We start from the raw sequence: 141,240 nt of genomic DNA on the forward strand, positions 1-141,240 counted from the left end.
CACTGAGCCACTGGCTCGCTGGGCCCCAGGTCTTTTCTATTCCCAACAAATGCTTGCATGCCCAATAACATCAGGAGGGGTGCTCATCTCATTGGAACGCTCTTGTTTGTAAGCGCCGGAGTGGGGGGGGGGGGGGGAGGGCTGGAAGTACCAGACAAGCTAAACGCCTGCAAAGCCACTCAGTTGACAAAGAGGACTTTGAACCTTTCATTAATTTGGCTCGACTCCCTTTTAAACTCTTGATTCCCCTTTTGGCTGCTTGGCAGGGGTCCGTGAGACACGCCCTGGGTAACTCTTGGTTCAGGACTGGGTTTCCCCAACCACCCAAGGCAGGTCTTTCCCTCCCCTCCCGCGGCAGAGCTGATCCCAGCTGGGACCCTAAACACACACTGAAGGCTCAGGAAGGTAGGACGCTGAAAGGGGTGGCCGTTTGGGAAGAATGTTTCCCACATAACGCATCTGAGTAGTCTTCGGGAAAAGCCAGACTTCATTGGTTTCGTGTAGTTGGTACATCCAGGTGGAGTGGGGCGTGGGGAAGGTACACGATCCCCCAGCATTTAGGGCGGGCCCTGAGCAGTGATGGGGGGTGGGGGGGGAGATGGGCGTGGAAGGGGGTTCCCCCGAAGGGGTGTCCCGCAGCCTCGGGAAACTTTCCGGGGCTCAGCCGCCACCCTGCAGTTCCCGCGTGTGGCTAAAAACAAAACTAAACCAGCCTCCCGAAGGGTGCCGCGGCCGCCGCGGGGAGAACCGGGGCAGGTGCGCGCGGCGGGCGGGGCCCAAGTGGCAGCGTAGCCTCCCGCGCTCGTGCCCCCGGTTGGGTCTCCCCCGCCCTCCCTGGTCCGCGGCCTCCTCCCACCCCTTCCCGGCCCGACCGCAACCCCCTCCACCTCCCCCCTTTTCTTCTTTCCGCCTCGCTGCTACTTTCGTCTCCGGGGGCTCCCGCCTCCTCGCCCTCCCCCGCGCCGGGCCGAACGGCGGGGACGCGCCGAGAGCGGCGGGCGCGGGCGGGTTTCCAGCGGCCGCGGCCAATCCCCGCGCAGCCCGGGGCGGCGTCGCGCCCGAGCAGGGACCGGGGCGGCTCCTCCCGCCCCCGCCCCCCGCGCGCCTGCTGGAGCCGCGCAGAGCGGAGCAGAGCCCCGCGGAGCCGGGGGTGCAGAGCGCGGGAGGCGGCGGCAGCGGTGGCGGCGCGGAGCCCAGGTGAGCTGGCGGGAGCCGGGTAGCGAGCGGGGGACGCAGCCACTGCAACCCCGGCCCCCTCGGCGCCCTCGGCCTCGGGGCGGGGCGACCACTGCCGGGATTGCAGACAAAGCCCGGAGGTCGGCCCCAGGTCCCCTCCACTAAGGGGACCCCACGTGCGCTGTCCCACGCCCCGCCACGTGGGGGCGAGGTCCCGGGCGCCCCTTCCTCCGCATCCTCTGAGCGCCGGGGCCTCGAGGTGGCTTCTCGGCGGCGGGACAGCGCCCTGCCCGGGGTAGCAGGGGCGGTCCCGGAGTTTGGAACCGAGGTCACCGGGGGCCGAGGCAGCCTAGGCCCACCGCCTCGCGCTTGACAGGTGGGGGTGGCTGGAGCGCGCAGGGAAGGAGAGGGCCCATGGAAATGGAGCACCCCACCCCCGCACCCCGCTGGTCCTGGAGGCGAACGCCGGCCCTGGGAGGTTGGACACCTGGCGGCACGACCCCAGGCTTGCAGTTGTGGGGCCGGGACCGTTGCCTCTCCTCTGTGGGCCCTCGGTCCCCGCCCGCTCCCCAAGTCTCTAGGCTGGAACCTCACAGCCTTGGTCCTTTTGACCTAAATTCACCCCGGGCCGCAGACGCTAGCTGTGCGTGCAGCGAGGTGCCTTTGCCGGCATCCTCTGCCTGACTGAGGACGCGGGGATGCCCGGGCGCAGCCCCGCTCAACACTGGGTCTGGATGCCTGGGTTGCCTCCCGCTCCAGCCTTGACCTTTCCCTGGCTCCCCAGCTTCTGCACTGCCTAGTTTGGGAAGTAGGGCGTTTTCTCATCTTTGCCAGCCATCCTGGCTGCTCTCAGTTGGTGCTGAAGAGGATGCACCTCAGCCCCTCCTATGTCCCCCATAAGGTTGGGGGGGGGGGGTGGTGGGTGGAGTTCGGGTGGGTGGAAACTCAGTGTGTCAGCAAGAGAGGGGCATGCTGGCCTCAGGGTGGGACATGCAGTGTGGAAGGGGGTTCCTCCTTAGAGGCAACTTTTGCCTTCCTCAGCCTGGTAGTCCCCACAGTCCTAGGGGTAGAAACTTCTTGTGCCCCAGAGCTGTGCCGTCAGTTCCTACTCCCCTCTCCTGGCTATGCTTGCCCTCCAGTGAAGAAGAGGACAGCTCTGTGTCCCCACAGACATCCTTGTTCCCAGGGGAAGGCAGGGCCGTAGGAAGGGGAGGGCTTTGGGAGAGTTAGACCCCTTCTCCAAGCCACCCCACAAAACATGCAATTTAAGAATAAACAGTGTATATGCTATGCAAATGCAGCCTCTTGCTGAGCCCGAACCCTCCATTTAGATTGCTCTCATAAACCCTTTCTATACAGAAAGCAGCCATTTGCAGAGAGCACACGACACATTTTTAAATAAAAAACAGCCACCATTTGATGGGCTCCTAAGTCCGGTGCTGTGTGTTATTTGCATGATCTCATTTAATGTCTAAAAATATCCTATGAGGTTTGAGATTTTTATCCCCATTGTAGAGATGAGAAGATTGAGGCTTGAAATCATCCTGCAGTGTTGCCAGGAGTTAGCCCCATTTACGGAGGGGCTCAGAGAGGTTAAGTGACTTGCCCAGGGTCACACGGTGAACCCAAATATGTCAGGTCTTCGAGCCTTTGTACTTGATCACCTGTTGTAGAGCAGGGACTCTTGCCAGGCCACCCTCAGCTTCTTGAGGAGCCTAGATTTGTTTACCGAACCAGCCCGTGAGGACTCAGGTCCAAGCAGGCCTGGTGGTCATGCTGATCAGCTTAGGCTTGTCTTCTTGCCAGGTTGTTAACGGTCTGGCAGCCAAATATATTTACTAATAACTGCAGGTCTTAGCAGGGTGGTCCCAACTTCCCGGCCAGTGTTTGGGAAAGTGTGGGGCGACTTTTGGTTTCAAAATGATGCTGAGCACGCCTGGTTTGGGGGAGCAGGAGCCAGGGATGCCAAAAGTCCTCCAGGCAGGCCAGATCTTTGGCAGACATGAAGAATTGCCCCGTCTTAAACGCCAGGAGTACCCCTGTTGAGGAATTCCTGGAGGGATAAGTGTTGTGGGAATGAGGGGAGCAGAGGGCAGTGGGGGGTTCTGGAGAAATCCCTTCTGCCTGGTGTCAGTCCAGGAGACTCCCTGAAGGAGGTGTCATTTGTGCAGAGTCTTGAAGAATGGGCTAAAGAGTGGCGTTTGGATGGGAGGAGGAGGGGAGGGGGATAGGACAGCATGACCTGGCCCCCAGGAAAACTTTCTGCAGCCTCCTCCGTGGGCTGGCGGGTGGGGAGGCACCTCCCTCAGGAGGGAGGGATGGATGGGCCAGGTGGCGTGGGCCAAGCCTATTTTCTTGGCATTTGAACTTAAATGTTAACATGGACCACAGAGTTTCCTGTATTCCCCCACGAACCCATTTCATGGAGGGATTCAGTGAAGTTCAGTAATTTGTTTGGGGTCACTGGTGACCGTCTCCCTGGCATGCCTTCCTCTTGTGGCCATGGGTAGCATATGGTTCCCATTTCCTTTCCCGATCCTGGAGATTTGGGGCAAACGCTATTTCAGATGTTCCTTTGGGTCAGAGGGCCTTGTATTGCTATTTCTTTGCAGATGTCTTGCTTTCCCAATAGCTCCTCTCTTTGGACCGGGTTAGAGAGGCCTGACTCCGCAGGCTGCAGGAGTCTTTGCCTGCGTTTCTGTGCCTTCATTCCTGGAAGTTGGGAAAATTTCCTTATGGAATGGGCTTTCCTTCTTTTGGGCTGTGCTAGTTACCCCACTGACCTGATAATAATATGGGGCCTTTTGTGTCTGGCTTCTTTCATGGAATATTTTCAAGGTTCCTACAAGCCGTAGAATATATCAGTGCTTTCTGTTTATGGCTGAGTAATACTCCTGTGGGTGGATGGACCACATTTTGTTTCTCCATCGTTTTTTTTCTACCATGAGGGCTTTTTAAGGCCACTTTATTCCTCTGCCTCTGCAGCCCCCAATTAATAAACTCTGGGCATACGACATTATTTTGTCATTCCATTTGCAGGGAGAGGGTGATAGAAGAAAGATTCTCTGAAATCAATTGGGGATCAGCTTCCTGGAACCAGGTTTTTGGGACTACCTTAATTTCATCCCCACCTACTCTTCCTCAGGAATCCTAGCTCCCTTCTAAGCCCATCACCCCCCTGGGGGCAGTGCACAAGTATTACATAAGTATGATTTTTAGGGAGTCCTTCTTAAAAAAATTTCTTTTTATTGATTTCGGAGAGTTAAGGAGAGGAGGTGAGAAATACAAACATCAAAGATGAGAGAGAATCATTGATCAGCTGCCTCCTGCACGCCCCTTACTGGGGATGGAGCCCACAACCCAGGCATGTACCCTGACCGGGAATTGAACCTCCACCTCCTGGTTCATAAGTCAATGCTCAACCACTGAGCCATGTCAGCTGAGCTTCAGGGAGTCTCAATGTCATTTAGGTCCATTCTTTTCAGTCACCATGATATGTCTAGTATGGGCCCCCAAGTAATTTCAGTGGTGTATATTCTGGGACACTTTTTCCAGGTAAGTAAATATACAGAGTAAAGAAAGATCTGGGGCAGACGCTATTTCAGATTTTCCTTTGGTAGACCGTGCCCTAACTCAGTGGTCGGGTGGAGCCACATCAGTCTCCCTTGATGCCCATTCAAGCAGCTGAGCACCCTGAAAACTGAACTGGAGAAGCCCAGAAAAGACCAGCCCCCCCACCCCTCCCACTTTTGGGGGCCTTAACTATGAGCCAAGCTGTATGCTGGGCACTTTCATATAGAACAGGGGTGGGGAACCTTTTTTCTGTCAGGGACCATTTGGATATTTATAACGTCATTTGCAGGTCATACAAAATTATCAACTTAAAACTTAGTCTGTTATATTTGGTCAAACATTTATTTATTTATTTTTCATGTTCCATATTGTTTTTATTTATTTTTATTTTTATTTTTTTTTTAAATTGTTTTATTGCTTAAAGTCTTACAAAGGGTATTACATATGTCTCCTTTTTCCCCCCGCCCTTGACAATCCCCTGGTTGGTCAAACATTTAATTAACTCACCCCTCATGCCTTGGCAGGGCCAGACCAAATGATTTGCCGGTCCGGACGTTCCCCACGCCTGATATAGAAGATCGACTGGACAGCTACCCTCAAGGTAGGCCACATTAGCTCCATTTTACAGATGAGAAAATCAAGACTCAGGTCCCTGGAGATCTGTTTGGTTTCCTGACAGGCTCTCTTGACCTCGTCGTGCTGGCAAAGGTTGCCCATTTTCTCATGGAGTGGACGTCGCCTCCTCCAGGAGGTTATGCATAGAAATAATTTCCGAACGGTTTTGCTCTCTGAAAAAATAAGAGTTTGAACGAGTAGTTTTTTCCTTCGTCCCTGATTGGATCCCTTCCTCAACAAAATGAAAGAAACATAAAAAGGCATATTTAAAAGGAGGTGAGTGGGTGAGTCTTCGAAGGGAAGACGCACCCCCTGCTCTGGCATTCCCTGCTGGGTGATGTTAATGACCAAAATGAGGAAGGAATGATTTTCGCCACTGACGTTTTCCGTTTCAACGCGTTTGTGTTTGTAGTGTTGCCGATGAGTTTTTTTTTTTATTCAATTATGAAACATTTTAAGCACAGAGAAAAGCCAAAGTTTTGTGTTGTTGACTGGCTTGTGTTTTTGGAAGGCTGGAAGGAGGCCCAGTAGTTGATGGAAAGAGGGCAGAACGGGGTCCTGGCGCTGAAGCTCTGGTGAGCTTCCACTGAGCCAACCAGCACTTCTGGGGGCTGGTGACAAGCTCTGCCCTGGGGACTGAGGAAGGTGGGGGCTTGGTCTCTGTCCCCCAGGAGCTCCCAGGTGAGTGGTCTGAACTCCTGGGGAGTGCTTTGGAAGAGATAAAGGAGTCTAGCATTTTCCATTTTGAAAAGGAAAGAAAATCCCAAGAGTCTGTGGTGCCCCCACCCCCACCCCACCCCATCCTGAAAGCTGTCGGGAAACTATTTTTATGTTGTCTGTTTTTATCCTGTTGGCTTCTGTAAATAGTGGCGAGATGGCAGTGGGAGAGAGAAACATGCTAATTGCAAATTTAAGGGGAGAGAAGGACTGTCCCTTAAGGAAATGAGAAATGGGGGCGCTGGGATGCCAAAGTCTTTGTGGCTGGGACACAGGTAGGAAGCAAGCGGGCAGGAAGGGGCATTGTGGGTGGTGCCTGAGATAAGCCTCTGCTGCCGGAGTTTAAATGGGGAACCGGTGGTTTGAGTGGGGGGCAGGGTGTTGGGGGAAGGACGCCTCCCTTATGCTTTCTTAAAGGTACTTGGGGGTTTTACCTTCAGTACCTCTGGTGGAAAGTTTCACTTAGATTCATCCCAGACAGCTCTCCCACCCTTTAGGTCCAGGTGTGGAGGACAGGGTTAGGACTCCAGAGCCGCTCCCAGCCCGCCTTTGCCCCTGGCTGGGGTTGCTTTGTGCTGGAGGCTGGGGAAAGAGAGAGGATCAGGGGTGGGCAAACTTTTTGACTCGAGGGCCACAATGGGTTCTTAAACTGGACCGGAGGGCCGGAACAAAAGCATGGATGGAGTGTTTGTGTGAACTAATATAAATTCCAAGTAAACATCGTTACATAAAAGGGTACGGTCTTTTTTTTTTTTTTAGTTTTATTCATTTCAAACGGGCCGGATTCGCCCGCTGGCCGTAGTTTGCCCGTAGTTTGCCCACGGCTGAGCTAGATTGAACATCGCCCCCAAAAGCAGGGAAGAGGGAGGGAGGAGGGCCATGGGTGGGCAGGGTGCCGATGCCTGTGGATTTCTGTGGCTTCTGAGTTGGCCCCCTCTGTCTCTGATTTGCTAAGCTGCAGCATGTTAGAGTCGAAGTCTTTTTCTTCTCATTAAAAATTGCAATTCCAGTTTCGCTGCCTCTTGTTTTGGGCCAGTGAAAGATTGGGAGGGATTCAATGAGAGGAGAGGAAGGAAGGAAGGGAGGGAGGGAGGGAGGGAGGGAGGGAGGGAGGGAGATGGTTCCTACCTCCCTTTTCCAAATACCCCCACCCCACATTCATACTTCCTCACTCTTCAAGGCCACCAGTACACACCTGTCTTTAGATACCTGGCTGCTTGATTGGGGTCCCTCTCCGTGGTGCTTTATCATTGACTGAACAGTAGCTGCCTAGCAACTCTTAAGACAGCTGACCTTCTTGCTCCGTAAGCATCCAGGGCTGCAGGGAACTAGGGCTTCAGGGGTCAGGACACCTGGTTCTTGTTCTGGCCCAGCCCGGAACATTTCACCTTCCTGGGTCGCAGCAACCCCATCTGCAGCCCTGGCGTGCCGATCCTGAAAGCTGAGAGAGCGTGCAGATTGTTATGACACAAACGAGCAAGGATGCGAAATGATACTGTAATTACATTAATTTTGTGAGAAAGTGATGCCTGTGGACAACAGAGGGGAAGATGAAGAGTTAAGTTAGTATGGTGGGATTAGAGATAAAACATTTTTTTTAAAAAATATATTTTATTGATTTTTTACAGAGAGGAAGGGAGAGAGATAGAGAGTTAGAAACATCGATGAGAGAGAAACATCGATCAGCTGCCTCCTGCACACCTCCTACTGGGGATGTGCCCGCAACCCAGGTACATGCCCTTGACCGGAACCGAACCCGGGACCCTTCAGTCCGCAGGCCGACGCTCTATCCACTGAGCCAAACCGGTTTCGGCGAGATAAAACACTTTTGTTGTAATATAAATTAAAACCAATTCAGGGGCTTGAACTTGATGGCCACCGAAGTGCTTTCTTGGCAGCAGCTTCCATTTGGGGAGCGTATACTGTGTGCAGGGGCCTGTGTCCCGAGTGAGGTGGGTATTGTCCCCAAGGTCACATGACTAAGAAGAGGGGTTCTGCTGAGCCTGGTCACAAAGTTCTACCTCTTCTAGGAGCCTTTGATTTCGCCCAAAGCACTGTGTGATTGTGGGCCAGTCACTCAGACTCTCTGTGCCATCACCCGTGAAATAGGCATGGTACAGTACCTAGCTCGTACAGTTGTTGTGATGATTAAATGAGATGAGACATGCAGAGTGCTTAGAATAGCACCTGGCACTCGGCAAGCACTCAGGAAGGCTAGCCGTGACTCTCATTGCATCCACCACTATCGTAGCAGCTGCTACAGTGGGGCAGCTCTTCTGTTGGAAAGTGCTGGTTAGTTTTTTCTCTTCACTCTGTCCTGTTCATCCGTCCTTCCCCATCCTTGATTTTAATTTTTTTTAAGATTAAAGAGAGAGATGGAGGAAGAGAGAGAGAGAGAGACTTTGGAACTACTGGTTGAGGTGAAGGCTATCTTGTAGCTGCCTGGCAATTTGGCCTGGTTGGGAGCCTTAAGGTGTAGAGAACTGATTGATCATCTGGCAGGGAGCTTAGTAAAGAAGTTTTGTTTAAAAGAAAGAGAGAGGGAAGGGAAGGGGAGGGGAGGGGAGGGGAGGGAAAGGAAGGGAAGGGAAAGGAAGGTGTTTTAATCCTCATCCAAGGATATGTTTTCTTATTGATTTTAGAGTGAGAGGAAGGGAGAGAGGGAGAGAAACATGTATGTGAGAGAGAAACATCGATTGGTTGCCTCCCCTACGTGGGATTGAACCTGCAACCGTTTGGTATATGGGATAATGCAGCAGCCAACTGAGCCACCAGGCCAGGGTGTGAAGAAGCTTTTCTGTCAATCCTTCCTGTGTCATCTGTCAGTCAGGATACTTGGTTGTGAGTGACAGAAAACGGATCCCAAACTAACCTACGCAAAAATGGGAGTTTATTGAGTCATGTAGTTACAAACTCCTGTGGTATATGGGCTTCAGGCATGGCTGGATCCAGGTACCCAAACAATTACCTCCTATCTCAGTTCTCCTCTATCTGTTGCCTCTCTTCCCGCTCAGTCAACTTCATTCTAAGGCCAGGTTCTCCTCAACCCCTGACACTCTAGAAGTATATCCTCATTGCGCTAAGTTCCACAGAAAGAGACATTCTTTTTTTTTTATTATTATTAATATTTCTACAAAAACCTTAAAATTAGACTTGGTAGACTGACTTGGATCACACACCTACTCTTGAATCAGTCACTTGACCAGAGCAGTTGATGCCCAGTTGACCAGGCTTGAGTCATACGGGAGCTACTGAAGCTGGTGGTGCAGACAGCTCCAGGGAGTGGCCTTTCACACGGAAGGATGGGTTTCCAGACAGAAACCAGGCCACTGTTATCAGACTAAAGGCGCACAGGCCAGCTAAAGAAAGCTTCTGGCTTTCTGAGTGGCCTTGGGATGCATGAAACAAACAATGACCTCTAGCTAATATTTATTGAGTGCCAATGATAATCTAGGAAGTTTTAGAACATGGAGTTCATCAATAAACAAGAGAGGCAAAGCCACAGACCTAAGTGACGTCAGATCAGTGTCGCCATGCCCAGACCCTGTGCATTGCTTTCCGAGCACCGTGAGACGCGGTGCCGTGGCCCTCTCTCCTCACACAGGCCGTGGTCTCAGGAAGGCGGAAGACTGGGCTCCCCGCGATGAGAGATTTGGGCCCAGCCTGGCCACAGTATGTGGACATTGCAAGACTGCACCAGTAATTTTCAGTCCCTTCCTGGAGAACTCAGATCAGTTTTAGCTCTGCCTAGTACCTCTGTGTGACTTTGGGCAAGTCATTATACTTTATGGGCCTTCATTTTCTCTTGGGTGAGATGAAATGGTTGGAGCAGGTGACCACCGATCCCTGGTCTGGGAGGCAACTAATCAATATCTCTTTCACATAGATGTTTCTCTCTCTCTGTTCCTCTCCCTCACCCTCTCCCTCTCCTTTCCTCTCTCTCTAAAATCAATTTTTTAAACAATATATTTTATTGATTTTTCACAGAGAGGATGGGAGAGGGATAGAGAGTTAGAGACATCAATGAGAGAGAAACATCCATCAGCTGCCTCCTGCACACCCCCTACTGGGGATGTGCCTGCAACCAAGGTACATGCCCTTAGCCGGAATCGAACCCAGGACCCTTCAGTCCACAGGCTGACGCTCTATCCACTGAGCCAAACCGGTCAGGGCTAAAATCAATTAAAAAAAAAATAAAGTATGTCTGTTTTGTTTGTCCAACACATAGTGGGTTCTCAATAATCACTTGATGAAAGAACCTATAGGTGAGTGACTTTTCTTTAGGGCCTCCCTGGGCCTCAGTTTCCCCACATGGGAGAGGATATGGCTAACCATGCCTGCTATCCCAGGAAGGGTGTCATCCCTGGCTTTGGGGACCCTGCACTGTGTGTGTGTATGTGTGTGTGTGTGTGTGTGTGTGTGTGTGTCTCCCGGCAAGACCTTGGCACCCTCACTGGCTGCCTGCTGCGTTGTGGCTCCCGTGGAGGCCTCTGCATTCGGTGAACAGGTGCAGGTTGGAAACGGCCTCCAGGAAATGGGACAGTGCTTCCTGGCAGAGGAAGGAGCGCTTCCCTCCATCCTGGCCCTGAGCCTGGGTTCATCTGCTCCAGGGAGAGTCCGGTTGCTCAATTGTGCTGCCCTGTGAGAGGACAGGGGAGCTCGGGCTGGCAGCCAAGGGCGGTGGGGAAGGCCTTCGGGGCTGGGGGAGGGACCCGGGTTGGGGCAGGAGGCTCAGGGGAGAGGCCTCTTGGCATTTTGTCCAACCTTAGCATCTATGCAGAGAGGCCCTCTTACAATGGGGCCCTGAAATCAAATGCTCAGCAGTCCCTCCCTCTCCCCCACAGGGGCCCCGGGAGGATTACATGACCCTGGCAGAGCCATTAGCCTAGTGTGGTGCATGATAAGTGCTCATCTGGGTGTTAGCTGTTGCTGCTGTTATGCTAACCATTGTCTTTGTGTACTTTTTCCTCTTTGGGCGTGTGTTGACAGGTTCTATCAAATCCTCACAGGGCCTGTGACCTTATAGGGTTTGTGACCTCCACTCTTGCAGGGGTCTGTGGCAGAAGTTCCTATTATTGTCAGGCTGAATGCCCAAGCCCTTGCCTGCCAGGCCTCACTGCGGACCAGTGGCCTCCAGGTGGCCTTGAGATCTGAGACCCAGACACACCTGCCCCTGCAGCACACAGGCGCCCAGCTCAGTCTCGGCCAGTGTATATCTCTTCTCCTCCCTCCTCCAGACCTCAATGGCCAAGGCCAAGGCTAGGCCAGGTGCCAGCTTGTCAGGGAGACTGATTAAAGCAGCTTTTCCGGGGGGTGAGGTGGGGAGGGGGAGGTTTGGTGTCCTTGGCCTGGAGTGGAAATCAATAAGCAATTGTTTCTCTCTTGGCAAGAAAAGCAAATCTCCATTAACGTTCTCAGGTGCTGCCAGGCTCGCTTTCTTTTCAGGAACTCTGCCGCCCTGGCAGAGGTGGCTCTGGGTGGGAGGACGGGCCACACGGCCAGGGCTCCGGGAGCCACACAAGAGCAGGCTGGCCCTAGCTGGTTTGGCTCAGTGGATAGAGCATCGGTCTGCAGACTGAAGGGTCCCGGGTTCAATTCCAGCCAAGGGCACATGCCCAAGTTGTGCACTGGATCCCCAGTGGGGGGCACGCAGGAGGCAGCTGATCAATCATTCTCTCATCATTGATGTTTCTCTTTCTCTCTCCCTCTCCCTTCTTCTCTGAAATAAATCAATAAAAATATATTAAAAAAAAAAAAGAACGGATTGGTGTCTTGGACATCAGTACCTCCTAGGAACATTCTGGAACACAGCCTGGCAGTAGTAAGCATTGAATAGGCATTTGTGGAAATAATAGCTTTTTGACCACTTGACCATGTACCAGGCAGGATATTGAGTGAGGGTCCATTTAATAGTCCTCATGACTATTGGGTGAGTGCCCATTTTATAGATAAGAACCTGAGGCCGAGAGCGGCTAAGTCACTTGTCCAAGCCAGCTCAAGCAGTTGAACTTCAGGGGCCCTGCTTTTCCCCTCCTGGGAGACAAGAACCATAAAAGGGATATGTAATGTAATAGCAGCGGGTTCACAGAAAACATTGAACTTAGGTTTTATTCTTTTTTTTTTTAAAATATATTTTATTGATTTTTTACAGAGAGGAAGGGAGAGAGATAGAGAGTTAGAAACATCAATGAGAGAGAAACATCGATCAGCTGCCTCCTGCACATCTCCCACTGGGGATGGGCCCGCAACCCAGGTACATGCCCTTGACCGGAATCGAACCTGGGACCTTTTCAGTCCACAGGCTGACGCTCCACCCACTGAGCCAAACCGGCTTCGGCAGGTTTTATTCTTTTTAAAAAAATATATTTTATTGATTTTTTACAGAGAGGAAGGGAGAGGGATAGAGAGTTAGAAACATCGATGAGAGAGAAACATCCATCAGCTGCCTCCTGCACACCCCCTACTGGGGATGTGCCCGCAACCAAGGTACATGCCCTTGACCGGAATCGAACCTGGGACTCTTCAGTCCGCCCGCGGACGCTCTAGCCACTGAGCCAAACTGGTCAGGGCGGGTTTTATTCTTTAACTGATAGGGAAGCCAAGACAGGACCACAGTTGAGACTCCTTTCTCAGATATTCTGATGCACGCTCCCCCTCTCTCACCCCACAGATAGCCTTATCATCCTAAGTCCTATCATGGCTACAGTTATCTTCTTTCCAATTTTTACTTTTAAACTAAAGGTACATACAGTGAAAAGTCAGCCCCTCCCACCTAGTTTCCCCACTTGTGCAAACCAAGGGAGGCCACTGTTAACCATTGTCTCATGTCCCTTTCCAGAAAAGTGCTCTGCACGTGCAATCATGAACGCGTGTGTGGCCTTTCCCCCTGCGCCGGCAGCAGCATACTAATGCGTTCGTTTCCCCCCTGTAATAAATGGTGTGTCTTGGAGCTCATTCACATTAGGGTGTGTAGAGTCACCTCTTTTAAAAGAAAAGCATGGTTTTCTCCTGGGGTACGTGCACCTCATTTTCATTTTATTTCCTCAGTCCCCTGTGGATGGCCCTTTCAAACCACATTACCAAAACCGTCTCATTTTTTTTGTGTGTGTATGAGATTGCCTGTAGATAAATACTCGGGTGCGGAATTGCTAAGTCAAAGGTCTGCATTTGGGATTTTGCTAAATATTGGCGAATTTCTCTTTGTGAGGATGGTGCCAATTCATACTCCCTGTGGCCTCACCAAAATAGTGTTGTTGTTATTATATTTTTTGGCCTTGTCTATCCCATAGTTGGAAAAAGTGGTTTTCATTGCAGTTTTACGATGATTTCCTTTTTTAATTTTCACCGAGGATATTTTTTTCCATTGGTTTTTAGACAGTAGAAGGTAGTGGGAGGGACAGAGAGAGAGAAACATAGATTTGAGAGAGAGACATGGATTGGTTGCCTCCCGACCGGGGCCGGGGATCAAGCCTACAACCGAGGTTCATGCCCTTGACTGGAATTGAACCTGTGACCCTTCAGTCTGCGGGCTGACGCTCTAACCACTGAGAAAAACTGGCTAGGGTTTATTTTCTCGATTTCGGTAAAATATACATAACAGGAAATTTACAATTTTAATCATTTTTTATGTGTATCAGTTAGTGGTTTTAGTTCAATTCACAATGTTGTGCAACCATCATCACTACTTCTAGAATTTTTTTTATCACCTCAAACAGAAATTCTGTACCCCATAAGCAATGATTCCCTGTTCCCCGCTCCACCAGCCCCTGCTCACCTCTACTCTACTTTCTGTCTCTATGAATTTGCCTACTCTTGGTATCTCGTATAAGTGAAATCATACGGTGTTTGTCTTTTAATATCTAGCTTGTTTCACTTAGCACATGTCAGAACTTCATTCCTTCTTTATGGCTGAATAATATTGCATTGTATGGTTAGACCACATTCTGTTTATCCATCATCAGTTGATGGACCCTTGGGTTGTTTCCACCTTTTGGCTATTGTGAATTGTGCTGCTGTGAACATGAGTGTCTGTGTATCTGTTTGAATCCCTGCTTTCCATTCTTTTGGGCATATACTTAGTGGAAGACTTGCTGGGGCACGCGGTCATTCTATGTTGAACGTTTTGAGGACCCACCAAACCATTTTATGGGAGTTTGACTTTGTAATTCTCCTAACAGCGGCCACGCGTCGTGTCACGTGATTGGCTTTTTGTTGTTCTTTTACTGTGAACTCTGTATTCATAAATTGTGCCCGTGTCCAGGCTGGGACACACGGTTATTTCCTCATGGCTGTTCCGTTGGTCTTTCCTCGCTGCATGAGAGCAGGGAGCCCATCTGCCTACATCGCTTTCTAAATGGGCTGACATAGAAGCTGTTCCTGAAATACCTCTTTTAGAACGGTCCCAGGAGGGCAAGTGACATTTCTCTGCCCCTCTTCTACTTCCTCCGGGGAGCCCTGGCTTTCTGCTCCCATCTGTACCTTCCTCTTTATCCCCTCACTGCCACCCAGTGTCATCAGGAGATAATTTATTCATAACATCTCTCCACTGAGCACCTTTGTAATGTGGTGATCAGCACGAAGCTGGCACCGTCCACATCTGGGGAGGTACTCCCCGAGTCCCAGCAGCACCTATGACAATTGTCCAGCAGAATTGGTTGAGCACGTGAACCAAAGTTTAATAATCTTCCGTCCCAGAGACGGAAGGAATTGACAGTCTTCAGGGAGTGCATTGGTCTTTTTTTAAAAATTAACCATTTAAAAATATACAAGGCAGTGGCATTTAGTACATTCACAATCTATCCAGTTCCAGAACATTTTCCTCACCCCAAAAGGAAACCCTGTCCCGGTTAGCAGTCACGCCCATTCTGCCCAACACCTCCCCAGTCCTAGGCAGCCACTAATCTCCACTCTGTCTCTGAGGATTTGCCTATTCTAGGCGTTTTGTATAAATAGAACCATACAGATGTGACCTTTGGGTCTGGTTTCCTTCGCGTAGCATGATGATTTTGAAGCGCATCTAGATTGTAGCACATGCCAGGGTTTCGTTTCTTTTTAGGCCCGAATCCTTTGCATTGTGTGGCTGGGTCCTGTTGTGCTTTATCCGTTGTTCTGTGGGTGGACGTGGAGGTTGTATACCTCGGAACAGAGTTGCTCGGTCATGTGGTACTTCTCTGTTTAATTTTTTGAGGAACCACCAAGCTATTTTGATATCCATGTTCTTGACCCCATGTTTGCCTCACATCTGGCAGGCACCAGCTGGGGCCTGAACTAGGAAAACCGCGCCTGGCTCCTTGGGTAACACAGACTGCCCTGGCTCCCACTGTCCGGGCCCCCATCCTTTGTCCGATGTGACCCCTGACCCCCACTTGTTGGTTGAGGATCGTTGGCCAGGAGACCCAACTGCTGTGTACGTGGGCTTTGCATCAGGAGACCTTGGACATAATCCCCTTCCTTCTCTCAGGCCTCAGCTTCTTCGCCTTTTACAGTATGGGGCTATGACAGCCAACCAGCAGCCTCGTGTGCTTGTGAGATTATGCTGATGTGCAGATGTTTTGTAAACTGTGAAGTGCTGTTTGAATCATCCCCGTGGTGAAGTGATGCAGCCTGGAGGTGTTCCATTTGGCCTACCCAGTATTCAAAAAGATTTGAAAGAATTGCTAATTAAAAAAAAAAAAAATTGTGAGATCTCATCTAACGTTCTGGGTTTAGGGCTTTTTTTGAAGAAAAAAAAAGGGGGGGAAACTGGGCAGGACTAGGCCCAGATTCCTGCTTAGCAATAGCTGGCTTGAGCTGGAAATAGCTGCCCCCTCTGTAGGGGACCTGCGTGCTCTATTTTGGGGTTTTCTCATACTTGGTTCCTTCTGAAATTGAGTTTGGAATTCTTTTTCTTTTTTTTAAATTATCGCCTGAGGATATGTTTTTATTGCTTTTTAGAAAGAGAGGAACATTGATCGGTTGTCTCCTGTATATGCCCAGACCGGGGATTGTATCCTCAACCTAGGTCTGTGCCCTGACCAAGAATCAAACTCACAACCTTTTGGTGGATGGGTTGGCACCCAACTAACGGAGCCTCCCGGCCAGGGTGAGTTTGGAATTCTTGCTTTATGTGTGAGGAGGGGCTTTTAAAGCAAGGACATGTGGAGTGTTCATTTCTGTGTAGACTCAGAGATGTCAACCCAGGCCCCAGCCTGGGCCAGCAGCAGGGTGGACGCTGACCCTTCCTCTCTCTGCAGGTGGCACCGCTGCTCATGGGACTGCCCCGGAGTGTCCTTGTCAGATGAGGCCCACGCATGCACCATGTCATCATGTGTCTCTAGTCAGCCCAGCAGTGACAGGGCCGCCCCCCAGGATGAGCTGGGGGGCGGGAGCAGCAGCAGCAGCAGCGAAGGCCAGAAGCCTTGCGAGGCCCTGCGGGGCCTCTCGTCCCTGAGCATCCGACTGGGCATGGAGTCCTTCATCGTGGTCACTGAGTGCGAGCCGGACTGCGCTGTGGACCACTGCCTGGCCCAGGACCCGCTCCTGGAGGCTGATGGCCCAGAAGGCCCCCTCGACGCTGGGTCCCAGGCCCGACCCCACCTCTCCAGTCGCAAGCTGTCCCTGCAGGAGCGGTCCCAGCTGGATGCGAATGGCCGCTGCATCCACCCGGCCCAACCCTCCTCACCCGTGGGCTCCCCGCAGTCCTCACCACGGCTGCCCCGGCGGCCCACCGTGGAGTCCCGCCACGTCTCCATCACTGGTATGCAGGTGCGTGAGTGACAGCTGGGCCCGGGGTCTCCATGTTAGATCTCCAGAACATTCCCAGTGCAACCGGCTGACTGGGGAGGTGACCCCAGAAAACCCAGGTGGGGAGGGAAGCGAGAGGGATGGAAGTCAGCTAAGGATGCAGTTATGGAGCTGGTTGCCAGGGGGGAACATGGGAGGCAGGTAGAACTAAGTCTGAGTTATCCCACCTGCCCTGAGTGTGAGCAGAGCATCTGGGGGCCAGAGAGACCCTCTCGCAAAGAGATGCATGTGCTGGTGGTTGGAAATCGTGTGGGGGGCTCTGAACTGGGGGTGGCAGGTCCCTGAGAGGCCTCATGGCCTTACAGCCTGGCCCCCCTGGCTGGGTGGTTTGCCGGCGCCAGGCACTGCGCTGTGTGTGCATTTCTCATCCGATCCTGCTGTGAACTGCTGGGAGGTAGATCAGGACTCATATCCCCACCAGGTTCACGGGCCCCCCGTGATCTGCCCCGTCTCTTCTCCTGCCCCATCTCCTGCCTTTCTGCTGGCGACTCACAGACCTCCATCCACACTCACTTCCTTATATTCTTCAGGTAGCCAAGCTCCTTCCCTTCCTTAGGCCCATAGCTTTGCCGTCTCCTCTGCTTGGAACTTCTCCCGTCTTTGCAAGGTCACCTCCATCTGACATCCAAGTCTCTACTCAAATGTCACCTCTGAAAGGCCCCAGACTACCCTCTCTAAGCAGCCTGTCCTTTTGCCCTGTTGACTCATCACCGTTATGTCTTGTGTTTGTTTAGTTGCTTATGGCCTGTCTCCCCCCAGCTAGAATGTAAGCTCCGTAGGGACGGTCTTGTTCCCCATTGTGTCCCCAGCGCTCACCTCACACGGTGCCTGGCACATAGTAGGAGCTTGAAAATGTTTGTTGAAGGAAGGAATGAATTTAATTGGGAGAAGCCTGGAAATCGGGAATGGCTTTTATAAAGGGGCTGATATTTAACTACATTTTGAGGGCCAGCACCCCAATCAAGATCACAGGCTTTGCCAGCACACCCAGCAATGCAGCCCTCTCCCCACTTCACTTTCCCACATAACCACTGACCTGGTGTTTTTGTTTATTTTAAAATATATTTTTATTGATTTCAGAGAGGAAGGGAGAGGGAGAGAGAAACATCAATGATGAGAGAGTCATTGATTGGCTGCCTCCTACATGCCCCCTACTGGGGATCGAGCCCGCAACCAGGGCATGTGCCCTTGACCGGAATCGAACCAAGGACCCTTCAGTCCACAGGCCGATGCTCTATCTACTGAGCCAAACTGGCTAGGGCCTACTGACCTGGTTTTTATCATCACAGTTTAATTTGCAAGTTCTAGGATTTTATGCAAGTGGAATTGTTTAAGCACGTAGTCTTTTTTAGCTTAGCTTCTTTCACAGTATAATGATGCTGAGGTTTGTCCACGCTGTTGCAGACACCAGTAGTTCCTTCCTTGTTATTGCTAAACAGAACTCCACTGTTCAGATATGCCCCAGCTTGTTGGACATTTGGGTCGTTTCCAGCTTTCGGCTTTTCCAAATAAAGCTGTCATTAACATTTGTACACAAGTCTTTGCCTGGATATGTGTTATCACTTTTCATGGGTAAAATGCCTAGGAGTAGAATGGCTGGACCATATGGTAAATGTATGTTAAGATATTGCCAAACTGTTTTTTTTTGTTTTTTTTAATATATTTTATTGAGTTTTTACAGAGAGGAAGGAAGAGAGATAGAGAGTCAGAAACATCGATGAGAGAGAAACATCGATCAGCCGCCTCCTGCACATCTCCCACTGGGGACGTGCCCGCAACCCAGGCACATGCCCCCGACCGGAATCGAACCCGGGACCCTTCAGTCCGCAGGCCGACGCTCTATCCACTGAGCCAAACCGGTTTCGGCTGTTTTCTTTTTTTAATATATATTTTATTGATTTCAGAGAGGAAGGGAAAGGTGGGGGGGGGGGGGAGAGGAGAGAGAGAGAGAGAGAAAAACATCAATGATGAGAGATAATCATTGATTGGCTGCCTTCTGCACGCCCCCTACTGGGGATCGAGCCCACAACCTCGGCATGTGCCCTGACTGGGAATTGAACCGGTGACCTCTTGGTTCATAGGTTGTCGCTCAACCACTGAGCAACACCAGCCAGGCCCCCAAAACTGTTTTCTAAAGAGGCTGCACTGCCCTAGCTGGTTTGGCTCAGTGTATAGAGCAGGGGTGGGCAAACGTTTTGACTCGAGGGCCACAATGGGTTCTTAAACTGGACCGGAGGGCCGGAACAAAAGCATGGATGGAGTGTTTGTGTGAACTGATATAAATTCAAAGTAAACATCATTACATAAAAGGGTACGGTCTTTTTTTTTTTTTTAGTTTTATTCATTTCAAACAGGCCGGATCCGGCCCGCGGGCCGTAGTTTGCCCACGGCTGGTATAGAGTGTCAGGCCTCAGACTGAAGGGTCCCAGGTTCGATTCTAGTACCTCAGTTGCAGGCTCAATTCCCGGGGCACATGCAGGAGACAGTCAATTAATGTGTCTCTCTCACATTGATCTCTCTCTCTCTCTCTCTCTCTCCCTTCCACCCCCCCGCCTCCCTTCCACTGTCTCTCAAAATCAATTGAAGAATATGCTTGGTGTGGATTAAAAAAATAAAGAGGCTGCACCATTTTAAATTCCCACCAGCAGTGTATGAAGGTTTTTTGTGCCCTAAATTCTTTGGTCAATCTTCTTGATTTTAACTAATCTATTGGGTGTGGTTTAAATTTCTATTTCTCCATTGATTAATGCTTCTTAGTCATTTGTATCTTTTTGGAGAAATTTTTTCCAAATCTTTTGCCTATTTTTATTTAAAAAAAAATATATCTTATTGATTTCAGAGAGGAAGGGAGAGGGAGAGAGATATAGAAACATCAATGATGAGAGAGAATCACTGGTCGGCTACCTCTTGCACGCCCCATATTGGGGATCGAGCCTGCAACCCAGCATGTGCTCTTGACTGGAATCGAACTCAGGACCATGCTCTATCCATTGAGCCAAACTGGCTAGGGCTCTTTCACCTATTTAAAAAAATATATTGGGTTGTCTTCTTATTAATGAGTTGTAAGAGTTCTTTATATATTCTGGATACCAGTCCGTTGTCTGATATATGCGTTGCAAATAGTTTCTTTTAGTGTGTGTCTTGCTGTTCATTTTCTTTAACAGTATCTCGAAGAGCAAAAGTTTTAATTTTGATGAAGTCCAGTTTATGATTTGTTTCCTTTTATGTTCTGTACTTTATATATATTCTCTAAGAAACCTTGTCCCAAGGGCACGTCTTGTATCATTTTACATTTCTATAGGACAACGTGGTCATGGATTACTTGTTTAATTTAAGCAAGTAATTTAAATTAATTTAAAGTGAACTTTTTATAAGTGGGTACAATCTTTTAAAAATGGCTATTAAGAGAGTCCAAACTGTTTGATTACGTATTTGCAGTGTACAAGAGCTGCTGTTAGAAGTCAGGACACTGGCCACCCCGCAGAGGAGCTGGTGGCTGGGGATGCTTCTGGGGGGCTGGGAATGCCCTCTTTCTTTCTTTTCTTTAAAATTTTAAAAAACATGTTTTTATTGATTTTAGAGAGAGAGAAAGGGAAAGGGAGAGAGAGATAGAAACACCCATGAGAGAGAAACATCAATTGGCTGCCTCCTGCCCTCCTGGGGATGGAGTCCACAACCCGGGCTTATGCCCTGACCTGGAATCGAACCAGCGACCTCCTGGTGCTTGGGTCGATGTTCAGTTCACTGAGCAACATCAGCTGGGCAATGCCCTCTTTCTTGATGTTTGTGACAGGTTTATCTAGTTGCAAACTTACAGTTCATGTTCTGTTTACTTTCCAGGATTGTGTTCAGCTGAACCAGTACACACTGAAGGATGAAATTGGAAAGGTAAGTATCCTAGGAGCCAGGATGTCTCAGATACTGTGTGTGTGTGTGGGGTGGGGGTGGGGGGGGGCAGCCATCAGAGCTGGGAGTGGGAGAGGAGTCCTTGGAGGCAAGGGTGCGGGCCAGGTTTTGGGATCAGGGTCTTATTTGTTTTTATATCATAATACTAATGTGTTTCTGCAGAAGCACAGAAAGTGTCCAGAGAAATCCCCTGTCACTACGGTGATAGTTATAGCATCCCCATGTTAGTGTTGCTTTATTCTCCCCCGAGGTACTCTCACACCTGTTTTTTGCTTTTGTTTCAGCCAATGGGCAGTATCGTTACAGGGGTCAAAAACTCACACGCCACTAGAAGGGGGTCAATGGGGGAAAGCAGGGGACATCTGTAATACTTTCAACAATAAAGATCGATTTTTAAAAAGCTCACATGCCAATAGAAGACGAATATAAATGAGCAGAGCAGCCTGGGTATGGCAGCCGGGAGAGGTGAGGTCTGTGGCAAACTAACATATGGCAGTGATTATTGGCTTCATACGGTCAGATGGTCTGAGGCTGGGAATCTAGATTCTTATACCCAGTCTTTCTGTTTTGGCAGCTAATTCAAACTGTCTAAAAACTATAGATCCAACAAAATGCAATTGCAGGGAAGATTTGGCAGATCATAATTCTTTATTGTGTGTCATGGTCATCTCCCTTTATCCAGGGCTCCTATGGCGTGGTCAAGTTGGCCTACAATGAAAACGACAACACCTACTATGTGAGTACTCACGTCCTTCTCCACCCCCATCCTTGTCCAAAGACAGAGACCTCCTTTTCTTATTTATTTATTCATTTTTTGTTAATCTTCACAAGAGGATATTTTTCCATTGACTTTTTAGAGAGAGGAGAGAGAGAGAGAGACATCAATGTGAGAGAGACACATCGATTGGTTGCCTCCCACCCGCGCCCTGACCAGGGCTGGAGATGGAACCTGCAATGGAGATATATTCCCTTCACCGGAATTGAACCTGGGATCTCTCAGTCTGTGGTCCAACGCTCTATCCACTGAGCCAAACAGGCTAAGACAAGACCTCCTTTTCAGCACTCAGCTTCCTGGAAGGTTTTCTTAGCTGTTGTGTCATTTTATTGTTAGGTCATGTCCATTTTGTGCATTAGGAAGGAAGTGGTATTTCTGTTTTACAAATGGGGACATAGGGAGGTGAAGGGATGGCTTAGGAAGAATGAATGAATGAATGAATGAATGAATGCAGCAGACGTCTCCTATCCTTACTCTGGGCTGCCATTTCTACATCCTCCATAGCCCTAAGAACCAGGAGGTAGTGAGCCAAACAGCCCTTGTAGCTGAGGCTTTGGAGTCAGTCCAGTGTGGGTTCACATCCTGCCTCTCTCGTGTGCCAACTGCGTGACCTTGAGCAAGTGGCATAACTGCTAAACCTCACTTTTCCCACGTGTCAAACAGCCAGTCCTGCCCCATCACCCCAGCTCACTCACGTCTGGTTCAGTGGCGGTGAAGCCCACGGCTTGTGCCCTTTTAGCTGGGGAAGCTGGCCTGGAGCCCTGGAAGCACCCTCAGGGCTGGAGGGACCCTGGGAGGCCACCCTCCACAGAACCTGCTGCTGCTTGACCCCCTCGGGTCACAACATTGTTCCCAAACAGCCAGGGAGCCAAGAGCTTGGGCAAGCCTAGCGAGGAGGGGACTCTCCCCGCCGCTCTCCTCTGCGCTTTCATCAGGTCGCGGGGTCTTTTCTCCCACAGGCGATGAAGGTGCTATCCAAAAAGAAGCTGATCCGACAGGCCGGCTTTCCACGTGAGTTTGGGGGGCCTTTCTCTTAGGTGCAGGGGCTGGGGCAACACAGAGACGGTCCCACTGAATGGTGTGCACTGGGCGGATACCCCAAAGACAGCGCTGGGCCTCCTACTGAGGTTTTGAAATTCATTTTCATTAATAAAAAGTATTTAACGTAATGTAGGTTACAAAGTCAAAAAAATCCATTAGAGGAAAAGTTTGTCATTTCCTCAAAAAGTTAAACATGGAGTTCCCATCTGCGCCGGCAGTTCCACGTCTAGGCGTCCGCCCAAGAGAATGAAAACGCACGTTCCCGCCAAAGCTTGTCCGTGAATGTCCGTAGAAGCACTATTTGTAATAGCCAGAAAGTGGAAACAACCCAAATGTCTGTCAACAGATGGATGGGTAAACGAAAGGTGGTCTAGCCAATGAAATACTACTCAGCCGTCAAAAGAAATAAGCACGATTCATACGGTCACACAGATGACCTTGAAAACATGACGCCGAGTGAAAGAAGCCAGACACAAAAAGGCCACGTGGCGTGTGATTCTACTTCTATGAAATGTCCAGAATAGGCACATCCATAGAGAAAGCAGATTGCTGGTTTCCTGGGGTTGGGTGTAAGGGGATTCAGGGAAGGCTGCTAATAGGTATGGGGTTGCGGGGGTGGAGAAGGGGGTATGAAAATGTTCTGGATTAGATGGTGGTGATGGTTGCACAACCTCACGAATGTACTAAAAACCATTGATTTACAGGTTTTGAAATGTTGAACTAAAAAAATTTAAGTACCATGAAGTATTGGAACTAGATCTACCGGAAAAGTACAGGAGGGCGTATAGTGGAGAACAGCGGTTCTTGCTGTACGCCTCCGCCTCCCTCAGGCAGCCCACTTCTCGCTCTTTGAGGAGCTGGTAATGGCGGCCTGTGGTCAGATGATAGAGCCGCATGTGAGTGTATCAGGCTGCTACCCCCCAGCATTGCTGGGCAGACTGTCAGCGTGGGCCACAAAGAGAACGTAGATAAGAGAAAACACAAACCTCATCCTATCACAGGACCCTGGTTTATCCTGCTCCTCTGAACTCTAAGTCAGATAATATCTTGTGCCATTACTTCTTGATTTATCCTTTTTTGTTGTTGTTAATCCTTACCTGGGGATATAGTTTCTATTTTTTTATTTTTATTTTTTAGAGAGAATAGAAGGGAGGGAGTGGCGGTGGCGGTGGCGGGGGGTGGGGGAGGAGAGGGAAGAGAGAGATTGGTTGGTTGCCTCCCGCGCACACCCTGACTGGCCCAAGGATAGAACCTTCAATCCAGGTACATACCCTTGACTGGGAATTGAACCCAAGACCCTTTGGTGCTCAGGCCAAAGCTCTAACCACTGAACCACCGGCCAGGGCCGATGTATCCATTTTTGCCATCTACCTCTGACTTCCTCTGAAGTCCTTTCCTAACCTCCCTTCCCCAACCAGCCAATGTAATGTTTAGCTCCTCTCTTGTTACCTACATTAGTCACTGCCCTCCTGTTCCAACAGGTGTAGCCAGTGCTTCCTGACTCCTTGCTTTGCAAGGGGAATTTGTTAGTGCCCTCCCTCCCTTTCCCTTCGAACTCCCCTTCACACCCCACTTCTGACACCTGTACCTTGCTTTCACTTTTCCAAACACGGTCACGTCCAGGTCTAGTTCTGTGACTCACGCTTAGATGCTGGCTTACATAGGGTGTGCAACATTATGAGTTTTAACCATGCCTCTTTCCAGCATTGTGGCCTTTTGACTGTCAGTCACCACAGGGCCAAGCACTGAACTATGGCATCATCTTTTTTTATTTTTTTCCCTAAAAAAATATGGAACGCTTCACGAATTTGCATGCCATCCTTGCACAGGGGCCATGCTAATCTTTTCTGTAGATGGTGGTGATGGTTGCACAACCTCACGAATGTACTAAAAACCATTGATTTACAGGTTTTGAAATGTTGAACTAAAAAAATTTAAGTACCATGAAGTATTGGAACTAAATCTACCGGAAAAGTACAGGAGGGCGTATAGTGGAGCACAATTTTAGTATATGTGCTGCCAAGGCGAGCACGTGGCATCATCTTTTTTTTTTTTTTTGTCTCATCGGCTCTTCCATCTTTTCCTATTTCTGACTTCATTTGCTATCTCTGGTGTTTCAAGAGTTAAGGAGATGAGGGGTAATGTGTTTGAGTCCCAGAGAGAGGAGCAGGGATTGACTCACCCTGATACGGTGAGATTGCCAAGCCAGACCCCAGCCTTCTCCTCTCCATCCCTCCGTGGACTCCTGACTCTCTCTGGAGCCTGGGATGGGAAGGAGGGGATTCACAGAAGGCTGAGCAACAGGACCGTGCTCCCAGCCTTGCTGATTTTCAGCAGCAGAAGAAACAGATGAGGAGGAGGCTGTGTGAAGCCCCTGGTGCCATCAGTCACTCCGTCCCGTCCCTAAGATGGTTTGTGTCTTCTCCAGGTCGCCCCCCGCCCCGAGGCACCCGGCCAGCCCCAGGGGGCTGCATCCAGCCCAGGGGCCCCATTGAGCAGGTGTACCAGGAAATTGCCATCCTCAAGAAGCTGGACCACCCCAACGTGGTGAAGCTGGTGGAGGTGAGGTGGGGCGGGGGGAGACAGACACCTAGGAGGTCTGGCTCTGTTATTACCCAAATGCCACACCGGTATTTTCCAGGGAGAGCCACGGACCTCTGACAGCTTATTGCAGGACTGAGTAGTAATTAGAAGAGAGGCATACTTTTACTTAAAAAAAAAAATACCTTTATTGATTTCAGAGAGGAAGGGAGAGGGAAATAGAGAGAGAAACATCAATGATGAGAATCATTGATTGTCTGTCTCCTGTGCACCCCCTACTAGGGATCAAGCCCACAACCCAGGCTTGTGCCCTGACCAGGAATCCAACCGTGATCTCCTGGCTCATAGGTTGACACTCAACCATTGAGCCACATGGGCCGGGCATAGTTTTACATTTTTGAAAATTTTTGTTGTAGTTAATGTCTGGCTTAAGAGAAGATGACTGGATTCTGGTATCTGCTACTTTCAACCTGTTGTGATATCATGTGTCATGCGGTTTCTGAAAAGGTGGAAATAGTGATCAGATGGAAGCAGAGGCCATGAGAGAAGGGGAGAGAGAGAAAGTGCTGTGGCCTGTCCAGGCTGGGAAGCATCATGTCCTGCTGGGGTTGGGGAGAAGGGGGACAGGATTTGAATTTTCACCTTGAGGACCCATTTAGTTGTCTCCCAGGAGACAGGTGGGGGTCTTATTCAACCTGAGACATTTCTCAGGGAGGAATTTTGCCCCCTCCTTTTTGAAACCTTTCTGGGTGTTTTAGACCCTTGAGAGTTTGGACCTTTGTGGTTGTGTTGGATGCTGCTTCCTCCCCATTCATATCTTTCTTCTCTCTTCCTCTCCCTGCTCCTGTCTCCGCCTGTTCCATGTGGCTGTGCCAACAGGTCCTGGATGACCCCAATGAGGACCATCTGTACATGGGTAAGACTTGAAACCCTTGCCTTCTGCCACCCTTGCTCAGGCAGCTGTGACTGCCAAAGCCGTGGCATACTCTTGAGGCAGCCCCTGCCCCTGCCATCTCCCTCCAAGGACAGCTTCTCCTTTCCCATTTCAGCTGGGCCCCACAGCGAGCCCCACAGAAAGCCGCGCCCCTGCTTTGAAGCAAGAGGTGGCAGGGAGTTCTTGCTGGGACTTTCTTTATCTGCATGTCCTATTCGTTCACTTGCAAATGTTTATTGAGCAACTACTATCTGCTGAGTACTATTCTAGGCACTGAGGATGCCGTGATGAGGAGGAAAGATGAGGCCCTACTCTTAGAAAGCTGACATTCTAGTTGGGGATGACAGTCAACACCTAAATAAGCTAGATAATCAACTTCACACAGATGCTCTGAAGAAGGTTAAATAGGGTGATAGAGAGAAAGATGGAGGGCCCACTTCAGATAGGAGCTAACCAGTAAGCACCTGATTGTCAAGGGTACGGCCGTTACATCTGGGGAAGAGCATTCCAGGAAGAGGGAACAGCAGGCACCAAGGCTGGTGGGAGCTTTGTGTGTTTGAACAAAAACGTGGCCGGGGCAGAGTAAACCAGAGAGAATAGGTGGGGGTGAGGGTGAAGGTGTGGGAGACCATGGTGGGGCATTTGGAGCCTTGGGGGGAAGGGCACAGAGGGCCTGGGCCCTGCACGTGGAAATGGAAGGACTTGGACGTGTCTTGAGAAGCCTCATTTTAAAAAAATGGTGAGGACCTTGGGCAGCTCTCAGTGTAAAGGCTGATGAAGGAAACGGGCAGGACTAGTTCAAAACTGAACAGCAGGCTGCTGGGCCCCTGAGTAGGTGATTGACAGGTCACATGTCCAGATAATGTTTGGCTTGGGTAGGCATTCATGAGAATGGTGCCCATAGGGTTTTTCACTTTAAAAATATTTGTTTTATTGATTTCAGAGAGGAAGGTAGAGGGGGAGAGAGAGAGAGAAACATCAATGATGAGAGAGAATCGTTGACCGACTGCCTCCTGCACGCCCCACATTGGGGATCGAGCCTGCAACCTGGCCATCGAGCTCACAGCTGGGCGTGTGCCCCGACCGGGAATGGAACCCTGAGCTCCTTGTTCCTGGGTTGATGCTCAACCATTGAGCCATACCAGCCGGTTGTTTTTCACTTGTTAAGGTGGTGGTGTGACAAGGAGCCAGGCTGACCTTTGGTATTTGATTCCAGTGGTTTTAGAAATCTTTCCAGGATAACCTGTGAGGCCCGTAGGGAGGTATCAACAAGGGTCCCGCGGCTGCAGGCCAGACCCCAAAGGGTGGAAGACATGACTAGCATTTCTAGAGGTTAGAAACGTCCCACCCACCGCTCAGCCGCAAGCGTGGTTCAACTGTGAGCGACTGAAAATAGACCTGTTTCAGCAGGCCAGCTTCCCCCACGCCAGCTGATTTATGGTGCTTGGGTGGGAGGGAGGGAGGCGCAGAAATTCATGAGGCAGTTCTTGAGAGTTGAGACTTACATAACCGAGGCAGGCAAGGCCAGAGCTGGGGGACCCGCGCTCCTGTCTGTGGCTTTATCTTCAGTGCTGCTGCCTAGGCTTTTAGCCACAGTCTGAAGCCAGGGCGGAGCTGCCCTATCTCTGTTTTGCTCGATGCTGGTTGATGAACTTAAAAGATAGGAAGGGGCCCTGGGGGAGGCAAGTTCCTTTTCTGGGTCGAACTTTTAAGCCTTGCTTTTGTCTGAGGCTTTGGCCCTTTATCCTCGGCCACCTCAGCCCTTGGAGAGCTTTGAAAAACTTTTTGGTTTCTTCCATACATTGACTCCGATGTGGGTAGGATGATTCTAGAACAACAGACAATTCCATCCCTACTTGATTTTGAAACTCGCTATGCTGTGTTTTCACTTCCTAAAGTACAGCTTCGTATTCCCAGTTCTGTTTGTCCAAGCAGAACAAAATTAAAATAAGTATACCACGTCACTCAGTAATTCCATTCCAGGGTATATACTCAAAAGAACTGAAAGTAGTTATCCATATAAATACTTGTACACGAATGTTCACAGCAGCATTAGTCACACCAGCCAAAGAGTAGAAGCAGCCCAAATGTCCATCCGTTGATGAATGGATAAACACAATGTCATCTGTCCACACAATGGAATAGTATGCAGCCATGAAAAGTAACTGAGTATTGATAAATGCTACAACATGGATGAAAACATTGTGCTGAGTGACAAAGCCAGATGCAAAAAGTCACTGTTGTAGGACTCCCTATGTTGGAAATGTCCAGAATAGGCAAATCCGTAGAGACAATGCAGATTAGTAGTTGCCAGGGGCAGTTTCCATATACCCTGGGCTGGGAAGAAATTGACACGGTATGAAGCCTGTGCATGCGTGTCCTATGTGAATGTGAGTTCAGAAGGGCTCTGTTAGGTAGCTCTCGAAGTCCTGGTTTGAATTGAGAGTCAGGAAGGGTCCGAGAGCCATCTGCCCAGAGTGTTGAGTTGGAGCAATTTTACCAACTATTCTTGGTCTGTAACCTGACACAGCCCAGCAGCTTGGAGAACTGGGGAGGGGCTGTTGAAACCTGTTCATGCTAGTTTCTTTCTTGAATCAAAACATTCCTAGCGTTTTTAAGACCCCTGGGGCTATTCTTTGGGCTTAAGTAAATCAACATTGGGATTGCGTCCCTTTAGACCAGTGGTTCTCAACCTTCCTAATGCCGCGACCCTTTAATACAGTTCCTCATGTTGTGGTGACCCCCAATTTCATTGTTACAAATTGGATATAATTAAAGCATAGTGATTCGTCACAAAAACAATATGTAATTATATATGTGTTTTCCGATGGTCTTAGGCGACCCCTGTGAAAGGGTCGTTCGACCTCCAAAGGGGTCTCGACCCACAGGTTGAGAACCGCTGCTTTAGACTGACACAGTTTAGCATCAGTCATCTCCCTGGGACCCCGCCTGTCTCCTGTCTCCCTACTTTGTTTTCTCTGGGTATCTGATGGGTAGACCTACAGCCAGGTTGGGATCCTAGGACATCAGAAATCTCTGACCCTTAGCTTCCCGATGGGAACACAGAAAAGGAGGACATAGAGCTGCTTGGTTTAGTGGGCTGTTTCTCGCTCCAATCCCACTGTTAGTTTCCGTGCTTCTTGGTGCTTTTAGGGGCGGTTGGGAGGAGAGGCTGATGGCGAGGAAGATGGATTTCCAGTTTCCAATGTAACCATTTCCCCCTTCTCTTCCCTGCAGTGTTTGAACTGGTCAACCAAGGGTGAGTGTCCCCAGCCCTGGCCGGGCTGCTGCCCAAACTTCTTGGGCTTGTGAAGCGGAGCGAGGTGATGCTGGGCTCTGCAATGAGAGAAAGCAAAGGCTGGTGTCGGTTCTGCTTCTCATGCGTGTGTCGACCTTTCAGGCCTGTGATGGAAGTGCCCACCCTCAAACCGCTCTCTGAAGACCAGGCCCGTTTCTACTTCCAGGATCTGATCAAAGGCATTGAGTACTGTAAGTGGGGCCTGTGAGAGGAGCCTCTCCCAGGGGTTGGGCAGGAAATGGGGAGTTTCTTATTTTCCTCCTAGAGCTCAAGGAGGTGGGCGGGAAACAGAATTGTCTGAGATGCAGAGCCAGGGGAAGCTGCAGAGAACCCGCCTGTGGCCCTGCCGCTGGCAGCAGAAACTCTATTCCTGCCACCCAGGAAAATCAGGAGCAATGGCAAGAGTGTCCTGGCAGGGGCTCTACTTCTATTGTCCCTTATGCTCAACAACCCTGAGAGGGGGATCCAGTTTATCTCCTGGGACCTTTGTTTTCTCATCTGTAAAATGGGAATAAAGTGTCTCTCATCAGGGAAGTAGTTAACACAGGGCTAGGCCCCAGACTCGACATTCAACATAGGAAGCTGCTCCTCCTATCCCCATGTCATCGTCGTCATCGTCGTCGTCATCATCCTCCTCCTCCTCACCCCCACCACAGAAATGCAGTTGGGTCTTCCAGACTATAGGATTGGCCTCCCCTGTGGGCTGACGTCCGGGCAGGAGCAGTTAGCCAAGTCCCCAGTCTTGCTTCATGGTTCACACTTCAAATCGACCTGCTCTCGTCATTGCTGGTTTGGTGAGCAGGTTGAGTGTAGATTTGTGACAGTCGAGTTAATGAAAATATATTCATTCAAAGGAGACATATGTAATACTCTTTGTAATACTTTAACCAATAAAACAAAATTTAAATAAGAAAGAAAAAAAGGAAATATATTCATTCAACTGTCACAAATCTTGATTCTTGAAGCTGGGAGCCAAGCTCCACAAAAACTCTCCATGCTCTGTCACTGGGCGACTTAGTTCCTAATTGCTATTGGCAGTTGGTGCTTCCCTCTTCCTTTTGGAGGACGGGGGAACGTCATTGGAGCCCCTCTTTTCAGTGCTGTGAGAGAGGGAGGGTAGGAGGGGATGGAGCTGTGGGAGAGCAGAGGGTCCAGCCTGTCTCCATCTCTGGGCTGTGTGGGCCACGTGGAACTCCTCATGTGGTTTTCTTGCACCCTCTCTCCCATCTGGTGTCTACCCGCTTTCAGTACACTACCAGAAGATCATCCACCGGGACATCAAACCTTCCAACCTCTTGGTCGGAGAAGATGGGCACATTAAGATTGCGGACTTCGGCGTGAGCAACGAGTTCAAGGGCAGCGATGCGCTCCTCTCTAACACTGTGGGCACACCTGCCTTCATGGCACCCGAGTCCCTCTCCGAGACCCGGAAAATCTTCTCTGGGAAGGTAGGTTTGGACCTGCCGGAGATGCTGAGTTCTGCCTTATTCGGGTCCTCTCAGTTATAAGTGGCAAGAAATCCAACTCATTGTGGCTGAAACAGTGAATCTGTTAAATCACGTAGATGAGCGGGGTGCATTCGGCTTCGGGAGGTGGTTAGATGCAGAGATTCAAATCGGGATCCATCTCTCCATCTTAGGTCTGTTTTCTGGAATTGGTTCCCCCCCCGCCCCCCCCCCCCCCCCCCCCCGTCCCCCTCCAGGTTGGTTGGCCACCAGCAGCTCCAGGCTACTTGCTATCCCTTTACCAACCTCAGTAGAAAGACTGTTGGTCTTCTGAAGAGCTCGAGCAAAAATCCTGGGATTGGCTCTGATTGGCCCAGCATGGGTCATGTGCCCATCCTTGACCCAGTCACTGGCTGAGGGAAGTGGTGCTCTCATTGGTCAGTCCTGGGTCATGTGCCCATCCTTGACCCAGTCACTGGCTGAGGGAAGTGGTGCTCTCATTGGTCAGTCCTGGGTCATGTGCCCATCCTTGACCCAGTCACTGGCTGAGGGAAGTGGTGCTCTCATTGGTCAGTCCTGGGTCATGTGCCCATCCTTGACCCAGTCACTGGCTGAGGGAAGTGGTGCTCTCATTGGTCAGTCCTGGGTCATGTGCCCATCCTTGACCCAGTCACTGGCTGGGGGAAGTGGTGCTCTCATTGGTCAGTCCTGGGTCATGTGCCCATCCTTGACCCAGTCACTGGCTGGGGGAAGTGGTGCTCTCATTGGTCAGTCCTGGGTCATGTGCCCATCCTTGACCCAGTCACTGGCTGGGGGAAGTGGTGCTCTCATTGGTCAGTCCTGGGTCATGTGCCTGCCCAGAGGCTGGGGGCAGGATCGGCCCCACCTCACCTCCAGGGACTGAGTCCAGGAGAGGTGGTTCCCCGAAGGAAAGCTGGAGGAGTTGAGGCTGGACAGGCAGAGTGGTAGGTGCCCTTGACCACCGTGGTCCCCTCACACGAAGCTCCTTTTTTCTTGCAGGCCTTGGATGTGTGGGCCATGGGTGTGACACTCTACTGCTTTGTGTTTGGCCAGGTAACAGGGTGGGGGTGTCCTGCCTCCTGAGTGTGGCTGGTTTTTATTTCCACAGTTAGATCTGAATATGAAAAAGGATGCCTTCCCAAATGTACATGATCTAGTATATGATAGTCATATCTGTGAACACATGAGCTTCTAAAACAGAAGGATTGGCAGAGGCGCTTAGAGGTTGTAAATAATTGATGGATTTAGGGCAAGGACAGCATTGCTGTACTCTCCCCACTGATCAGTGACTGCACTTTTTCTCCCGAGCCCGCTACTGCTTTGATGTTCTCAACAGTGTTCCTAGAAGCTGTTTGTTGTAGGCATAGAATTGGAGTGGAAGTTAAAGTCCATTTGGCATTTTTAATTTAGGGAATACTGTTTTTTCTTTTCTTTCTTTTTTTATTTTGCTCTTTTTTTTTTTATAGTATTGATATTTAGGGGCTTCTATTTTTAAAAAATACGTTTTTATTGATTTTTAGAGAGAAAGGAAAGGAGAGGGGGGAGAGAGAAACATCAATGTGAGAGAGGAACATTGACCAGCTGCCTCCTGACACACCCTGACCAGGGATCAGGCCTGCAACCTAAGCACATGCCTTGACGGAATCAAACTGGCAACCAGACTGGCAACCTTTTGGTGCACAGGACAACGCCCAACCAACTGAGCCACACCAGCCAGGGCTAGGGGCTTCTATTTTTAACTCTGAAGTTCAGATTGATTATGTGAGCCGTAAAAGCATGGATTTTCCCGCTTCGTGAGTTTGTGTTCCTGTTGAGGAAAACTTAAGAAACTGGCCCTGTGAGGACATAAAGGGGTTTGTAATCTCCTTCCCTAACCCCAACATTTGATCAGAAAGTTTCAGTTACATAAAAAAGTTGAAAGAATTGTACAGTAAACACCCATGCAGCCGCCACCTGGATTCTACCATAAAGAATCTTGCTACTGTATCACCTGTCTATCCATCCTCAGCCTGTCTTATTTTTTTACATATTTCAGAGTTAGCAACATCTCTGCACTTGTAAATGTTTCAGGGTGCAATCATTAGGTAGAGCTCACTATTTATTAGTGCTCCTCCCCCCGGACCCCCTCCCCTTTTTTTGTTTGTTTTTTGGTAAAATTGACATACAGTGAGATGTACACATCTTACGTGTACTATTGAATGAGCTTGTCAAATATACACCTGTGTAATCCAAACTGCTCTCTCAGGTTAGTGCTCTTAATGGACACATTTTCCTAGGACAGGAGTGGACCAGGTCACTTCCTGAGACTTTTCCCAGCCTTCTAAGCACTCACATAAAGGTTGCTTTTTCCCGGGCTCCTTCCGGGTCAGGCCCTCCCTCTGCTGGGAGAGAGCGTGGATTTGTCCCCCGGCAGGTGGTGCATGAACAGGCTGCGGGATCAGCCCAGTCAAGGCTCAAATCCCAGCTTTGTCCTTGCCAGGCAGGACATGGCACCTCACTGAGTTTCTATTTTTCTCTCCTGTCAAATGAGAATAATACCTACCATTCCTTATGGCTACTGAGAGGATCGACAGAAATCATTCAAGTATTCATTCAACACGTGTTTATTGAGCCTATTCTGTGCCAGGGGTGTTCCTGGGCAGTGGGGAGACAGCAGTGAGCAAGACAGGCGAACACGCCAGGCCTCCTGGAGCTGATGTTCCAGTGCAGGAGTTCGACAACAAACACACACACACGTAATAAAACGCCGGGGAGAGGCGCGATGATGAGAAGGCCAGGGCTGGGTGTGGCCTGTCTGCTTCAGACAGGAGCTCAGGAAGGCCTCCCTGAGAAGGTGCACTTGGATTCGACACCAGAATGATGGGAGAAAACAAGCCAGGCCAGTGTTGGTGGGGAGAACATTCCAGGCAGAGGGAACAGCCAATGAAACGTTGGTCTTGAGAAACTTCAGTACAAAGCCTGGCCCCGACTAAGCCCTTGCCAATCTCTGCTGTTACTGTGACGACTTCTGAATTGTTCTTGGAATTATTATTGTTCACCTAGTAGGTGGGTGAAGAAGAGTGTGTGGGGAACTGTCCTTTCCTAGATCAGGCCACTGGGCTACTTATTTCTCTGTTGTGACCCATGTGGAGTGGCCAGCACAGGGCGGCCTTTACAAGGACAGGTGTGCCAGCCATTGACGGCCGCTCTGACCTCTCTTCGCAGTGCCCGTTCATGGACGAGCGGATCATGTGTTTACACAGTAAGATCAAGAGTCAAGCCCTGGAATTTCCAGACCAGTGAGTATCGCCCGGCTGTCCTGAGTCACTTCCTGCTCTGAGCCCTGAGTGGTCCTGCGTATCTGACTCTCAAGCTTCTGACGTGTCTCTCGCCCGCAGGCCCGACATAGCTGAGGACTTGAAGGACCTCATCACCCGCATGTTGGATAAGAATCCCGAGTCGAGGATCATGGTGCCAGAGATCAAGGTACCTGGGGGCCACTGCTGCCCTGTGGAGTGCGTGCCAGCGGCTTGGCCTGCGTCGTCCGCTGCTTGGAATTGTTTGGCTCGACCCCGCCTTGGCCAGGCCCCTCGCCCCACATCCACAGCGTCATGCCCTCCTTGGCACCGCTGCCCTCCCATGCGCAGGAGGCGGGGGCAGGAGGAGGATCTGGGGCTTGTGTTGCTGTGATTGTGTAAGTGGAATCTGCTGCCAGCTGAGCAGCTAGCACTCCGATTGGCTTCGGCTGATGGCATCCACCCTCCCTGGACCCGACCGACCGGGGCCTCTTTGTGCTGCACACCCTGGCTGCCAAAGGCCTGGGCCCTTGCCTTGACTTTGCCCATCCTTTTGTGAGAAATTGTAGTGAGAGTGGGAGGAAGTTAGTGAACAGTTTGACCCCACTCTCCACCTTGGCCTGCTGAATTCCACCCTGTTCCAGAAAGCACTGTTAGGAGAGACATCCCCCCTCCCCCCCACCCCCCGCCACACACACACACACTTACACCCAACACCCAGCCAATGCCACACGCACACATCTGGCTCGTTAGGAAATCTACAAATTTGCTTCGGGAACTCCTACCCACCTAGCTAACTAGCATTTGAAGAGGGGGAAGCCCCAAAAGTTACCGATGAGGGCTGAGACCCTAGGGGTGTGTGGTGGGGGGCCAGACCCCTGCCTGGGTCCTCTCCGTATTGTGCCCTTCCAGCTGATCTGTGGTCATTGTGCCTCCGCGAGCCTCTGTTTGCCCTTCTGTAAAATGGGGATGATGCTGCCTGCTCTGAGCTGAGCTTTCCAGGCATCAGGAAGAGATGCTGAGGAGTGATGGGTGCTCCTCAGGCAACGGCAGGTGGCAGATGCCAAATTGTAATCACTTCTGCCAAGACCTGGGGCCAGATGGAGAATCCGGTCCGTGCACATCCCACCTCGTAGCTCCCTCCCATTCTCTGTCCCTCGTCTCTTCCACGTTTCCCACCATCTTGCTCCCTGCAACCCTCTGCTTGGCTTATCCGCTTTCTTGCATGTCTGGCCTCCGGCCACTGCCTCTCCCCTCGTGCATCCCTTCCCTGGCTCCGCTGTCCTGCCTCTGGGAGCCAGCCCTCACCCCTCCTGTCATTCGTTGAAGCTGCACCCCTGGGTCACGAGGCATGGGGCGGAGCCGTTGCCATCGGAGGACGAGAACTGCACGCTGGTCGAGGTGACCGAAGAGGAGGTCGAGAATTCAGTCAAACACATTCCCAGCCTGGCGACCGTGGTAAGGCGGATGAACCATTGACCGAGAGCAGGGACGGAGCCACTGGGGCCGGAGGTGGACCCTGCCAAGACCAGCTGAGACGCAGGCAGGCGTCTGAGGAGCAGACGCTGGGCCTGAAGGTCAGGGGGTGGCTGGCTCTGCCCCAGACCCACTGCCACCAGCCTCGGGCCTTGGGCGCACATCAGGCCAGGTGCCCGTATCTTCTGGCCTCTGTTCTATCTGCAGCCAAGTCCCCATGTACCGTAGAGGGGTAGCCCCTCTCCCAGGATCCCACTGCCCCTCCCGGAATTCCTGCTTTCAGAGCATGGCGGGAACAGAAGGACCAGGCGGGTGCCAGGGATGGAGCTGGAGCCGAGGTCTTGTGAGACGGGATTCTCACCCGGTGCATCTCCAGTCTCCAGAGCGAACGGCTTAGCTCATCTCACGTCTGCCATGTGCACAGCTCCCGGGCTAGCAGAGGGGCTGCCACTTCACACGCCGCAGAAAATCCTTCCCAACTCAGGAGGGTGGGGCTTTGATCCCGAGTCACCAGCCCCTTTTATGGCCTCACACTTGCATCCTAACCCAGGAAGAAGGAGCCAGAATGTGGAGTCCCTCAGGCTTAACCCCGGAGACTCTGGGAGTCACCCACTTGCCAATCCCCTACCCATCAGGGTGCCTGGCTCCAGGTGGGAGACCAGGACCCTCAGGGACCTGGATCCAGGCAGCAGTCCTGTGACAGAGTCCAGCTGGCCACCCGCCATGGCCACCTCCAAAGCCGTGGGCTGCGTTTGTCCAGCACCAGCCCCGGTAGACAGGCAGGGCCCTGGGCTCCGGGAGGGGCCTCGAGTGGCTGCCCCTGTAGGAGCCCAAATGCTGGCTCCTTCTCTCCAGCTTTGCACCTCTCCCCCCTGCCTCCTCACACACTTTCTCTCTGCTTCTTCCAAATCCTGAGCCCCATTCACATCCTCCTCCTCCTCCCCCACCTGGAGCCTCTGCATGGCCTTCACTGTTAAAAACTCACCCACACCCACTCACTCTTTCTCATCCACCCACTGCACCCACGTCCTGTGCCCATAGCGGGGCAGGTGGCTGGCGTCAGATCCCGGCGCCCACCGTGGGTGATTCTGTTCCAGGCTTGGGATGTTCTTGGGAGAAGGTGTCTGCCCCTGAGTCTGAACTAGTCCCTGACTGTTCAGGAAGCACTTGAGTGGTTTCTCAGGCCTGTGCTGGGAGCAGGGGGACCATGATGAATAAAACCGACAGGGCACCTGCCATCCTGTAGGGACACACAGTCAACAAATAGATGTACAGTGTAACTGAGGGGCCTCGAGGTGTGTCCCGAAGGGGGGACATGGGCCAGGTGATGGGTTGAGAAGGCCCCCTGGGAGGATCGGCTGTGCGCTGAGAGGTGTGGGAAGCACCTGCAGGATTTGAATCGGGAGCAGCATGATCAGGGTGGGCCTTGGAAAGATCCCATGCGGAGAATGGACTTTGCGGATCTTTTCTTCGTGCTTAACCCTTGGGCAGGCGTGTCTCTTTGCCTAAAACGCCATCCCCTGAGACAATGGCATCCTTGCATGTTGCTGGTGGGGATATACAATGGCACAGTCACTGTAGAAAACAGTCTGGCAGTTCCTCAAAACATTAAACATAGTTACCATGTGATCCAAGAATTTCATTCCTGGGTATACACCCAAGAGAAATGAAAATATTTTGTGTGGAAAACATGTCCACACAAAAACTTGGACACGTGTTCATAGCAGCATTATTCATAATAGGCCAAAAGGAGAAACAGCCGAAATGTCCACCAATCGATGAATTAATAAAATTTATATCCATGCAAAGGAATGGAATACTGATACAGCATAATATAAACCTCAAAAACATGCCAAGTGAAAGAAACCATACACAAAAGGTCACATGCTGTGTTGTTCCTTTTACATGAAATGTCCAGAAGAGACACGTTCAGAGATAGCAGATTGGTGTGTGCCAGGGCCCGGGAGGCCGGGGGTGTGGGGAGTGACTGCTAATGGGGACAGGGTTTCTTTGTGGGGTGATGGACATGTTCTGAAATTACAGAGTGCCGATACGAATCTACTAAAAACCATGGAATTGTACCCTATAAAATGGCGAGTCTGATGCTGTGGGAATTATATTTTAATTTTTAAAAAGTACAGCCTCCTTTTACCTAGAGAGCAATAGTTGGGGTTTTGTGGGTGTGGTCATAGGTGGCTTTCACCGAATGTAGAGGCCTGGCCTTTCAGACGAGGCAGGTCGATGAGCCAGGAGGGCACACCCGCGATGGCTCAGGTGAGACACAGGACCAGGTTCAGGCCAGCTCCCCTGGAGCACAGGGTCCCGGGGGGTGGGCAGGCCAAGACTCGATTGTGATCTGACTTGAACATCAGACCAAGGAGTTGGGACCTTATCTTGTTGGCAGCCAGGGAGCCACGGGAGGTGTTGGGAGTGGACCAATCAGAATTGGTGATGGCTTTGGCTGCGATATCCCAGATGCTGCCCAGTGTCTCCCACAGGCCACAAGCCTCAGGAGCTGGGGGAGGAAGGATGAGGGAGTCGGCATGAGGGAGGATGTTACCTGGACTCCCACCTCCCGGTGGCTGAGCCTCCTCTTCTCCCCTTCAGATCCTGGTGAAGACCATGATTCGAAAGCGCTCCTTCGGGAACCCGTTTGACTGCAGCCGGCGGGAGGAACGCTCGCTGTCGGCGCCCGGAAACCTGCTCAGGTGAGTGTCCACCTGCCTTCCTGGGGTGGGTAGCTGGGGCCAAATGCAGCGTAGCCCTGTGCAGCCCACTCTGCCCGGGCCCATCCCGAGAGCGGTTCCAGCTGGAAAGACTCAGACCCGGGCACAGTGGGGAGGCCAGAGCAGCCTGGCTGTGGTCTCGCCCACCCTGGCTCAGCCGGCCTCCTTGTGCTCATAGCGTACCCACCCAGGAGTTTTACCTTTCTCAGGGGAGTTTCACTTAAACTGGGGAGCCCTTGACAGTCACAAAGCACTTTTGTGGCCCAGAAGCAGGCGTGCTTGGTGGGGCATTCAGCCCTGTGCCGGGTGAGCAAGCCAGTGTCCCCCATGAGGGGCCCTACGTGTCTCGGCGGAGCAGTGTCCTCATAATCGCCCTGGCAACAGCTCTGCCAAGCAGGATTTGGGGTCTGAGTGTCCCAGGGGTGGGGGACGGGCATCCCATGGATCCCAACTGTCCCTTCTCACTTCCCTTTTCCCTCCCCTCTGGCGATTCCAGCAAAAAACCAACCAGGGAATGGGAGCCCCTGTCTGAGTCCAAGGTAAAGCCTGCCTGCCTGCACAGTAGCCTCTGCCGGGGCCTGGGGGCGGGGGCAGCTGCAGAGCACGGGCACCCCCACCCTGGTGGGCGGCGGACGGGCCTTCCTGCTGCGCCCAGGCTTACCTTGGGCCTCTGGACTGAAAAGCAGGGCACCAGGGGCTTGGACCCGACGGCAGGCGTGCATGTGAGCTGGGGCTGCAGGTGCATGGCGCTCCACCCGGAATGCCCATGAGTTCACTCAGGTCCTACAACCCAGCTGGGCACCCACCTATGCTCAGGACCTGTCAGTGGCACCGTGGCTGCCCCTGCTCTGCGTCGCCCAGGCATGCTGTATCTGTGGCTCTGCCTGCTGCCTCTCCAGCATCCCCCCTTTCTCTGATGATTAAGACCTAGAAAGTAAGTCCCCTTTCCCGCCTGCTGCCAAGTTGTGTAAGATCCTCTGCCCCCGGGGAGGGTATGGCCATCCCTCTTCCAAACGTAAACCCGGGTCAGTGTTAGTACCTACTAGGACAGGTGAGGATGTTGGTCCCTGTAAGACTGAGATGACAAACTGCACCTTTTCTGCCACTCAACCCCCAGTGCCTGGCAGGGTAGCATTTCTTCCCACCGAGCCTGACCCACCAACTCAGCCTCAGCTGGGAGCTCTAGGCAGCCATTTCTGCGATTTATTTTTTATTTATTTATTTTTTATTAATTAAATCTTTATTGTTCAAATTATTACATTTGTTCCTCTTTCCCCCCCCATAACTCCCCTCCCCCCAGTTCCCACCCCACCCCCCTCCCTCACTCCCCACCCACTGTCCTCATCCATAGGTGCACGATTTTTGTCCAGTCTCTTCCCGCATCCCCCTCACCCCTTTCCCCCCCAAGAATAGTCAGTCCACTCCCTTTCTATGCCCCTGATTCTATTATAATCACCAGTTCATTCTGTTCATCAGATTATTCACTTGATTTTCAGATTCACTTGTTGATAGATGTGTATTTGTTGTTCATAATTTGTATCTTTACCTTTTTCTTCTTCCTCTTCTTAAAGAATACCTTTCAGCATTTCATATAATACTGGTTTGGTGGTGATAAACTCCTTTAGCTTTTTCTTATCTGTGAAGCTCTTTATCTGACCTTCAATTCTGAATGATAGCTTTGCTGGGTAAAGTAATCTTGGTTGTAGGTTCTTGGTATTCATCACTTTGAATATTTCTTGCCACTCCCTTCTGGCCTGCAAAGTTTCTGTTGAGAAATCAGCTGACAGTCGTATGGGTATTCCCTTGTAGGTAACTAACTTTCTTTCTCTTGCTGCTTTTAAGATTCTCTCTTTGTCTTTTGCTCTTGGCATTTTAATGATGATGTGTCTTGGTGTGGTCCTCTTTGGATTCCCTTTGTTTGGGGTTCTCTGCGCTTCCTGGACTTGTAAGCCTATTTCTTTCACCAGGTAGGGGAAGTTTTCTGTCATTATTTATTCAAATAGGTTTTCAGTATCTTGCTTTTTCTCTTCTTCTGGCACCCCTATAATTCGGATGTTGGTACGCTTGCAGCTGTCCCAGAGGCTCCTTACACTATCTTCGTATTTTTGGATTCTTTTTTCATTTTGCTTTTCCGGTTGGATGTTTTTTGCTTCTTCTTATTTCAAATCATTGACTTGATTCTTGCGATCCTCTAGTCTGCTGTTGGGAGTCTGTATAATATTCTTTATTTCAGTCAGTGTATGCTTAATTTCTAGTTGGTCCTTTATCACAACCTCGAGGGTCTCATTAGATTTCTTGTAGGTCTCATTAAGTTTATCGGCAGTTTCTAGAAAATTCTTGAAAAACCTTAAAAGTGTGGTTTTGAACTCTATATCCAGTAGTTTGCTTTCCTCCATTTCTGTCATTTGTGTCCTTTTTCTTTGTCTCCGCATTTTTTATGCTACCCTGTGTTGATAAAGTGGTTTTCTGTGCTAAGTGTCCACTAGGGCCCAGTGGTTCAGCCTCCCCAATTACCTGAGGAGGACACTCTTGGTGCACGCCCTTGTGGGCTTTGTGCACAGTCTTGTTGTAGTTAAGCCTTGATTGTTGTAGGTATCACTGGGAGGAATTGACCTCCAGGCCAATTGGCTGTGAGAATCAGCTGTGTCTGCAGTGGGAGAACTTCTGTGCTGGAGACACCCCTCCGGGGCAAGACTTGCTTCAATGGGGCTTTGGTGCTCACTGAGTCTGCCCCCTGAGTGTGTCCTTTATGGTTCCACGGAGCTGCAAACTGGATGGTCCCACTCTGCCAGACAGTCCCACTTCTCCCGTATGAGTCTGGGTCCCCAGAGACTCTCCCGGAACTGGAGCTCAGAGCCTGAGACTTCCTCCCGATTGAAAACGACAACCATGCCCTCAGCCGCCAGCCCGCTCCGCGTGCGCCTCTGTACCTCAGTATTTTACTTCCTCACTGCGCCTCCTCTAAGTCTCGGTATGCTTTTCTCTTTCCTTCTAGTTGTAGAATTTCCACTCGGCCAGCCTTTCTGTGGTTCTGGATGATGTCCTTTCTGTCTTTTAGTTGTATTTTTGAAGAGGTTGTTCGAGGCAGCAAACTCCGGTGTTTACCTATGCTGCCATCTTGGTTTCCTCCTCCATTTCTGTGATTTAAATTCAACTTTATTGACATATAATTCACATACCATGCAATTCACCCATTTAGAGTGTATATTATATTTCAATGGTTTTTAATTTTTACTGTTTAATTTAAAAAATATATATGTACATATGTGTATGTATGTGCATATATATATATATATATATATATATATATATATATACTTTTATTGATTTCAGACAGGAAGGGAGAAGGAGAGAGAGATAGAAACATCAGTGATGAGAGGGAATCATTGATTGGCTACCTCATGCTGGCTGGTCTATTTTTAAATTTTTTTAACTTATGGTTTGAGAGAGAGAGAGAGAGAGAGAGAGAGAGAGAGAGAGAGAGAGAGAGACCGATGTATTGTTCCTCTTATTTACACATTCATTGTTTATCCTTGTATGTGCCCTGACCAGGGAATGAACCCACAACCTTGGCATATCGGGACGGTGCTCCAACCAACTGAGCTACCCAGCCAGGGCCCAGTGGTTTTTAGCGTGTCACAGAGTTGTGTAGCCGCCCAACTCCTCCATTCCCCAGCAACCACTAATCTACTTTTAGCTTCTGTGGATTTGCCTATTCTGGATGTTTATGTAAATGGAATCACACAGTATGTAGCCTTTTGTGTCTGACTTCAGCACTCAGCATCATGTTTTCACGGCTCATCTGTGGTGTAGTAGGTGTCAGTGCTTCGTTCCTTTATACAGCTGAGAGAGATTCCATTGTATGGAGAGACCACATTATATTTATCTATTCATCTGGGGATGAGCACTGTTTGGCTATCACAAATGAGTAACGCTGCGATGAACTTGCACAAGTGTCAGCTTTCTCTTGTTAGGAACTGGCTTAGATGAAATTTATTGGCCACCCATACATAGAAGTCGGGGCTTATATGGTAATGTAGGAGGAATGCTTGTTTGGGGATTTTTAAAAAATATATATTTTATTGATTTTTCACAGAGAGGAAGGGAGTGGGATAGAGAGTTAGAAACATCAATGAGAGAGAAAGATCCATCAGCTGCCTCCTGCACACGCCCTACTGGGGATGTGCCTGCAACCAAGATACATGCCCTTGACCCAAATCGAACCTGGGATCCTTCAGTCTGCAGGCCGACGCTCTATCCACTGAGCCAAACCAGTTAGGGTTTGGAGGGGATTATTTATGCTTCTCTGGGGCAGGGAAAGCAGCCGTTAGCAATCAGAGCCATGTGTCACCAGCCTGCGAGGCTGCCTCAGTTCCCGCCGGATGTTCCCATATGTCCCTCCTACAGAAGCATAATGGGCTGGCCTTTCTCTTCTCAACCTCAGTTTTAGGGTTTGCCTGCCTGTCTGTGTGCAAGACTGTCGTTTTTAGTCTTTTATTCTCAATGAGCTCAACGTTGCAAGACATCAACAGACTGAAATTGGCCCAAAGTGCTTTACTGCCCCTTTATTCTCTCATCTGCAATCCCAGCAACACCTGGGGGTTACCTGCCCTTGCCCTCAGCCCACAGGTGGGATGCTTTGGTTGTCCAAAAGGTCCAGCACTCTGGACCTATAAGGCTTAGTCAGTCATTGGAGGCTTGGTCCCAAGTCCCATCTGCAGCAAGACCGGCCAGTAGGGCAGAAACCGAGGGCCTGCTTGGCCATCGAGGGACCGATCCCTGGGAGGCTTGACCCCTCTGGTTTGGCAGAAACATAAAGCCAATGAGTGATTTTTAATCCAAGAGGGTTTCTTCCTAGGAATGTTCAGGCATCACCTTTTCCCTTCCCATGTGTGGGGGCCATCCCCCTTCTGGCCAGCGGCACATAACGGGCACGAGTCCTGTGTGAGAAGCGCAGCGGCTTCCCTTAGAAGGGGCAGCTGCGCCTGATGGTGTCAGAGGGTGTGGGCCTCTGTGAGGGCTTTCCCCTCACATCTCCATCACCCCACCCTTGTCCGTCACCCCAGGCAGCTCTGGCTGCTGAGCTTCAGGATCTGGCTCTCTGGGACACAAAGACACCTTTCCTCCCGCCAGCGTGGTCTGCTCTGGTTCCTCACATCGCCAAGAGGGGGCCCTTCTCTCTGCCAGGGGTGTCCCTTAGGCCTGTTTGCTGGGGCAGTGCTGTTTTCTTTTGACAGCTGGTTCCCGAAGGCTGGCTGTATGCCAGGCCCAGCCCAGGCAGTTCGAATTGTCCCCAAGAAGTTCACCTGGTGACAGGAGACAAGGGTCATGGCTCTCACCCTGCAAGAGACTATAGCTGAAGGGGAGGGATGTCCAGATAGCAAACACCCTCAGTGAACAGGCTGCGGAGTGGGGCCCAGGCAGTACTTGTCTGTGCCGGGATTTTGGGTGTCACGCGCACAGGTTTGCATGCGTGCTTATGGTTCCTTGCTATTGTTGGCACAGGACGCTGGTTTTCCGTTTACAGAGGGGATACAAAGTCTCCTTTGAAAATTGTCTCTGCGGCCCTTCGGGACTGGGCTAGGCTGTTGGAGACTAGATTCGGCTCTTTGGGCCCAACTCTTCTGATCTAGGGTTAGCCCTTCCGGGACTAGCTTCGGCCCGGCGAGCGCAGAGGGCTCTTTGGGAGTAGGCTTGGCTCTTTGGGGCTTGTCTGGGCTCCTCGGGGCTAGGCGCCGAAATGGCTCTGCCCTTTGGGACTAGGTTAAAAAAAAAAGAAAAGAAAAAAAAAATCGTGTCTAAGCGAGAGAAAAGGGGGAGAGAATCTAGAAGAAGAGGTTGTGTAAATAGCTTTGGACCTGGAGGTGCCGGTTCCGGGCTGTGCCCACTCTTAACCTTGGTTTTCTGTTTGGTGAGCAGGAAGCAGGGCAGCGAAGACAGCCTCCAGGGGCCCGACCCGCCCCTCGCGGGGGAGGAGGAAGTGCTCTTGTGAAAGGCGGTCGGTGTGTGGAGAGTTGGGGGGCCTTGGGCCCTGGCCACCGAACGCGAACGCGCATGCATCCTCTGCGGCCAGACGACGCCATGGAGTAGCTGCTGGACGCCCGTGACCTCGCATGCTGGGTGTCTCACCTCCAGGGCTGCGCACCCCGCGTTTCCATAGCAGCATGATCTACGGAAACTGAGCACGTGTGTAGAGCCTTGCCCGTCATCTCTGGTTGTTTGTTTTTTTGTTTTGTTTTCCTTTGTTGTTTTAAAGGGGACAAAAAAAAATACACACCAACCCACAAAACACTCCATGACCTTGACCTTGGCCGCTGGCTGGCTGAACAGGCAGGTGTGAGGAGTTGCAGACGCAGAGCCACATGCATTTTGGGACAGTTTGCTTTTTAAAACGTTTTTATGCCAAAAAATCCTTCGTTGTGAACCAGGAACCACGTCAGATACACCGAGAGAATGTGTGTGGGGTTTGAAAATCATGAAAAACTGGCTGAAAACTCAGAAGGCATGGCCTGAGACCACAGAGTGAGTGAGTTGCTGTATTTGAAAGGGAGAAGAGTGGGCGTGACTTCTCATGCAAACCCCGAACCTAAAAGCACACCACCTTCCAGAACTGTGGACTCGAGGCAGCGAGGCAGGGCTAGCCCTCAGTAGCTGCGGGGAGCTTGGATGCAACCTATTTGTAAGAAGGACTTGAACATTTTTTAATTTTACTTTATTTTGTTGTGACTGGAATTGTCAGAAAAACAGAAAGGGCTTGATGGTGAACTGTTTCACAGAGGGGACTGTCAACCCTAAAGGGCATTAGTGGTGGTGGTGGGAGAAGTTTTGCTTAAAGGACTTGAATGCATACAGGGAGGCGGCTGACCTCTCTTAGCAAATCTCTCGTTCAATTACAAAAACATCAGGGTGAAATCCTCTACTTCCATGGATATTACATGGCTTGAGAGTGAACAAACAAGCAAAAATGGCCCCTTCTCCAACTAGACTGAACTCCAGAGTAAGTCAGAAACCATCTATTCTAGAGCTTCCAGGATCTAGTTCCCAGCTTCGGGCGTGTGATCGGAGTTGGAACCCATGAAACCCGCGCTTGCCCATTAGCAGCTTAGCTTGTTTATAGCCTATGTAATTCTAGACACTGAACGTTTTGTTCTCTTCTTAAATACTAGCTGAGTGTTGTCATTAGTCAAACAGTTTATCCAGTTCCCGGAGGTCCGGCTAGGAAACACTTTCATTCAACCGAGACACAAATGATCATCCGTAGCAGCAAAGCTCTGTTAGGAGACCCCCAGGGCACCCTCTGAGAGAAGGCTGTAGAAACCCAGAACACTCCTCAGGGTCCAAGGAACAAGGGCTTGGCACAGGACCTTCCCTTTCGCAGTCAGAAGTCCAGAAAGAAATGGTTTATTTTTTTGACCTTCATCTGATATTGAGAAGTATGGTTGCAGTACAAGTGGGACTTCTTCCAGAGCCGCAGGTGGGCGAGTGTGAAGGTCAAGGGTTAAGAAAACTGGGAGGACTTTGTCCTGGGAGATTGCCGGTGCTTTGTGGAACCTGGGGAAACACTGCATGCTTTCCGTTGTTTCTGTGTGGACAGCCTTGGTATGAGGACATTTTGCAGAGAGAGAAGCAAGGAATCTCGGAGCCCAGGCATTCTTGGCATCCGTAGATCTTGAATGTAAGCTCTTGACTGTCAGTTAGCCAGCCTTTTCTCGTGATCCTATAACAATCGTACAGAATGAGGAAGTGCTGGTGTCCCACCGAGCAAAGGATACCTATCTGATGGAGGGTCCTCTCGCCTGCTTGCTTGCTTGCTTGCTTTTTGTAACCTGGTACTTCCTCCTGCCCTCCCTCCTATGCTGTTTCAATGTGTGGGCCCCACCCCTCCCTGGAGCAGCTGGGGCCTGGTTAGGCTGCGGTAAGCACCTTGCAGTGGTTGAAGTCAGCCGGTCCTGGGTGTTTGTCCCAGCTTGTTTGTGTGGACTCCGACCTGGCGGGTGGCTGGTCCCGGGGAGGGCGGGCAGCGTGCAGAGCTTCTGCAGAACTCCTGTGTTTACACAGCCGCGTCGGGCAATGCCATCGCCCCCACGACACTCTTGGGGCGGGTTTCACATGTGCAATGCCCGCCATCAGGCAGCACCCAACTATTTCGGTGGTGGGTTGGGGGAGGCCCAAGTTCATAACTTTATTATTATTATTATTATTTTATTTTATTTTTTTTACAAAGAAACACCAAAGAAAGCTGTGGAAGGGAACTGGCTGCCACCCCCAAAAGGCCTAAGCAGAGAGGCCTGTACCATAAGGTGTTAATTACCACACTCCCTTGGAGCACAAACATTGGTTTTTCAAAAGCCAGCTACCAGGAGAGGGGGAGCTATTAGGAGCAGCGTTGCAGGTGAGCCAAAAGGCTGCCCGTCCGTTTCTCCCGTTGCTGGCTCATCTGTGGGACCACTTTGGTGTGTAAGCAACCTGTGGCCTGCATCTGGGCCTTGAAGGAAGCACAACTTTGCCATCTTTTCCTCTGCCCTGTTATACACTCCCCGCTCCCCCTCTATTCCGCTGGCTTACCAGTGGCTCCCATAAAGCCTTATCTAGCCCCTTGTCGGCACTGGGGGCCCGAGAGGCTGTCTCCCCACTAGTCTGGCCTTTCCTGGAGTTAGGGCTCCTGTCCTCAAAGCCTTTCTGGACCAAGGAGGCGAATACCTGTGCATTTAGACACATAGGTCCGACTTGTCACTCTCGCCCATCTTCCAAAGGGGAGCTTCACGTTGCCAGGGGGGAAGAACCATGACCTCCACTTATTTCTAAGGTGCTAGGGAAAGGTTCCAAGGTCGTCGGTCCCCATCTTCCCTCCAGCTTTACGGGCCGAGTTTCGTGGGACTGCTGACTTTTCTATCCTGTGATTGATTTACTGCCCGATGCTTCTGTTTCATTCCTGATCCTTTCTACTATGCATTTTCCTTTTATCAGGTGTACAAAGTTAAATACTGTGTATTTATCACTTAAAAAGACATGAACTTGAGAGAAAAATAAGCCTTTGGTGTTTTTCCACAGATGTTTAAGCTTCTCTGTAAACTTGAAATAAACAAGACAGCCAAAATGGTGCAAAGTCGGCCTCCTTGGGATTTTTCTGTTGGTCGTTAAGTCAGCACCCTCTAGGACCTCTGTCCTTACCTCTGTTTTCCTTCCTTAGGTCGACATGAGATCAAATGCCAGGTCAAGGCTAATGTATCCAGCGTTACGTTACTCATCCCTAATTTAAGCATGTCCTGGTGTCTTGCTCAGAGTGTGGTCCCCAGACCAGCAGTATCAGCTGCACTGGGAAGTGGATTAGGAATGCAGACTCCCAGGCCTCACTTACCCAGGATCCCCAGGTGGCTGGTCTGCTGCTGAAGTTTGAGAAACACGGCTCTAGCAGGCAGGCGATTGTTTGATTTTTCTGGTGGAGATCAAACAGGTGAGCAGCTAGTTTTAATGAGACATCAAACGCCCCACTGGGTAAGCCTGCTACATGACATTTCACAAGGTAGGTATTATTAACCCCATTTTATGGGTCATCGCCTTTGCCCGAGCTTGTCGGCAAAGTTGGTGTTTTACAGCATTTCCACCGTTGCCAGTTTTCATGGCGTCTGGAGACTGTTTTGGAACGAATGGTTTCTCTGGACTAGAGGCTGAGGGTGCTTGCTTGGCTTTGCACCTCCGTTTTCTGTTATCAAAGGCAGCAGATGAAGTCTGAAAGCTTCCCTGTTCCATCGCTGCAGAAATCCAACGATACTGGCCGCTAAGAGTCAAAAGCAGGTGTTCCCATTAAAGCCACACTGAGAACCCGGGCACGGCTGGGCCTGGTCAGTTTGAAATAAGCACCTTGGGGTGGTTAAAAGGAATCTGATGAAAGCTGAAAGAATGCACACAGCTGCAGCACTTTGCAAAGTTTTAGGGGTTCCAGAGACTCCCGGAAGCCCATTTCAGATGCACGGGCCCCTACCTAAGAGGCAGTGCCATCAAGTGGGGACATAGCTGAACCAAAAGGTGACTCTGGTAAATGAAATAAGCAATGCCACCCCCAGCCCCCAGCCGTCACCCCAACTGGCCCTAGCATTCTGTCTTAGAGGGAGGCTAAAAGGAGTCTCCTCCACTCCAGTAACCCTCACTCCTTAACCTGCAAGGTTCGAAGCCATTCCTAAAACTTCCAGCTCCCTTTGGGCTGTAGGTTTAAGTGGGCATTTTTCAAAAAAAAAAAAAAAGCATGAACCAGAGTCTTTTCAGAGGGGTTCAGTAAACCTTTTTTAAAAAATGTTCTTATTGGTTTTAGAGAAAAAGGAAGGGAGAGAGAAACATTGATGAGAGAGAAACATCAATGAGTGAGAAACATCAATTGGCTGCCTCCTGCATACCCCTACTGGGGATCGAGCCTGCAACCTAGGCATGTGCGCTGGATGGCATTCAACCAACTGAGCCACCCCAGCCAGGGACAGTAAACCTACCCGCCCCCCAAAGTAGGAAAAGCCCAAGGTGGCCGTTTGCCCACCAGAAGCAGAGCCCTTTAAAAATAAGCTGTTCCTTCAGTGCTCGGAAATGAGTGCATGACGAGGGGGAGGGCAAACTGCTTTCTTTAGGGAGACCTTGAACACCTGGTGCAGAATGAAGTCAGTGTGAAGGCTAAACTAGAAATAGCTTCATTAACATTGCACACTAGTGGCGACGGAGGTGGAGGTGGTGCTGCTTCTGGTTGGAAGCTTCTGGAAAGCAAACGGGGTCAGGGGAAGAGAAGCCGTTGTCATGTTGCCTAAAAACGTGCCCCCTAGGGTGTATATAGAGTGCCATCATATTAGGGAAATTGTAACCACGGGTCAGGCGAGCTGTCCCTGGAGAAAAGAAATCTTGTAAACTGCAAGAACACAGCCTGATGAAGATCAAAATCCTTGGGCCTTTAAGAGAAAGCTGAAGTAGGGAAAAAAAGTACCTAGGCTCCAGCAACAGATGGAGCACAATGGGCTGGGACAACAAACGGATTTACTAGGGGAGGAAAGAAGAACGTTTTCGCTCATGCTAGGAAACCACGCAGATGGAGATTAAGAAAATCATTTGTTTTAATGTTTGGTCCTCAGTCATCTCAACATACCTCTTCTCAAAAGAGAAACACTAACTCCGCCTCATGATTACGCGGACAAAGTCTGGCAGGGGGAAGGGACCCGCAGGTGGGCATGCCACGCGTCCTTGCACCTGCACCGATGGACCTGCCCTGCAGGGGGCGCCCCAGGAGAGCTGAAGAGAGCTGGCCCTAGAGAAGGCCCCAGCCCTGTGGCTTCAGCAGTGTCACTGCCCTGGGGCCACAGCTCACCCAAAGGATCCCAAGTTGAAGGGTCAGCAAAGGTGACCCAGCCAAGAACAGGGTGGTTAACGATGCACATCTTGCAACACAAAACGGGAGCAGCTGGGCAACCCTGAAGGACTTGTGGAGTGGAAACTGACTCAGAATCTCGGACTTTCCCTGGGGTGCCATGGAAGCCTTTTCTCCCTTCTCTTTGATTACTCCTTTGCTTTGATGAGTGCCGTGGGGAGCCCAGATGTAGGGTAGACATTAATGGTCCATCTCATTGTTGATACCCTGCAAAAAATGACATATTTGCCATTAATTGATATGCTTATGGATAAACGTACACTCACCCAGCGCTGCTGCCCGCAGGCAAGCCTGGAGCATTCTGGGTGGCGATGGCCAGGTGCTTTTGCTGAGGACTTGGGACAGCCCTTAATAGCCGCATGCACTCAAGTTGGTCCTAGTGCAGTGGCTGCAGAGCATGGTTCCTAACCCCTTTTGCTATGCAAGGCAATTCTGTTATAATATGTTATCATAACTCACCAGAGATGTCACCGATTAAAAGAAGGCTAAATTTTATTTTTAAAAATGTTTTTAATTTTTTTTTTTATTGATTTCAGAGAGGAAGGGAGAGAGAGAGAAACATCAATGATGAGAGAGAATCATCGATTGGCTGCCTCCCACATGACTGGGAATTGAACCCGCAACCCGGGCATGTGCCCTGACCAGAAATCGATCTGTGACCTCCCAGTTCATAGGTTGATGCTCAACCACTGAGCCACACCGGTCGGGCTAGATTTTAAAGAGTGGGTCCATGTGAAGTAAGGACTAGGGCAGGTGTTCTAGAGCTGGAGCAGGTGACACGGGTGGCGTGGGACTGCCGGGGGTGTCAGGCCCAGCGCTCAGTGTTGTCACCACTGGTGCCGGAGGCAAGTGAGATAAGTTCGGGGGGTGGTCTACCTGCTCGTACTCTTCCACGTATTTGTACTTCTTCTCCCGGTAGTAGTATCTTTTCTTCATGCAGTAGAGGACTATGACGTCACACAGCACTGTTGCCTGAAAGAACGAGCCAGGATGTGTTAGTCCCTGTTTCTCTGCGCCTGGGATCTTCCAAGGAAAAGAAAGTCTCCTCCACCTCAGTGGAGAAGGCCAGGCCCTGAGGGGTGCTGTCCTCCGGAAGGGGAAGTGGGGGTGGGGGTGGGGGCGGGAAAGAAGCCCAGAGGGTGGAAGGGAAGGCCAGGCCTCCGGCTGAGCGGCTTGCCTGCTGTGCGAACTACTGCAGAGGGCCCCAGCCCAGGGGTGAACAGAGCCTAAGTCACTCACCACCCCGAAGAGCGCCAAGCCGGAGCCAATGTTGATCATGGTTGGGATGATGTCAAATTTCCCAGCCTGCAAAGGACAGGGGGGGGGGAAAAAGGGTTGCGATAGGGGTGGACAAAGGGCAGGTAAAGAGTGGGGAGAGGACCCCTCGCCCCTGGCCCACCCAGAAGAGGGACTGGCAGGGTCTGGGTGAGGAGCTGGCAGCCAGGCTACCTTTCCGAACACGATGATGTCGAAGCGGATGCCGTAGGCCTTGATGAGCGTGCGGCGCTCCGTGCCAGTGAGGTCGTTGTAGTACTTGGCAAACCTGGGGAGGGAAACGGGAGGGGAAGGCACGGCAGTGGGAAACCGTGGCCGGATCTGCCCTCTGGGTCCTGGGCCAGGGATGTTACAGCAGAAGCCTCCCCGCCCCCTCCCTGAGGCCTCGCAGCATTGGCACTGGCTCTGCCTGCTGAGCACCTCGGGGCCTCTCCCAGCTCCTGTGTGGGTGGGCCGCACAGCAGGAGGACTGGCTTGGTGACAAAGCTTCCCACTCTCCTAACACGGCGGCCTCCTATGTCTTCAACCGGAACCTCTAGCTCTGAATGTGCTTCCCTCCTGGCAGCAGAGCCACCTGCCTCTCAAGGAGACCCTGGTCACTAAGGGATGTCGCCGGCCATCAGCATCCTCCAAGACTGTGAAGCTGGTATCTCCCAGCATCAGCACTGGACTTTTTTTTTTTTAAAGAACCATTGCTCCATCAACGGATAAATGGATAAATGTGGTATATCCACACAATGGAATGTCATTTGGCTATAAAAAGAGATGAAGGACTAATAAATGCTACAGCATGGATAAATCTCTAAAGAAACATGATGCTGAGTGAAAGAAACCAGACACAGGAGGCCACATGCTGTATGACTCCATTCATATGACAGTCCAGAACAGGCAAATGCAGAAACAGAAAGTAGATGAGAGGTTGCCAGGGGCTGGGGTAAGGGGGACAGAGAGGTGAAAGCTAAAGGGTACGGGTGATGGAAATGTTCTACAACTGACTGTGGTGGTAGGTGCACAACTCGGTGAATGTACTGAAAACAGAATTCTATACTTCAAATGGGTGAACTGTGTGGTATATGCACTGTCTCAAAGCCTTAAAACACACACACACACACACACACACGGAAATGGCTGAGGGAGAACCACTGAGACGTGATACCATTTGCTGCCTGTTTTATACAGGGAATCCTGGAACCTAAACTCTTGGCCCGTGATCTGTCTCCGTGCCATGGCCCAGGCCTGGGACTTGGGCAGGGCCTGATGCTGGCAGGAGTCAGGGGAGGGCTGTCCTGGTGAGGGTCCCATCGGCTTCTATTTTGGGGTTCCAGCCCAGTGGTTTCTACAAGAACTGTGTGAGGGTAGAGACAGAGCAACACAGATCGAACTCCTTGCTTAGGAAAAGATCCAAACATCTGCCTTTCGATCCGTGAGCCAGATGGTTCAAAAGGACTGCAGATCACACGTGCATTTGATTCCCCATGTCACCACTAGAGGGAGACATGCAACACAAAAAGCACCACTGACCTACTCAGGTGGCCCCTCCTGAGACCTTTTTAAAAAAAAAAAAAAAAATTTCAGAGAGGAAGGGAGAGATAGAAACATCAATGATGAGGAGAGAACCAAGATGGCGGCATAGGTTAACGCCGGAGTTTGCTGCCTTGAACAACTACTTCAAAAGTGAAACCAAAAAACGGAACGGACATCACCCAGAACCACAGGAACGCCGGCTGAGTGGAAGTCCTACAACTAGGAGGAAAGAGAAACGCATACGGACACTCAGAGGAGGCACAGTGCTGAAGTCAAATTCTGAGGTGCGGAGTGCGCAGAGCGGGCTGGCTGCGGAGGGCGCGGTTGGCGTTTTCAATCGGGAGGGAGTCGCAGACTCTGAGCTCCAGATCCGGGCGAGTCTTTAGGGACCCAGACTCAAACGGGAGAAGCGGGACTGTCTGGCTTCGGTCAGAGCGAGTGCAGCTTTCTCTCTGAGCTTTGCAGCGGGTGCTGGGACTCAGAGAGGCAGAGCCCCTGGGGACAGGACTGAGAGCCGCCATAACTGCTCTCTCCGGCCCACCCTGTTGATCCTGTGCGACCCGCCCCGCCCAAGCCCTGCACACAGGCATTTGCCGGATAGCCTCAGGCAAAGGCTAGATTAGCACCTCCCTAGAGGACAGAAGTTCTCTCACTGCTGACACAGCTGATTCTCATAGCCACCTGGCCTGGAGGTCAAACCCTCCCTGGAATTAGCTACAACAATCAAGATTTAACTATAAGACTGCGAACAAAGACCACTAGGGGGTGCACCAAGGAAGCATAACAAAATGCGGAGACAAAGAAACAGGACAAAATTGTCAATGGAAGATATAGAGTTCAGAACCACACTTTTAAGGTCTCTCAAGAACTGTTTAGAAGCCGCCGATAAACTTAATGAGATCTACAAGAAAACTAATGAGACCCTCGATCTTATATTGGGGAACCAACTAGAAATTAAGCATACACGGACTGAAATAACGAATATTATACAGACTCCCAACAGCAGACCAGAGGAGCGCAAGAATCAAGTCAATGATTTGAAATGCGAGGAAGCAAAAAACACCCAACCGGAAAAGCAAAATGAAAAAAGAATCCAAAAATGCGAGGATAGTGTAAGGAGCCTCTGGGACAGCTTCAAGCGTACCAACATCAGAATTATAGGGGTGCCAGAAGATGAGAGAGAGCAAGATATTGAAAACCTATTTGAAGAAATAATGACAGAAAACTTCCCCCACCTGGTGAAAGAAATGGACTTACAGGTCCAAGAAGCGCGGAGAACCCCAAACAAAAGGAATCCAAAGAGGACCACACCAAGACACATCATAATTAAAATGCCAAGAGCAAAAGATAAAGAGAGAATCTTAAAAACAGCAAGAGAAAGAAACTCAGTTACCTACATGGGAATACCCATACGACTGTCAGCTGATTTCTCAACAGAAACTTTGCAGGCCAGAAGGGAGTGGCAGGAAATATTCCAAGTGATGAATACCAAGAACCTACAACCAAGATTACTTTATCCAGCAAAGCTATCATTCAGAATTGAAGGTCAGATAAAGAGCTTCACAGATAAGGAAAAGCTAAAGGAGTTCATCACCACCAAACCAGGATTATATGAAATGCTGAAAGGTATCCTTTAAGAAGAGGAAGAGGAAGAAAAAGGTAAAGATACAAATTATGAACAACAAATATGCATCTATCAACAAGTGAATCTAAGAACCAAGTGAATAAATAATCTGATGAACAGAATGAACTGGTGATTATAATAGAATCAGGGACATAGAAAGGGAATGGACTGACTATTCTTGGGGGGAAAGGGGTGTGGGAGATTCGGGAAGAGACTGGACAAAAATTGTGCACCTATGGATGAGGACAGTGGGTGGGGAGTGAGGGCGGAGGGTGGGGCGGGAACTGGGAGGAGGGGAGTTATGGGGGGAAAAAAAGAGGAACAAATGTAATAATCTGAACAATAAAGATTTAATTAAAAAATAAATAAATAAATTTAAAAAAAAAAAAAAAAAAAAAAAAAAAAGAAACATCAATGATGAGAGAGAATCATTGATCAGCTGCCTCCTGCACGCCCCATACTGGGGATCGAGCCCGCAACCCGGGCATGTGCCCTTGACCCTTCAGTCCACAGGCCGACGCGCTATCCACTGTACCAAACCAGCCAGGGCCTGGGGCCTGTTTTTGATAGTGGCTACGTGTGTGCAAGATGTGACAAAGGGCAGGTGCAAACGTATGTGGCCACAGGAAAGTGGCAAATGGGACCCTGGCCCCTAAGATGAGGACACACTGTGAGTTAAGGCAGGCCCTGAATCTAATATGACTGGTGTCTTTCTAAGAAGAGGAGGGGACACACAGACAGAGACCCAGAGGGGAGAAGGCAGAGACTGGAGTGACATGTCTACCAGCCAAGGGACACCAAGGATTGTCGGGAGCCACCGGAAGCTGGAAGAGGCAAGAAAGGAGCCTGGCCTTGCTGACACCAGGATGTGGGGCTTCTGCCCTCCAGAACTGTGAGAGGATAAATTTCTGTTGTTCCCAGCCCCCCAGTTTGTAGTAATCGGTTATGGCAACCCTAGGAAACGAATACACAGCACTTTCAACAGAGAAATACCAGCAAAGGCCCATCCTGAGGCTGAAACCTGTATCCTGTGCACATTGGAGATGCCGGGGCAGACTCTGCATTTGAGAAATCAGTTCCTGGGTCAGAGCCCGGAGGCCTCTGGACTAGAGGGTCACAAACTCAGCCCTTCCTCGAAAGTAGTGAGTGAGGGTCCCGGCTGAGGCTGGCTCGAGAGAGTAGAGCAGCCAGCCTCCCTCAGCTGCTCTAAATTTCTTTTATTTTTTAATTTTTTATTGATTTCAAAGAGGAAGGGAGAGGGAGAAGGAGATAGAAACATCAACGATGAGAATCATTGATTGGCTGCCTCCTGCCCACCCCACACTGGGGATCAAGCCCACAACCTGGGCATGTGCCCTGACCGGGAATTGAACCATGACATCCGGTTCATAGGTCGATGCTCAACCACTAAGCCATGCCAGCCAGGCTCAATATGTTTCTTGAGACAAGAAAGGGCGGGCAAGGAGGGCTCTCACAGGCCAGGATGCCACAGGCGCATGGCCTCTCTCCGAGCATTCTTCCTGGCACACGGCTCCCACCTGCCTGTGGTGGCTGCCTGAGTGCTGGTCTTAGGTGGGTGTGGATGCCCCCACTGGGGAGTGATCTAGTCACCATCACCCGCCACACATGCCCACCCATCAGTGCAAGCCCAAGCCCATGCCCATGCCCATGCCCACCTGAAATTGTAGCCGGGGGACACATTGTGGTCCAGGTCCCGAGTGTCCAGGCGGCGGAAGGAGTACCTGGGCAGGCAGAAGGAGGCAGCTCTGTCCAGGTTGCAGTCCCATTTGATCTGGATCCCCATGATGCCGCCCTGTGGGTTGCGAGCAGAGACAAAGCGCACTTTCCTTAGAGCCTGTTCTGAAATGAGACGTGTCGGAGGCTGTGCCAGCAAAGTCAGGGCCCGTGCCTACCTCGACAGCCATGTCCTGGAAGCTGTGCCCTGAATTCTCCACTATTTTGCCAAGACGGAAGATGGGGCAGAACGGGTCTGTTGCGGCATTGTAAATGCACGACTTGAGGTAGGTAGTGGTGATGTTGGGGAGGATGTTTCTCCTAAAGTTGGGAGGAGGCAGAAAATAGAAGGGAGGAAAATCTCAAAAAAGAGGTCTCTCCAAGACACTGGTGAACTCACACAGCCGGCCACCACTTACTTGGTGAAGTTAAATTTGGGATACCAGATGTTGTTCTTAACCAAAAGGGTGAAGTTTTCTGCAGCCTTTAAAAAGGCAGGTCTGGAAAAAAATAACACATGGTTAATGATACCATTGTTAATGTAAGCATACATATATGTACGCTCACAAATCTATGTAATATTTTTCAAATTGATTTCAGAGAGGAAGGGAGAGGGAGAGAGATAGAAGCATCAATGATGAGAGAATCATTGATCAGCTGCCTCCTGCATGCCTCCTACTGGGGATTGAGCCTCAAACCCGGGCACATGCCCTTGACAGGATTCAAAGCTGGTCCGCAGGCTGATGCTCTATCCACTGAACCAAACTGGCTAGGGCACTATGTAATATTTTTAAAAAACCTAGTATTTATTTATCTATTTATTTGTTTATTTATTTGAGGGGGGGAGAGAGAGAGAGAGAGAGAGAGAGAGAGAGAGAGAGAGAAGGGAGAGGGAGAGAGAAACACAGTGTGAGAGAGAAACATCCACTGGTTGCCTCCTGCACGCACCCCAGCTAGGGATTAAACTCACAACCTTGGTAAGTGCCCTGACCAGGAAGCGAAATCGTGACCTTTGGTGCTCGGGACGACGCCCAACCAACTGAGCCACACCAGCCAGGGCCCTATGTAATACTTTTAAAACATATGCACACGTGTTATAATGTCATTTTGTCAAAGTAAAAGGGGGGGGGGCATTTCTAGCACTTCCTACTCTGTTGTGTAAACACTAGGTCAAGAGGGGAGATTATAGGCCAAGCCCTCAGCTTTCTTCCTCTCCGGGCCTCCTGCCCAAGGCAGCAGGAACTGGAGAGCCTGAGGAACAGCTAAGGAGGGGCATGCCCAGTGGGCTCACTGGAATTCTCTCGGCTGTGCTGTGACATTGCGGGGCTCACTGCCCTCGGAGAGATGCTCAACAGACTGGTTTTACAAAAGTCAAAGCAAAGGTCAGTTCACCTATAGGCTGGATCCTGACCTCTCAAAAAATACCCAGAGGGTGGTGTCCTCTGGCCCACAGCTTCTCCCAAGTGCCACATCAGCTCCTGGCTGACAAGACGAGTGGAATCTGTCCCCCAGGGACCCCACTTGGATATATTTCCACAGGAGAATCTGGCACTGGAGGCTGACCCCTCTGTTGGGGAGGCCTCCCCGGATCCAGATGAAATCTTTGAAAATATAAACAACTAGAGGCCCAGTGCATGAAATTTGTGCACTCGAGTGGGGAGGTCCCTCAGCCCAGCCTGCGCCCTCTTGCAGGGGAGCCCTCGGGGGAAGGGGCTCCGGCCACCACCGCTGTGCTCACCAGCCATGAGCCTGGCTCGGGGCTTCTGGCTGAGTGGTGCTCCCCCTGTGGGAGTGCACTGACCACCAGGGGGCAGCTCCTGAGTTGAGCCTCTGCCCCGTGGTGGTCAGTGCACGTCATAGCAATCAGTCATTCTGCCATTTGGTCGATTTGCATATTAGCCTTTTATTATATAGGATAGTCTTCCCAACCCTAAGACAGGCGCAAGGCCAATGGCAAGACAAACAATGTCACGTGAAGTTGCAGTTAACATTACTGGCTGCCCAACGTGAGGATCGGGGGCTTGTTCTTTGTGAAAAATGGACTTAAGGCATAACTGTTTCCGGTCAGTTATTTGCAACTGACAGAATCCTAACACAGAGATAAGTCATCTGCTCTCTTATCATGACAAATGCTGGGACCCAACTTGTCAACCCATCTCGCCAACCCATCTCACCACTGATGGTTGCTGACATGTGGTTGAGAACCGCCACCCCAGGGAAGCCTGCCTCCACACAGGCACCAAGAGCACAAAGCCACACATCAAAGGTGTCACTTAACTCGCCTGCCACCTTCCCTTCGGCCTAAGAACCAAAGTTGGGGGCACTCCCTCCCCTTGGCCAGGACTCACTTTGGCACATTTGAGTCATCCTCCACCGGGCACCAGGCTGCCACCTCACACGTCTTCAGAGTCCCATTGTAGGGCACACATCTTCCTGTTGCAACTCCTACAGGGATGAGGGGGACCCAGTCCATAGGTGGTCTCCCGTTTTCTACTTCGGTGAAGTAGAGGGTGGCAGCCCTACCATGGCACCCTAAGCAGTCAGTCCTGAGCTGTGCCAATTCTGGGGTTTACACAGTGCCCCAAAATTGGAAGTGGAGGAACATGGTTGCCTGAGTCCTCACCACATCTCTGCTTTGCCAACTGCAGGGTTGGGGTGACGCCAAGCCACAGTACAGGGCAAGATCTGGGATGGCTTCTTAGGCGCCAATGGCAGAGGTGACTGTCGAGAGCCTCCCCCAGGATCGTGTGAAGGCATGGGGGCACTTGGAGGATTTCTCCATCCTGAGATTCCTCTAGCAGGGGAGCCCCTCAGGGGAGGCGATGTGGTCGGGGGCTGCCGTCCCCGGGTTGAGTATCTACTGAGGGGTTGCAGTCACATGTTCATACCACTGCTGTGGGTGTTGGTAGAGCCGGCAGGACAGTCGGAGTCTGACTTACACACACTGGTCTTATCTGGAAGCTGAAAGAAGAAGGGGGAGTGAAAACAGGTTCCACGTGGCCAGCCCCGCACACAGCGGGTCCGGGTTGGAGGGGGCGGCATGAGGCCCGAGCTTTTTTGCAAGAAGCTGCCTACCTCAGGGCAGAAGCCTTGGGTCTGGTTCATGGTGACAATGATGTTGGTCATGATGAAGAGGGAGCTTTCCTCCTACAGCGGGGACAGAAGGGAGAGCCTTGCCATGTCACCTTCAGAGGAGCCAAGCAGAGCCGCACAGCCAGACGTTCGTTTAACGGGACAGTACCACCCTGGCCGGGTAGCTCAGTTCATTAGAGCCTCATCCCTATACACAGGGGAATCTACAAGGTTGTGGATTCAATACCCGGTCAGGGCACACACAAGAATCAACCAATGAATGCATGAGTAAGTGCAACAACAAATGGATGTTTCTCTCTTTCTCTCTCTGTCTCCCCCGCCCCCAGCTTCCTCCCTTTCTCTAAAATCAATACATAAAAACCAAACAAACAGATAGTATCTTTCACTTCTTGCACATGACAAGCAGAAAACAATTTTAAAAACTGATCTTATGATCTCCCATTCTCCCCTCGGAGAGTTTATAGCCGAACGGAAAACAGGGACTCTAGCAAATACTTGTGCACTCATGTTCACAGCAGCATTATTCACAATGACCCAAAGGTGGGAACAACCTCAGTGTCCACCGGCAGATGAATGGATACACAATGGTGGTCTGTGCCTATCATTGGAATACGATTCAGCCATGAAGAGGAAGGGTGCACTGACACCTGCTACAACTGGATGAACCCTGAGAACATGATGCTGAGTGAGAGAAGCCAGATGCACAAGTCTACACATACTGTAGGATCCCATTGCTGTGAAATGTCCAGAAGAGGCAAATCGGTAAAGTCAGGAAGCAGACTGGCTCTTGCTGTGGGGTGAGGGGAAGGGTGAACTACAGTGGCTGCTGAATGAGTATGGGGTTTCCTTTGAGGGTGACGAGAATGGTCTGGAGCTAGATTGAGGTGATGGTTGCACAGCATCATGAATGTGCCACATGCCACTGAATTTTTCATTTTGAAATGCTTAATGCTGTGACATGCGAATTTCACCTCAATATTTTTTAAAAAAGTCTATAACCTAAAATGGTCCCTTTAATAAGCTTTTGACTACTGAAGGGAAAAGAGCCAACAAGTGCCCCAAACATCCTCTGCCAAACAGATGATCTCGGGGGACAAATAAAACCACCAAACAAACATTGAAAGGTCTCGAATTTGGCTGGTTTTCTTTCCTAACCGGAATTAAAACAAACAAATCATGCCAGAGGAGACTCAGGCAGGGTCGGCCAGCGACCTTCTCCCTTTCAGATGGCTCTGTTTTGTCCTCATAACTGTGGCGGTGCCAAATGATTCATGTATTAGAGTTTCTAAGAAATTCGAGAGCAGTTTGTTGGGGATGAGACTGAAGAATTGCTAATAATGACCTCCTAGTACAGTGATGGCGAACCTATGACACGTGTGTCAGAGGTGACACGCAAACTCATTTTTTTGGTTGATTTTTCTTTGTTAAATGGCATTTAAATATATAAAATAAATATAAAAAATATAAGTCTTTGTTTTACTATGGTTGCAAATATCAAAAAATTTCTATATGTGACACGACACCAGAGTTAAGTTAGGGTTTTTCAAAATGCTGACACGCCGAGCTCAAAAGGTTCGCCATCACTGTCCTAGTATAAGGAGTAAAGACAAAGATCCCACAGATTCTAGTTGGGCCCCCCGTCACTGGGCAGCTTTCAGCAGCTCACACCCCGGAGAAGGGCAGAGTGGGCGCTGGAGCCATCTGGGGGACCAGAGTAATTCAAGTACCCAGGAGTCTGTAGGCATCTCCACCCCCCCAGGTCTGACAAGGTGGTGGGAGCTCTGTAATAGCTGGCATCTTTGAGAGAAAGGCCTGGAACAAACCATGTTGGGAGCAGGGAAACAGCCACGGGAGGGGGCACAGGTGTGCAGGGAGCCCGAGTCTGTCCTGGCACCTGTCGGGTTCCCAGGTGTGCCCTCTGTAAACTCTCGGTGGAGACAGAAGGCCGCCCCTCCACCTCTCCTGGGTTAGACGTGAACAATTCCACGTGGTTTACTTTTTGGTTCCTATCTCTCATCTAAGTTCAGGGAAGTTTCAGTCTGGAAATGAGCCAAGCAAGCGCCATGCAAACAACTGTTTGTGTTTCAACTTCGGAGAAGCACAAGGATGCCGTGGAAGCTCACGAGGAGCCCCGAGGACCCACTTAGCCGCCACGTCTGAGACGGCGAGCCTCCTGGCTGTGTGTTCCTTTCCACCGAGGGGCAGAAGCAGGGGCCGTATCCTTCCTTGGTTCCAATAAACAGGCTGAATGACACTCCCAGGACGGGGCCATGACTTGATAGGAAGCAGACGTCTCTCTGTTGAGACAGGTGCGCACCAACAGGACCAGCTCCAGCAGCTGAGAATCCCCTGTAAGACCCTCCCATTGAGAAGGCAGCAGGGGAAGGAACACACTTGAAGAGAGAGTTTCTGAAGTCCTTGCCATGCTCTGAGCCAAGAGTTGATAGCTTATCTGCATTTACCACTCTGGTCACCCCAGCCCATAAGCCATCTGGAGGGCTGCGTTGGGGTTTGGCTGTGTGGTGCATGGCCATTACCAGGGCTGGAGAGAGTCAATATTTAACTTGGAGCTTTGTGGGTTCACAGACTAGAGACTAAGACGCTGTGTCAAATACTGTCTTCCTTTCCCTTCCTTCCGGATGCAGCCCTATGCTTTTCATCTCTGGTTGTTGTTAAAGTTTTTTTAAAAAATATATTTTTTACTAATTTCAGAGAGGAAGGGAGAGGGAGAGAGAAATAGAAACATCAATGATGAAAGAGAATCATTGATCGGCTGCCTCCTGCACACCCCACGCTGGGGATCAAGCCTGCAACCCGGGCATGTGCCCTGACCAGGAATGGAACCGTGACCTCCTTGTTCATAGGTTGACACTCAACCACTGAGCCACACCAGCTGGGCGCTGCTAAAGTTTTTAATGCTTTCTGAAAAGGATCGCTTGTGGGTTTACAACCATAAAGCAAATACAGAATGTGGAAAGGTGATTCTTCTATCTGAATTTTTCCCCCGGACTTAAAATATCTGCCTTTTCACCTTTCGGGGCTTGAGACAGACCGAGATGCCCACATGGAAAGTTTCCTGTGTTGAAGCCAGCTGCGGTTTAGAGCTGAAGAAACACAGCCGATTGAGTATTACCTCTTAGATTGCAAGCCAAAAGGAGATCTGTGCGCACTGATTTATTTCTTGGACTAAAACAAGCAGTCTGGGCACTGGGGATCTTAGAACGCCGGCCATGCCAATCATTAATCAAATGTACAAGGTCAGCAAAGAGCAGGGAGCTAAGTAGAGGCTTTCGCATTAGACAGTCGTAATGGGCAGCTTACCTGAGCTGGAATCACGTAATCGGCCACATCCCAGATCCGGAATCCGAGTTGAGAAGTGTTAGTCACAGTAACGCCCTTGGCTTTGGTAGTAACTGAGCTGACCACAGAGTCCACTTCCTGGTAGCCCTTTTCCCACACAAACACCCACCTATAAGATAAAAGGGGCCACTTGAATGGCCATTAGGACTTGGTGAATCTGCACTGATGCCAGGGAGCCTCTGCTAGCCAGAAGCTGGGAGAACCACGTTCACTAATTATGTGGCTTTGCAAAAGCCACTTAACTTTGTGAGGGTGTGGAGAGGGGGGCCCTCCATTTCTGCTTCTGCAAAATAGGCATAGTAGCACCTAAACCACAGGTGATTTGTGGGAAATTAATAAGATGATGTGAGAAAGCACTTAGCACAGTGGTCGGCAGAGAGAAAATGATCAGTTAATGCTGTCTTTCTTATTAGACATGTGAGCACTTTAAAACAATTTTTTTTTTTTATTGATTTCAGAGAAGAAGAAAGAGGGAGAGAGAGCTAGAAACATAGATGAGAGAGAATCATTGATTGGCTGCCTCCTGCACGCCTCCTACTGGGGATCGAGCCTGAAACCCAGGCATGTGCCCTTGACCGGAATGGAACCTGGGACCCTTCAGTCCACAGGCTGACTCTCTATCCACTGAGCTAAACCGGCTAGGGCTGAGCACTTTCAAATGCACTATGATCTGCAGAATCACCAAGAGATAATAAAAATTATGGTAATAACAGTTACCATTTTGGGTGTTTTTACACGCCAGGCACTGATCTAAGCTCCTTATATGTATTAACTAATCCTGACCACTGTGCGAGGCAAGTATCATTATGATCTCCATTTTACAGAGAAGGAAACAGACACAGAGAGGTTAAGTCATTTGCCCAAAGTCACACAGCTAGTGAGTGGGATAATCAGCCTTCTATCTCTGAAGACTCTTCTCTTGCCTTCTATGCTATACTCCTTCTAGAAAAGATACACCTTTCAAATAGCTTTTTATAGTAATTTTTATTTTTTTCTCCAAGAATTCAAGTCACAGGTATGCTTCTCCCCTCTGAAGAGGGGACATTAATGTCAGTCTGAATAATTAAAAATGTAAAGGCATCAGCACATAGTGGTTAGGGCACTTGAAAATAGATGGAAGCCAGCTGGTCTCCAGTTCATGTCTCAGCTCTATCACTCGCTAAGGCATACCTTGTACCAAGTAGCTTAACTTCTCTGTGCCTCAGTTTTTCCATCTATAAGATGGGAATAATAACAGGACTTCCCAGGATATTGTTGTGAGGTTTTAGAAGTTAATGCATGTCAAATGCTTAGAACAATGTTTGGGAGTCACCATCGATAGGATGAAATTGGCCATGATGGGAGTATCTACACCACAGAAATTGGGCAATACTACAAATTAGAGCTATTGTTAAACACTTTCCAGTGACTATTATGGTGTTTTTTTTCTGGAATCAAGAAATGCCATTATGCCTCTCTCCTCCTTATAAGCTCTAGATCAGCCGTGGGCAAACTACGGCCAGCGGGCCGGATCCAGCCCGTTTGAAATGAATAAAACTAAAAAAAAAAAAAAAGACCGTACTCTTTTATGTAATGATGTTTACTTTGAATTTATATTAGTTCACACAAACACTCCATCCATGCTTTTGTTCCGGCCCTCCGGTCCAGTTTAAGAACCCATTGTGGCCCTCGAGTCAAAAAGTTTGACCACCCCTGCTTTAGATGCTGGACCTTCACTGGTTTTAGTTACTTATTTATGGGTTTGTCTGATCTGAGCAGTCTCCAAATTCATTTCCCATCTAGAGACAAGCGTTTCCCCTTACAAACCCTCTTCTTCAGGGTTTCTAGGAATTCAACTGCAATATAAGCTTCCATTTAACTCTAGTCGGATACACTGAAGCCGAGGGCCGGAAGGTCACTATAATCTCACCATCTGTACAATGAATTGCTAAAGAGACACGTGATTTCACATCAGTATGTGATTTAACTCTCTTCATCATGTGACTGATGACAGAACTGGGTAATTGAGAAATGCGTCAGTCTCTTTTTTGAAGATGGATTGCTATGGGTCACTAGGGGGGGAAAAGATCACAATTTCAGCAAGATGAATTGGCAGGAAGTTAAGAGATGAGTGTTGTTGTTGTTTTTTTTTAAAAAGGCGTTAAATTTAGATCCTGAGTCAGTTTTGATCATGGCAAGATGGATAAAAGCAAAGCATTTATTGCTTTAAAAAATCCTTATAATCGCCAAAACCGGTTTGGCTCAGTGGATAGAGCGTCGGCCTGCGGACTGAAAGGTCCCAGGTTCGATTCCGGTCAAGAGCATGTACCTGGGTTGCGGGCACATCTCCAGTAGGAGATGTGCAGGAGGCAGCTGATCGATGTTTCTCTCTCATCGATGTTTCTAGCTCTCTATCTCTCTCCCTTCCTCTCTGTAAAAAATCAATAAAATATATTAAAAAAAAAAATCCTTATAATCAAGGTAGACAACACTTCATAAAAATCTTAAGAAACTGTGCTGCCCAAAAGAAATATAGCATGGAGAAACTAAGATGGCGGCATAGGTAAACACCGGGAAATTGTCGCCTCACACAACAATTGAAAATTACCGCAAAGGACTGAGCAAACATCATCCAGAACAACAGAAAGGCTGGCTGAGTGTAAATTCTACAACTAGAAGGAAAGTAAAGCACGCTGAGAGCCAGAGGCGCTGCGGAGGTGAAGTGCAGAGGTACGGCGGCTTGTGCGCGCGAGGAAAGGGGGTGGCACCTGAGGACGCTGCTGTCTTTTTGAATCACAGGCTCCCGACTGCTCTGAACTCCGGTTCCGGGAAGTCTCTGGGGACCCAGGTCTCATACGGGGAGAAGCTGGTCTGTCCGGCAGCAGGCGAACTTGAAGGCGGCTTTCCCTCAGAGGTGCTTGCAGCAATTAGCGGGTCACTGAGACCCGCGACTCCGGGCGGAGAATCAGCCATAGCTCCTTGATCCGCCCTTGGATTCCCTGAGACCCCGCCCCACCCAGGCTGCGGCAGAGGCTTTTGCATGTGAATGTACCTAACTGCAGCCAGCCAGGCAGACCCGGAACTTCCAAGAGAAGGCCCAAGGCCCCGCAGCAGCTTGCATTGCTTCACAGCTGAGCCTCTTCGTGGCTCCTGCTGTGTGGCCTCAGGCAGAGGCTGAATTAGTACCTCCTTAGATCCAGGAGCCACTGTACCCAGTGGTCAGAGGGGGACCATCCAGACTGCAACTCCTCAGATCCATAAGGGACACACTCAGGGAGCAGACTCAGTGAGCACCAAAGCCCCACTGAAGCAAGTCTTGCCCCAGAAGGGTGTCTTCAGCACAGAAGTTCTCCCACTTTAGACACAGCTGATTCTCACAGCCAATTGGCCTGGAGGTCAATTCCTCCCAGTGATTCTACAACAACCAAGGCACCAAGAGTGCACCAAGAGTGTCCACCCCAGGTAACTGGGGAGGCTGAGCTACTGGGCCCTACAGGACACCTGGCGCGCAGGGCCACTCTATCAACACAGGGAAGCTGCCAAAATGCGGAGACAAAGAAACAGGTCACAAATGGCAGAAATGGAGGAAAGCAAACGATTGGATATAGAGTTCAAGGCCACGTTTATAAGGTTTTTCAAGAATTTTATGGAAACCGCCGATAAATTTAACGAATCCCTCAATAACTATAGTGAGACCATGGAGGACATGAAAAAGGACCAACTAGAAATTAAGCATACACTGACTGAAATAAAGAATAATTTACAGAGATCCAGCAGCAGACAAGAGGATCCCAAGAATCAAGTCAAAGATTTGAAATACAAAGAAACAAAAAATACCCAACCGAAAAAGAAAAAAGAAAAGAGATTCCAAAAATATGAAGACAGTGTAAGGAACCTCTGGGACAACTTCAAGCGTACCAACATCAGAATTATAGGGGTACCAGAAGGAGAGAGAGGGCAAGATATTGAAAACCTTTTTGAAGAAATAATGACAGAAAACTTCCCCTACCTGGTGAAAGAAATGGACTTACAAGTCCAGGAAGCGCAGAGAACTCCAAACAAAAGGAATCCAAAGAGGACCACACCAAGACACATCATAATTAAAATGCCAAGAGCAAAAGATAAAGAGAGAATCTTAAAAGCAGCAAGAGAAAGACAGTCAGTTACCTACAAGGGAGTACCCATACGACTGTCAGCTGATTTCTCAACAGAAACCATGCAGGCCAGAAGAGAGTGGCAAGAAATATTCAAAGTGATGAATAGCAAGAACCTGCAACCAAGATTACTTTATCCAGCAAAGCTATCATTCAGAATAGAAGGTCAGATAAAGAGCTTCACGGATAAGAAAAAGCTAAAGGAGTTCATCACCACCAAACCAGCATTATATGAAATGCTGAAAGGTATTCTTTAAGAAGAGGAAGAAGAAAAAGGAACTCTTACCATTTGCCACAGCATGGGTGGAACTGGAGAGCGGATAAATACCACATGATCTCACTCATTTGTGGAATATAATGAACAACATAAGCTGATGAACAAGGACTGATCCAGAGACGGAGAGGCATTGATTGGACTGTCGGGACTTGGAGGGAAGGTAGGGGAGGGTGGGGGTAAGGGGGAAAGATCAACCAAAGGACTTATATGCAAGCATATAGGCCTAATCAATGGACATGGACAACGGGGGGGTGAGGGCATGAGCGGGGGGGGGGGGGGGTAGAGGGTAACGTGGGGACAAGGACACATATGTAATATCTTAATCAATAAAAAATATATTAAAAAAAAAGTGTAAAATAAAAAAAATAATAAAAAAAAGAAATATAGCATGAGCCACATATGTAATTTAAAAAATTCTAGTAACCATGTTAAAACGAAAGAGATAAAATTAATTTTAATGAAACCAATATATTTTAACATGTTATCAATATAGGATGTAGTATTGGTGTGATATATTTTTTTTTTAAAATATATTTTATTGATTTTTTACAGAGAGGAAGGGAGAGAGATAGTTAGAAACATCCATGAGAGAGAAACATCGATCAGCCGCCTCCTGCACATCTCCTACTGGGTATGTGCCCGCAACCCAGGTATATGCCCTTGACCAGAATCGAACCTGGGACCTTTCAGTCCGAAGGCCGAGGCTCTATCCACTGAGCCAAACCGGTTTTGGCTGGTGTGATATTTTACTGTGCTTTTTGTTTGTATTGTCTTCAAAATCTGGTGTATTTTACAGTGATAGCACATCTTAATTTGGAGTAGGAAGATTTTAAGTGCTCAAGAGCCACATGTGACTAGAGCCTACCCTATCCTATAGTGCAGGTACAGATACAGTATTCCCCCTTATCTACTGGCAATGCAGTCCAAGAGCCCTAGGGGATGCCTGAAACGGGGCGGGGGGGGGGGGGAATAGTTTCCTATACAGAGCTTTTCCCTATACACACATACCAATGATAAAATCTAACATAAATTAGATCCAGTAAGAAATTAAGAATAACTAATGCTATCTAATAAAGAGGGAATATGCTAATTGACCCTCACATCATTGCAAAGATGGCAGCGCCTACAACCAATAAGGAGGGAATATGCTAATTGACTGCACCCCCCTCAAAGATGGCAGCTCCCACAGCCACAAGATGGCCGGCAGGGGAGGGCAGTTGTGGGCGATCAGGCCAGCAGAGGAGGGCAGTTAGGGGTGACCAGGCCTGCAGGGGAGGGCAGTTGTGGGCGATCAGGCCAGCAGGGGAGGGGAGTTGGAGGCAACTGGGCCGGCAGGGTAGGGCAGTTGGGGGTGATCAGGCCAGCAAGGGAGCAGTTTGGCATTGATCAGGCTGGCAGGGGAGTGATTAGGGGGTGATCAGGCTGGTAGGCAGAAACAGTGAGGAGCAATCAGGCAGGCAGGCAGGCAAGTGGCTGGGAGCCAGCAGTCCCAGTTGTGAGAAGGATCCCAAATTGGAGAGGGTGCAGTCTGGGCTGAGGAACACCCCCCACCCCCACAGTGCACGAATTTTGTGCACCGAGCCTCTAGTAATAAAATAGAACAATTATAACAATACACTGTGATCAGAGTTATGTGAAGGTAGTCACTCTCTGATAACTGACCTGGTAACTGAGATGGCTACTAAGTGATTAACAGGAAGGGACTGTACACAGCATGGAAAGGCTGGACAAAGAGATGAACATGTCTCTAGTGGGATGGAGCAGGACGCCTCAAAATTTTATCATGCGACTCAGAATGGTGTGCAATTTAAAATTTATGAACTGGTTTTTTTCTGGAATTTCCCATTTAATAGTTTCAGATTTTGCTAACTAAAACTGTGGAAGGGGAACTGCAAATGAGGGGGGGAAGGCTACTATATTATCCGCAGTCTAGAACTTCACAGATCCCTAAGGTAGATGTAAGCCGCTCTTCCCAAGAGCTTCAAGAGCTAAGAGGAAAAAGCTGCATGAGACCTCGATTCCAAATCCTTCACATCCAACCCAGCAAGTCCGTTCAAGAAGCCAGCTGTATCGGGGTCTCAAAATGCAAGGGTGCATCACAATGACTGCATCACAATGACTGAGTTCGTGGTGGAACTTAATGAGACTCGCTTGAGTCCAAACCTGGGAATGGGCTAGGTCAGTGGTCGGCAAACTCATTAGTCAACAGAGCCAAATATCAACAGCACAACGATTGAAATTTCTTTTGAGAGCCAAATTTTTTAAACTTAAACTATATAGGTAGGTACACTGTTATTAACTTAATTAGGGTACTCCTAAGGCTTAGGAAGAGCCTCACTCAAGGGGCCAAAGAGCCGCATGTGGCTCGTGAGCCGCAGTTTGCCGACCATGGGGCTAGGACGGTTCTGGTGTGGAGTCCATACCCTGAAAGCCATTTTATTGAGTACTGTCAGTACCTACTGCTGCAGGGCTGATAGATGTTAAGAGGCAGAACCTGTCTGATCACGTGAATTCCCTGGGCAGTATTAACAGATTCCAAGCCCCACCCCAGGTTACTTTAAACAATTCCTCAGGGTGAGTCTTTCATGATCAGGTAGGTTTGGGAAACACTAGTTCTCAAACTTTGCTGCACAGCAGAATTACCTAGGGAACTGGTCTTACTCTAGAGCAATGGAATCAGAAAGTCTGGGGATGGTAGCCAGCAATTCGTATTTTTTTAAAGATTCCCAGATGGCTGTTTGTGTAGTTTGGGAACTGCTGCATTAGGGCTTTTAAGTAAAGAAATGACAAAGCAGATAACATCTGTTAGCTCAGCAGCTATGCAACCATAACATCCCAGGTGGCCCTTGAAAGCAGGCCCAGTTGGTAAATTAATTCCCGCCTTCTCTCTCCAGTTTTATTAGATTGTAAGGGGGTGCATTCAATTAAAATTAAACACTTTGTGAGGAATGATGGTGGTTGGGTATATCTATGCAAAGAGGGCAGCATGGGGAGTGATTAGACTAAGGCAGGCAGGTACCTATACCAAACATCCCATGACGAAGGAAGCAAACTGGAAGTGTGACCTCTACTATCTTGGATTACCACGTGGTGTTAAAGTACAGGACCGGAAACCACAGACCCAAAAGGAACTAAGTGTAATCCCAAACCACGGTTTCTGTTAGCAGATCATCAGAATGGGAAGTGGCAAAGATTGAGAAATTTAGGCAACGCGCTCCCCCTCCTTCCTGGAGCCAAAGGACACCACGGAGCCAGTCAGAATGACAGGAAGCAGGAAAGGCGAGGATGAAGCTCTAGCCAAGATTTGTCCCTAAAACACAACATCCAAGCAATTTTCTGCCTCAGGGTCTGGCACGGCGCCCATCCCCCGGTGGCTGGGGTCCCCGGAGGGGTGTGTCACCGGCCTCGGGTCGCTGCCTTCCGGACCCCACCTGGAGGGCGCCCGCGGGGCTCACCCGATGACCTAGGCCAGGATGAGCAGGTGCACAGCGGGGACCCGGAGGGGTCAGCCCCGGGTCCCAGGACCCCACGGGGTCGCCGCCCCAGCCGCGCTCACCCGATGACGTAGGCCAGGATGAACAGCTGCACCGCCCGGTTCATGAGCCCCACTTTACGGCTGCGGATGAGCACGATGCGCGGCGTGTCGTACTCGAACAGGAAGGCCCCCAGCACGGAGCAGCAGCCCGCCATGGCCGCCCGACCCGCCGCAGGGCTGCGCACTGTGGCCCCGCTGCCTGCCCTGCGGGTCGCCTCCGGGCCCGGAGCCCCGCCCCGTCCCGCCTGGAGCCCCGCCCCTCACGCCAGGAGCCCCGCCCCCTCCAGCCTGGAGCCCCCCCCTCCCCGCCTGGAGCCCCGCCCCCTCCCGCCAGGAGACTCGCTCCCTCCCTCCTGGAGCCCCGCCCCCTCCCGCCAGGAGCCCCGCCCCCTCCAGCCTGGAGCCCCCCCTCCCCGCCTGGAGCCCCGCCCCTCCCGCCAGGAGACTCGCTCCCTCCCTCCTGGAGCCCCGCCCCTCCCCGCCTGGAGTCTCGCCCGGAGCCTCGTTCCGCGGCGACGTCACGCGGAGGAGGGCTCGGAAGGAGGCGGTGCGCGCCTGTGGGGGACCCGCCAGGCGGTAGGTGGGACCTCCCCCTCGGATACGGGAGACGCCTCTGGAGGCTGGGGAGTCGGGGGGACAGACACACTCTCGAGAGGACCGCGGAGGACGAGCGACCCGCGCCTTCAGGGGGACGGAGGGAGGGGGTTGAGTGACCCCTCAGGAGGGCTGAGGAGAAGGAGTGGCCCGCTTAGGTCGAGTGAGGAGGGGTAATGAGCAACCCCCTGAGGGGGTCTAGGGTCTCCGAGCGGCCTGGGGGCGGGGCCCGCGGGGACAGTGTAGGTGGGGGGCCGTGCTGCCTCTCAGCCTCTGGGGGCGGGGCGGGGGGTGACCTAAACGCCAGGCCAGGTGCCCTGGGAGCCCTGAGCTGGAGCCGCACACCCTGTACAGTGCCCCTCCTGGAAGCCAGGCACACCCTGAGCCGGTTCAGATGCTCCCTTAGTTGCAGGACGGGGGAGGAGGCAGCCTGAGCCAGGTGAGAAAAATGGTCAAAAGATTTGAGTAGACACTTCTTCAAAGAAGGTACACAAATGCTCAATAAGGGTGTGTAACACATTCAATATCTCTAGTCACTAGGGAAATGCAGATCAAAATCACAATGACATACCTCACCCCACTGGCTTAGCTATAACTCAAAACAGGCAATTAAAAAGATGGCGAGGGTCCCCGGGCGGCCTGCATGGCTCAGTGGTTGAGCCTCGACCTATCAACCAAGAGGTCACGGTTCGATTCCTGGTCAGGGCACATGCCCAAGTTGCAGGCTCAATCCCCACTGTAGGGCTTGCAGGAGGCAGCCGATCAATGATTCTTTCATCATTGATGTTTCTATCTCTCTCTCCCTTCCTCTCTGAAATCAATAAAAATACATATTTTTTTAAAAATGGCAAGGTTGTGGAGAAATTGGAAGCCTCACATTGCTGGTGGGAAAGTAAAATGGTGCAGCCATTTTGGAAAATAGTTTGACACTTTTTCAAAGTGTTAAACAGAATTACCATATGACCAAGCAATTTCACTCACACACACACACACACACACACACACACACACACACACACACCTAGGTGTATATATATCCAAGAGAATTGAAAAGATATGTTCATGCAAAAACTTGTACATGAATGTTACATGGCAGCATTATTTCTAATAGCTAGCAAGTGGAAGTAACCTAAACTCCTGTCTACTGATGAATGGATAAGTAAAATGTGGTATAGCCATACAATGAAATATGTTTTAGCCATAAAAATATATGCTAATATATGCTAAAAAATATATGCAGCTATATGCTACATAAAAATATATGTATCATGTGTTGATACATGCTACAACACATGAACCCTGAAAACATTATGCTGAGTGAAAGAAGCAAGACACAAAAGGTCACTTTTTAAAAAATGTATTTTATTGATTTTTTACAGAGAGGAAGGGAGAGGGACAGAGAGCTAGAAACATCAATCAGCTGCCTCCTGCACACCCTCCACTGGGCATGTGCCCACAACCAAGGTACATGCCCCTGACCAGAATCGAACCTGGGACCCTTCAGTCCACAGGCTGATGCTCCATCCACTGAGCCAAACTGGCCAGGGCAACTTTTTTAATTTTTATTGATTTCAGAGAGGAAGGAAGAAGGAGAGAGAGATAGAAACATCAGTGATGATAGAGAATAATTGATTGGCTGCCTCCTGCACACTGGGGATCGAGCCTGCAACCTGGGTACATGAGCTGACTGGGAATCAAACATGATCTCCTGGTCCATAGGTCGTCGCTCAACCACTGAACCACACCAACAGGTCACATCCGATATAATAAAAGCCTAATAAGCTAAGTGTCCAGTCATCTGGTCATCCGGTCAACCAATCAATGTGTAATATGCTAATGATATGCTAAGGCTGCTCAACTGCTTGCTATGACATACACTGACCACCAGGGGGCAGATGCTCCAACTAGTAAGTTAGCTTGCTGCTGGAATCCTGCCAATCAGGATGAGCCAGACACACCCTGGAGCCCTTCTGTAGTCCCTCCCCAGCTGGCCAACCTCCCGAATCCCTCCCTGGCCCCAGTTGTGCACCAGTGGGGACCCTCTGCCTGGCCCCTTTCGCAATCTGGGACCCCTTGGGGGATGTCGGAGATCCCGCCAGCCAGGCTGAGGGACCTCACTGGTGCATGAATTCACGCACCGGGCCTCTAGTATTGTATAAATTCTGTTTATTTGAAACATCCAAAATAGGCAAATCCACAGAGACAGAAAGCAGATTAGTGGTTTCCAGGAAAGGAGGTATTGGCACTGATAGCTAATATGTATGAGGCGTCCATTTGGGGTGATTAAAATGTTCTGGAAAATTTAGATGCAGAACTCTTGTAAATACACTAAAAGCCACTGAATTGTACACTTTAAAAGGGCAGATTTTGAAAAATAGGAGAACCAAGATGGCGGCATAGGTTAACGCCGGAGTTTGCTGCCTTGAACAACTACTTCAAAAGTGAAACTAAAAAACGGAACGGCCATCACCCAGAACCACAGGAACGCTGGCTGAGTGGAAGTCCTACAACTAGGAGGAAAGAGAAACGCATACGGACACTCAGAGGAGGCGCAGTGCTGAAGTCAAATTCTGAGGTGCGGAGTGCACGGAGCGGGCTGGCGGCGGAGGGCGCGGTTGGCGTTTTCAATCGGGAGGGAGTCGCAGACTCTGAGCTCCAGATACAGGCGTGTCTTTAGGGACCCAGACTCAAACGGGAGAAGCGGGACTGTCTGGCTTCGGTCAGAGCGAGTGCAGCTTTCTCTCCGAGGTTTGCAGCGGGTGCTGGGACTCAGAGAGGCAGAGCCCCTGGGGACAGGACTGAGAGCCGCCATAACTGCTCTCTCCGGCCCACCTGTTGATCCTGTGCGACCCGCCCCGCCCAAGCCCTGCACAGAGGCATTTGCCGGATAGCCTCAGGCAAAGGCTAGATTAGCACCTCCCTAGAGGACAGAAGTTCTCTCACTGCAGACACAGCTGATTCTCATAGCCACTTGGCCTGGAGGTCAAACCCTCCCTGGTATTAGCTACATCAATCAAGGTTTAACTATAAGACTGCGCACAAAGACCACTAGGGGGTGCACCAAGGAAGCATAACAAAATGCGGAGACAAAGAAACAGGACAAAATTGTCAATGGAAGATATAGAGTTCAGAACCACACTTTTAAGGTCTCTCAAGAACTGTTTAGAAGCTGCCGATAAACTTAATGAGATCTACAAGAAAACTAATGAGACCCTCGATATTATATTGGGGAACCAACTAGAAATTAAGCATACACGGACTGAAATAACGAATATTATACAGACTCCCGACAGCAGACCAGAGGAGCGCAAGAATCAAGTCAATGATCTGAAATGCGAGGAAGCAAAAAACACCCAACCGGAAAAGCAAAATGAAAAAAGAATCCAAAAATGCGAGGATAGTGTAAGGAGCCTCTGGGACAGCTTCAAGCGTACCAACATCAGAATTATAGGGGTGCCAGAAGATGAGAGAGAGCAAGATATTGAAAACCTATTTGAAGAAATAATGACAGAAAACTTCCCCCACCTGGTGAAAGAAATGGACTTACAGGTCCAAGAAGCGAGGAGAACCCCAAACAAAAGGAATCCAAAGAGGACCACACCAAGACACATCATAATTAAAATGCCAAGAGCAAAAGATAAAGAGAGAATCTTAAAAACAGCAAGAGAAAGAAACTCAGTTACCTACAAGGGAATACCCATACGACTGTCAGCTGATTTCTCAACAGAAACTTTGCAGGCCAGAAGGGAGTGGCAAGAAATATTCAAAGTGATGAATGCCAAGAACCTACAACCAAGATTACTTTATCCAGCAAAGCTATCATTCAGAATTGAAGGTCAGATAAAGAGCTTCACAGATAAGGAAAAGCTAAAGGAGTTCATCACCACCAAACCAGGATTATATGAAATGCTGAAAGGTATCCTTTAAGAAGAGGAAGAGGAAGAAAAAGGTAAAGATACAAATTATGAACAACAAATATGCATCTATCAACAAGTGAATCTAAGAATCAAGTGAATAAATAATCTGATGAACAGAATGAACTGGTGATTATAATAGAATCAGGGACATAGAAAGGGAATGGACTGACCATTCTTGGGGGGGAAAGGGGTGTGGGAGATGCGGGAAGAGACTGGACAAAAATCGTGCACCTATGGATGAGGACAGTGGGTGGGGAGTGAGGGCGGAGGGTGGGGCGGGAACTGGGAGGAGGGGAGTTATTGGGGGGGAAAAAAGAGGAACAAATGTAATAATCTGAACAATAAAGATTTAATTTAAAAAAAAATAAATAAAAGGGCAGATTTTATGTTATGTGAGTTATATATCAAATTTTAAAAAGAAACAGAGTAGACAACCAGGTTCTCAGGGGGAAAAAAGAAGTATATACCACAAAATAATGAGCCAAACCTCGTGTTCTTCATAGGGGAAAACCTCAGGCCCTCACACAGAGTATTTTTATCTTAGATAAAGTCCTAAGTCTGGCTTATCTGGTGTCCTTGGTTGCATGTGAAGCCAGTTCACTCATGACAGTATTCACTAAAAACTGCCCTTCCTCACAGAGATGGCCCCTGCACCCATTTTTATGCTGTGACCTTATCAATTGAACCACAAGGGTAACCTGACCCAAACAGAGTCAATTTGATGGTCTCCTTTGGAAGGGTTGCAGTGGGAGAGAGGAGGCGCTTTGTTCTCTGCAAGTGACTAAAACTGAATTGAGTAACCTCGGGAGTTGTGGCAGAGTCATATATTTTATTTTATTATTTTATTTTTTAAAATATTTTTATTGAGTTTATTTATTTCAGACAGGAAGGGAGAGGGAGAGAGAGAGAAACATCAATGATGAGAGAGAATCATTGATCGGCTGCCTCTTTAAGCCCCACACTGGGAATCAAGCCCACCAGGAATCGAACTGTGACCTCCAGGTTCACAGGTCAACGCTCAACCGCTGAGCCACACCGGCTGGGCAGAGTCATCTATTTTTTAAAAATACTGATTTTAAAGAGAGAGGAAAGGAGAGAGGTACATCAGTTTCTTATTTCACTTATTTATGCATTCATTGGTTGATTCTTGTATGTGCCCTGACCAGGAATTAAACCCAGAACCTTGGTGTATCAGGACAGTGCTCCAACCAGCTGAGCTACCTGGCCAAGGCCATGGCAGAGTCGTCTTGGTGGAGAAGCCAAGGAGGGGAGCCTGCAGGATCAAAGATTGACGCAGATGGGGAAAGGAACACTGAGGTGAGAGTAAGAAAATGGCCTCTTTGGTTTTTGTTGAGTTTCTATTTCCTGGTTCTGCCCACTTTGTTCACCTTTGCCCTTAAGATACCCCATGATCTTGTAATATATGTACTTTTTTTTTTTTTTTTTTTGAGCTGGTACGCTTCTGAAAGTTGGAATTGAAAATACTTTGGTTATGGTGTTAGGTTCCAAGAGATGAAAGATATACTGTCACCATTAATGTGGGTGTTAACTGTTTGTATGAAGGCAGCAAATTAGAAAGAGGTGGGAGGCACTCTGCCTGAGGACACCAGTATTAAGAACAGCAATAATAGCCCATCAAGAGAAATAAGTCCCTATAAAAAGCAGAGCCGAGAACTCCAAAAAGCTCTTCAGTCTGTGACCATTTAGTTGAGAGGCCAGCAGTGGCCAACATCGGTGTGCCTTAGGGTGTCATTTGGTTATACCATGGTAAAGATGATGTTTGTCACAATGGCCTTGAGCCACAAAAGGCCAGTCAGATGAAGCAATATTCTTTGATGAAATGAAAAAATTGTTTACATTAAATGTTCAGGCATTGAAAGATGTAAGATTCACTTACCTGGCACAGATCTTGTGAAATACGTCATTGTATAAATAACAGATTCATGTGGACCAAATGTACAATTACATATACCTCTAGAAATAGCTCATTTTCTAAATGAAAAACAGGTTGGTTGCAAAAGTGAATAATGATAAATTATTTTCTAATTTTGTTTTTGCTTTCCCCATGGAATCCTTGAGGCTGAAGCTGTTATAGAACAGAAAAAAAACTGACTCTAATCTAAAAGGCTATATGCTGATCACAGATAATCCTCTGTGCTATCTGCTGCATCAGTGGGTCTCAAACCTGTCAGACCCAATGTCCCTTTTAAGATAAATATTTTCTAATATCCCTTTAGTAGCCCCGAAAGAAATTAACATGGAATATAATCTACCTGCACTCAATTAAATATGCATATATGTAAATGTACAGTGGGGCCTTGACTTCGAGTGTCCCGACTAATGAGTTTTTTGAGATACCAGCTGTCTCTCGGCCGATTTTTTGCTCTGAGTTGACAGAGTAATTTGAGGTAACGAGCTCCTTAACGAGCTCGGTCTCGGAACGAATTAAACTCATAAGTCAAGGCCCCACTGTACAGAAGTTGAAGAGATCCAAAGTCTTTACCATGGTTATGTATCTAAGACGAAGGGAGATGTAAGGAATGGCTGGCAGCATCACTATCAACAGTATCCTGTTCTGAGCCGCCAAAAAATATCTGTCAGGTTCCAAAACACTTTCATTACCCCAGAAGGAAACCCCACATCATTATGTAGTCACTCCTCATTTCCCCTCCTCTTCAAGCCTTTGGCAACCACCAAATCTGTTCTCTATTTATATGAATTCGCCTAGGCTAGGTACTCTGTATAAATGGAATCATACATTTGATCTTTTGTGCCTGGCTTCTTTCATTTAGCATGTTTTCAATGGTCGTTTACGGTGTAGCATGTGTCAGTGCTTCATTCCTTTTTATGGCCAAATAATTATTCCACTCTATGGATATTCTTCATTTTGTTTATCCATTCATCTGTTGATGAACACTTGGGTTGTTTCCATCTTTTGGCTGTTGTCAGTAATGCTGCTATGAACATTTGTGTATGGATAGCCATTTGAATCTCTGCTTTCAGTTCTTTTGGGTATATGCCTAGAAGTGAAATAGTTGGATCCTATGGAAATTCTGTGTCAGGAAGTGGGGGCACAGACCAAATATATATCTTATGTCACAGTGCCTTAATGAATATATATATATACATATATATATGTACATGTGTACATATATATATGTATCAAATGAATATGTCAGTGAACGAGCTAACTGTAATTGGTGATATTCTAAGAAAAGGAAGGAAAAGAAACACTTCAATAATCATGAATTATACATTATTTTTTATTATCAAAACAGTCAGGTTATGACAGCTACATTGCCAAACTAGAATTAGGAAGTGTTTTAAAAAATGGTTTCCTCTAAGGAGATGAATGCAAGTTCATTACCTATTATGCATGAAATCAGTGTTACAAGGAAGCACATCTCTGATATAGAGATGAATCAGTGAGTATTGTACAGTTATCATTAACAGAAGAATGGATTGAAGTACAGGAAGACAGGTCCTACAAAATGTGATTCTCCTTGGTGTGCCTTTGGTGATGACATTATTTTATGTAGGAGACTAAAAATAAAAATTCAAACATGATGCATGTCTTTGTAGGAAGTGTCAGACATTTTACACACTGTTGACGTCACACAACACCCTCTCACTTAAAGCATATGTGGGGAAAGGGAAGGAGAACAGTACGTGGATCCAGTGATTATCTGTCACCCCAAATTCTGCCTCCATCTGGGGCCTCCACAAGGTGACAGAAACTCATCAGAAATCAGGCACCAAAAAATAAAGGCATAAAGACTCAGAGGCCATCAGAATGGAAATCTGTAGCTGTTAATAGAATTCTGGAGAAAGAATCTCCATTCTGAAGAAGTCATACATATAATCTACTTTTTAAAAATATACTGGAAAGGTTGCAAAAATGACAGTGCAATCTGGCCTAATGAGCTTGATTCCTGAGTTGAAAGCCAGATAAAATCCTGGATCACAAAAGAAAGCTGCTGTTTTTTTAAAAGTATCAAAAATGGTAAATCTTAGAGTATGTATAAAAAACCTGACAGGTCCTTCATCAGTCACAGTGTTGAATAGTGGTCTCTATTTATTCTTCACAATAGTTGTTTAGAAATAGTTGATTCTAGCGCCAAAACCATGAAAAGGAAATCTTGCAGGAGGATCCTAGAACCTGGGACTGTCCATTTGCATATTTTTAGAGGCTGATGTATGGGGATGGTAAAGGTTTGGGTATAGGTTGCTTTTTGAGTAGCATCCAGACTGCATCTACTTTAATTGGCTGCAAAGCGCAGGACATTAAAAGCTTAAAGGCGGCCTTTTCCAGTTCTTAACAGCAGTGGTTATTTCCAGTTGTAGAAATGTAATGCAATTGAAATGTATTGGGCAGCGTGGCAGTTAAATTGGATGGATTCCAGGGCTGGGCTGGTGAGTTACCTGATTCCATCTGCAGCCCTCCCAGAACTGCTGAATGGGAACCTAGGCACCTAAGGAGCTCCAGAGGTGGTCCAGGCTCCCTGAGACCTTTAGGACCAGGGAAGGTATGGGCTGAGTCTATGTCCCCAAGAGTCCAGCTTGCTCTCTTGTCCCAGTTATCTGTTGCTGTAGAACAAAGAACCCAAAACTTGCTTAAAACAATTTTGTTCTGTGCATTCATGGGTCAGCTCTCACTTGGGTTGTCTCATGCAGTTGCAGACGTGTTAGCAGGCTCTGGAAGGGTCTAAAGTCTTCTCTCCCATGCCTAGTGACTGGGCTTGTATGATTTGAAAGCTGGGACTGGTCAGTCATCTCTCCTCTCCACATGGTTGCTTGGGCTTCCTCACAGCAGGGCTGTCTCAGGATAGTCAGACTTTTACCTGAGGTCTGGCTTCCTGCACAGCAAGTGTCAAGGGACAGGGAGTGGAAGTTGCCAGCCTCTTAAGACCAAGACCTTGAAACTGACCCAGCATCACTTCCACTATTGGATAAGCAATCAGAGCTGCGCAGATGCAAGGGGAGACCTAACCTTCAAGTCCTAAGAGACAAAGGCCAAGGAATTTGTAGCCACTTTGAATCCTTCACATTCTCCAACCAGGACTCAAGACCCAAAGAGTTTGTTCATAGTTGGACATTATCCTAGTCTGACCTCATAATGAGTTGCTTTGTATTCATAAAGCTCTCTATGCATTAACAAGAAAGCTTGTATACACTGTCTCAATTTTTCCTCCCAATATCTCTGTAAGAGAGTAGGTTGAATCGTAAGGCAATTGAGGTACAGAGGTTAAAGGCCTTAGATCACACAGCTTCCCAGGGGCAAAATTGAGACAGACGTCTGAATCTCTCGACTCTCAGTCCATGTTGAGGGATTCTGGCTGGTTTGTTTGTTTACCCGGGTCTCTCTGCTCTCTGACACATGCAGAGTGGCAGCGGAGGAAATCTGGCCACAGATCTTAGCTGCTGAAGCTCGGGGTGCAAGCAGAAGTAATTTGCCTATGACTGCTCTGTTCCATCAGTAAGGACTCTTGAAGCCACTGTACTGGCCTTCACTCTTGGGAAACTCTTTCCGGATTCTCCAGCGGCAACAGCTGGGCAGGATCGCAAAGTCAGCCAGGTCCTTGGAGCCGAAGCGCCAGGTGGCATAGCACCTGTAGGCGCAGTGCCGCAGCTGGTTGTTGGTGGCATCCGCATCCAGCTTCAGCAAGGGGTCCTGGTAGAGCAGGAGGAACTGCAGGGCACGTCTGGACAGGATGAGCTGCTTGAATGGCTCTGAGGTCGTGATGCAGGCACCTGGCTTTTTCCGACAGCACAGCTCCTCCAGGCATTGGTGACTCGTGGGGAGTTGGGATGGGAGGCAATTTCCGCACTGGCACCAGCTCGGGCTGCTGCTGGATCTGGGTGTTGCCTCCTCGCTAAGTAGCTGGATTTCCTCTGGTTGCCCAGGAATGGGGGGTGGGTCTTGGAGAGACAGGGGCAGCCTGGACAAGTCTGTGAAGTCCATTAAGGGTCTCTGGAAAAGTCAAGTTTCCAAACCTATCAGCAATGACAATCCCTAGTGTTCTAGGTTCTTTAATTTCATTATTAAATCACAAAATTACATGTAATATTACATCAGTACCATGTGTTAAATGTATGTATCAGGACTGTGATAGTCTTTTACGAGCATGGCCTCATTTAAGCCTTCGAAGAATCTCATGAGTTGTGTCCTTATCTCCATTGCACAGATTTAGAAAATGAAATTCAGAATAGCCAGGCCTCAGTGCAATTATCACCTCTCCAAAAACAGCCTGACCACCCAATCTAGATAATGCCCCTCCCAGGTCATTCTCTTTCTAGTATTGCACCATGAGATTCTCCATCCTAGTACTTATTGCCATCTGAAAGGATCTTTTTTTAAAATTTTTTAAAAAATATATTTTATTGATTTTTTTTTACAGAGAGGAAGGGAGAGGAATAGAGAGTTAGAAACATCGATGAGAGAGAAACATCGATCAGCTGCCTCCTGCACACCCCCTACTGGGGATGTGCCCACAACCAAGGTACATGCCCTTGACCGGAATGGAACCTGGGACCCTTGAGTCCACAGGTCGACGCTCTATCCACTGAGCCAAACCGGTTAGGGCTGAAAGGATCTTTTTAATTAATATGGTTACTTGATAATTCTTCTGCATGAAAGTGGGGTCCCTGTCTGTTTTGTTTATTGTCATATCCCCAATGTCTAGGCCAGTACCCAGCACACAGTAGTCAGTAAATATTTGTTGACTGCGCTCCTCTCCTTTCCCACCAGGCTCCCTCTACTGGCAAATCCCTTTATTGTGCTCCAAGAGAAATCATCATAATTGCCATCATTTATTAATGTCTACTCTTTGTGACATATACCTTCATTCACCAAAGTCTGAGTCAAGTACCTTAAAAGTGAGTAAGTTCTCGTACATGAATGTTCACAGCAGCACACCCTGGTTTCAGACATTTTAACCTCCAGAACTTTGAGACAGGCCATTTCTGTCCTTTTTTAAGCTACTTAGTTTGTGGTAATTTATTACAGCAGCCATAGAAAACTAATACATTAGTGAAGATGTCCAACAGCCTGAACTGCTAAGGAGAGAGTGAATTAGAACACCCACTTAGAGAAGTGCCTGGTAGTAACTCCTAAAGCTGAATGTATTCCATATGTTCAGGTGCCATATGTTTACCATAGCAGCATCATTGGCATGAACCCCAAAGGGAAACTACTCAAATTTATCCATCAGCAAGAGAAAGGGTAAATAAACTGGATGTTTATAAAATAGAAATTATACAACAATGAGAATGAACTATTGCTATATGTAATGTCATGGATGACTCTCATAAAAATAATGTTGAGTAAAAGAAGCCAGGCGCTCAATAGAATATATGCTATAGGATTCAAATTTTATAAAATTCTGGAAGAGGTAACCACCTGAAACTAATATAATATTGAATGTCAACTGTAATTGAAAAGTAAAAAAAATATTTTTTAATTCTAGAAGAGGTAAAACTAACCATTGGAATAAGGGTGGGTAGTGATAGGGTAGAGACATCAACAGGACTTCTGCAAGTGATATTCACTTTTTTCATCTGTGTGCTGGTTGCATGTGTTTGTATTTACTTTGTTAAAATTCATCAAGTATGATCTGTACAAATTTCTAGATGTGTTTATATTTAGTAGTATGTTTTCTTGAGAGAGAGAGAGAGAGAGAGAGAGAGAGAGAGAGAGAGAGAGAGAAGACTAAATGTTTTAACTTACTGGGATTTCTTTGCCTTTGACATCTTGCAGACTTCTCCCAAGTAGCTGCTCTTCCACCATCCTAATGTGGAATTCATCCACAAAGGACACATATTTTAATGTCTAGAGAAAGAAAGTTTTAAAAAAATTACTTCTTTTTTCGTATAGAATTACTTAAGAACTGCAAACCTGGACATATCTAAAGCAAATATTATTCCCATTTAGCAAATGGCAAACTTTTAAACAAGTTAACCAAAAACTCTTGCTAACCAAGAATGAATGATTTCTGAGTCTAAAGGTGAATCCAAACTGGAACCCCATACACCTTAATTTGTGGACTTAGAGTGTCCACAACATATTGCCTAATGTTTATAGGCCCCCAAGCACTATGTAAAATTTCTTTGTTATATTTCCTCAATTTAGGCTACTCTAGATTGACTATCTTCAGAAAATTATACTATTGCAACTTAAATTATTTATATTTCCATTAAGTTTCATTCCATCTTGGGCCATTAGTGATTATATCTATATCTTATATAATAAAAGCCTGATTTGCAAATTGACTGAATGACAGAATGATGGGTCTCTATAACGTGCACTGACCACCAGGGGGCAGACACTCAACACAGGAGCTGCCCCCAGCCTGCAGTCCAGCCAAGGTGGGTGCCAGTGGAGGCCCCCTGATTGCCCTGCCTGTTGCCCTGTAGAGGGAGGTGACTGGTGGCCGGGGGTGGGGTGGGGAGGGGCGGCAGCGAGTGGGCAGCACCAGGCCGGCCAAGGCGGGTGCCAGTGGGGGTCCCCTGATCGCCCTGACAGTTGCCCCACAGATCAGCCCTCATTGCTGGCCAGGCCTAGGGATTCTACCCGTGCACAAATTTTGTGTACTGGGCCTCTAGTATATTTATAAAATTGATTTCAAAGAGGAAGGGAGAAGGAGAGAGAGAGAAAAAATCAATGATGAAAGAGAACCATCGATTGGATGCCTCCTGCATGCCCCACACTAGGGATCGAGCCTGCAACCCAGGCATATGCCCTGACCAGGAATCGAACCGTCACCTCCTGGTTCATAGGTTGACGCTCAGCCACAGAGCCACGCCAGCTGGGCAATAGTGATTACTTTTAGTTGCAATGATGAATTTTTATTTCAAATTGTATATGCATGTACAGTGGACAGTGAATTGAGCATTCAGCTGCCAGAACAGGACTGGGATGTCCTTGGATGAGGGAAAGACAGAGAAACACTCTGATGTTTTAAAGTTCCAGAGATTTCTTATTGGTTGGGAGGAAATCATGGAGTCAAGTGTAGAGGACCTGCTTAGTAAAGTCCAAATGAAACAATCAAAACAATACAGATGAGCTAAAGTTCCCTTTGACTAGTCCCCCATCCCAGGCTTCTTTCCAGAAGGAATTGTTATCCCTTTTATTTTTTAAAAAAATATATTTTATTGATTTTTTACAGAGAGGAAGGGAGAGGGATAGAGAGTTAGAAATATCGATGAGAGAGAAACATCGATAAGCTGCTTCCTGCACACTCCCTACTGGGGATGTGCCCGCAACCAAGGTACATGCCCTTGATCGGAATCGAATCTGGGACCCTTGAGTCCATAGGCCGACGCTCTATCCACTGAGCCAAACCGGTTAGAGCTCATTATCCCTTTTTGTATGTCCAATGCCTTTTTGTATTTTTATATATAACCCCCCACATATAGAGGTGTGTGTGTATAATACATGTAGAACTATATAAAATATAGAAAAATATATAGAATATATGTGTATGTGTTTGTGCATATCTGTACATGTATAAAATACATAGAATTAGTTTAGTTTAGGTATGTAGTTTTTTAACCTATATCATACCATATGTATCATTCTGTAGTTTGCTTTTTACCTCTCAACAAAATGTATTGGATATTTGAAAGTACCTAAAACATAGTGATTGTGAACATGGGTTCTGGAACTAGCCTGCCTAAGTTGGAATTTCGGCTCTACCACCTATTAGCAATATGACTGGGCAAATTATGTAACCCTCTTATGCCTCAATTTCCTCATCTGTAGAATGGGATAATAGTGTCATCTATCTATGAGGTTGTTGTGCAGACTCAGTGAGTTAATATATATAAAGCACATTGAAGTGCTATATAAGTGTTGGCTATTATTTTTATCTACGTCATTCTTTTAAACGAGCACCCAACATTCGTTGCTATGTATTTAACCTAGTTTCATGCACTGTTCACGGATTGGACATTTGGATAGAAGCACTTTCTTCAGTGACTTGTGCTGCGGTGGACACATACCTGTACACTATACTCCCTGTGTGATCATGTAAGTGTGTCTCTAGGGCACGTGTGGAGAAGTGGAAATGCCAGGCTGTTCAGTATGTCCCATTTAAATGTCATTATACATTGCCAGATTGTTCCCTGAAGTCATTACATGATTGTTTTTGGCTGTACCCATTTAATAAGTCTGATAAAATTGATGTGTCCCGGAATGTAAAAATTTCTTCTCCCTCTCTTTCCTCTCTGTTTTTGTATCCATCCTTCCCTAAGACGAAAGGCTTCATCTGAGAAATGGTGGATTGGGGTGGCGTCCAGAGGCTTGTCCACCCTGGGATCACACCTGTGGTTTTGGCCTTATTTTTGCACATTTCTCAGTGAGCTAATGGACACCCCAGTGTTTTGGCGTCTGTAGACACAGTGAGCCTTACCGACTTTGGCTCCACAATGGACTCGCACTTCTTCTTGTAGTAATACTCATTGACCGCGCAGCATTCACAGCACTTGCAATAGGGATAAACATAGGATTGACAGGATGTATTCGAGTAAGTGTTGATGAGGAAGTCAATGAATACAGTGGCCTGGGAAGAACCCCAACAAATGCCGCGTTAGTGAACCTTCTTTTTGCCAAAGCGTTTTCGTAAAGCATGGGAAAGAGAAAGCCTTACCAAACCAAAGTAGGAGAGGGTGGAGCCGATGTACACGATCAGTGCAATGATGTCAAATTTTCCTCCCTGCGAGCAGAACGGGAAAGGTTACGTGGCTGAAATTCAGTGCCGTGCTCTTTTGCTCTCACATGTCAGTGTTGGTTCCAGCAGAGGCGGGAGTCTGCCTCTGTGATTCTGACAAATGCATCCAAGGTGTTCACGGCTACAGAGACTGCAGGGACTGAGCACAGGACTCTCATTCGTCCTGTTTCTATCTTCCAAGATGTGCTTGAAAACATAAATGTTTTAAACAAAGAAGCGCTGGAACCCACACACTGAGAGGAGAACCACTGAAGGTTGTTTTTTCATACAAGGTGAGGGTTTCAGAAAAGCTTTACCTAAAAGTGGTTTGAATTTGCTTTGGAATCAAAGGGAAGGAATGTCTGCACAAGGTCTTCCCTTAGGTGTCCTTGTGGTTCTTATTTTCCATGGCCTTTCTACTCCCTCAGCTATATCTGATTGATTCTCGTGCTTCTTAGCACCATGCTGCATAAATAATATGCTGCTGGACAAGGTATTGTGGGCATCTGTTGAGTTTTGCATGCCCAGCATCCCCACCTTCCTTCTTCTGGAGACAGCACCCCAGTCTTCCTGTGGAGAACTATCTCTGTCCATCCTCAGTGTAAAGAAGGGACAATTCCATGATGTGCTTGCTGACTGACCTGTGAGCTGGACACTGGCTAGAACAGATTGCTTACCCCAGACCCTTTCCCTTAGAGACTGACCACGGTCTATGTTCATTCTGACATAAATCAGCACCCCTCCCTGCCTCCTGCTAGCTGCTGGTTCCTGGAACGGGCTGTCATCCTGACCTCATCAAGCATGTAAAGTAATTTCCCTGATAGCTGGTAGCATTCATGTGTTAGTACCAGTGACTATTCCTTTTTGCTCTATATAGTTAAGTGGCTCAGAGGGCCATTTTATCTTGCAGCTGCCCAAGATGCTCCTTATATGTAAGTTTCCCTTAATAAACTCTTTTACCAGAATGGAGTGGACTGCCCCTTTCTTCAGTCTTTCTCTACCTCCAGAGGTAGATTTTCAGTCCCAGGGCTTTCCCCTGGGTCTGTGTGTACTAACACTTGCTCCATGTAGCTTTGGGGAAGGGGCTGGCTCAGAGCTGGTCCAACACCAGCCGTTGGGAGTATGGTGTAACCCTAGTCACAGTGATTAGTTGAGGTTGCTAAACTGGTGAGGTATAAGGAGCTGCTTGACAGCACCACACAGAGGTGACAGCAGGAGATGATGTTAAAACAGAGGAGGACAGATGTAAGTTATGGAGGGAGGCAGATTCTTGATGATGATGTTTGACCATCTGGATCCAGCCATGCCCGAAGCTTGTAATGGCTCCTGGACCTTTCATTTATGTGAACTAAAAAAAAAAATTTTTTTTAAAGAAGCCTTTTTTTTCTAAGCCAAATTAAGTTGTTGGATTCTGTACTAACTACTGTACTTTGCAGAGGGATTTTTTTCTCCTTTTTTTAAGCAACAGAAAGCTTTTAAAGTTAAATATTATATATCTTATATATTTTTCTCCCCATCTCCCTCTTGTATTCAACAGATGACTATTCATGGACAGAACCCCAAAGACATTTCTTCCCCCTCTCTTATCCCACATGTGAGATGCACAGTGCCAGCTAATGACTACCATCAAAACATTCATCTCTTGGGGCACTACAGAGATCATTAGAACATGGTCGTAGGAATGCAAATGCCAGTGGCTGGGGCAGATACTTACGCTGCCAAAAACCAGGATGTCAAAACGGACCCCAAAGACTTTTATCAGAGTCCGTTTTTCAACATTGTTTTCCATATAGTACTTGGCATATCTGTAGGAGGAAAAGGATCCACGTTTATAAAGATCTGTCTGAAAGTGCTGGTGTGTTATGAAAAGAAAAACCAAAACAATAGCTGGTCTAGTCTTCCTTATCTATCTTCTAGCTTCGTGATGGTCGGCAAAGGGAACACAATCCTAACCCACGAATCACTCTCTCTGACCACCCAGAACCAAAGCGCTGCTTCCCCACATCACCTCCTCTGCTTCCACTATCACAGAGTGATGAAAAGTCTGCTAATTTTGTTTAAGATGAAAAGGAACAACTTTTAACCAACAACATAGAATAAGCAAAAAGCAGAGATATTAAAACAAAAACACACAAAACCTTAAAGCCATCTGATTATTCCTTAAGAGGGAAAGATAGGTTTTCTAGAACAAAGTGTTGGGGGTGAATCTTAGATACTAATCACTCGGTTGGGGACAGGTACCTCAGCAATCTGTTCTAACCCTATTTTCTTAGATTCTGTAGGTGTCTATTTGGCAGCCGTTATCACAGGGCCAAATGAACAACTGAAGTTGTTTACATCTCTCCTGCAGTCCAGCTTTTACAAGTGCATGAAAATCATGTTGGAAATTCTCCAACCAATCCCGATTTCATATCCCCCGCCACCTTTTTTGACCTAATTCTCACACATTCAGCCAATATTTTTGCTGCCTTACATCACCCAGGGCCAAGTACCAGACAACCAGAGACCACCCCTGGACCCTAGAGACCACATTACTCAGACTAGTCAATTCTAAGCTGTTCCCCAGCCCTGCCTTGCCTTTTCCAGGACAAACACAATAAAGGTCCTAAGCCATGCTTTCCCCTCCCTCCTCCCTCCTGACCAAACCTGGTGCTCCCCCCTGTGGCCGTGTGTGGCATAGCATGCCCCTCCTTTTTGGAAATGTAATAAAATTCTTTCAATGGCATTCACCTATGCTTGTCATCACTTGGTCGTCTTATAAATTAAGACCTACGCGCGCCGTAACCGGTTTGGCTCAGTGGATAGAGCGTCGGCCTGCGGACTGAAGGGTCCCGGGTTCGATTCTGGTCAAGGGCATGTACCTTGGTTGCAGGCACATCCCCAGTAGGAGGTGTGCAGGAGGCAGCTGATCGATGTTTCTCTCTCATCGATGTTTCTGACTCTCTATCTCTCTCCCTTCCTCTCTGTCAAAAATCAATAAAATCTTTAAAAAAAAAAAAAAGAGCTCCCTTCTTTAAAAAAAAAAAAAAAAAAAAAAAAAAAGACCTACGCGCAAATCATAGTCACCCCAAATATGCATCTCTCACCAGTGCCACAGTCAGGAAAAGTGGTGTGTTTTATTTTTCATGAACAATTAGGGAGGCGTAAACCCCAGGCCTCAAGAAACTTTTCAATCTGTCCCTCCCCCTGTCTGCCTTTCAATGGTTGTTTTTAGGTAATGGTATATGCTTCCTTTCTGAGTTATTCATTCACAATCTATTTACAGGTGTGGGTAGAAAAGATAACAGACGACAGATGCTCTGCCAGAATACAGTATAGAACATCTGCAACTGTGGTGGTGTTTTTTTTTAAACTCTCAAAATCTGACATTGAGATTGGTTGGGTATTTTTAGGCACTTTAATGAGTTTCCAGGAAGAGGGGTTTCAGTATCTCTACATCTGATTGTTCTCATTCCCTGGCGGTTCTTTCTTTTTCTGCTCTATCCAGTGGCTTGTGTTCTAATACACAGAGCAAGCATGCATCACCACTCTGTGCCCTGCAGTTGCATGTCTCTCTATGCAAGTCAGTTTGACGGGGAAGGCTAACATCCTACAATATAAATACTTGAATTTCTGCTTTCAAGGTCTTGAGAGAATGATTCTCAAACTGAGGGCAAGAATCACTTGGGAAGTGTGTTCAAAGGCAGATTCCTGGGCCTCATGCCCAAAGGGTGGTTTCAGAAGGTCTGAGATGTTTCTAGGAATCTCTGTTTTCAGGAGAGTACCACCGAGTTCTGGTGCAGGTGGTCAGGGGGCCGCATTCTGGGAAATAGTAGGCCCTGGACAAGGATGTCTTTTTAAAAATATATGTTTTTATTGATTTTAGAGAGAAAGGAAGGGAGAGGAATAGAGAGATAGAAACATCAATTGGCTCCTTCCTGCAGGCCCCCTACTGGGAATTGAACTAGTTAGTGACCTCTTGGTTCATGGGTTGACCCTCAATCACTGAGCCACACTGGCCAGGCACAAGGATGTTTTTTGCACACTGTAATGGGTTGACCAGTCTCCCCCAGAAAGATACATCCAAGTGCCTAACCCCTGTACCTCTGAATGTGATCTTATTTGAAAGTGGAGTCTGCGGATGTAATTAAGGACCTCAAGATGAGATGAGCCTGGATTTAGGGCGGCCTAGATCCAATGACATGATAAAGGAGAGGGAGAGTTGAAACGAACACAGAGGAGAAGGCCAGTACCACGGAGGCAGGTATTGGAGTGATGCAGCCACAGGTCAAGGAATGCCTAGAGCCAGCAGAAGCTGGAAGAGGCAGGGAAGGACCCTCCCCTGGAGACTTCTGAGTGAGTTTGTCTCTCCTAACACCTTGATTTGGGGCTTCTGGCCTCCAGAACTGTGAGAGAATACATTTCCGTTGGTAAAGCCACCACGTTTGTTGTCCTGTGTTACAGCAGGCACAGGAAACTAAAACACACACACACACCCATTCTCAATGAGGGAAGTGTATCCGGTGTTCTGTCTGCCTTAGCTACACATCCTGTACATAAGCTCACCTAGAAGGACTTTTGCCATGGACATCTTTTGGTAAAAGACAAAAATTCTGAAATGTGATCAACCTCTTCAAATTCCTATGTTTTAGAAAGTTGCACATTTTTTCATCTACCAACTATAACCTGGAATTGCCTTCTCTTTTGTGTGGCTGTTTGAAAATAACTTATCCATTACCCATCAGATCTGGACAATTTATTTCAGGCCAGAGATTTCTTCTGGTGCTCATTCCAGACAACAAATTCTCTAACACTTTGTTCTAAAATAATATCAATATTATAACAGTCTCAGTTCTTCAGAAAGCTCAGATCTCTCCAGGAGCTAATGTTTTTAGGCTTAGCTCAGTGACTTGAAGGACATTTGCTAACATCTGGTCGGTACTTTGCCCTGCATGCTTCTGCTGATTGCTAAGGAAACAGCCTGTGAGGGCAGTGGGGGGGACCACGGATTCCATCCTCTCTTCTTGCTAATGGCCACAGGCCTATTCAGTAGAGCAGCAGGGGATGACCAAAACGTTACCTAAGCGTGGAACTGGTTTCAGAGCCCTGGATGAAACCCTGTCTTTTTAAATTTTTGCCATTCTGGTAGGTGTGTAGTTGTAGCTCATTGTGGTTTGAATTTGCATTTCTCTGATGTTTAATGATGTTGGCTTGTTGGAGGTTTTTATTTACTTACACTTTTGTCTTATATATTATACTTATAATAATTCTTATATTCATATCCTATTAGAATATAAGCTTATGAAAGCAACTTTGTCTTTTTTGTTTGCAAATATATGTCCATTAGAGGAACCCATATTTTTTTTCTTCAACATATATTTAATTAATGAAAAATATGAGAAATACCATTATCAATTTTCTATTTAAAATTTTTTAAAAATATATTTTTATTGATTTTTAGAGAGAGAGGAAGGGAAAGGGAAAAGAAAGAGAGAGATAGAAATGATGAGAGAGAATCATCAATCAGCTGCCTCCTGCATGCCTCCCACTGGGCACCGAGCCCACTATATGGGCATGTGCCCTGACCAGGAATCGAACCCAGCAACCTCTTGGTTCATGGGTCGATACTCAATCATTGTGTCACACCAGCTGGGCCCAGCATCAATTTTCTACCAGCTTCATAGGCAAATTGTATAACCATTATTCTAGGGATATACTTGGACACTTTTTCTGAAAAGGGAACAGCATAAGTCTACTTTGTTCCTGGAACTGGGCACAAAATGACTAGCCATAACCACAGTCCCAGACACCTGCCTGGCTCCCACAAGCAATGATAAGTCTTGGAGACTGTGTTGTAAACCTCACACTGAAAGGCCACCATTACTGCTGGGACAGAGTTGTAGGAACAGGCTGAGAAAGTTATCCAGATTTAGGAGGAAACATGGACACCACGTCAGGATGGCACAGGATCACCACTGGGCAAAAGTCAGGAGCAGAGGAGTGAACTGTCAAAGCAAGAACAGATCAGCACCTGCCCGCTGAAAAGTCCAAATGAACCAGGATTCTAGTGAGTTCACAGGGTTGACATCCGGAAGCCAGAAGCATACAGGATGCCCTGCAAAGAACCTTCGAGGTAAGACAGAATGGCAGTGAGGAAGCAATGTGGCCCAGGTATCAGGAGTCCTTAAGGTGTTCTTAGAGCTCGGTGTGGCTCAGTGGTTGAGCATCCAACCATGAACCAAGAGGTCCCTGGTTTGATTCCTGGACAGGGCACATGCCCAGGTTATGGGCTCAATCCCCACAGAGGACATGCAGGAGGCAGCCAATCAATGATTCTCTCTCATCATTGATGTTTCTATCCCTCTCTTCTCCTTTCCTCGCTAAAAAATAATAATAATAATAATTAAAAAATCAATAAAAACATTTAAAAAAAGATGTTCTTAGCAGAATGACTTCACGATGGAGCATGAGCTAGTATCAAAAGGCCACCACCCTCACCCCAAACACAAAGAAATGCAAGATAAAGTCATATTAAAGTCCTATAAATATATTGCTGAGCTCAAAACAAAGAACGTAATTTTCTAGGTGCTAAAGATAAATTGGGACTGAAGCCATGAGACTCCTAGAGGTACCAGGACCAGATCTGTATCTGGCAGGCCTCTGGGGAGCCAAAGGTGGCCAGTCTGACCTCAAGCACTGTTACCTGAAGTTGTAGCCAGGGTACAAGGACTCACTGGTATTCTTGTCATCAAGGCGTCGGAAACTGTATTTTGGACGGCAGTGATGGAACCAACTATCCAGGTTGCAGTCCCAGTAGATCTCAATGCCCATGATTCCCCCCTGAGGAAGACAACAAGAAGCTATCTCTAAGTCCTGCTGGGCGTGGGGTGCAGCTACCAGACATCTCCCTGCATAGTGATGATCACTGAAGGAAAGGTCGTACATGCTTCTTCAGCCACCCCATCCTCCTCAATTCTAGGTGACCTTTTTCTCCTCTGAACATCTAAGGAATCTCTTCCTTTCTATAAACGTATTTTGAGCACTGACTATCATATTTCATTGAATCTTCACTGAATCTTAGACACTATTGCTTGTAAGACATAATTCTTTTATGTTCCTCTAAGAAGAAAATGCTGTCAATTAAAATGTGAGACTCCATCAGTTGAAATCACTTCCTGATTTCAGAACTATTAGAATGTGAAAAAATGTCTTTGAATCATGAAATATGGTGTTTCGAGACAGTATGCTAGAAGCTAGAGATACAGCGATGTGGAATTGGCAGCCTCTGACTTGGAGAAAGGAAAAATAATACAGAATAATCACAATTGTTATTTATTGCCAGGCACTAAACCAAGCACTCTACATATTATGGTGACTATCTAATGTTTTTGTCATTCATCATCCAAAGAGCCAGGAAAGGCAAGGAATTTAGCTCTGGAGGTGGAAAAGGTGAGGAAATGGATTCTCCCGCTGGAGCCTTTGGTGGGAGCCTCACCCTGCTGCTAACCTGATTTCAGCTCAGTAAAACTGACTTTGGACTTCTGATCTCCAGAAGTGTAAAAAAAAATGTGTGTTGCCCTGCCTGGGTGGCTCAGTTGGTTAGAGTGTTGCCCCAATACACCACAATTTGGGTAGACATTTCTACAAAGAAGGCACACAAGTGCTTAGTAAGGATATGTAACATGTTCAGTATCTCTAGTCACTAGGGAAATGCAAATCAAAAGCACAACGAGATACTTCACCCCACTGGCATAGCTATAATCAAAACAGACAATTAAAAAGATGGCAAGGGCACATACAAGAATCAACCAATGAATGCATAAATAAGTGGAACAGCAAATCTCTCTCTCTCTCTCTCTCTCTCTCTCTCTCTCTCTCTAATAAATAAATAAATACATAAATAAAAATTTTTAAGCGACCAAGTTGTGGTCACTTATTAAAGCAGCCTCGGGAAATTAATGTACCAAGTATCTCACGCCTGGGATTGTTGTGAAAGTACTTGGCATCATGGATGGATTTACTAAATGCTCAATAAAGGGAACCATATTATTAAGACCCAGTGGCTCAGCCCCTTGGCCATTTGACATCTTCCATTCCCCTGACACAACTTCCCCCACAAACCTCATGGTACGAAGGCACCACCAACCTTAATTGCCACTTCTGAAAAGTTATCTCCTGTTTCTTGGAAGATATCTCCTAGTCGGAAAATAGGACACTGTGGATTCTCAGTCTTGTGATAGGTGCAAGTGATGTTTAAATCTGGCAAGATGTTTCTCCTGCACATAATGAAAAGCAAACAAACACTTCCATTGAACACTTGCATAGAAATGAGCCAGTGTGGTGACTGGGCTCCATGAGGGCCCCCAGTGGTCCCCACCTCTGTGTATTTATACCCTCGTGTAGCCCCCTCCCATATAGTAGCAGGATTGGTCTGTGACCAGTAGCACATGGCAGAAGTGATGGTGTGTCACTTCCAAGGTTAGGTTATAAAAGACTGCGACTTCCATCTTGGTTACTGTCTTGCTTGCTTGCCCTCTGTCTCTCTTGGATCATTTGCTCTGGGGGAAGCCAGCAGCTGTGTCCTAAGAACGCTCAGGCAGTGCCAGGGAGAGGCCCACATGAGTGAGCTTGGATTCTCCAGCCCTAGTCAAGCCTAGTGTGACTCCAGCCTCATTGACAGCTCAGCTGCAACCTGAGAGGCCCTGAGCCAGAACCACCCAAGCAAATCTTTCCCAGATTCCTGGTCCACAGAAACTGTGTAAGATAATAGATGTTTGTTGTTTTAAGCCTCTAACTCTTCGGGTAATTTGTTACATAGCAGTAGATAACAATATGGCCAGACACTCTGGTCACTTACGTGGTGTAATTGTGGCCGGGGAAGTCGATATTATTCTTGATGAGCACAGTGAAGTTTTCAGCACTGTTCAAGAGCGCAGGCCTGAGTGAGAGACATGCACAATGGAGATCAATGACTACAGGGACAGAGGGAGGAAGCAGGCCAGTGGGACCAGTGGCTTCCGGTCCCTTGCTTGGGTCATTGCAATGAGTGAAGAGAAATGCAATCTAGTTGGCAAAACGTTCTAAAAGTCTCCAGCTTCTCCAGTAAGAATTTCTCCCTTCTTATTGGGAGAAGAGACCCCATGGCAGTTCTCACAGCCTGATATAATTGTATGTTTAGGTATGTGCCGTGGTGTGCTGATAAATCAACACGCTTTTCAGGGAAAGAAAAAAAAAAGCTCTGATGTGTAGCATTTACTGATTATTGTGGTATAAATACTCCCACCATGTCTGATTTCAGGCTACCAGTGGAACATCGTTGAACTTGGAGTTGGGAAGGGATGCGCATAATTGCCTTAGAGGCGGTACAAGCCAACTCCATCATACCCCCCTTATATCTTTCCCAAAAGGCTGGTGTTCCTGGAGGGCTGGGACCATAATTTTCTTATCTTGACTTCCCCATTCTTCAGGACAGCGCCACACACGTAGTTGATTCTGTCAGTCATTCTCCTAGAGGCCTTATGTAACATGGAATTCTGCATGAGTTAGAGGAGCCCAAATTCTAGACTGCAGGAAGGTCTACCCACCATCCTTCTATCTATTTATTCAACAAATAATTATTGGACTGAGCATGAGACTGGGTGTTGGGGATGTAGTGATGAACAAGATAGTTAAGGTTTTTGTACTTATGCAGTTAACAATCTCTGAAAGATGGAGAGAACTGGCTGTGGATTAAAAAGGTGCCGCTGGGCCCTAGCTGGTTTGGCTCAGTGGATAGAGCATCAGCCTGCAGACCAAAGGGTTCCGAGTTTGATTCCGGTCAAGGGCACCGTATCTCGGTTGCAGGCTCCTCCTCTGCCCGGGCTCTGGTCAGGATGTGTGCGGGAGGCAACCAATCAATGTGTTTCTCTCACATTGATATTTCTCTCTGTCTTTCCCTCTCTCTTCCACTCTCTCTAAAAATCAATGGAAAAATATCCTCGGGTGAGGATTAAAAAATAAAAAGTACAGCTGGTACGCTGTTACCTGGCATGCCTGAGTAGGTGGAAGATATCCTATATAATAAAAGGCTAATATGCAAATCGACCAAATGGCAGAATGGCCAGTTGCTATGATGCACACTGACCACTAGGGGGCAGATGCTCAATGTAGGAGCTGCTCCCTGGTGGTCAGTGTGCTCCCACAGGGGGAGCACCACTCAGCCAGAAGCCGGGCTCACAGCTGGTGAGCGCAGCGGTGGTGGCGGGAACCTCTCTCACCTCCACAGCAGCGCTAAGGACCCCTTGGGGGATATCTGTGTGAGCAGGCCTGAGCTGGCAGGTGGACATCCCTCAGTACCTGGACTGCGAGAGGGCACAGGCTGGGCGAAGGACACCCCCCCCCCCAAGTGCATGAATGTCATGCACCGGGCCTCTTATTGGGGGTAGTACCAGGAAAGGGTGGAGAGAATTAGAAGAGGGCACCAAGAACAATCTGCTTTTTATTCCAGGACTTGCAGAGCCCAACTTTGGCTTTATTTGGGACATAGCTATAGAGAACAGTCTAATTTTTGCCTGTTCAGCATCCATTCCCCCTCTGTCAGTAGCCCTTCATTTCTCTCCCTTTGGGGAAGCCAGGTCTCTTCCACTCTCAGCTCAGAAGGCTGGGTGGGAATGAGTCCATGTCCTGCTCATTCCTACAGCTCCTGGAGTGTGCAAGTGACCCAGAGCTGACCAAACAGTGTAATCCAATCTCCTTGGCCACAGTGATAGGTTCAGATTGTCATGTGACTTGGGCCAATGAGAACATTCCAGGGCTTTTGTAGGAACTATTGGAGGTGAGGGGGGGAGAAGTAATCTTCTTTTGGACTGTTAATAGTAAGGACAGTAAAAATCTGGAGTTCCCCCATACCACAGCGTGAAGAGAGCTAAATGGAAGAAAGAATAACTTCAGGGGAGGAAGAGAGAGAATCTTAATGACATCATTTGAAGCCTGTAACAAGCTTTACTTGAAGCCATACTTCTGAACTTCTCATTGTCAGGAGTCAAAAATACAAGCCAAAAAGCAACACTCTTTTTCTGAAGTCAGTTTAAATTGTATATCTGTCACTTGCACAAAAGAAAATCTTATTTATAACAAATGCCTGCTATGTGCTGGACCATTTGCCTTTAGAACATTCTAGATCCCATGCTTCCAGACAACACTCTAATTAGAATCAGAGGACTATAGGATCTTAAAACTTTAGGGATCAAAGCCCTTTATTCCTCTTTCATGATACTTATAGTTTTCTACCTTGAATTACAACTCTGCACATATATCTGTCTCTTTTATTAGACTGCAAGAGCCTTATCTGGGTCATTTTGTATTTTACATAAAATTTAGCACCGCCTGGCCTGGCCAGTATGGCTCTGTGGTTGAACGTCAACCTATGAACCAGGAGGTCATGGTTTGATTCCCAGATTGTGGGCTCAATCCCCAGTATGGGGTGTGCAGGAGGCAGCTGATCAATGATTCTCTCTCATCATTGATGTTTCTATCTCTCCCTCTCTCTTTCCTCTCTGAAATCAATAAAAATATATTTGGAGAAAAAAATTTGGCACAGCCTTTTGTATATAGTTACACATGAAATAAATATCTAACACCTACTGCATGGTCATAGATGTGTTGAAGGAATGAATGATTACATGAATCATTTTAGTAATTCTAGAACCCATGCTCATATGACATATGAGGAAACAAGTTCAGGAACTTGCTTGCCCAAGGTCATGTAGAATTGCAGCAGCACCTTGGAGATGCACAGTACCAGTATTTATCTGGTGAATGAGTTGGTGGCAGAGCCAGGACTGAAAACCATAGACAACCAAGAGGCCCCTTGCCTTGAACCGGGATGACCTGGGTGTAGGCTAATGTCTCTGAGCAATTCCTTCTTTGATAATGAATCTTCCTTGACCTAGAAATGAACCTGAGTGGTGCCATTAACTGATTGAGGGTAAGACAGGCTGACACTGCCTAGTGCTTCCTACTCTAATGTTGGGAACCTTTTCCTGGACCTTCTAAAAAGTTAGTTTGGGGAACTCTTTGCCCCACAGGTTCTGGTGGTGTGACCCTGAGTCACATTTGTCTAATGCTATGCAGTCCAGGATAGTCCAACATCCCCTAGGCAAGTGTGACTAGTTACATTTAAATTAAATTCAGTGGCTCAGTTGTAGTAGCCACATTTCAAGTGCTCAATAGCCACATATGGCCACCGTATCAGACAGCACAGAAAGAGAACATTTCCATCATCATGGAAAGTTCCATGGACATTGCTAGTCTAGAACCACCAAACTTCTATGGGCAGATCATGTGTGTGTGTGTGTGTGTGTGTGTGTGTGTGTGTGTGTGTGTGTGTTATTGAGCACTTACTATATGCCAGGCACTGGGCTCACTTTGCAATCACAATAAAGTATCTCATTTAATTCTCACATCAGTCCACTGAGGTAGGTGCAATTATTATCGTCAACTTACAGATGAGAAAATTAAAGTTCAGAGAGGTTAAGCAACTTGCCCAAGGTCACACAGCAAAGAAGTATTAGAGTCAGGATTTGAATCTAGGTCTCTCTATTCTCTGCTGAAATGCATCAGTCCCTGTGGTTTCTGAGATTTAAATCAAGTTCTGCCTCTGGACCTGACCTTGTGTGTTAAAGAGAAGTAACTGCCCTGCTGGTGTGGCTCAGTGGTTGAGCATCAACCCCATGCACCAAGAGGTAACCGGTTCAATTCTGGGTCAGGGCACATGCCTGGGTTGTGGGCTTGATCTCAGTAGTAGGCATGCAGGAGGCAGCCGATCGGTGTGATGTTTCTCTCTCATGGATGTTTCTATCTCTCCCTTTCCCTTCCTTTCTCTAAAAAAAAAAAAATCATTAAAAACATTTTTTTAAAGAGAAGAGTCACGCCCTAACGGGTTGGCTCAGTGGATAGAGCGTCGGCCTGCGGACTGAAAGGTTCCAGGTTCGATTCCGGTCAAGGGCATACACCTTGGTTGCGGGCACATCCCCAGTAGGAGGTGTGCAGGAGGCAGCTGATCGATGTTTCTAACTCTCTATCCCTCTCCCTTCCTCTCTGTAAAAATCAATTAAAAAAAAATTTAAAAAAAGAGATGAGTCACTACAGGGACCACCAAATCTGTCACTGTGATAATTTTTAAAAAAAATATATATATACATTTTTATTGACCTCAGAGAGGAAGGGAGAGGGAGAGAGAGAAACATCAATGATGAGAGAGAATCATTAATCAGCTGTCTCCTGCATGCCCCCTACTGGGGATCAAGCCTGCAACTGGAACGTATTCCCTGATCAGGAATTGAACCGTGACCTCCTGGTTCATAGGTCGACCCTCAACCACTGAGCCACGCCGGCCAGGCTTTCACTGTGATTATTTAAGAAAACTTCCCTTCTCTTCCTCCCTTCCATTTCTTTTCCTTCCTTGCCCCTTCCTTCCTTTTGTTCTTTCTTCCTTCCCTGTCACCTCCCCATCCTTAATCCCTGAGTATGGACACTGACAAGTCAGAATGGACCCTGCTGTAGCACTGGAGTAGGGTCTGGACATGTCCTGGAACATGCTGGCACAGAAAGGAGGCAGGGGCACCCCAGAGTGTTCAGGGAAGTAGCTATTTACCAGTCAGTACAGAATTATTTTAATATTTTAACTAGCATGGCCCTCCCAGAGACCACCGGTGTGCCTGGCATGGGGTCCCCAAGCCAGTAGGACCAGGATGTTGTGGGACTGCCCTGAGAAGAGAAGCTAGATCAGTGCCTGGCAAGGCCTCACCTACTCACTGCTGAGGGCCACACGCCAGTCCCCACCCTGCAACTTACTGGGGGGGCTCTTCCGTTGCCTCGGTGGGACACCAGGCAGAGACTTCACAGGTCTTCTTCGGAGGCTGTGGTTTATACAGTATACACTTTCCGGTCTGGATTCCTGCAGGGTCACGGGGTCACAGAAGCACACGTGTGAAAGAACCGTGGGAGGAAACTCTCCACCCGAGCAAGAGACCATGCTTTTCAGCTCAAGCAGTTTCAGTTCCATGAAACCCCGACTGAACCACAAGCTTATTAAGCTGGCCAAGCAGCATATCGAACGGTAGGCGTTTTTTTAAAAAGCATCAGAGAGGACATAGGAAGACCATGGGTGCTGTTGGCTTGTTTGGCTTCTTTGAAAGAAAGATGCCGTGAGGGGAGCTGGACAGGGTGTATTCTCTGAACTGGGAAAATGGACTAGAACTTGGCTTCTTATTGGGCATCTGAGTCCCTCGAGGAGTGTACAGCATGTGTCAGGGATGTGTACAGTTGCAGAATAAACATGGCACATCTTGCCTTGGTCAGTGTGTTCAGTGGTTAGAGCATTGGCCCCTGCACTGAAGGGTTGTGGGTTCGATTCCCAGTCAAGGGCATATACCTGGGTTGCAGGTTTAATCCCTGGCCCTGGTCCAGGTCCATTCAGAAGGCAACCGATTGATGTGTCTCTCTCATGTTGATGTTTCTTTCTTTCTCCCTCCCTTCCTTTACTCCCTTCCACTTTCTAAAAATCAATGGGAAAATATCCTCAGCTGAGGATTCAAAACAAAACAACGACAAAAAAAAAACACGGCACAGCTTCCTGGAGCATCAGGGTCAGTTAAAGATTCCCGAGGGCAAAGTTAAATAGCAAGTAATGTTAAAATGATCTCTATACCTACTCAGACACACATGTATTATGGAATAAGAATGCAACATTCATAGGCCCTTAGTGTGTGTTTTATAACCACCTATATTTTTTCTTCTCTTTTTATTCTTTTCTGTGGTAACTTTATTGTCATGTGCTCTTTATGTTAAAACAGGAAACATGGAGCCTGGCCAGTGTAGCTCAGTGGTTGAACATTGACCTGTGAACCAGGAGGTCACGGATGGATTCCTGGTCAGGGCACATGGCTCCGGTTGTGGGTTCAATACCCAGTGTGGGGCGTGCAGGAGGCAGCCAATCAATGATTTCTCTCATCATTGATGTTTCTATCTCGCTCTCCCTCTCTGAAATCAATAAAAAATATATATTCAAAACAAAACAGGAGATGGAAATTCTGCAGGTTAATTTGTGTATGGTCCCCAGGTGTCGTAAGGGTACAAGTTCAAGCTCCTCCACCTCTGTGGAAATTCAAGACAGAAAGTTTAGTATACTCAGATGATACTATAGGCCATTTGATTTTTCCGTCAGGTAGAACCCTGAAGGTGCTAATTTTGCAAGGTTTTTAGGAGCTCTCCTCCTCACTGGGGAATTAAAGTCACATTCACATCAGCAGCTGGTCCTCTGAGGACACAGCCAGACTCACCCATGGTCTGCTGAGGGTGGAAGAAGGCAGCTGAGAGCCAGAGTTAAAGATCTCCACTTTAGGACACTGCGAATGTCACCAGGATGCCAGACCATTCATCCCCATGGTCCCGAAAAGAGACAGGACGTACCTTTGCTCTGTGGGTCCAGCCATCCCTTTGTACAGCCCCGGTCAGAGGAACAGAGTGTCCTGCGGGTAGGGTGCTGCCAAGAGAAGGATAGGGTAGCGAGGAGTGAGTATCGAGTGCCCCTAAGATATGGAAAAGCAGCTGTCCTGTGCCCACACAAAAACTTGTACACAGATGGACACAGCAAGTCATAATAGCCAAAAAAAAAAAAAAATTGGAAACAACCCAAATATTCATCAACTAATGAGTGGACAGGTAAAATATAGTACATTTATACAGTGGAATATTATTCAACCACGAAAAGGAATGAAGTACTACTGGCTCATGCTACAACATTGGCAAACCTTGAAAACAGTGTGATAAGTGAAAGAAGTTAGACACAAAAGACCACAGATTGTAGGATTCATTTATGTAAAATATCCAGAATAGGCAAATCCATAGAGACAAAAAGCAGATCAGTCATTGCCAGGGGCTGGGGAAGGAGGAATGGGGAGAGACTGCTAATGGGTATGAGGTTCTTTTTAGGGTGATGAAAATGTTCTGAAATAGTGATAGTTGCACAATGTTGTGAATGTATTAAACCACTGAATTGTACACTTTAAAATGTCGGGGTTTTGCCAGGCCAGCATGGTTCAATTGTTGAGCATCAACCTATGGAAGTCATGGTTCTATTCCCAGTCAGGGCACATGCCTGGGTTATGGGCTCAATCCCCAGTGTGGGGTGTGCAGGAGGCAGCCAATCAGTGAGTCTCTCTCATCATTAATGGGTTTTTTCTCTCTCTCCCTCTCCTTTCCTCTCTGAAATCAATAAAAATATATTTAAAAAATAAAATAAAATGGTGGGTTTTATGGTATATGAATTATATCTCAACAAAAACTAAAAATAAATAAAAATCTAAAACGCGGAAGTCAGGGCAGCCTGGGGCCACTGGCAGGGACAGCCCTCAGTGTGCAGAGCCAGAGGCCTGGTCCAAGCTTGTCTCTGTGGCTGCAGAACTGAATGAAGCAAATGGCATGAAGGCTCAGCAACCGATATGGAAATAAGGGGCGCCAGCCGGCCCTGTCTCCTGGCCTGAGAAAATGAGGTCTCAGGGCTGATAGCGGAGGACAGAGGAAGGAAAAGAGAAACGTGATGACTTCGCTTCAGTATTCAACTTCCCATTTCCTCGGGAGCAGGTTCACTGGCCAGTCTTAGGGAGACCAGGATGTGACACAGCCGCTAAGAAAATAGCTGCTGCTCATTATCTCCTGTGCAGTGCGTGGCTTTTACAGAGATTCAACAGGACCTCTGCGCCATTGTCTAGCTGCAGGACTGGTCAAGTCCCTGCACCTCTCTCAGCCTCAGTTTCCTCCTCTGTAAAAGGAGGGTGAACCCATCTACCTGAAGTGGTTGCTGTGAAGATGAAATGAGCATGATTGATACAGACAAAGGGAATGTTGGCCTGGTTTCAGGGTTAGATGGACACAACAGCGAAGACTGTCATAGGAGAGAGCAGATCTCCCCCAAGCTTTCAGACACTCAGACCTTGTCACCTGCGTGGGCTGATGAGCAAGACCCACGGGCAAGGCTGGTCCTCCCTCAGGCAGGAGACCTGCTCAATAGTGTCCCAGTGCTGACCCCTCGGTGCTGGGATGGTCCCTGGTAAAGCACAGGCATTACCTGAGTGGGCAATGGCAGGAAGGTGCGAGGAATAGGTAATATCTTGTAACACATCGCTCTAGATAAACTTACCAGAATATCTAGTTATCCTCTTAAAGAACAGAGGGCAGGACTGGGAAGGGACAGAGTAGGACAAATACATTGTTTTTAGAATGCATAAGAATTTTTCTTTGGTTTTTAATAATTATAAATGTAATGCATAGAATATAGCTATGTATCAGGAAATACTTCTTTTTTTCAATTACTTTTTTTTAATCCTCACCTGAGGATATTTTTTCATTGATTTTTAGAGAGAGTGGGGAAGACAGAGAGAAATATCGATGTGAGAGAAACACAGCGATTGGTTGCCTCCTGCTCGCTCCGCGACCAGAGCCTGGGCCTGCAACCGAGGTACATGTCCTTGACCGGAATGGAACCCGGGACGCTTTGGTCTGCAGACCAACGCTCTGTCCACTAAGCTGAACTGGCTAAGGCAGGACAAATACATTTTGATAGGGAAGAAAGTTTTCCGGAAAGAGGTAGGGGAAGGTCAAGAGTCTGGAGAGGGCGAAGTCAAGTTGGGAAAGACTACATGGGTGGTGGTGGTAGGGAGACAGGTAGCATTTACCTGATGCCGAGACTGAAAGGCTAGGAAGTGGGATGATAATAAACAAGCAAAAAGAAGTGCAGTGAGAAGGCAAATGTGAGCTGTGTGACAATGTTCCCAGACAGACAGCTCGCAGTTGTTCGTAGTAGGAAAAGCCATCTAAGAGAATGCCTGCGTTCTGAACAGGGCTCTGCCTGCAGCAAGCTGTGCAACTTAACCTGTCTGATCTGCGTCTGACCTGTAAAATGGGGCTGGGAATGCTGTTACCCTCCTAAACTTGTGAGGCTCCACTGAAATGTGAAATGCTGCACAAATGCCAAAGATCAGTGTTGTCAGGAGCCATGCGGGAGGGAGCGATGGAGAAAGCAGGCCTCTAGCCTGCACAGGTGCCTAGTACCTGAACTGGAGACAGGGGACAGGCAAAGATGGGGCGGCTCCAGAGAGAGAACTGCAGTGTCTTCTGATACAGCCCAGACCCATACTCAACAAAGGAGGCTCAGTAATGTTTGCGAGCTGGAAGACATATCAGATCTCAATTCCCACATTCTCCCCGCCCTTTCTCTTGCCTGAGTCTCCTCCAGAACTCTTATCGCCAGTCTAACTGCTCTGGGTCCCTTCCTTACCTCTGGACAAAGCCCCTGCACCTGGCCCTTTGTCTTGAGAAAGTTTGTCATCACAAAGAAGGAGTTCCCCTGCGGAGAAAAAAGGAGAGACGTTCAATGCAAAGCCTTTGAGAACAAAACTATTTAATCTTAATTATCCAGCTTGCTAAGTGGCTGGGGGCGAACCCTTCCACTCTGCTAAACTTCAGTCTGGAAATCAGGGTCGGGAGCAAACTTGGGACTACACGGTGGACTTAATATCAAAACTGGATGAGCCGCCCTGCTGAGCTGAGAGAGAGCAGAGGCACATGGAAACTGATTGAGGATTCCTTTTCCATTCCAGCTTCCCAGTAAAAACCCATTAAGTTGAAACTCAGGAGACCTGGGGAGGCAGAACTGGGGGTGTTTGTTGGCTTCAGCAGAGTGCTGTTCAGATTATCTAGGACTTTAATAAAAGGGTAATAGGACACCCCACCACCTGGGAAATAGCAGGAGGATTTAATGACCCGCTGTTAGCAACAGATAACAGCTTAGTTTTTATGGTTTTACAAAGCTGTCCAGCTCCCAGAGGCCCTTTTGTTTCTCCCGCCTCCCACATATTCTCGAGTCACCTTCGACTTCTCCATTTTGACAATTCTAATTTCATTTTCTCTTCTTGCGAATTTAGGCAGCCGGATGCCCTTTCTGTGTGATCCACACCCTTTCTTTCTTTGTCCTTTATATCCTTCCTTAAACACCCAAGAGTGTTTTCCTGGAGACATTTTGTTGACAAAGTGCCACACAAACAATACAGAAGGGCTGGTCCTCTCCAGGCGGAAAGTTCTTTGTCTGTCTGAATCTAGGCAGCCCTTGCTGACTCCTTGGCCCTGCTCCTAAAAAGCGGTGTGCAACTCAAAGTGTGAGTGAATCCAGTCATGTTTTTAATGCACCAGGACACACAGCTATTTTTTTTTTTAATATATTTTATTGATTTTTTACAGAGAGGAAGGGAGAGAGATAGAGAGTTAGAAACATCGATGAGAGAGAAACATCGATCAGCTGCCTCCTGCACATCTCCCACTGGGGATGTGCCCACAACCCAGGTACATGCCCTTGACCGGAATCGAACCTGGGACCTTTCAGTCCGCAGGCCGACGCTCTATCCACCGAGCCAAACCGGTTTCGGCCACACAGCTATTTTGAGAAGCCCTGAGGACTTGATAAAGCAAAGAATCATCTCCTTTGAGCTGTTAGATCTGACCCAGTTTTGCAATTTTTAGGTTTTCTCTGTTGGTATTTTCACAGAGCTTTTTAAATAGGGCCAGTATTTTTCTGGAGTAAGGCTCTAGGTCCCAGGGCTGGGGGCAGGGGCAAGGGCACGAGGCCCTGGTGACAGTGAGCAGGGATGCGTCCTGGGAGGATGCTGACCAGTGCTCACCTGCACGGGGAAGGTGTAATCTGCCGTGTCGAAGACTCTGTGCACCTCCTTTCCATTCTCCAGAATCTCCTCTCTCACCTCCGCTATGCCTTTCACCTTGGTGTGCACAGAACTGATCAGAGTCTCTTTCCGCTGATACCGCTTGTCACACACCAGAGCAAAGCTGAGTGGCGGACACAGAAAAGCATTAGTGGTTTTCTCGAGGGAGGCCCCATGCTGTGGTTTTGGATGGAGGCTGCCTCCATTCCAATCCTAGCTTTGCTAGGGAACTTTGGGCCAGCGACTTGCCTTGTCTGCGACTCATTTTCCTCGTGTATAAGATGGGAAGAATGGTATACCTACCTCGTAAGTATTAGATCTGATCAAATAATAGAATGGCTATTCCCTTCCCTAGGAAATTGACCTTTAGATCATTTCACAATCAACATTCCTTTTTGCTTAGACCACATTCCATTTGCTAAGATCAGTAACTTTCCCCTCCAGACTTGCCCAGGACCCGGACCCATCCAAAGAATTCACTTCTGAAAAAGCCTTGAGTCCTTTAAAATCTTTGACTCCCCACCCCTGGGTGCTGGCACCATTTTGGGGCTCAGCCATCTGGTTTCCAGGTGACCTAATCTACACTAATAAAAGACAAACATGCAAATTGATCGTATTTTTGCTACACCTTAAGCCATGCCCACTAGCCAATCAGAGCGACTATATGCAAATTAACCCAACCAAAATGGTGGCCTGCAGCCACAGAGCTGGAGCAAGCAGAAGGCTTGGTTGCCCCAGTGATGGAGGAAGCCAAGCTTCCCGCCTGCTGTGGCCCGGCTCTGAGCTCCACTCAAGGCAACAAAGTTTCAATTATAGAAGATAAATAAACCCCAGATACCTGCTTTCAGCTAGCCCATGGCCTCGAAGCTGGAGCGAGCAGGAAGCTTGGGTTGCCCCTGGCGATGGAGGGAGCCAAGCTTCCCGCCCCCCTGGCCGGCTCTGAGCTCCACTCAAGGCTACAAAGTTTCAATTATAGAAGGTAAATAAATCCCAGAATAAAAAAGAAAAAAAGGAGAGGCTGGGAGCTTCCATCGCCGGGGGGCTTGGCCAGCCTGAAAATGGCCTTCAGCCCCTCACCCAGACTGGCCAGGCACTCCAGTGGGGACCCCCCACCCTAAAGGGGGTGTGGCCAGCCTGAAAACAGCCATCAGCCCCTCACTCAGGCTGGCCAAACCTCCATGGGGTGAGGGTCCCCACTGGGGAGGGGCTTGACCAGCCTGCAAACACCCATCAGCCACTTACCCTGGCTGGCCAGGCACCCCAGTGGGGACCCCCACCCTGAAGAGGGTGTGACCAGCCTGCAAACACCCATCAGCCCCTCACCCAGGCTGGCCAGGCACCCCAGCGGGACCCCCACTCTGATCTGGGACACCCTTCAGGGCAAACCAGCTGGTTCCCACCTGTGCACCAGGCCTCTACCCTATATAATAAAAGGGTAATATGCAAATTGACCCTAACAGCAGAACGGCCGTGAATGGCTGGTCACTATGACCCACACTGACCACCAGGGGGAAGATGCTCAAGGCAGGAGCTGTCCCCTGGTGGTCAGTGCGCTCCCACAGGGGGAGCTCTGCTTAGCCACAAGCCAGGCTGATGGCTGCCAGCACAGCAGTGGTGGCGGGAGCCTTTCCTGCCTCCTCAGTAGTACTAAGGATGTCTGACTGCAGCTTAGGTCTGCTCCCTGCTGGTAAGTGGACATCCCCCGAGGGCTGCCGTGCTGCCAGAGGGATGCCTGACTGCCAGCTTGGGCCTGATCTCCCAGGGACATCCTCTGAGGGGTCCCAGACTGCAAGAGGGAATAGGCCGGGCTGACGGACCCCCCACCCCCCGAGTGCACAAATTTTGTGCACTGGGCCTCTAGTAAATTCGTAATTGTTTACCCCTTTCGGCCTCATGCACTCCTCCTTCAGTGACCCTAACAGTGGGATTGTTGATGAATTATGTATTCAAATTCCACACAGTGAGCTACATGGAAACTATCGCCCCAGTGTCAACCTCTAATATTGCCTAATACAGATAGACCCTAATTTACAGGACAGCTTCTCAAATATCAGAGTTCACCTGGCATTAATTCACCAGCTTTGTTCTGGGGCTCAGAAACCCATCGGTACCTATCTAAGGGTATGTCCAGCAGGTCAGCCACCTGTTTTCTAGAAAGACACACCTGTTTTATAAATAATATTGATAATACGCGCTATCCTTTGTTGAGCACTTCAGATGTGCTGAGAGCTCTACACACATCATTTCCTTTCATCCTCACACCAATAGGAGATAGTATTGTCATCATCGTCTTCTGTAGATGAGAGAATGGGCTCAGAGAGGTGAAGGATCTTGCCCACAGATAGGCAGTGGCAGAACTGAGGTTCTTGACTGATCTACCAGGTAGTCCAGAGCCAGACCTTTTAACCACGTGCTATTCTTGTTCATGCCTTATGTAGCTCTGCCTCCAGTTTCCTGCCTTTCAGGTCAGTTCATTAGCTGTTAATACCTTATTTAGAACATGAATGTAAATTACTATGGTGGGGGAACTAAAGAGGGGAAGTGGAATTGATTATTAAAAATGGTAGATTTCATTTCCACATGTTTTCCCTGCCTCCCATTGCCCAAAATAATTAAGAGTTTATCCTAAATGCTTTCTTTATTCATTCAGCATGTGTTTATTTGATCTCTTCCTTCTGCCCAGCCCCTAATATCTGAAGGATATTGGGAAGTCTAAGCCAACAGCTGCCCCCGGGAGCTGACCTTGGAAGCCAAGACAGAGTGGGCCAAGACATGGTCCCAGCTGTTCTCAACCAGGGAGCTTTCAAAATTGTAGCTCCCAGAGCCAGCCCTGGAAACTATGGTTCTATAAATCTGGAGAGTTATTCAGGTGCCTATATACCTTTTAAAAGTCGCCCTGCTGTTGCCCTGGCTGACTTGGATAGAGCCTGCAGTGGATAGAGCATCGGTCTGTGGACTGAAGGGCCCGGGGTTTGATTCCAGCCAAGGGCACATGCCTGGGTTGCAGGCTCAATCCCCAGTAGGGGACGTGCAGGAGGCTGCCTATCAATGATTCTCTTTTATCACTCATGTTTCTATCTCTCTCTCCTTCCCCCTTCCTCTCTGAAATAAATAAATAAATATATTTTAAAAAGTTAAAAAAAAAAAGTCGCCCTGCTGATTTTAATACACAGGCAGGTTTGAAAACCCCTGGGAATTGCATAAAAAGATAACGCGTATTTGCCAATATGAAGTCCACCTGAAGACGTGCATTCCCCATGACCCAGCAGTTCCATTCGCAGGTGTATGCCCTGGAGACACCCCCATACTGGTACATGTGCATAAGGAGGACTGTACAGAATGTCTATGACAGCATTCTTTGTATGAGGGAAAACCAGAGATAACCTAAATGTCCTTGAATGTTGAATGGGTAAATAAATTGTTGGATTCACACAATGGGATGCTCTACAGCAGGGGTGGGGAATGTCGGCCAAGGGCTGTATAAGGCCCAAGAAATCATTTGGTCTGGCCCTTTCGGGGCATTAAAAGTGAGTTAATTAAATGAGCCAAATATAGCAGGCTAATTTTTAAGTTAATTTTGTATGGTCCTCGAATGATGCTATAAATATCTAAATGGTCCTGGGCAGAAAAAAAGGTTCCCCACCCCTGCTCTACAGCAGTGAGAATGATGGCGAGTCAAAGGCATGTACCTTGGTTGCAGACTCCTCCCCGGCCCAGGCCCTGATAGGGGCTCATGCAGGAGGCAATCAATCAATGCATTTCTCTCACATCAATGTTTCCCTCTGTCTTTCCCTCACTCTTCTACTCTCCCTAAAAATTAATGGAAAAATATCCTTGGGTGAGGATTTTAAAAAAAAGGTTGATTTTATGTTTTAGGAATTTCACCTCAAGGAAAACCTTGTTATAGTTATGGGCATATGTTGTAGAAACATAAAAACAACAATTCTATGGTTGTTTTGATATTTCTACAACATATATCCAAGCACCAAATTCAGGATGATGTTTAGATGGGGAGAGGAAAGAGAACGGATGCAGGCTGGGTCTGCAGGGAGCTAAGCCTGGACTAGTAATGTTCTTTTCCTAAGTGGAATGGTGGCGTATGAGTGTTTATTATATTCTTCTCAATATATTTTAGTATTTCTATAACATCCATTAAAAAAGAAAGCTCATGAAGAAAGAGTGGTGGCAAGAGATCCAGAATTGAGACCCAACCAGCATCCACAAGACGGAGTTAATCAATGTAATTCCACAGACAAATAGATAACACTGTTCAACAGTACATTGCTGCCTCCCATCACAACATGGACATGGTCTGTGCCATGTTTTTCCCCATTGGCTATTGCAACATTTTCCCAGGAAAATCCTGGGTCAGTCTGGCCCACCATTTGGGAAGCTCAGTTCTGGTCTCTCACATCCATTCCAGAATGGACAGTGTGTTCTAGAGCAGCCTTAGTGGAATCCAGGCCCCTGTACATCGGAGGACTTGTCTCTGTATAATAATGAATGTATCATTTTAAGAATTCAGATGCTTCAGAGCCACATCGCAGGGGGAAAAAGAGTTTGCAGTGCCCTGCCCGATGGGAAGAACATACTAACAACTGTCCCGGCAGCTCTCTCCCGACTCACTTGGTGAATCAGACAAGCCATGAACCTTTCAGGGACCATGGGTTTAGCTCCTGAATGAGGAGCTAACGGCCTGGCTTCCTGCTCCCTGTGACCTTTTGGCTGTGGGTAGGGACAATTCTCATCCTCCGAAGCCTGCAAACCACATATCCCTGAAGCGAAAGGGGCAGGAAGGCGCTGGGGACTTAGCTGGGTCATGTCCGATGGGTAGGTAGAGATAATGGGGGAGAAGAGAGTGGAGAGTCTGGAAGGTGGAGAGGGCTGACATGAGAGAAGCCTGGCTGAAAGGGCAGGGGAAACAGGGGGTGGAAAGGGTTGGGATGGAGAATGAGGTCAGCCCCAGAAGCCCTCAGGCTTGCACTCTGCACCTGACTTACCACAAGTAGACAAGGATCCCCGTTATAATGAGGTTCTTCAGAATCCCGATCCACAGGCTCTGAATATGAACGACTTTGGCAACTTGCACAGACTGGCATATCTGGGGGAATTGGCACCGGGCGGGCATGGAGAGAAACCTCAGAACACGGTGGGGGAAGAAGTGCCTCTCAGCCAAGCCTGGCTCTTCCTTACAGTGTCTGGGCTCACTGAGCAAAGGTTACTCTAAATTGACCTGAAAGTGAACCATTTTCCAGCTGGTTAACCCCCGCCTACCCTGGAAGCAGCTGTGGACGACGGGCTGTGTGCCTTCTGTGCCTCATGGGGATGCTGGGCCCGCAGCCTCTGCTTCTTGCGCATAAAATCCCCAGAGAAGAATCAGACTATATTCATGCCTGGTCCACTCACCTTGGCAAACAGCCAAGGGCAGCAAGAGATGCACTGAGAAGAAAGTGGTGGAGAGCCTGCACCCCCAAAGCAAGTTAAATACTGATTGTATCAATTACTCATTGCTGCTGTAGCAAATTACCACGAACCTAGTGGGTTAAAACAACACACATGTATTCCCCTACAGCTCTAGGGGTCTTGTTGCTCAATCAAGGTGACAGCAGGGCTGATTCCTTCCGGAGGCTCCATGAGAGAACCTGTTCCTCACCTCTTCCAGCTTCCAGAGGCTGCGGGTACTCCTGGGCTCCCAGCCTGCAAGTCCAGCCCTTTCTCCCATTGTCACATCTCCTTTCTCTAACGCTGACCTTCCTGTCTCTCTCTTTTAAGAAGTCTTGTGATTACACTGGAGCCACTCAGGTAACCAAGAATAACCTCCCCCATCTGCAAAGTTCCTTTTATCATATAAAGGACCACATCCATGTTCCTGATCTTCAGGGGGAAGATCAGGAACAGATTCAGTCTAACCACCGAGGCTGTTTATTCTCATGAGCACTATGCTTCTTTGCCCCTCCACCCTCCTTCCTCATGTTGCCAGGCACATACTTGCACAAGAGTCTTTTCTCACCTAAGACACATTTCACACACGTTAAGATAAATTTGCAGATGTTATCATTTTATATCTCAAACCACAACAGGCTGGGTTACTGCATGCTTCCGCTAGCAAAGTGAAAGTGCCTGCACCACCTTTGAAGAGGACTTGACAAACAAGAGTGTGGGTGTGTGGGCTTGGCTGAGACAGTAAAGGTCTGAGCCCCATGTTGGGGCACACAGGGCTGGAGGGGTTGGTCTGCTATTTTGAAGAAGAGGAGAAATACAATAACAGGATGCAGCCATTTGAAGAGTTTTCAAGTAGAAGGGCCACAGGGCAGAGCTCTAACCAAAGGAGGGAAATTACAGGGAGATGGATTTGGGCTCAGAGTGAAGAAGAAATGTCTAACAATTAGAACAGCCCCAGAACACAGCAAGCTTTCCTTAGGGTCGCTAGTTGGTGTGGCTGATGACCATGACAATTTTCACTTATTTCATCATCTCCCTCTCTCCCATCTCCTCACCATCTACATTTCAACGTCATCGCCCATCTTGAAAATGAATCCTCCCTCGACCCCATATTCTTCTCCTACCACCACTTGATGCCTCTCCTTTGTAGCCAAGTCCCTTGAAAGAATGAGTCACCCCATCCATTTCCGCGTTTCCATCCATTTCTCCACCCACTCCAGTCTGGCGCCCGCCCCCACCACTCCTCCAAAGCCTCCCTTGCCAAGTAAACAACTTCATCTTCACTGAGTCCGATAGATGCACCACAGACCTGTTCTTTTTGGGATTCTCAGCAGCATTTGACACCAATGATCACGCACTAGCTCCTTCCCCTTCTCCCCTCAGCTTCCTGGAATCCACATCCTCCTGACTTTCTTTGTATCTCTATGACCACCCTGCTGAGATCCTACCAGGACGCCTGTGCTCCCAACGGTTAGCATTCCTACATTCCTATCCTCAGGAATCTGTTCTAAGCCTTCTTGCCTTCTCATCTACATTTTCTCTTGCTGGTCAGTTGCAGCTACTTCCATGGTTCTGGTTACCCCATATAGAAATCTGTATCTTTAGCTTCAGATTCATATATCTAACTACTCACTGAGCCTCTACATTGGTGTGTCCCACAGACACATCAAACCTTCAGTTCTGAACTCATCTTCCACCCCCAAAAGGGCTTTTTCTCACATATTCCCTACCCCAATAAATTCTTCCACCACCCATTAGTTGCTCAAGCCTGAAACATAGCACACTCCTTAACTTATCCTTTCCCTCACTCCCCCTCATACGTTCTATTGTTTTATTTTCCTAATGTTATTCAAATCCGTCTACATCTCTACCACTGGCACTTCCTTAGGCCAGGTCACCATCAACTCTCACCTGGATTATCCTGTAGTCTCCTAAATGATCTCTCTCCCTACATTTGTATTCCTATCTCCTCCATGCCCAACCTCCCTCCACCTGTATACACCTGCCCATGCCCATGGATGCTATAATCTTCTCTCAAGAGAATAAATCTGGGAAAAGGTTCAGGGCCATTTGGGAAGAGAATTCTGCAGTCCTGCATCCCCAGGGTGTGGTGGGATGGGAGAATGCAGCTCTGAATGGTCACATTCTGGCCCTGTGGCAGGCAGACCTCTAAGATGACCCCAATGTTTCCTGTATCCTGGTATATGAACCCTGCCTAACTCCCTGAGCTTTGAGTATGATGGATATGCTTCCATGTTTAGGTTCTATTACACAGCTGACCTTAAGATAGGAAGAACACCTGGGTAGGCTAGACTCAATCCCATGAGCCCTTTAAAAGCAGAATGTTTTCTTTGGCTGGTCTCAGAAGAGAAGTCAGAGACTTGAAGCATGAGAACAATTTATTGTGTCATCACTGGCTTGAAGCTGGAAAAGGCCACATTCACAAAGAATGAAGGTGACCTCCAGGATCTTAAGAGTGGCCCCTGGCTGACAGCCAGCGAGGAAACAGAGCTCTCAGTCCTGTAACTGTAAGGAATTGGAATTTTACCAACAAGAATGAGCTTAGAAGTAAAAAGCTCCCCCAGAGCCCCAAAGTGAGAACTCGACCCAGCTCACAGTTTGATTTCAACCTTGTGAGTCTCTGAGCAGAGAACCCAGTCATTGCCCAAACCACTAACCTACAGGACTGTGAGCTGCTACGTGGATGGTGTTTTAGGCCACTGAGTTTGGAGGAATTCCTTAAGCAGCAGCAGGAAACTGGCTTCTTACTTCATGGGGAAGCTTGCAGCCAGCAGAGTGCCACAGCGGGATTTCTAAAGCATGGGCTTCAGGAACGTGGTCCCCATTGGTTAGGTCAAGACTGGTACTGTCCCCATAAATTCCTAAAGATGAATTCTGCTCGAGCCCACCACATGATGTTATTCCCTGCGTACTAAAGTGTTGCATAGTTCTTATATTTGAAAAGTTTTGGACTTGGGTCTCATGCCTATCTCCTAGCTGCAAGAGAGGCTGGGAAATTAAGCTGTGACATATAATCAAGAAGTGGAGTCCATAACATGGGAATCCCCCCATAACTGCACTGTTCAAATCATAATTATCCATTGAGACTTTGTAATGGATGTTTGTTTTTTTACTGTCTCTCCCCACTCTGCCCCTACCCACCACTTTCTTTTCCCATTTCTTCCGGCAACAGAGTTCTTTTTTCCTAAGGAAAAGCCATTGACTGTGGTTAGGTCCGGCTCATTCAGCTCTGTTACCCTCTCTCTACTTCCTGCCACAAGAGTGAGCACATGACCCAGGGTTGGCCAATGATTGGTTTAGGGATGAATATGTAACTCAAGCTCAACCAATCAGTCTTTCCTGGGACTTTCTTGGCAGAGCTATCAAGAAACCCTGTTTGTTCCTCTGGTTGCTATAAGGGGAGTATGTGAGGTGTGCCACCTTCCTACATAGATAGCCTATTCAAGAAGAAAACGAAATACCCAGTAGATCCAAGATGTGGAGAGAGAACCAGCCCTGATAACACAGTTTGAACTTTTATGACCATCCATGTCAGAGGACAGTTCCATCTCTTCCACTGCCCAGTTACTTGACAGTAAATCCCCCTGTGTGGCTTGCTGGATAACTTGAGGTAGGTTTCTGTCAGACATCCAAACAATATGATTAGCACAGACCTACTCAGCATCCTGTCCACATACTGCTGCAACCCTGGGAGCTGGAGCCACGTGACCCTGCCTGAAGCTGCAGGCCCTGCCTTTGACTCCAGACTTGAACTTGGTTGTGAGGGACTATGAGAAGCTGTTCAGCCTCTTGTCTTTTTTTTTTTTTTTTTTTTTAAATTGATTTCAGAGAGAAAGGGAGAGGGAGAGATAGAAACATCAATGATGAGAGAGAATCATCGGTCGGCTGCCTCCCTTTGGGGATGGAGCCTGCAACCCAGGCATGTGCCCTGACCGGCAATCTAATTGTGATCTAGTTCATAGGTTAATGCTCAACCACTGAGCTATGCCAGCCAGACTCAGCCTCTAGTCTTATTTCCAGTATTGCTAGCCCCTGTCTTGTACCCCAGTTTCAATAACTGATGCATTGTCTTACTTTGTTATCCTGGCCCTTTGCCTTTTCGGCCCTAGTATGTACAACCACTGAACCCAGAACCCTATAGCCAGAACTCACCACCTGCTGCTGCATATCCCAAATTTTACCTGAGTCTGTCTGGACTTCCATCAGTGGTCCACACCAGTCCTATTTGATGCATACAACATCCCTCAACCCCGGGGCACCATGAGTCTACCCATTTCACAGATGGCCAACTTGCAGTTACATCAACTTGCAGCCTTAGAATACAATTGAAGGCAGCATTGTCCATGCTGTGTTCTATGGGACACCATTCAGAGAGATGTAAGTCTTCCATTAACACAGAGGGGAAAAGCAAAGCTGGCAGCATTTTTTCCTTCAATTTCATATTTTAAAATATAAACAATAGGGAAGCATTTCACGTGGGGTTATCTTCCAAAGTGGGGACTTAAGGTAAAAATTGTGTCTCATTAAAATTGCCTTTGCTAGGCCCTTGCATTGTGCACAATGCATAGCCACAGGCTTTCCTCCTGCCCTGGAACAAGTTGTTGTTTTTCCAGTTTTGCGGGAAGGGAAAGGAAGGCAAATGTGAAGGAGTTGGCTTATTTCAAGGGGCATGTTGAGTGGAAAAGGTGTATTTAGATCCACAGGTAGGACAGCAAAATGCTCACTCCGTGAGAAGCACATGGAAGCAGAGACTGACCGAGGGAACCCCAACTCAAGTATCCATCTCCCCCTTACTCCAGGCACCAGTCACCGAATCATTGCCCTGTTTTAATTGTGCCCTCTCTCCATGCTCTGGTGGAACGTGTGTAACTGAAATTAGGGGAATTAAATGCATGTAAAATAAGAGTCCACCATATGGAAGAAAAATAGTTATCATTGTAAGGTGTTCTCATAATAATCTTTCTCATATGTACAATGATCTGTTTTTAAGAAACTGCGTGCTGGACCCAAGCATACCAGAAAGTTACATTATCTGTTACATGGAATGATCTGAAATATGATCTTTGTAGACTTTACTATGTTTTTTATCATCAGTCCTATGATATCGTGTCTAAGTAATGTCTTATTTTAGAATTCTAGCGTATGAGTTTATTATTCAATGTTGCATAGTAAACACATGAATTAAATAATGATGATCCTAATAGTTACGATTAATAAGAATTCACACTTAGTAAGGGCTTCCCTTATGCCAGGTATTTTTCTAGCAGCTCTGCATTTATTAACTCATTTAATTCTCACAACAACCATCATCCCCATTTTACAGAAAAGGAAACGCAAAGAGCTAAAGGATTTTTGAATCCACCTTTTCAGACCTCAAACCCCAAGTGAGGGCATGGTTACTTTGATAGTCAGAGGAGAGGGTGTACTGCATTATGAAGGTACCCATTAGATTAAAAAAGATTCTTTTGAAAAAGAGCTGACATTTGAGGAGCTCCTACCCTATGCCAGGCATTGAGAAGGGCTTGCATGCCTTTTCTATTTAATTATCACAACCACTCTGTGAACAGAGGCAGAATCTGAGGCTTGGAGAGGTTGAGTGACTCTAACCCTTAGGTGGTAAATAACACTGTCTCCCTGTACAGATGTGAGTTGTTATCATCATCATCATCATCATCTTCTTCTTCTTCATCATCACAAAGAGCAAGGGGACATTACCCATTAGGAAAATGTGAACCAAAACCACAAAGAGATACCACTTTACATCCCACTAGGATGCCCGCAATCCAAAAAGACAGATAATAGCAAGTGTCAGGTGAGGATGTGGAGAAATTGGGACAAATATTGATGGTGGGCATGTGAAACGGTGCAGCTGCTGTGAACAACGGTTGGTTCCGCAAAAGATTGAAAGAGTTACCAAGTGATCCACCAATTTCATTCATAGTTACATATCCAAGAAAACTGTTCATGCAAACATATGTTCTTGCAAAAATCTGTACACAAATGTTCATAACATCATGATTTTAAAAAAATATGTTTTTATTGATTTTAGAGAGAGAGGAAGGGAGAGGGATAGAGAGAAAGAAACGTCGATGAGAAACATCATCAATTGGCTGCCTGCCCACCCCCTAGTGGGGATCGAGCCCACAACCCAGGCATGTGTCCTGACTGGGAATCGAACCAGTGACCTCTTGGTTCATGGGTTGACACTCAACCACTGAGCCACATCAGCTGGACAACAGCATGATCCATAATAGCCCCAAATTGATAAACAATCCAAATGTCCACCACGAAGTGGTTCATCTATACCAGTGATGGCGAACCTTTTGAGCTCGGCGTGTCAGCATTTTGAAAAACCCTAACTTAACTCTGGTGCCGTGTCACATATAGAAATTTTTTGATATTTGCAACCATAGTAAAACAAAGACATATCTTTTTGATATTTATTTTATATATTTAAATGCCATTTAACAAAGAAAAATCAACCAAAAAAATGAGTTCGCCTGTCACCTCTGACACACGTGTCATAGGTTCGCCATCACTGATCTATACAGTGGAATATTATGCAGCCAGAAAAAAGAATGAAGTACTGATACGTGCCCCAATGTGAACGAACCTTGAAAACATGATGCTGAGTGAGAGAAGCCAGACACAAAAGACCATACTGTGTGATTCCATTTATATGAAATGTTCAGAATAGGCAAATCCATAGAGACATAGAACAGACCAGTGGGTGCCTGAAGCTTCAGGGGAATGGGAATGTAACTAAGGGAGGTGGGATTTCCTCTTGAGGTAATGAAAATATTCTAAAATCGTGGTGATGATTGCACAACTCTGTGAATATGATAAAAACTACGAAATTGTACACTTTGAATGGGGGAATTGTATAGTGTACAAATTATATCTCAACTAGTGGCCTGGTGCATGAAATTCATGCGGGGGGGGGGGGGGGCTTAGTCCAGCCTGCACCCTCTCCAATTTGGGACCCCTCGGGGGATGTCCTACTGCTGGGGTCAGGCCTAAACCGGCAGTCGGACATCCCTCTTGCAATTTGAGACCGCTGGCTCCTAATCGCTCACTTGTCTGCCTGCCTGATTGCCCCTAACCACTCTGCCTGCCAGCCTGCTCTCCCCCAACTGCCCCCCCCCCCCCGCTGGCCTTCTCGCCCCTAACTGCCCCCCCTGCCAGCCTGATCGCCCCAACTGCTCCCCTGCCAGCCGGCTCACCCCCAACTGCCCCCCCTCCCCTGCCAACCTGATCGCTCCCAACTGCTCTCCCCTCCTGGCCTGATCGCCCTAACCACCTCTGCCTCGGCCCTGCCACCATGGCTTTGTCCGGAAGGACGTCCGGAATGTCTCCCAGAAGGTCTCCTGGTCTAGTTAGCATATTACCCTTTTATTAATATAGATGAACTGTAACCGAAAAAAAAAAGAGCATGGGGAGCCTTCCTAACCATGGAGAAGATCTAAAGTATTTACAAGTCTGATCCTATTCCTGCCCCTAAGCAGTGATGACTCAGATACCAGCAGCATCACTACTTGCACCCCGATTCATGGCCTTCTCCCTGGAAATCATGGGCGTTGCCCTGCGTTTTCCCACCTTTCCCAGGCATGCCCCACCCATTTTGCCCCAGCAGCCCTGGGATAGAACCAGAGTGTCACACTTGCCTCCCAAGCTTCTTTCTGTAGCAAACTGGCACAGCTTCCTTCTGTCTGCTGCTTGCTGGCCGCCGCCCCCCCCCCCCCCAACACACACACACACACACACACACACACACACACACACACACACACACTTTTCCACCAGCTTGCTGTGAGACACACATCTCGGGTTTTAAAACCACGTAGAACTCAGGATGTGCACCAGAAGCTGCGGGCAACCACTGCAGAGATCTGGGGTCATCTCCACACCCCACTTACCTAACATAGGAAAAGACAATCATGTGGAAGAACCACTTAATGGTGCCATAGCTCGTGTTCTGGATCTGGATGACTTTGTTGGTCTCATACAGGAGCATATCATCGCAGCAGGCTGGCATGGTGAGAGGCTCACTCTCGTCTTGGAGCTGGCTCCAGAACAGTCACAGCAGGCCCACCAGTAAGAGAAAACGAAACGCCCTGAATTTAAACTGGAGCCTTTAAGTTTGAGCTCCTCCAATGATGACACAATGGGGGCGGACCCTGGCTGCTGCCCAGTTGTGGCTGGGGGATAAACAAGGGAAGACAAGTCCTATAGGCCTGCCTCCCAGCTGACCCCACCCCCGCTGGCCTCCCTCACATGCTCGCACAATGATGGTGTTCAAAGGAAGGGTGGTTGTTTTTTTTTAAGAATTCTGCCCTTCCCCCTGTTCCCTTCACTTTTTTGACTCATTTCATTTGGGGGGAAGGGGCAGCCGTTCAAATGTCAGGAGACCCAGTGCTTTCATTGTGCCTTAGTAAAGGACCTAGATCTTTCCATGGCCTCAAGAGCCACTCAGAGGCTGACTGATTCATTTTCTGCAGCCCTTTATTCAGCCCCAGATGTGTATGAACACTGGGTGAACGAAGGTCTCTGCCTCCCCTTCCGCCCTCACCCCCCACACACTTCCTCACAACACTCCTGTCTGTAGATAATGGGGAATCAGATGTGCTGGGTAGTGGGGAGGGAAGGGTGGACTTTATTTCTATGCTGAATATTTCCTGCATGACCCTCTGTCTGGATCCTCTCTCTACCCTGCTCTGTGCCCTGGGAGGTTCGTCCAGGACTTAGGCCCAGCAGCCTAAGACTCCCAGGAACAAACTAGCCATGCAACAAAGCTAGGATTTGACCCCTCAATGAGGGCGAACACATGCCAGAGGAGCCGTGTCCCAAGCAAAGGGACAGAGTTTTTGTAGGATTCTGGTGGAGTTTAGCTTAAATTTCAATGCAAGCAAATTTTGGCAGGTTCAAAGCAAAGCAGGTTTTGTATAAAATGGTCAACTTCAGATCTGGGTTTTAAAGTGGACCCAGGGCCCTGTTTCCTCAGAAGCAATAAAGGTAAGATTTCAAATGCTCCAAGGATCCTTCATCTGAAGCTCTGGGCTGAGTGCACACTAAGGCCACTTCTATGAAGTTTTCTCTTCTGTATGCAGGCACTGTTAGGGTCGCCGAAGGAGGAATGCACGAGGCCAAAAGGGGTAAAGGTCATCTGGAAACCCAGATGGGCTGAGCCCCAAATGGTGCCAGCACCCAAAGACTGGGAGTCAGAGGACTCTAGGCAGGCTTTTTCTGGGAGGAGAATTCTCTGTGCAGGTCGGGATTCTGGGAAACTCCGGAGGGGAGAGATAATGGTCTTAGCAGGTGGAATGTGGTCTAAGCAAGTGGAATGTCCATTGTGAAGTGGGCTAAAGGTCAATTCCCAGGGGAGGGGGTACCGATTCAATTATTTGATCACACCTAACAGGTACTACTTTAAAAAAATTACTGATAGATCTTTAAATATCTCTATATCCAGACCAAGCCTTTCTGAGATCCTCACCTGTGCAGAATCGCCAGACCTAAATACTCAAAGACACTTCAAATCACATCTTGGCAATGAAACACCTTCCCCCAAAGCAATCGTGCAGGGAAGGACTGATGAGAGGGCCTTGGAGGAGCAGATGAGGACTGCTTAGCCACGAGGGCAGGGAGGTCAGGGTGGGTTGTTTTTTTGTGTTTTTTTTTTAAATATGTTTTTCTATTGATTTCAGAGAGGAAGAGAGAGGGAGAGGGAGAGGAAGAGATAGAAACATCAATGATGAGAGAATCATTGACCACCTGCCTCCTGCACACCCCCTCCTGGGGACAGAGCCCGCAACCCAGGCATGTGCCCTTGACTGGAATCAAACCCGGGACCCTTCAGTTCACAGGCCGACGCTCTATCCACTGAGCCAAACCAGCTAGGGCTCAGGGTGGTTTTTAATGGGGGACATAGAGCCAAGGAAAGATTGAGGGGGGGGGGGTAGTTAAGGTGGAAACATTTGAGCCATTCAAAGATGTTCAAAGAGCCCTAGCCAGTTAGCTCAGTGGTTAGGTGTCAGCCTGTAGAATGAAGGGTTACAGATTTGATTCTGATCAAGGCACATGTGGGAGGCAACCTATCGATGTGTCTCTTTCACATTGATGTTTGTCTCTGTTTCTTCCCCTCCCTTCCACACTCTCTAAAAATCAATAAAAAAAATACCCTCGGGTGAGGCTTAACAAAACAACAACAGCAAACCCCACAAAGATGTTCAAAGAGGAACATCAAGATTGGTGGTCTCTGTTTTTTTGTGAAGTAGGAAGTGAGGTCATGAATGGAATGGGGGAAATGTGAGGACTTGGGTGAAGGTTGTGTGTGTGTGTGTGTGTATGTGTTTCTTGTTACAGACCTGCTCTTGAATGCTTTCCTGTATTGACTTGCCTTCCCTGTCCCACTTCCCGACTCCCCTTCCCGGCCCTCAATCTCCCAATTGAACTACTCGCCAGCATTCTTGTCTCAGGGTGTGCTTTGAGGAAACCCAGTACATTTCAGCCCCCTGTGCTGTGGTTATGAGTCTGGACTTTGTCCCAAGAGCAATAGGCAGGTTTATAAGCAGAGGCACAGCATGATCTCATTTTCACTTTAGTAAAATCACTCCAGTTGCACCTTGGAAAATGGATAGAAGGGGCAAGAGTGGAGGCGGGAGGTCTGCTCAGGGAGAGGGTATAGTGGCATGGAGCAAGGCTGAGGGCAGATCCCTGAAGGACGCCAACACCAAGGAGACTACGCAGAGGCATCCGGGAAGGAGAGGAAACCAGGACAAAAGCCAATGATTCACAAATAACCAGAGGCCAAGGCGATATTAAGAGCGATTATAAAGCTGTGTAATTAAAGGCCGCTAGTGAGCGGACTATTAATGAGCGGAACAGGCTAGAGTCGAGCATTAAACACAAGGACAAGTGGGAACTTAGCATGTGATAAAGACATTTAAAATCAGGGGAGAAAGGAATTGCTCAAAATAGGTTCTCATTGCAATTGGCTAGCCATTTAGAGGAGGTCAGTGGAGGGAGGGGGTGTGTTATCCTAACTTTTCATGTTTAAAAAGATGTGTAACGCCAAAGTCAGATTGGCTCAGTGGATAGAGCAGGGGTGGGCAAACTTTTTGACTCGAGGGCCACAATGGGTTCTTAAACTGGACCGGAGGGCCGGAACAAAAGCATGGATGGAGTGTTTGTGTGAACTAATATAAATTCAAAGTAAACATCATTACATCAAAGGGTACGGTCTTTTTTTTTTTTTTTTTTTTTTTTAGTTTTATTCATTCCAAACGGGCCGGATCCAGCCTGCGGGCCGTAGTTTGCCCATGGCTGGGATAGAGCATTGGCCCACGGACTGAAGGGTTCTGGGTTTGATTCCGGCCAAGGGCACGTACCTCAGTTGCAGGCTCGATCCCCAACCCCAATCGGGGTGCGTGTGGGAGGCAACCAATCGATGTGTCTTGCTTACATTGATGTTTCTTTCTCTCTCTGTCTCTCCCCTTCCCTTAAAAAAAAAAAAAAAAAAAGATGTGTAACTGAAATGAGATAGAATCATCAAATGTGAGCAGAATCAGTTACACAAAAAGGGACGTTCAAGTCATCTTTCTGTTCATGTGGCACCCATTTTGCATTTTAGTGAAAAATGGCAACAAAGATAACCGGATGCTCTTTGCAATAACTGACAACGCCATACTCTCACCTGGCTGGCGTTTGGTTCTTTCTCCCACGAAAACTCCTGTTGGTGTCAGTACCAGTTTGGATTTGCAGCGATGATACAACGATGCCAGACTGACTCTCCTTCAGGAGGACAGTGTTTCAGCCAAGATTCACTGTGGTTTCTTTCTTTCTTGGGAACTGGAGCTACTTTAAAAAGCCTCTCAAAATGAGGTCTCTTTCTCTATCTTTCTCCATGGCACTTTCTCAGGAACGTGTCTTGCTCACCCTCTCTTCCTTCCTTCTCATCACCTAACTCAGAATCCTTACAATAAATGCGTCTGCTGCTTCGGAATGTCACAGGGTTAGGAGAATGCCCAGTGCCCTGCTATCCAAAACCGTTTTTCTTTGAATTACACCAAACCAGTGCTGTCTAATGGGATGACCACTAACCACATGTGGCTATTTAAATTATTTAAGCTTAGCCCAGCCGGTGTGGCTCAGGGGTTGAGTGTCGACCTATGAACCAGAAAGTCACAATTAGATTCCCAGTCAGGGCCCATGCCTGGGTTGCGGGCTTGATCCCCAGTGTGGGGCGTGCAGGAGGCAGCCGATCAATGATTCTCTCTCATCATTGATGTTTCTATCTCTCCCTTCCTCTCTCTGAAATCAATAAAAATATATTTAAAACAATAAAAATAAATAATTTATTTAAAGTTAAATGAAATTTAAGATTCAGTTCTGCAGTCACATCCTATTTCAAAAACTCAATATCCAGGTGTGACTAATGGATCCCATAATAGACAGTGAAGATGGAGAACATTCCCACCAGTGTAGACAATTCTACAGACTGCGCTGCTGATAAGATACGTGGGACAGAGGCAAAGGTGAGCGTAGTTGCAGGTAAGGGAGGAAGGATAGGACGGGCTCAGTCAGATGGCACCTATTTTCTGTGCGAAATAGGAAGCAGGGGTGCCCGAAGACAGAGAAAGGAAAGGCAGAGGGAAGTTTGATGAGTGTGAAGAAGATTCAAAACAGTTGCTATGGTGATCAGGAGAAGAAAGCCAACAGGGAAAACAGGAATTCCAGGGTGGTGTTGAGACTGAAAGGCCATGTAGGTGTTGTTGCAGCAGTCTAGGTGACTGAGATTATGACAGGGGCCCGGGGCCTTCCCACCTGCAGGACCCGCCTCCCACCTCCACACCCAGGGGCCCACCAGGCCCTGCCAAGTGGTTCAGATAGTTTGAGAATGTGTAATTGTTGGCATGAACTGTGTGTATTGTGGTCTCCTATATTTGTGCCTGAAACTGTAAGCAAAACTACACATGTGTTCCTCCTTCTCCCGAAAGCACCCTTTCCTGGGGCAGGACTCTGCTTCATTACCATATTCTTCCTAATTCGTTTATTTTTTAATCTAATTTTTATTGTTTTCAGAGAGGAAGAAGGAGGGAGGATGGAGCCCGCAAATCCAGCATGTGCCCTGACTGGGAATCAAATCATGACCTCCTGATTCATAGGCCGACGCTCAATCACTGAGCCATGCCAGTCAGGCCTAATTTGTTTACTTAACAACTATTTACTGAGTGCCAGGGATTCTGGGGATATGTGAGTTGACAAAAAAGACCAAAATTCTTTCCCCCTTGGAGCTCATATTCTAAAGAAACAGGACAAATAAAAGACAAGTCAGATTTATAGAATGTGAGAGGGCTGTGCCCTCTATGGGGAAAAATCAAGCAAGGAAGGAAGATCAGATGTGTTTGGGGTTGAACTTAGTGGTTAAATTGAGGTGAAACTCACATAACATAAAATTAACCATTGTAAGATGTAGAATTCAGTGGCATTTAGTACATTCACAATGCCATGCAACCACCACCTCTTTCTAGTTCCAAAACATTTTATCACCTTAAAAGGAAACCCTGTGCCTATTAGCAGTCACTCCCTCCTTCCCTACAGCCCCTGGCAACCATCAATCTGCTTTCTGTCTCTATGGATTCACCAGCCCCTGGTAACCACCATTTTTTTTTTTTTCTGTCTTTGTGGATTTAATTATTCTGGGCATTTCACATAAAAGGAATTATACTATGTGGTCTTTTGTGACAGGCTTCTTTCAATTTGTACAATGTTTTCAAGGCTCATCACATTTTAGTATATGTCAGTATTTTATTCTTTCTTATGGCTGAATAATACTTTGTATGGATATATCACATTTTATTTTTTTTTCCTTTTTTTAAAAACATATTTTATTGATTTTTTACAGAGAGGAAGAGAGGGATAGAGAGCCAGAAACACCGATGAGAGAGAAACATCTATCAACTGCCTCCTGCACACCTCCTACTGGGAATGTGCCCGCAACTAAGGTACATGCCCTTGACCGGAATCGAACCTGGGACTCTTGAGTCCGCAGGCCCACGCTCTATCCACTGAGCCAAACCGGTTAGGGCTATCACATTTTATATAGATGTTCATTAATCGATGGACACTCAGGTTGTTTCCACCTTTGTCTATTATGAATAACTAGAGGCCCAGTGCATGAAATTCATGCACAGGTAGGGTCCCTAGCGGCTGCTGGCTGCTTCCTTTGTTCCGTGTCGCCCCCTGGTGGTCAGCATACATCATAGCAAGTGATTGAACTCCCAGTTGGTCGAACTCCCAAGAGGACACTTTGCATATTAGGCTTTTATATATATAGATGTTACCATGAACATTCTGATACAAGTATTTGAGTTCCCGTTTCCAGTTGTTTCAGTGGAATTGCTGGGTCATATGTTGAAGTTTTTGAGGAAATGCCAAACTGTTTTCCACAGTGACTGCATCATATTCCATTCCCGCCAGCAACATATGAGGGTTCCAATTTCTCCACATCCTCGCCAACACTTGTTAATTTCCGTTTTGTAAATAGTAGGCATCCTAGTGGTAAGAAGTAGTATCTCACAGAGCTTTGATTTGCATTTCTCTAATGCACATCATTGGGTGTTGAGCATTCTTTCATGTGCTCATTGGCCATTTGTACAGCTTCTTAGAAAAATATCTATTTAAGTCCTTTCCCCACTTTTGAATTGGGTTGTTTTCTTTTGTCACTGAGATAGAAGAATGGAGATTGGACTTTTAAATAGAGTGGTCAGAAAAGGCCTCTCTGAGAAGAGGCCTTTTAAGTAAAGATCTTAAGAAGGTGAGGGAGTGAGTTACCAGGATGTCTGGGAAGAGCATTGCAGAGAGAACAGGGAATGCAAAGGCCTCAGACAAGTTACTTTCACTTCTCTGTAACGCTCTTTTCCTCTCTGCAAACAGGGAAGAATAAGGCCTGAAGACAATATCACGTAGAGTGTCAGCAAATTATCCACCCCTGGGCTTGCCCATGCCCTTGAGGAAGACATTTAACTTCTCAGAGCTACAATTTGCTCATGTATGAAGTGGGGATGATAATCCTACCTACCTCACAGTGTTCCTGTACTAGGGGGAGGAAATGAAACATGAGAAACTTACTGAATGTGTTGGGGGGAGGGACTGCGGGATAGAAGGGTTACTGATTGTATTAGGGTCAGGAACCGTGGCAGAGAAAAATTGCTAGATTGTCTTAGAAAAACAATGTGTTATGATATGCTCCAGCCAGGTGTGACTCTGTTTACCTCCCCTTTGTGCTTATGAACTTTCTGTGAACTTCTAAGGAACAGCTAATGAAATGCTTTGTATTTTTTTTTAACACTGTTTTGCTATAAAGGATCATACTGCACCCTTGGTCTCTGCCACATGCTTCAAACCTTCCCAGAGTGGGTGGGGGGTGGTCAGCTGGCCAGCTTAATAAAGGCTCTTAAATTTAAATTCTGAGTCGGTGGTCTGTCTCACTGAGCCAACCCATAACAGTTCCCACAATAATTAAATGAAATAATATACTCAGCCAGGGTATATTCATAGCAGTGCTCAGAAATGTGGGGTTCAAACCCAGATCAAGAGGACTTTGGATCCTGAGGCCTCTGGGAGGAAAAGGTTTACAGGAGTGTCGAAGGGTTGCTGTGTGGGGAGGCCTGTGGTCTAGGCTACAAGATACTTGATCGTATTTACGTTCTGAAGAGCATAATTTATTTATATACTAACACCAAGCAGGAGGTTACAGTCTGAATGCCAGCTTTCACCAAGTGCCCTTGGGCAAATAGTTTAACCTCTTTGAACTCGGTTTCCTTATTTGTGCCTCAATATTGTGGACAGTATTCAAGATCATGTATGTGTGAATAAGAGAGGTGCTCAAAAAACTTGCCTCTCTAATTGCTTCATCATATGTCTGCTCTGCAAATACTATCATTTCGGGCATTCCAAAAATTTCAACACAAAAATGCTATGATTTTTTTTTTTTTGTGGCAGTTAAAAAAACTTTTTGGGGGTCTCAGGCTACAGTTTAGATCCTGCTCTAGTAGTTACCTGCTGTTGGACCTTGGGATAGTGTCATAACCTCTCTGATCTTTAGGTCCTGGTCCAACCTTACAAAGCAGTTGTAAGGATCTGAGCTCATTTTCGTAAATCACCCATCAAACAACAGAACTCTGCTACACCAGTATGAAGAAAAGGATGGGACGGCCAAGCAGTTTGGATGGTGAGGGAGAACAGAACAGAGAAATAAAAGCTCCTGAGGGGCCAGCGGAGTGAAACCATAATGGGTGAGTTTCCAGCCCTCATTTTTCTCCCTAAGAAAGGAGCTAAGATCAGGAGTCTCAAATCTGAGACTCTTCTAGGTCCGTGGCTAGCTTGGTGCCCTCAGCCAAGTCCCCTCCTCTCTCTGTGCCTCAGTTTCCCAGGGGTTCCTCTCCCCAAACCCTCTCCTCTCTGAAACCATTTGTGGTACCGCCGCTGACCAGCAGAGGGCAGTGATGCACCAACATTGATCTGAAGTCTGCCTCAAAGTTCTGTTTTGTTTGCTGTTTTCCTGGACAAGAGAATTATGGTGAAATAATAATAGTGGCATAGGTTTCTCTTTTTCAAAGGTCCTTATTTTATATTCAGTGCACAGTTAGAAGAGGTCTTGTCACAGTATGCAGATGAGGAAGCAGAGCCTCAGAAACATGAGAAACAACGACACATGCAAACAATCCACTGGCAATTTAGACATTTGAATGCTAGGAGCGCAATGTTGTATGTCTGGGCTGCTTAGTAGCGATAACCAATTACCCACTTTATGATTCATGAAGTACTTTCTGACCCTCAATATCAGAAAATTCTTATTCTGTCCTATCTAGCTTACCAATAAGCAAGCTGAACCTTCTAGAGGTTATGCCATTTGGCTTATTGTTTTCTTCATCAGCTTCATCTTATAGGCTCCCAGAAATAGCTTAAAAACTATAGAACTTGGTGTTTTGCAGCAGTTTTGATGTGGTAGGATGTAGTGGGTTCTAGAGCAAATACTGCTCCTTGTTTTGCAAAAGGAATCAAGCCCCTTTCTCTGCTTCATTGTCTGGATGGGTTATTAGCAATTGCATGTGCAACTGGAATAGCTCTAGGTCAAAAGTGGAATTCGAAAGGAACTATCAAATGATACACCTGGCTCTAGCCAGTTTGGCTCAGTGGATAGAGCGTTGGCCTGTGGACTGAAGGGTCCTGGGTTCAATTCCAGTAAGGGCATATGCCTGGGTTGTGGGGTCGATCTCTAGGAGGGGGTGTGCAGGAGGCAGGGGTCAATGATTCTCTCTCATCATTGATCTTTCTATCTCTCTTTCCCTCTCCCTTTCTCTCTGAAATAAAAAGTATGTTTTTAAAAAAAAAAATCATACACCTGTCCTTAACTCCAGATTCTGATAGCCACCCCCAACTACCCAAAAAAATCACTGTTTTTGATGATCCTTGTATGTGTCTGTATGTGCGATGTCTTTAACAGAACCCTGGCTTGGTTAAGATGCTGTAACAGAAAGGCCAACTCAAATTAGCTTAAACACCTAAACATTAAGGAACGTTTGACTTCATCCATGTAAAACTTCAAGGTGACTCATGCAGCAACTCAACATCTGCAAAATTATTCTACTCAAAAGTCAGCAGTGCCAATAGGCCCATCGGGGTTGACACTCTGGTGTAGGGGTTGGAGTTGGGGTCTGCTCTGATGACGCACATGGCAATGTGGAGGGGGTAGAAGGACAGCACTTGGAATTTGAGTTCAGAGAGTCTGAAGTAAGAAAGGAAGACTGGCCTTGGGGAAGGGAATCAACAGTCTCTGTTACACGCCCTGAGGCTGTTAATCCAGCTCCCAGGGAGCTCTAACTAGCTCTTACACTGTGTGTGCCTGCTGCTGGGAGTTAGGGGACAAAGCAGAATCAACACTTGGTCCTTGTCCTCCCCTTGCTTACAGTCTGTTTAAACCAGACTTGCATTACTTCCGTTTTACCCTTAGTACTTGTATTTTTTTATTGTAGAAAATGCTGACAGCTATAAAGAAGAAAAGCCAGAATTGCCCATAACCCATCACTCAGAGACAGCTACCAGTAACATTTCTAGTTCCTTCTAATCTTAGCCCCGTTTTCTAATTATTGCAAGTCATGCGAATTATCTCCTTATTTATTCATTCATCTGATAGCTATGGAGCTGAGTACTGGAGTGTGTAGTTCAGATTCTCACTTTACTAGGAGTTCCCAGGACAATTTCATTGTCACCCAGAGTGGTTGAATGAGGTTTGACTTGGGCTTGGAAGTGGATCTGAATGAGGAAAGAGGGTATAAGGATGGCCTTACAGTGAGAGGAAGGGCATGTCCCAGGCATAAACGTAGGGCAGGTGGGGGTAGGTGAGAAGATTGATGCATAGTGGAAGGCTAGAAGGAGTCAGTGGTAGGGAAGATTCCAGGTGTAACATGTATCTGTTTTTTTGGACGGTTCAGCAGTCATTCCCCCTTCTGATCTCAGCACCCAATTTTCCTTTGGGGACTCACTTATTCCCCACTGTCAACTCTCAGCTCCTGTTTGGGAGAAGCTCCATACCCTTATTTAGAGATGGTCATGTGACCAAGTCTGACCAATCAGAATAGCACCTCCCTCTGGTCAGTAATTGGCTCATGAATGGGCACATGACTAGATCAAGCCAGTCAGGACCAATGAGACTGTCTGGATTTCTGGGTTTCCTTGAAATTTTAGGCAATCTGACTACATTGTGTGGCAGATTGGCTGGAGCTGAGAGGAAGCTGTCTGCTTCAGATGCGATATGCACTGTACAGTTTGCCACAGTCCCCGCCACTTCCTATCACTAGGGAAGAGAGTTTAGCACTCTGTTTAGAACTCTGTGAGCCAAACACAACGTGTCTATCTGTCACACTTAGCCCTGGGAATGCTAGTTTGTTTTCCCTGTGTAGGTGCCAAGATGAACGGGAACAACCAGGGTGTGAGTCCTTGCCAGTGGATGACCTTTAGGAAGTTTCTTAACTGGCCCTGAGCCTCTACTTCCTCATCTGTGGGATCAGTGATTCTCAACCAGCAGCGAGTTTATCCCCCAGGGGACATTTGATGATGTCTGGAGACATTTTTTGGTTGTTACTGACAACTAGTGGGTAGAGGCCAAGGATATTGCTAAATATCTTACAGTGCACAGAGCAGCCCTCACCCCTACACACACACACACCCCAAAGAATGATCCAGCCCAAAATATTCATAGTGCTGAGGCTGAGAAACTCTGTGTTAAATGGAGATGGTAACAGCCCTAGCCGGTTTGGTTCAGTGGGTAGAGGGTCAGCCTGTGGACTGAAGGGTCCTGGGTTTGATTGAGCCCAACCTGGGTCAAGGGCATATGCCTGGGTTGGCTCAATCCCCAATAGGGGGCGTGCAGGAGGCAGCCGATCAAAGATTCTCTTGTCATTGATGTTTCTATTTCTCTCTCCCTCTCCCTTCCTCTCTGATATCAATAAAAATGTATTTTAAAAAAACATTTTCCAAAAAAAATGGAGATGATAACAGTAGCTCATTTAAAAGGCTGTTGTGAAGATCCAGTGGAATCATCTGTTTAAGAACTGTCATTTCTACTTCCCCAGCCCACTTGTAAACTCTACAGGTCAAGGACCAGATGGTTTTAGAGCAATGTTCCGTATCCCAATGACTAGAACATGGAGGGTGCTAAGTAAATTTTTATGAATTGAAACATTTATCAGATGAGTACAAATCAACAAATAGTAACTATCATCATCATCATCTTCATCATCATCAATCAACACTATCTTTCCAGCCCCTGGCTCAGTGTATGATTGGTTATCTATATTTGTTGAATGAATGAATGAATGAATGAATGAATGAATGAGAAATGGAGTATTTACTCATTAACCACTAATTTATGTGCTTTAGGAAGATACTGTAAACTCGTGGGAAATAGGCCCAGTCTTTTCCTATTTTTTGCAAAGAGGATTTTTGTTCATTAAAAAATTACTTTAGGGGAGTGAGACTTCTGCCAAGCCAGGGCCTGGCTCAAAGTCATGTAGAGTTGAGGACTCAACATCTCGCTTAGCTTAGGCAAAAAAGGAAAACGGGCCAGGCTTTGTGCGAACTCGCTGTGAAACAAGAGCTGTTTTCAGGGCCCAGGAACACTCTCTGTCCCATGTTTAATTTCTTCCATCTGTCTGGTATCTGACCTCCACTGCCCTCTAAGCCATTGCCACACATTGTCTGCACATGTTCCCATATAAGGTGATCTCTCTCTCTCTTTCTCTTCCTCTCTTCCCCTCTCCCTCTCTTTCTCAGGGTTGGACAGCAGGCTGCTTCCTCCACCCCACTGTTCCTCTCTTGGCCTTCCCTGGCAGGCTGCACTGTGAGGATGGATGGCTGGAGAGCGGGAAGGGGCAGGGGGCTGCCAAGGAATGTGGCAGGTTTATTTTTGTTCGGACTGCATTCCTTGCCAGGCCTGCAGGCTCCAGCCACTTGGGGATGTCACATGCCGATAAGACAGTGGGGGTGACTGAGACCTGCGGCTCAACTCTGCAACACCCCAGGTGTGAGCCATCGTCACAGAGTGGGAGGGGGGGGAGGGTGGTGGTGTAGGGACTCTGAGGTCATGTAACTCACCTCTTCCCACTCCCCTGTGTCTGATTCCCAGAAAGACAAGTTTGAACCTTCAGAGAAGCAACTGCAGAAATTGAGATCTGTAATCACTTAGACCCATTGCTGGATAAAACCCAACATTTGCAGCAGAGTAGAGAAGAACCAGGTGTCGAGGTGAAATTATTAGCTGTGCGACCTTGGGCAAGTTGCCTGACCTCTCTGTTTCCTTATCTGTCAAAATAGTAGCAAATGTACTCCATACTATTCCAGTATCATAGTGAAATATGAATTCCATGAGAGCAGGGATTATTGTCTTTTCTGTTTACTGTTGTATCACCAGCATGTAGATAGAATAGTGCCTGGCACATAGTAGGTGTTCAAATATGTTTTGAACAAATTAAGTGAGATAATGCGTTTAAGTGCTCAGGACCAAATAAATGGTAGCTGTTACTATCTATTCAATAACATCATATGTTTATTAAATACTTATTAAGTGCCAGGCCCTTAATAAGGTGCTGGGGATACAGCAGTGAACAAGACAGACTTTAAGGAAGCTTGAAGCTTGTATTCTTTTTTTTTTTTTTCTTGATCCTCACCTGAGGATATTTTTCCATTGATTTTTTTAGGGAGAGTGGAAGAGAGAGGGAAAGATAGAGAGAAACATTGATGTGAGAAAAACACATTGACTGGTTGCCTCCTGCAGGCCGGGGAGGAGCCTGCAACCGAGGTACGTGCCCTTGACCAGAATCGAACCCGGGACCCTTTGATCCGCAGGCAGGCACTCTATCCACTGAGCCAAACTGGCTGGGGCAGAAGCTTGTATTCTAATGAGGGACATATACATATAACTTCAGAGAGTACTAGGTGCTAGGGAAGAAATTTAAAAGGGAATGTGGAAGTGAGTTTTTCAAACCTTTTGACTGTAACTCACAGCAAGAAATGTTTATCGTGTGACCCAATGAACTCACATGCCTGTTTATTAAACTGAAATAAAACTTCCACCAAACAATTGTGATAGATTGTCCGCAAAGATGTCTGCCAACAATTTAGCAACCATCATTCCTGGTATGCACATGCCACTCCCTGATCAAGAGGCAGAGGCTGTTTCTCCTTTCCTTGAATCTAGGCTGGACTCATGACTTGCTTTGACCAATAGGATGCGATGGCAATGACACTGTGCTTGCTTGGGGCCTCTGCTTTAAGATGCCTGGTGGCTTTCATTTCTGTGCTCCTTGTACTGTTCACTGAATCAAACAAGGAGCTTGATGTGGTTCGAATTCCAGTGTAAGCAAACCAGAATCTACACCTGTAATGTCTCAAGGTCACGAAATCAAAAGTCAAAGGACAGCCAATCACAGACAGACAACGAGGCTTTCAGCTATAGCCAGTGAAATAATATCTCTTCTTTGCTCACACACTTTTCTCTGTATAAGTCTCTCCCAGGACTCCTGCCAGCGGAGGGCGCCCTAACCACTTCCTGTTCGGTGCTGCCCCACTAGTATCAGTTGATCTTTTAACAGTATCTAGCTGCCAGGTAGAGAGGCTCAGGTTAGACTCGTGGTCAGCAAACTGCGGCTCAAGAGCCACATGCGGCTTTTTGGGCCTTTGAGTGTGGCTCTTCCTAAGCCTTAGGAGTACCCTAATTAAGTTAATAACAATGTACCTACCTATATAGTTTAAGTTTAAAAAATTTGGCTCTCAAAAGAAATTTCAATCGTTGTACTGTTGATATTTGGCTCTGTTGACGAATGAGTTTGCCGACCACTGGGTTAGACCATTGAATGATGAGAGACCTCAAGGAGAGAGTTCACATGAAGGAGAAATGGCAGCCAGCACGGGGGCCCAGAAAGGAGGGAGCTAATTTGGATGTTCTGGCCCCAGAGGAGCTCCCAGCTGAACTCAGCCCCACGGAGATCCCAGCAGATACCACGTGGAGCAGAACTACCCCGCTGAGCCCAACTATCCCACCGATTTGAGGGAGAGTTTCAAGCCAATACATTTGGAGTGGTTTGTTACCGCAGCAAAAAATATATATATTTCTGACACAAAAGTATTTACCTTTATTCTGTATGATATTTTCTATTCCGCTTCATTTTTTAAAAATGTTCATCAGTGTGCAGGCGGTGTGGCTCAGTGGTTGAGTGTAGACCTGTAAACCAGGAGGTCACTGGTTTGATTCCTGGTCAGGGCACATGCCCAGGTTGTGGGCTCGATCCCTAGCAGGAGGTGTGCGGGAGGCAGCTGATCAATGATTCTTTTCTCATCGTTGATATTTCTATCTCTCTCTCCCTCTCCCTTCCTTTCTGAAATTAATAAAATATATTTTAAAATATTCATTAAGAACCATTAAACTGATTTCAAGAACTACGAGTCAGCCATAACAGTCTGAAAAGCTCGGTGATGGCGAATGACTGGTAGGTGGGTTACTTTAGTAAGAGGGTTGGGAAAGGTCTCGCTGAGGAAGGAACATTTGAGCTGAGACCTGAATGAGGAGAAGGAGCCAGCAGGGGGAAGATCGGGATAAAGAACAGCCAGACCGAAGAAAGAGCAGTGCAGGGCTCTGGAGTTTGGGATGGGTTTGGTGTGTCTGAGCAACAGAAAGGAAGCCGGTAGGTGGGGGGTATAGAGAAAACGGAAGCTTGGAATAAAATTAGGCCATAAGCCCTGCAACGCCTGGGACCTCAGCTACAGAGAGAAAGACTGCTTGGAAGACTTGGGGTGAATGGTTGTCCATCTTTTTTTTTTAAATTGAGGTGAGATTCGCATAATATAAAATTAGCCTGTGTGTGTGTGTGTGTGTGTGTGTGTGTGTGTGTGTATGTGCGTGTCCTCACCCAAGGATATTTTTCCATTGATTTTTATTTATTTTTTAAAAATATTTTTTTATTGATTTCAGAGAGGAAGGGAGGGGGACAGAGAATCATTGATTGGCTGCCCCCTACTGGAGATCGAACCTGCAACCCGGGCGTGTGCCCTTGACTGGAATCAAACCTGGAACCCTTTAGTCCGCAGGCCAACACTCTATCTATCCACTGAGCCAAACCAACTACGCTCCATTGATTTTGAGAGAAAATAGAAGGGAGAGGGAGAGATAGAGAGAGAGAAACATCGATGTGAGAGAGACCCAATGATTGGTTGCCTCCCACATTCATCCCAACTAGGGCCAGGGATAGAACCTGCAACTGAGATAGGTGCCCTTGCCCAGAGTCGAACCCAGGACCCTTTAGTCCAAGGGCCGACACTCTATCTACTGAGCCAAACCGGCTAGGGTTAAAATTAGCCTTTTTAAAGGGAAAATTTCGGTGGCATTTGGTTACATTCACAATATTGTGCAACCACCACCTCTGCTTCCATCACTCAAAAGGAAACCCTGTACGGATTTAGCTGTTGTTCCACATTCTCTCTTCCCCCCAGCCCCTGGCACTCATGGATCTGCACTTTGTCTTTGTAGATTTGCCTTTTCTAGCTATTTCATGTAAATGGAATCATACACATGTGCCTTTTGTGTCTGGCTTCTTTCACTCAGCATCATCTTTTCAAGGTTCATCCCTGTGGTAACATGTATCTGTACTTCATTTCTTTTTAGGCCAGAATCACATTCTGCTGTACATTTGCACCACAATTTGTTGAGCCCTTCACCCGTTTTGATTCTATGATTCCATCTATAGCCCTTTCACAGGCCTCGATTTGACATCATCAGCCCAGGAAGGGAAAAGCTCTTGGCAACATAAAGAAGGCCACGCTGTGCCCCCGCTGCTCCTGGCCTTTTCTTGTCCCTTCCCCTCAACTTTTTCCTGTGTGATCTGGAGCTTCCTAATGGCCCCAAAGCAGCTCCACTGCTGATTACCCTTGAATACTCCCCCTGAATTCTATAAATACCCAACGCTCAGCTGGGAAAAAAGAACTTGAAAGGCATCTGAAACGAAAATACCCTTTTTCCCATCATTGGACAAGAGTTTTCTCTCCATCTTTCCACTCTTTGATTCCCGGGCGAGTGCCTGGAATTCAAACCTTTAGCCCTACCCTGGTAAGAGAAGCATCTCCTTGGCAAAGCCCTCCAGGCAGAGAAAACCAGACAGCATGTTAACACTGGCCCTCCGCACAGAAAATCCCTTGGCCTCCAGCTTCAATGGCCTGTACGGTCCTTCCTCCAGACTCTGCTGAGCCAGTTTTGAACCAGTTTAGTAGGTTGGTGAAAATGGCTTTGGGATGAGGCAGATCTGTGTTTTAATCTTGATTCAGCCGGCTGCTAGCTATGTGACTGTGGGCCCTCTATGAACTCTCCAGGCCTCAATTTTCTCAATTGTAAAACGGGAAAAAAACAAGACTGTCCTTGCAGCCTTGTTGGGAAGATTAAATGAGATGATGTGGGTGTGGGCAATGTGCTGAAATGAAATTAGGCCTAACTCCATGTGACTCCAGGAACCTCAGCTACAGAGCCAGGGCAGCTTGGAGACATGGGGGTGGTTCTGTTGTCTTCACAAGGCCTTACTGCCCATCATTTTGATTGTATAATTCAATACATGATTCAATTGTCCTTCCTTCAGATTGCTCTTCCAGACCCCCATTCTGCCATCTTCTTCTCTGGGAGACCAATCTGCATGGATGACCTCAAGGGGTTGCCTCCCCGTTTGGCGCCCTGTTGGGTTTAGCTAATGGGAAGCCAGCCAGGAGATCAGAGGGTGGGAGGAATGTGAGGTCAAGACTGTCTACATTTCAAGGCTCCTATTAGGCAGCCTTCTCCGTACAGCCACTCTGTTTACGAGCTTCTGGTGCCTGCTATCTTCTCTGACTACTTCAGGCTTCTGGCAGCAATGGCTGGCTGCCTTTGTTATTGGTCCCTTGTTGGTTTCCTGAAAGCTTGCCCATGCCTTTACAGATAGTCCTTTATTAATCTCTTCTCCATTGCCCAGAGTGTGCCATCTTTATCCTGCCAGGACATGGACTGATACAGAGGTTATCCATTTCAGTTGACAATTCAGATTTACAAGAGGAAGTACATGATTTTATAAGTAACCGAAATCCAACTCTGAGCCCCCATCCTGTCATTATTGGGCATTTCGCCTTGGGGTACATCCTGGGGGATGCTGAGTCCCTGGATGTGACAAAGCTTCAGAGACTCACTAGAAATCTTTGATCAGTGGCCCGTCCTGGTGACTGCTTGGTCACCCACCCGTCATCCCAGGCTGCCTGGTCTTTTCAGGTCCAAGGACATTAATGCTTGCATGTCAGGCCTGGGACAAAGCTTTGGCCACACTGGAATGCAGATTGTTTTAGGAGAGGAATGACACCTAGGAAGCATCAGGAAGTGAAGATATGATTATTATTTGACCCCAGTAAGAATGTCAGTGCATCTTATTTTTCAGTTCATAATCAAGGAAGTAATATGAATTTGACTCCTATACATGCCCATGACTCACAAAACCCATTAAAAAAAACAACACCATTTGACAAAAATGTAGCAACAGGCACACATTTAATGTCATCCATTGAGTTGAATGTTTCACATATTATTTATCCTTTTTACCTTTTAGGAAAGCACATTCTGTCACTACATCCCCACAAGATTAAATTGCCAGAGACAATGTAGGCTATCTGCAAAACCGAATTGAGGTTTCTGTTTAAATTTAGTTCCTTTCATCTCCAAGTAACCTAGATGGCTGAGGCATTAAATGACAATTAATGGATAACAGAATAACCCACTTCCGAATTTGTTCCTGTGTCTGGGTCATTTTTCTGGGCTTTAAAAGAATGAGATAAAGTGTGCAGTGTGCAAAGTAGCCCCAGATGGGATAGCATCTTGAAAACTGGCATTTGCTGAATACTCGTGCAGAATCCAGAAATATCTCATGGTCAGGATGAAAGGTCTAAATTTAATACCAAAAACAGAAAACTGGCTTGGCTTCCTTGGACTCCACACAGGAAAGCTCTTGTTTGGAAGTTCTGAAATGAGAAGGGGCTGGAGACGCTCTGTTCATGGCATCCTCGGAGTTTCGTGGGGCCTGGAAATTCTATTGTTTTCCCAAGATCTCATTTGGCCCACGATGGAAGCCTACATAGAAGAAAGAGAGTCTGATGATAGAAAATCAGGGAGAAAGTTTACATTGATGCAGATACTCCCCACAATAAGTATAGGTTCATTTCTTCTTCTTCTGGTTTTGCTTACCCAGCTTTTAAAATTTAACCACCTTCCCTCACCACCTGTATAAGACATCTGTGGTTCTTGTTCAAATAGCATCTCTACCCCTGGTAACAGAATGCAGCCCTTCCTTTTTGGGAGCTTCCCTCACCTAGGCTATTCTTATGCCCATCAGAGTCATAGCAGTTGATTCAAGAATGGTCTGATACACTTTAGACTAATGAAAGTCAGCCCCAGGAATTTGCTGGAACTATTGAAGAAAAGGTTGTACTTTTATTGAGATTGCTAGGCTGGATGTAAGCCTCCTGCTACTAGCAGCCCACTCAGAGAGGCAGAGAGACGGTGGGAGAAAGAATGTCAAGAGACATCACTGAACTCCTAGATTAAGCCATTCCTGAAGTTGGTAATATCCTTGGTCTTCACAATTGCCTGAAACAATTACCCCTCTCCTTATTTTTATCTTGTACTAAACTGAGTCTTGACAAATATACTTTACCAGGAGTGATTTTTTTCTCTCCCTCTGAATAACCAGAGCAGAGGTTCTCAAATGTGGATGTTTCTTGCAGTATCTACAGGATTTAATAAGGGAGTAGGAAAGGGCAGTTTCCAGCTTCTCTCACCTCTTCCCACCTCACCCCACCTCCAGTGGAGGCCAGTGAACATTTAAAGGACACGTCCTCATAACATCATTTTCTTATCAGAGGGCTTTGGGTGAGAATCAGATTGGGAACTTTAGTGCTTTGGTAGCAAGGGATGAGTAGGTTTCAACAACAGTCTGTTGTTACAATCAAAAACTGCTAAAGAATCCACATCTTGGGTTTTTTAGTCTACAACCATGAGCACCCAAGAGAACAAAATTAACAAGAATTGAAAGGAAAAGATAAACCCAAGAATGGGTGGGGAGCCTCTGCCCCCCACTTATCCATAATGTACATACCCTGCTCACCTGACTTAGCCAATGGAAGTGATTTATCCATAAGAGAGTGGAGGTTTGTACACGGATGTTCATAGCAGCATTGTTTATGAGAGCCAAAAGTGGAAGCAATGCACATCAACAGATAAGTGGATGAACAAAAAGCCATACAATGAAATATTATTCTGCCACAAAAAGAAATGAAGTATTTATTCATGCTACAACATGAATGAACCTTGGAAATATTAGTCTAAGTGAAAGAAGCCAAACACAAAAGGTCACATATTTTGTGATTCCATTTATAGGAAATGCCCAGAAAAGCCAAGTCCATAGAGAAGAAAAGCAGATTAGTGGTTGTCAGAGGCTGGGAAGTAAGCTTTTTTTGTTTTTATTGCAAACTGGGAGATGATGGCTAACAGGAACAGAGTGTGTTTTGGGGGGTAATAAAAATGTTGTGGGATTAAATAGTGGTGGTGGCTGCACAACTTTATGAATATGCTAAAAGCAATTGAATTGTATACTTTAAAATGGGTGAATTGTATGTATGTGAATTATATCTGAATACATCTATTAAACAAAAAAGAGAGAGTCAGGGTAGGAGTAGGAATCTTTCTGAAAGGCTGTCTCATATGATTGGACTTCCCTTCATCTATTAAAAATGTCGAATATAGTTCAGCCAAGAGGCATCTTTGAGATTTTTACAAGGAAGACTCAACATAGTGAAGTATGGTACCTATTTGCTTCATTTAACAATGGACAGGTTATTTTGATTTTCTGAATTATATAAATCATACCATTCGATTAAATGCCTTATTGATTGTAATGTGAATATCCCATAGGTTGTGGTTATACTAGTCTTAGAAAGCACATTTTCCTTTACCTGGGAAGGACAGCACATTTATCCCAAGGTCAGAGGGCTCCCGTTAATGTATCCTTGTTGACTCGGTGTTCCAGAGACCCAAAACTGTAATTTAGATAACATGCCTAAGTTTAACCCAGGTTCCTCATTCCAGACCCAAGGTCTCTAGATAATGTTTTTGACAATTCAGTGACCCCGAGACCCAAAACTACAATTAACATGCTGCTTCTGCTTCTGTAAACTGCTTTTTTTTTTTGCAAACCAGGTTCCTCATTCCAAACCTTGAGATGTAATCAATACCTTTGTGATTTTTTGCCTATATAACCCTGGAGCTGTGACCATCTTGTTACCATGAGATTTGGGAAAGCAAAATGGCCCCTCATAGTCCCGGATTGCAATAAATGTGACTCTTTAATTCGACTTCTTGAGGCGTCCTTCTGTGATTCGCAGGGTACGTTACAACAATAGCATCTAAGGCGAAAAAAAAGTCTTCACGTGGGTGGCTTGACTTGGGATATCATCAGCAATGCCTTCACTGTTAGGGTGAAACTGTTGCTGAGAAGATCTTCTTGGACCCCTCACTGAATCTTTTTACCTTGAATGAATCAGGGGCGGGAGCAGGTCTTCCTGGGGCCTGTGTCTAGGCCGTATAGACGGGCAGGGACTGAATATGTGCAGGCCTCTCCATGTCTCTCTTTTTTTGGTTCAATTTGGAATATGTTCTCCTCAGTATCTCAGGCTGAGTGGCTTCAAATTCTTTCCTGTGTACCTGAGCAAAGGCATTAAGCATAAGATCCATTTGAGTTTGAGAACAGAGAGAGATTCCATTGCTTACCTGAATTTACAGAGGATTGTATTCTCATAACTGGGAAGTCGTGTTTCAGTAATAGCAGCGACAGGCAGAGGAGGAATTAAAAACTACTGGAGAAGCGACTCTTGCCTTTACTCTGTAAAAGGAGCAAGGCTAACCACCTCATTTTTTAAAAAGAAGGGTAAAATGTTTTTAGCTTTTCCAATGTCAGGCATTGTTCTAATCACTTTACCTGTATCAACTTCAATCTTCACCTTTGAGGAAGATATTATTATAGCCACAGTTGATAGAAGAGGAAAGCCCAGAGAGATGAGGCCACACAGAGTTGAGGCCGCAACCCCAGCACAGATCCAGGATTCAAATTCAGCCAGCCAGGAGAATCTCCTAATGCTCGCAACAGGATTAATTAATTAGATAGTCCCCTTGTGTGACTCTTTTATTGTTTCTCTCAGAATTATTTAAGTTGTTTAACTTCTAGAGGTTTTAAGTGTTGCCTCCTCCTGGTGGCATCTGTGAGCTGGGACCTCTCCTAGTTTCTCTCCAAGTGCTTTCATGTGGTCCTTCAATAGTCAGAAGGCTGCCAGCAATAGACCCATCTTGGAGTGTTGTGCTCCTTCTGCTGGATAAACTCTCTCTGTTCTCGTTTGACTAATTTTTACTGATCCTTAAACATCACTTAGTTCAATGGAGCCTCTCCTGATAGTATAGTCCTTTCAGCCCCAAATAAACTTGGGACCCTTCATCTGGGCTTCCCCATCATTGAGTCCTTTTGTCACAGCATTCATCATAGTTGTACGGGTATTGCTGTTTCAGTTATCCCTCCTCCTACACTAGAATGTTAGCTCCATGACGAAAGGGACCAGGTAATTCCTAACCCTTCACCCCCGGCAGCCAGCACAGAGGGGGCATACAGGAGATGCCTACTATGGAATTTGTTGTTTTGTTTTGTTTGTAAATCTGATGCTAAATCTGTAGTTGGTTTCTTCTAAGTTGTTTTTAAGCAAACAACTAAGTTTTCAGGGTGTGAGAAATTTCTTTTTTCTTCTCTCGTTTTCTTCATGGACATCAGGAAGTTCAGTGATGCCCTGTCTGGGGCTGGGGGTGGGGGGGGGCAGGTTCAAAATACTATTCATCAACTAAGGTCTCCCCCAAGCCTGTTAGAGCAATGGGGTCTCTGTTCCAGTAGACTTCCATGCCTCGTCTGTGATCTTCCTTCAGCCTAC

At 47.5% G+C, this 141,240-nt stretch overlaps 3 protein-coding genes, 1 long non-coding RNA gene and 1 pseudogene across 12 annotated transcripts; 2 read left to right on the forward strand and 3 right to left on the reverse strand.

Moving 5' to 3' along the window:
• Positions 1-1,012: 1,012 nt before the first annotated feature.
• On the forward strand, positions 1,013-47,407 carry CAMKK2 (calcium/calmodulin dependent protein kinase kinase 2). 4 transcript variants are annotated; one of them, XM_036353601.1, is made up of 18 exons: positions 1,018-1,197; positions 5,274-5,350; positions 16,314-16,824; positions 20,704-20,751; positions 21,452-21,505; positions 22,504-22,555; positions 25,014-25,147; positions 26,006-26,042; positions 29,298-29,319; positions 29,461-29,549; positions 30,607-30,806; positions 31,824-31,877; positions 34,029-34,102; positions 34,202-34,289; positions 35,429-35,557; positions 38,183-38,283; positions 38,798-38,840; positions 44,221-47,407. In XM_036353601.1, the coding sequence occupies exons 3-18, from the start codon at positions 16,378-16,380 to the stop codon at positions 44,389-44,391; spliced, it is 1,743 nt and encodes a 580-aa protein (XP_036209494.1). In that variant the 5' UTR covers positions 1,018-1,197; positions 5,274-5,350; positions 16,314-16,377; the 3' UTR covers positions 44,392-47,407. The 4 variants fall into 4 exon arrangements, with proteins under 4 accessions (XP_036209497.1, XP_036209495.1, XP_036209496.1 ...); XM_036353602.1 differs by lacking the exon at positions 35,429-35,557 and having other exon boundaries at positions 1,014-1,197; XM_036353603.1 differs by lacking the exon at positions 38,798-38,840 and having other exon boundaries at positions 1,017-1,197.
• Positions 24,370-24,461, reverse strand: LOC118678674 (annotated as a pseudogene).
• Positions 47,408-49,366: 1,959 nt separating the features above from the next.
• P2RX4 (purinergic receptor P2X 4) lies at positions 49,367-70,492 on the reverse strand. Of its 3 annotated transcripts, XM_036353607.1 has the most exons (12): positions 70,276-70,491; positions 62,271-62,418; positions 58,932-59,003; positions 58,745-58,817; positions 58,205-58,301; positions 56,276-56,356; positions 56,036-56,177; positions 55,799-55,935; positions 51,149-51,242; positions 50,939-51,004; positions 50,576-50,671; positions 49,367-49,906 (listed from the first exon to the last, which is right to left on the reverse strand). In XM_036353607.1, the coding sequence occupies exons 1-12, from the start codon at positions 70,407-70,409 to the stop codon at positions 49,880-49,882; spliced, it is 1,167 nt and encodes a 388-aa protein (XP_036209500.1). In that variant the 5' UTR covers positions 70,410-70,491; the 3' UTR covers positions 49,367-49,879. The 3 variants fall into 3 exon arrangements, with proteins under 3 accessions (XP_036209500.1, XP_036209498.1, XP_036209501.1); XM_036353605.1 differs by lacking the exon at positions 49,367-49,906 and having other exon boundaries at positions 50,294-50,671; positions 70,276-70,492; XM_036353608.1 differs by lacking the exons at positions 49,367-49,906; positions 62,271-62,418 and having other exon boundaries at positions 50,294-50,671; positions 70,276-70,412.
• A 241-nt stretch (positions 70,493-70,733) lies between these two features.
• On the forward strand, positions 70,734-87,187 carry LOC118678387. 2 transcript variants are annotated; one of them, XR_004974877.1, is made up of 5 exons: positions 70,734-70,830; positions 75,932-76,082; positions 81,514-81,641; positions 84,688-84,792; positions 87,009-87,187. It is a non-coding gene; the product is annotated as an uncharacterized LOC118678387 (long non-coding RNA). The 2 variants fall into 2 exon arrangements; XR_004974878.1 differs by lacking the exon at positions 84,688-84,792.
• On the reverse strand, positions 78,030-118,893 carry P2RX7 (purinergic receptor P2X 7). 3 transcript variants are annotated; one of them, XM_036354019.1, is made up of 13 exons: positions 118,581-118,893; positions 105,163-105,325; positions 103,767-103,835; positions 100,901-100,973; positions 99,284-99,386; positions 94,308-94,388; positions 93,597-93,726; positions 92,154-92,290; positions 87,186-87,276; positions 85,412-85,477; positions 85,175-85,324; positions 82,492-82,593; positions 78,030-80,736 (listed from the first exon to the last, which is right to left on the reverse strand). In XM_036354019.1, exons 1-13 carry the CDS (start codon positions 118,697-118,699, stop codon positions 80,239-80,241), a joined length of 1,782 nt encoding a protein of 593 aa, XP_036209912.1. In that variant the 5' UTR covers positions 118,700-118,893; the 3' UTR covers positions 78,030-80,238. The 3 variants fall into 3 exon arrangements, with proteins under 3 accessions (XP_036209912.1, XP_036209911.1, XP_036209913.1); XM_036354018.1 differs by lacking the exon at positions 118,581-118,893 and adding an exon at positions 110,202-111,780; XM_036354020.1 differs by lacking the exon at positions 105,163-105,325 and having other exon boundaries at positions 118,581-118,708.
• Positions 118,894-141,240: the final 22,347 nt, after the last annotated feature.

Source organism: Myotis myotis, unplaced genomic scaffold (genome assembly GCF_014108235.1).
Source record: "Myotis myotis isolate mMyoMyo1 unplaced genomic scaffold, mMyoMyo1.p scaffold_m19_p_20, whole genome shotgun sequence".
Taxonomy (NCBI): Eukaryota; Metazoa; Chordata; class Mammalia; order Chiroptera; family Vespertilionidae; genus Myotis; species Myotis myotis.

Bases quoted from the DNA above. Each gene is read 5' to 3' on its own strand.
- P2RX4 (XM_036353605.1), bottom strand. From the start codon at position 70,409: ATGGCGGGCTGCTGCTCCGTGCTGGGGGCCTTCCTGTTCGAGTACGAC. The intron at 55,936-56,035 runs GTAGGCACGGGC...CGCAACCCACAG, and splicing joins TCCAGGACATGGCTGTCGAG to GGCGGCATCATGGGGATCCA. The intron at 51,005-51,148 runs GTAGCCTGGCTG...TGTCCTTTGCAG, and splicing joins ACATCATCGTGTTCGGAAAG to GCTGGGAAATTTGACATCAT.
- P2RX7 (XM_036354018.1), bottom strand. From the start codon at position 110,329: ATGCCCGCCCGGTGCCAATTCCCCCAGATATGCCAGTCTGTGCAAGTT. The intron at 100,974-103,766 runs GTAAGGAAGGGA...TTCTCTTGGCAG, and splicing joins TGCAGGGGCTTTGTCCAGAG to CACCCTACCCGCAGGACACT. The intron at 99,387-100,900 runs GTACGTCCTGTC...GTGACCCTGCAG, and splicing joins GCTGGACCCACAGAGCAAAG to GAATCCAGACCGGAAAGTGT.
- CAMKK2 (XM_036353601.1), top strand. From the start codon at position 16,378: ATGTCATCATGTGTCTCTAGTCAGCCCAGCAGTGACAGGGCCGCCCCC. The intron at 26,043-29,297 runs GTAAGACTTGAA...TCTTCCCTGCAG, and splicing joins TGAGGACCATCTGTACATGG to TGTTTGAACTGGTCAACCAA. The intron at 38,284-38,797 runs GTGAGTGTCCAC...TGGCGATTCCAG, and splicing joins GCGCCCGGAAACCTGCTCAG to CAAAAAACCAACCAGGGAAT.